At 50.2% G+C, this 113,025-nt stretch overlaps 2 protein-coding genes and 1 long non-coding RNA gene across 7 annotated transcripts; 1 reads left to right on the top strand and 2 right to left on the bottom strand.

Annotated features, from left to right (window-relative positions):
- Window positions 1-7,189: 7,189 nt before the first annotated feature.
- On the bottom strand, window positions 7,190-28,046 carry KLHL36 (kelch like family member 36). 4 transcript variants are annotated; one of them, XM_034940841.4, is made up of 5 exons: window positions 27,883-28,046; window positions 25,596-25,674; window positions 16,796-17,869; window positions 14,832-14,989; window positions 7,190-13,207 (listed from the first exon to the last, which is right to left on the bottom strand). In XM_034940841.4, exons 2-5 carry the CDS (start codon window positions 25,656-25,658, stop codon window positions 12,652-12,654), a joined length of 1,851 nt encoding a protein of 616 aa, XP_034796732.1. In that variant the 5' UTR covers window positions 25,659-25,674; window positions 27,883-28,046; the 3' UTR covers window positions 7,190-12,651. The 4 variants fall into 4 exon arrangements, with proteins under 4 accessions (XP_034796732.1, XP_008972589.1, XP_054956502.1 ...); XM_008974341.4 differs by having other exon boundaries at window positions 27,637-28,005; XM_055100527.2 differs by lacking the exon at window positions 27,883-28,046 and adding an exon at window positions 27,216-27,643.
- Window positions 28,047-51,453: 23,407 nt separating this feature from the next.
- On the bottom strand, window positions 51,454-57,677 carry LOC134729319 (uncharacterized). The gene is made up of 3 exons (XR_010110314.1): window positions 57,415-57,677; window positions 57,167-57,201; window positions 51,454-54,603 (listed from the first exon to the last, which is right to left on the bottom strand). It is a non-coding gene; the product is annotated as an uncharacterized LOC134729319 (long non-coding RNA).
- Window positions 57,678-58,142: 465 nt separating this feature from the next.
- COTL1 (coactosin like F-actin binding protein 1) lies at window positions 58,143-111,591 on the top strand. 2 transcript variants are annotated; one of them, XM_008974388.4, is made up of 4 exons: window positions 58,143-58,438; window positions 58,694-58,776; window positions 87,394-87,551; window positions 110,233-111,591. In XM_008974388.4, exons 1-4 carry the CDS (start codon window positions 58,362-58,364, stop codon window positions 110,341-110,343), a joined length of 429 nt encoding a protein of 142 aa, XP_008972636.2. In that variant the 5' UTR covers window positions 58,143-58,361; the 3' UTR covers window positions 110,344-111,591. The 2 variants fall into 2 exon arrangements, with proteins under 2 accessions (XP_008972636.2, XP_063453867.1); XM_063597797.1 differs by lacking the exon at window positions 110,233-111,591 and having other exon boundaries at window positions 58,177-58,438; window positions 87,394-88,747.
- The last annotated feature ends 1,434 nt before the right edge of the window (window positions 111,592-113,025 follow it).

Here is a 113,025-nt window from a genome sequence, read left to right as displayed (position 1 = left end):
TTGAGAGATGGAGCAAGGCTCCGTCGTACAAGCTGGAGTGCAGTGGCTCAATCACAGCTCACTATAGCCTTCAACTCCTGGGCTCAAGCGATCCTTCCACCTCAGCCTCCTGAGTAGCTAGGACTATAGGCACAGGCCACCATGGCCAGATGCGCACACACACACATGCACACACACAGTGAGAGGGAGAGACAGAGAGAATGACTTTAAGTCAGCTGGCAGGCTGGAGACCCAGGGAAGAGCTGATGTTGCAGTTGATGTCTGAAGGCTGTCTGCTGCTCCCTCTTGCTCAGGAAACTCAGAGTTTATTCTCTTACGGCCTACAACCGATTGGAAAAAGCCCACCCACATACTGGAGGGCAATCTCAAAATCCATCAATTTAAATGTTAATCGCATCCAAAAACACTTTCACAGAAACATCTACAATAATGTTCAAACACACAGCTGTGTGCCACGGCCCAGCCAAGTTACAAGCAAACTTAACCACTACAGATGCATGAACCAAATCAAGATTTTAGATCTGCAAAATCAAAAGCCAGGGCTTGGGCTGGGCGCCGTGGCTCACACCTGTAATCCCAGCACTTTGGGAGGCCGAGGAGGGCCGATCACTTGAGGTCGGGAGTTTGAGACCAGCCTGGCCAACATGGTGAAATCTCGTCTCTACTAAAAATACAAAAATTAGCCTGGCATGGTGGCAGGCGCCTATAGTCCCAGCTACTCGGGAGGTTGAGGCAGGAGAATCACTTGAACCCAGGAGGTGGAGGTTGCAGTGCACTCTAACCTGGGTGACAGAGCAGGACTCCATCTGAAAAAAAAAAGAAAAAAGAAAATAAAAGAAATATGAACGTGTTCTCTAATGTTGAGTCTCCCAGAGGGGGAATGTATCTCCAGAGCTCCCCAAATGTTTCCTGACCACAAACTCCTTTAGGCAGACCAGGGCTCTGCAGATCACACCCAGAGGAGCGCTAATCTCCAACCATCTTATCCCATAGTGTGAGGAACTGAAATTGAACAAGATGAAGCCCTGGCCCAGGTGCACGTGACAGAGCCAAGGCTGCAACTCACACTCCCTGACTTATAGCCCCGTGCTTGGTCCACATCACAGAGACATGCTTTAGGCCCCATCTAAATACAGGAGATGCTGAGTGAGGCCTTGCTGGAGGCCCATTAATCATGGGCCTTATATTGGAATCCAGGCCTCTTGAATTTCAGCTTGGAGCATAAAAAGGCCCACAACACTGGTACAGTCAGAAATACAGAACAGCACTTAGGAGTTACGTATTTTTAGCACCTTTAGATGACTGCAAGAGTGGGGCTGGGGCCCCTGGGGGGATGAATCACACTATTGCAGCATACCTGGTAAAAGGATCCCATCCGAACAGAGCATGAGGCTCTGAGCATGCTCTGAGCACACAGCCAGCGGATGCTGGACATCAGTTAAAGGGTTGGGCCATGCCCCAGCCTTCCTGCTGCCATCAACAGGAAGGGCACAGAGGAGGTGACTTTCTCAGGGAGGCAACAGGTGCATGCCCCTGCAGAGGCTGACTCCAAGGCCTTTCCCAGACTTCCCAAGGCAGAAGATTCAGACCAGGCTATGCTTAATCTGAAAGCTGCCCCTTGGTTCAGGTTTGGGCCGGAGCACGCCAGGCACAGCTGTTGGCTATGGGCAGGGACTCATAGCTTAGGTAGGTCTGTGGGTGGAGAATGGAGAGAGATACCTTTGGAGAACAGTGGTTCTCCGACTTGAGCAGGCATCAGAATCACCAGGAGAGGGCCAGGCACGGTGGCTCGCGCCTGTAATCCCAGCACTTTGGGAGTCCAAAGTGGGTGGATCACTTGAGGTCAGCAGTTCAAGACCAGCCTGGCCAACTTGGTGAATCCCACCTCCCCCACCCCTCCCCCCCCCCGTCTCTACTAAAAATACAAAAATTGGCTGGGCGCGGTGGCGCATGCCTGTAATCCCAGCTACTTGGAAGGCTGAAGCAGGAGAATCGCTTGAACCTTGGAGGTGGAGGTTGCAGGGAGCAGAAATCACGCCACCACACTCCAGCCTGGGTAACAGGGCAAGACTCCGTCTCAAAAAAAAAAAAAAGAATCACTGGGAGGGCTTGTAAACACACGCATTGGCAGGCCCCCACCCCAGGAGTGGCTGATTCAGCTGGTCTGGGGGTGGACCTGGCAGTTTGCATTGCTAAGTTCCCACTGGTACGGCCGCTGCTGGTCTAGGGACCGCATTTTCAGGACTGCTGCTCTAGCGCGCCCCCTGGAGGATGCCCTGAGCTCTGCTCTCACGCAGACCTGAGATGAATGTTGCCTCTAGTCTCACCGTTTTAACCCGTTTTAGAATCTAAGCAGGGAGGTTGAATTCTGCCTCTCAACCTGTAGCTGTCTAGGAGACCAATACACAGAACTCCGAGAATGGAGGGAAATATTGCTCTAATATTTTAAACAACTTTATTGAGATATCATTCACATACCATACATTCCACCCATTCAAAGTGTATGATTCCATTTTTTGTACAGTCACAGATGCGTGCGACCATCACCCAGTTTTAGAACATTTTCATCATCACAAAGATAAATACCGTGCCCTTGAGCTGTTGCTCCCCATCCTTCCTCGTCCCCACCCCAGCCCTAAGCATCCACGAATCTACTTTGTCTCTATGAATTTGCCTATTCTGACAAATTCTGGACATTTCACAGAAATGGAATCATACAACATGTGGCCTTTTGTGTCTGGCTCCTTTCACTCAGCATCACGTTTCCAAGGTTCATCCATGTTGTAGCGTGGATCAGAATTTAATTCTGTATTACGGACTGGATAATAGTCCGTTGCAGGGACAGACCACATTGTGTTTATCCATGCATCCATTAATGGGCCTTGATTTTTGTGAATAATTGGTTATTTGTTAAAATTCATAGACTTGGACACACACAAACACACACCCAGCAGCTGCCGAAGCTCTCCTTTGAAAACGAATCAGATCACCTCCTTCCCGAGCTCACAGCCTTCTGTGATGCGCCAGCTCCCATTTCTCACATTTTCAGCGCTTTGCTCCTCTAACTTGCTGCACATCCTTCCCCTGCAGAGCTTTTTAAAAAAAGTTGTAGTTTGAGATTCACAAACTAATGTACTAAAATCCACTGACTTGTATACATTGAAAGTATACAATGTAGGCCAGGCACTATGGCTCACGCCTGTCCAGCACTTTGGGAGGCCAAGGGGGTGGATCACTTGAGATCAGGAGTTCGAGACCATCCTGGCCAACATGGTGAAACCCCGTCTCTACTAAAAATACAAAAATTAGCCAGGTGTGGTGTCCGGTGCCTGTAATCCCAGCTACTCGGGAGGCTGAGGCATGAGAATCACTTGAACCTGAGAGGTGGAGGTTGCAGTGAGCAGAGATCGTGCTACTGCACTCCAGACTGGGCGACAGAGGGAGACTCTGTCTCAAAAAAAAAAAAAAAAAAAAAAGTATACAACACAGCGGGTTTTAGTACATTCATATCACTTATCCCCACCTGACCTATGTATCTTGTTGGTCTGTTTCTGCCCCTGGGGGCAGGCAGCCTGCTTCTTTGTCCACCACCCGATCCCCAGCATCTAGTACAGCACCTGTCTGGCACAGAGTGGAGGCTTGATGAGTACGTGTGTTGAGAGTGAACGCAGAGTTCATTCAGAACTATCGTGCTCCAGCGGGAAAGTGAGTTCTAATCGGTCTTGATTTAAGGCTGTGGGCAGGTCCTTGAGAGAGTGGCCCAGGCCTCAGCCAACAGGTAGCAATGATGGGGTCTGTGCGGGTCCTCCCTCCGCCCTCCCCTGACCCCACGAAGACGCCCTGTCCGGTATCCACTGCCTCTCTGTTCCCTTTGGGTGAGGTAACAGAAATCTCTGCCGATGGTTTTGTGGAAGTCCAGGGCTTCCCTGGTTAACCTCTCCACTCACACATTTGCATTGTAGTGGAGCCTTTGGGGACACAATTCTGAACCCTATACAGAGACTCTGGTGGTGGTTGTTTTAGAGTTGTTAAAAAATATGGCCAGGCGCGGTGGCTCACGCCTGTAATCCCAGCATTTCGGGAGGCCGAGGAAGGCGGATCACTTGAGGTCAGGAGTTTAAGACCAGCCTGGCCAATATGGTGAAACCCTGTCTCTACTAAAAATACAAAAATTAGCTGGGCGTGGTGGTGCATACCTATAATCCCAGCTACTCAGGAGGCTGAGGCAGGAGAATCGCTGGAACCCAGGAGGCGGAGGTTGCAACGAGCTGAGATTGTGCCACTGCACTCCAGCGTGGACTACAGAGTGAGATTCCGTCTCAAAAAAAAAAAAAAATGTGGTCTTAGCTGGCAGACCTGGGTTAACATCTGCCCCTGCTGAGCAGGTACCCCGGGTGTCCTAGTGCAGGCCCTTGGCCCTCTGCTGATTCTAGCCACAGCGGCGCTGGGCACCCAGTGCAGGCTCGGGGTGGCCACGTGCTGACGGTGTCCCCTCCATCACACACTGCACTTCCGTCCCATGGCCACTCAGGCCCTGCTTGGCTGTTGGTTGGCTCTGTGTGTGCACGGCAGCCAGGAGCTGAAGTGCGCCAAGGCCTCTGGGAGCAGCCCTCATTGAGCAGCGCAGGCCCCATAAATGCTCTCCTCTCCAACCGATAGCATGCGGGCCCAGCAACATCAAACCCCTGCCGTCTGAGGCAGTGGCCTTAGGAACATACCTTCCTTCCACTGAGGGGTTTTTTTTTCTTTTAAAGAACAGGGTCTTGCTCTGTAGCCCAGCCTGGAGTACAGTGGTGTGATCATAGCTCACTGCAGCCGGAACCTCACAGGCTCAAGCAATCCTCCTGCCTCAGTCTCCCAAGCAGCTAGAACTACAACCATGCACCACCCATGTCTGGCTGATTTTCAATTTTTTTTGTGGAAATCAGGTCTCACCGTGTTACCCAAGCTGGTCTTGAAATCCTGGCTTCAAGTGATCTTCTTGCCTTGGCCTCCCAAAGTGTTGGGATTACAGGTGTGAGCTACTATGCTTGAATAATTTTTTTAAAAAAAATTTTGGCTGGGCACGGTGGCTCACACCTGTAATCCCAGCACTTTGGGAGGCCGAGGTGGGTAGATGACCTGAAGTCAGGAGTTCGAGACCAGTCTGGCCAACATGGTGAAACCCCATCTCTATTAAAAAAAATAATAATAATTAGCTGGGCATGGTGGCACACGCCTGTAGTCCCAGCTACTCGGGAGGCTGAGGCAGGAGAATCACTTGAACCTAGGAGGCTGCAGTGAGCCAAGATCACGCCACTGTACTCCAGCCTGGGCAACAGAGCAAGACCCTGTTAAAAAAAAAAAAAAAAAGCCAGGCACGGTGGCTCACGCCCGTAATCCCAACACTTTGGGAGCCGAGATGAGCAGATCACCTGAGGTCAGGAGTTCAAGACCAGCCTGGCCAACATGGTGAAAACCCATCTCTACTAAAAAAATACAAAAATTAGCTGGGTGTGGTGGCGCATGCCTGTAATCTCAGCTACTCGGGAGGCTGAGACAGGAGAATCGCTTGAACCCAGGAGGTGGAGGTTGTAGTGAGCCGAGATCCTGCCACTGTATTCCAGCCTGGGTGACAGAGCAAGACTCTGTCTCAAAAAAAAAAAAAAAAAATTTTTTTTTTTGTAAAGTCAGAGGTCTCCCTATGTTGCCCCGGCTGGTCTCAGACTCCTGGGCCCAAGCAATCCTCCTGCCTAGGTCTCTAAAAGTGCTGGAATTACAGGTGTGAGCCATCGCACCCAGCTCCTCCCATGGTTTGCAGATAGGGTTCCAGGGTCAGGGACGGGACACGGCTGACACCTCTCGCAGGGCCAGCAACCTGGGGGAGTTTTCTGATGGCCTCAAGGGGTGAAATGCAGCAAACTGAGTCCCTGACTTCCCAGGAGGTTCTGGCAGAAGCCACGTGGCCTCTGCTCATTACACCTGGGACGTTTGCTCTGGGAGCCTTTGGCTGCCATGTAAGAAATCTAGGTGAGGCCGTGTGAAGAGACCAGAGAGAGCCAGACCAAAGTGAACAAGGAGAGAGAGAGAAAGAGATTGGGGGGGCGGGGAAGAGAAGGGGAAATGAGAAGGCAGGGAGAGAGGGAGAGAGAAGAAAGGGAGAGGGAGATGCTGGAGGAGCTGTGTGTTCTCACTCACGCCTTCAAGAGCCACTACCTGTCCATGACCATGTGACCGTGCAGGAGCCTCAGGGGAGAGCCTCTGAGCCAAGCCCAGTCAACCTGCAGAGTGGTCCGCCATGATACTGTTGGAAGCCGTGGCTTGGGGTTACTCGGCAATAAAGCACCTTCTCGTGGGCCTTCTCTCCTTCCTCGTGGCATTCTGGCTTCCCGGGGACCAACTCTCTCCCCTACCTGCGTCCAAGTCCTTGTCTAAGGTTCTGCGTTGAAGAGAACCCAAACCAAGGTAACGACTGACTGGCTGGGCGGGGAAGACAATACAGTTGGGGTAAGGTAATTAACCTGAGCTTTGGATTCTTCACCTGGACAATCGGGAGACTATCAACCTAGCCTGAGATGCTTCTGAAGCGGATGCGAAAGAACCCGGGTGAGGAAGTCGGCACCGGGCAGTGGGTCCCGTTTGGGGCTCACTGGCTCAGAGGCAAATTCTAACCACCTTATCAGGTGTGATGGCTGCGCAGACAACCCTCCCCAACCCTCCCGATGCTGACCTGCCGAAGGGACGAGGAAAGGGTGCACAACCGTTCCTGGGCTTGTCTGCTGGTGGCCTTGCAAAACCCCAGCAAGGCAGGGGAGCGCCCGAAGGAAAACAGAGCTGGTTCTTAGAGTATTGTGATTGCATTTTTTCTGATAAAGATAGCACACTGCTTGTCATAAGCTGTTTCCCTTGGTTTCTGTGTTTCTTTTCTAATCAAATTACCCCAATTGACACACATTTAAGCAAATAGTTTCATTTCAGGTCACGGGGACTTAGCCCTGCAATCAAGGATCTGAATGAAATTCCTGGCAAAATACAGTAATTAGAAACACAATGAAAGCAGAATTGAAATGTCCCAGCCTCCCCACAACACCAAAAGGAAGTCTGGTTAATTTCCAAATTATATTTAGGATCAACATGCAAGGGGTTCTTTTTCATACGGGCAGAGAAATTAGGACCAGACATCATTACAATAACCACACAAGACTAGGAATGTAATTATAAAATAAACCATACCCTAGCAAGCAAATTATTTTAATGTGTTTCAAGAATTGAATACTCTGTATGGAATTAAAAACAAAGAGAAAAAAGCAACGTGCAGAAAATTAATTAAAAAGAGTTAAGACACAGAAACTTCGAAATGTCATAAAATTACAAATACAAAAGCAACAAATTAAAAAACATACACGATTGCAGATTTCAGTAACATCAGTAGCCAGAACATACCCAATGAATCACTTAATCATCAAATATCTCGCTGATTTTGAAAGGGGGCTAGTGGTTGATGATTTAACCTCAATCAATCCAAAGGACATGACTCTTTCCTTACATTACAAGCAATCTGTAAAGATGGCTTTAAGTAGCTTTGAAAAGGTGGAGTGTCCTTTCTCAAAGGAAACAGACAAGGAAGGGGTTATCCGCTCTGCCCCCCTACTACTGAAATGTGTACATTCATTCAACTCTGGTAACTAAGGCAACCAAAGGACAATTTCTTTTCTTTTTTTTCTTTTCTTTTTTTTTTTTTTTTTGAGACAGAGTCTTACTCTGTCACCCAGGCTGGAGTGCAGTGGCGCAATCTCGGCTCACTGCAACCTCTGCCTCCTGGGTTCAAGCGATTCTCCTGCCTCAGCCTCCCGAAGAGCTGAGATTACAGGCGACCACGACTGCCTAATTTTTGTATTTTAGTAGAGACGGGGTTTCACCATGTTGGTCAGGGTGGTCTCAAACTCTTGACCTCAGGTGATCCGTCCCCCTCGGCCTCCCAGAGTGCTGGGAGTACAGGCGTGAGCCACCGCGCCCGGCCCCAAAGGACAATTTCTTGAGACCCCCACACACCTTCAGAACCACACGTTCTGTTCATGTTAAAAACAAGAAATTAACAACCTCTAAAACTAAGGACAATGATTCTGTAAAGTGCAAGAATGGTTCATTGTTTCCGCTTTTGTGGATTTCATGTTAACAATACTTTAAAAGAAAGGGTGGACGGGAGTAAACCAGGACCCCAGTCATATATTTGATCAAGAAATGACCCGTATGGCAAAGGTGAGACGTGGACCGGCCCTCAGGTGTCTCCAACTCTGTGCACACCACTGAGGTAGGAGCTCTAGAAGAAACGCAGACCCTCTCAAGGGGGTTAAGGTTTCCTCTTGGCAAATCAGCTGGGGGCCTGAGACAGTCATACCCACGGGCTGCATGCAACTTTGCATGCAACTTCACGAAATTCTAGAGCTGTATCGCATCAGCGATGGAGAAGGGCAAGATCCAAGACAAAGCCACATGAGGCGAGGTCCTGGTGCTGCCATTTGTTGTCCAGCACAAATCAAGGGGCCGGAGGAAAGGGATGAGGTGGAAAACCCCGGCAGGCATTCTACAAAACAGTTATTAGCAAATCGTATCAAAAAGTATCAAAACATTTCAAAAAACTCTAAAAACTGCCAGGCTTGGCAGATGCGCAGGACAGGGTCTCCAAGTGCCCGTGGCGCTGCCCTATACTCCAGGCATTTATCGTGGAGGCCAGGATGCCACCCCCTCCCCTCCCCTCCTGGGCACTCAGAATCCACGGAGACACCAGGAGGTCTAAACCTCATCTGCAGCTGCCCCTCCAGGTTTGGGACCAGTGGACGGGGTTCCAACCACGGGCTCTGACAGCCACAAGGCCCATGAGATGCTGCTGCACCATGGAGGACCAGGGTGAAGGATGAAGGTCAGTGACTCTACAGGGGGTGGTGGCGGGGGAGGTGGCAGGGGTCCCTTCACTTCCCACATTGCTGCAAGTCACTGAACGATCACTTGGCTTAGGGGCCGAGGTACACTGAACCACAGGTGAACACAACTGAGCTCACAAAGTAGGACCCTGGACCTCAGAGGATGGACCCCACTTCCCCTCAGCATCTGGATGCCCACCTCAAAGGTGAACACCCCTTAGGGTGAGTTTCTGGGTCTCCATGAAGTCACCTTATCATGAATGAGAGCACTCAATATAAATACACACGTGTGGTCCTGCTCAGAGCCAGGTCTGAAGTCCCACTTGATAGCCTCAATAAAATGGCAGAACGATAAAAATACCAATTGCGTGCTAACCACAGTTGATAAAATAATCTCTGTGCATTTAAAACAGCAGGAAGTTTGCTATAAGTAACAAGGTTCATCAGCTTTCTACTCCCTCCCTTCTATTATTATAATACATCTATGTCTTAAGCAAACAGCTTTCCAACTTGGGTGAGGACCAAACCTCAAACTTACAACTAATATGAAGTTACAACTCTAATTCTTTAGAAATGAGAGAAGTCCAAACCTCACTAGAAGCCTGCCATGCTTATTTTGAAATATTAAAAAAAAAAAAAAAAGATCCAGGTGTCTTCAAAATTTAAGCAGAACAGCTTGAAACACTGACAGTTTAACATGATGACATGTGTGGCTGTTTCCCTCTCAAAATGGCAGCCTGCAAGCACCTGTGCCTTCATCACTCTAGTTTAAAACCCCACTATCGTGACTGTGCGGTTCAAATGGCCACTGCATAGGCACAGCCCAAACTCTGCCCATCTGAGTTAAAAAACGTTTTATTCTTTTGAGACAGGGTCTCACTCCGTCACCCAGGTTAGAGTGCAGTGGTGTGGTCACAGCTCACTGCAGCCTCAACCTCCCAGGCTCAGGTGATTCTCCCACCTCAGCCTCCCAAGTAGCTGGGACTACTGCATGCCCCACCATCCCTGGCTAATCTTTTGTAATTTTTTTGTAGAGATGGGGTTTTGCCATGTTGCCCAGGCATGGTCTCTTCCATTTTCACTTCCATTTTCATGCACAGTAGGGTGAATTTTCAACTTAAAAAGACAAGTAACAAAAACCTGGCCCGGGTACCACCACTGGGTGCCCTTGTGCCCATCCACTGACCCCAACAAGCTCAAAAACCTTTCTTGTCACAGTGTAGCCACCATCAAATATTAGAAGTTGACCCACAAGATGAAACTTGTTTATCCTCCCTTTAAAAGGGTGCTCCCAACCTCAGTAATATTAGGGTCAAAGCCATGTCAATTACAAACCACCTTCATAGTATCAGGAGAGACACCACAAAATATGAAGCGCAGGACGTCGTATGTAACTCATGAGGCACAAGAAAATCAGAATAGAGGCCAGAAGCTCACACATTTCCAGGGACAAGTCCCAGAAGCAAAACATAAAAGAGCTGGCTTAGGCTGAAAACCAATGGCTCTCCTCTGTCCAAGGTCAAAGCTATCCCACTCCCCAAATCACTCACAGAGTCTTTCTATGTGCTCTCCCCACCTTGCCCCGAGATTCAGGCCAAACAACTGCCCGTTTGTTCACGACCCAGGCTGAGATGGGGAGAACAGCCCACGTACACCCTACCCTGCCTTCTGAGGGGTCTACAAGCAATAAAACCTTCCCCGAATAGGAAGGGGGTGAGCTATCCCAAAGTTGGCAGAAGTTCTGCAAAACATGTTTTGTGGGGGTCTGGGACTAGGTATGAGACAAACGAGTTTTAGGCTCAAAGAAGTTTGGAAATGCTGGGTTGAGGCTTCTCAGAACCTCTCATACACTGGCATGCTGCAGGGCTCCAAAAAGAGTTTCCAGCCTTTTGGTCTGTTTGTTTGTATGCCTTGCAGAACCTCTCAACAGTTTGTAAGCCTCCAGGGACTTCACATGCAAATAACTAGCTAGCTGAACATGCAGACTGCCCTCGTCACTAACCACAGAGGGCAGTAAGTTGGCTATTGAAGCTTTCAGTCCCCAAAATGCTCTCATCTCTTCTGGATGGCTACATAAACAGACCAGTGAGAACCACAGTAAACGCTGAAGGGAAGGGAAAGGAGGGGCAGCAAAGAAGCAGAAGAAATGGAAATTAAAGTTAACTAAGATTTTTTTCCTAGTCTAATATCAATCTTAACACATTTACCCTCATCCACTCGAGCAGCTGAGAGCCCTCTTAAAGGGCAAGCGACATCGAGACCTGCTCTCGGAACTGTCTGCAGGAAGACTGGTGTTAGACTAGGATTGAAGATGAAGCACATCTTGAAGTTTACTGATCTCTGCCATCAGATGCTGGGTGAGGTATAGCTCATTCATGCCTTCCTTGGCTCATGCTTAAAACCCATCACACTCCTATCCCCCCATAGTTCTGCACGTTTCTCATCCACTCGGGCAGCTAAGAGCCCTCTTAAAGGGCAAGCGACCCTGACACCTGCTTTAGGAACTGTTTGCAGGAGTCAGTGCAGGCCAGCTCCACATCCTGAAGGGGATGCCATCGGGTACGAACAGCTCAGAGGCTGAATGGCCCTATCACCCGGGAGGAGACTGGAGGGTATTCCATCTAATCCTGCGGCTAAGCGGGGTGGATGAGGGAACACACGGACTTGTTCGAGAATTTGCCCAGCAGCACGAAACTACTTAGAAGCAGAAAACTGGGGCAGGACCTGGCGTGCGAGTTAGGGAGCCCTCCACTGCCTTCTCAGGGATCCACATGTGCTCCTCTGTGCAGGAACTTTCAACAGCACCTCAAGATAGAGTCACAGAGAACGATGGCAAATTCCATAGCGCTTTTTCTTTCCTGAGAAATAAACAGATTTGGGAGCTCAGTACATCAGTAATATAAAAGACAGTGGGTTCAGAGAAAAAAAAAGGAAAAAAATGCACAAATTACAAAAAAATATGTATAAAGAGCTTCATACCTTTTTTCGTTTTTGGTTACCTGTAACGTTTTAGAATTCAAGAAGGTTTCCAATGAGGAAAGACGGAATTATTCAGAAACAGCGTTCACCTGATACGGAGAACAGCTCCCCAGCGGGAAGTCATCACGTCTCATCTGACAGTCCAGCGAGCTGCGTGGCCCCTGGTCACTCACTCACTCACCCTCATGGGTGGTCTCTGTGCACTCATTTATAAAACAAACACACTGGACCTTGCCAGTGATTCCCAGATGTGACTAATACCCAGAATTCCAAGAACTAGTTAAAATACAGTTTCTGGGCACCACCTCCTCCCCGTTCCTGGTGGTTTTGGATTCCATAATTCTGAGCGGGGCTCAGGCATCTGTATTCTTAAAAGTTCAGCCAGGTTTGGGGAGGCTTGGACTAGGTGACCTAAGAGATCCCTTTGAGGCCCAAGCTTCACTACAGAAATTTCTGTGTAACCCACGTGCCAGCTACTCTCAGGGGGACGGTCAGCAAGGACCCATGAGGAATCATAACACGGGGCAAAGAACTGTGAAGATACAAGGGGTTGCTCACTGCCTGGGCCCAGGGTTAGTTATTCAAGCAAGATATGTAAAGTTACAGATAGTATTTAATTGGTTACTGTGATATCATAGAAATACCAAGAATCATAAAAGTAAAAAAAGCTGCTAAGTTGTACATAATGTTTCCGGAATACTAAGAAGTTGCTGCTGGTCTACAGAGCCCTGGGAGGTGACGGTGAGGATGGTCCCAGGAGGCGCAGCTAGGGTCACTGGCCCCGGTCTTGGTGCCTCTTGCCTTTGCCTTTCTTCTTCTTGTCCTCTGGCCGTGGCTCCAGGGCGCAGACACAGGCGGACCCGCCAGCGATGGCCTTGGGCAGGTCGACGCCCCTGCTCCACTTGTCGGCCTCGCGGTCGTACACCTGCACGGTCTTGGAGAAGGCAGTGTTCTCCCAGCTGTAGCCGCCCAGGATGTAGATGCGGCCCTCCCACACTGCCACGCCCGACTCGCTGTTGGCGTGCAGCAGCGGCGCCACGCGGGTCCACTGGTTGCACTGCGGGCTGTAGGCCTCCACGCCCAGCACGTCGAAGCGCTCCATGGACTCGATGTTGTCATCGCTGCCCCCGATGGAGTAGATGCTGTCACCCAGGCTGCACATGCTGTGCCAGCCGCGCGCCGTGGTCATGGGCCGCCGCTCCTCCCACACGTCTGTCCGGTGGTCGTAGCATAGCAGGTTCTTGCGGTAGGGGCCGATTTGGTAGTCGTGGCCCCCCGAGATGTACACGAAGTCTTTGTAGATGGTGCCCGCGTGGCCGTACGTGAACCTGCAGGGTCGAAGGGCAGAGACAGAGGGAGAGCTCAGGGCTGTGCCAGGCTTACCCTCTCCGAGCCGGGGAACAGCCTGCCGTCTTAGAGGGCCATGAGGATTTAAGAATATAGGGAGTGGGCACCCCACGAACACTCTATAGACAGTAGCCGTCATTAGCAAAGAAATGGCGGGGCAGGGCGGGGAACTGGACAGCTTTGCAGTCAGGCCGCCTGGGCCAGAACCCAGCTTCACTCTCTCTGAGTCTCCCTTGCCCCATCTGAGAAAGGGGAATAATCACAGGACCATCACCCTTTTCACAATGGCTGGAAACGACTAGAACAATGAGCTGGCAGGCACACATGCACCCGATGAATCACACATCAAAGAGGAAATACGACATACAGTCCAATTCTAACTGTGCTGGCACTCGGGAAACGTTTTGCCTAAAACCATAGAGACAGCAAAACCAGTGGCTGCCAGGGGCTGTGGGGAGAGGGGAGGGAGGGATGGACAGCACGCACACAGTGGGGTTTAGGGCAGTGAAATGATTCTGCGTGATGCTGTAATGGTGGATTCATGTTGCTTTGTGTTCCTCAAAACCCACACAACTGTGCCAGGAAGTGGGAACCCTGATGTAAACCAGGGCCTTTAGTGAATAAGAAAGGATCAATATGGCCAGGTGCAGTGGCTCATGCCTGTAATCCCAGCACTTTGTGAGGGTGAGGTGGGTGGATCTCTTGAGGCTAGGAATTCAAGACCAGCCTGGCTAACATGATGAAATCCTGTCTCTACCAAAAATACAAAAATTAGCTGGGTATGGTGGCAGGCGCCTGCGGTCCCAGCTACTCAGAAGGCTGAGGCAGGAGAACTGCTTGAGTTCAGGAGGCAGAGATTGCAGTGAGCCGAGATCGCGCCACTGCACTCCGGCCTGGGCGACAGAGAGAGACTCTCTCTCAGAAAAACAAAAATACGAGCGCTTACCCCACACACTTCTAACTCTTAGGGACACCTGGATGTATTCCACAGCAAAGACTGGTTCAGAAAGTGCACTGCTGGGTGCGGCAACAGGGAACTGGTGGAAGAAATGGTGTGCACCTTCTGCTAATCCCACGGAGATAATAAATGCTCGATACATGCACATCGGAACGCAGGGGAGACTGAGGAGGGTGAGGCGGCCACCCTGGGGCACTCCCTGCATGTGGATGCAGGTTTCACAAGCAGCACTGCATCTGCTCTACCTCTACAGATGAGGAACTAAAGGCCGAGCGGGGTGAAGACCCATGCTTGAGGCTTAGATCTAGCACATATACCCCCATCTCTTTGAACTCCTCCTGCCCAAGCTCGGGAAGATCCTCAGGTCAGGCCTCACCCTCTGAAACTCAGCAACTGCACACACTCAGCCATGGAGGGATGTCCGTCATGGCGGCAGAGCTGACCCTTGCCCTAAGTCTGAAACCGGAGCCCGGACTGTGCACCGTTACGCCCTCCGCCCCTCATGGTGTACCCACTCTTCCTGACAAGCCAGAAGATTTCATTCCTGGAATTGGAGGCCAACATGCCCAGAAAGTGAGGCACGTGGACTGAACTATGTCCCTTAAAAACATCCCATTTGGAGAACCTTCCACCAAGCCCCAGATCACCTTGGCAAGCCGGCCACATAGGACCAGGAGTCAGTCTTGGGACTGTACGTCTCTACTGAAGAGAGCGCTCCGTTCTCATTCCGGCCGCCGACGGCCACCAGCATGTCTTCGATGGAGGCAAGGTAGAAATCCACACGGCGCTGGTTCATGGAGGCCACCTGTGGAGGTGAGATACCTGTACCTTCCCTTCCCCGAACCTGGGACAGCATCAACATCTGGCGCTGCGGTTCCCAAATGTGTCTGCGGAATGCACAACCCCGGAGAATGTTTGGGAAAGGGAACTGCACCTGAATAAAGAGGGCTTCTTCAGGTGGGAGCTCTGAGCCCCCGAGGTTTCACCAAGATGCTCTGAATCCCCAAAAGTGGGATGGAGACGCTCTGAGTCCCCAAAAGGGGGATGGAGATGCTCTGAACCCCCGAACTTGTCTGGTCATGTGGTCAGCCGCGTGGATGGGAACTCTGTGGTCACAGGGGTCAGAATTGCTGATCTAGTGGCTTTATGAAATAAAAATTCATCTTTCCTCTCACCACATCAGATTTGTAAAGTTAGTGCTGCTCTGCCACTCCGTGTTAACAGAGCAGGACGTGGCATTCGACAGGAAATTAAACAGAAGAGGCTGGGCGCGGTGGCTCACGCCTGTAATCCTGGCACTTTGGGAAGCCAAGGTGGGTGGATTACCTGAGGTCACGGAGTTCGAGACCAGCCTGGCCAACATGGTGAAACCCCGTCTCTACTGAAAATACAAAAATTAGCCGGGCGTGGTGGCAGGCGCCTGTAATTCCAGCTACTCGGTAGGTTGAGGCGCCAGAATTGTTTGAACCTGGGAGGCAGAGGTTGCAATTAGCCAAGATCGTGCCACTGCACTCCAGCTTGGGTGACAGAACAACTCTGTCACAAAAAAAAAAGTAGAAGAGCCAACTTTTTTTTTCTTTTTTTAAACGAATCCAAGGCAAACACACTGCTGCCACTGCTGCCAGGCTTTGGGGAGGAGGCTCCAAAGCCAGGGACCCTTTCCAGTGGTGAGACTTCGACCTTGGAGGGCAGTCTCAGATTTCTGAGAGTAAAATCAAAAGGTCAGCTGGAGTCCATTCTGACTGAGTTTTGAGCTGAGAACAGCACTGAGTTGGGCGCGACACTGAGGTGTGAGTATAAAGGCTGAGATGGACTGTCCCGGGGACCGAGTGGCTGGAGAGCGCTCCCAGCAGAAAGGAGACACCTTCCCTACGCCAGGGGCTTGCCAGTCAACATGAGCTACCGCACTCCCTGTCCCCCACGTATTCCCAGAAGGGGAATCCAAAATGTGGAGAGGACAAGAATCTGAAATTTCCTAGCTATGACTTAGCCAGGCTGGGATGAGACCTCAGGTCTGACATCAAGGCCCACGCTCTTCCCAGAATCAGGCCACAATACATGCCCAAGGGCCAGGTGTGAGCACTAGTGGTCTCCTTAAACTATCTCCCAAAATGCTTCCAGAGGAGCCCCACAGAGATTCCAGGACCTGGGGACATTGAACCATGGATCAAACATCTAGACCCATGCTACTGTCCAATAGGGTAGCCACGCCTCGTGTGGCCACATACACTTACACGTCAATCGGTTAAAGTGAAATAAAATTGAAAATTGACTTCTTCAGTCGCACTGGCCACATTTCAAGTGCTCAGTCGCTACATGCAGCTGTGGCTACCGTATCGGGAAGTACAGACAGACCCTTCCATCTGCACAGAAAGCCCCGCCAGGCAGTGCTGCTCTGAACGATGACGGACCCCTCGAAGGGGTGGGTCGGCTCTCCCTCTCCCTGTCCAGGATGTAGGCCCCCGGGTATGCTGCTCGTCACTTTATCGTCACACCTCGTTCAGAAGCAGGATAGTTGTCAAGGCCCCAGAGAGGTAAGGAAAGTCAAGGCTAGGTTAAGGAAACCGAGAGAGTCCTCAAGAGAAAAGAAATAATCTGGCTTTAATCTCACCTTGATCCACTGTTTACAGCGGGGGTCATACCTATAAAGAAGATTGGAGGCCGCATCCCCTCCGTTGTCCCGTGAGAAGCTGCCGCCGGCGATGAAGATGAAGCCCCCCAGCACCGCGACACAGTGGTGGCTCCGCCGGGCGGGCAGCGGCGTCTCTTTGACCCACTGCTCGCTCTTGGCGTCCAGGTAGCAGGTGTCGTCACTGAGCTCCAGACACCGCTCGGAGACCTCGCCGCCCACAAACAGCAGGCGCTCCTGGTTGGTGCGCAGCGCTGTGCGCTTGGTCTGCATGACGGGCTGGGCCGCCAGGTTGTTGTGGTAGCGCACGGCCTCCTCGATGAAGCCCTCGCAGTTGGCCTCCTTGGGCAGCAGCGAGCACACGGCCGGCTTGACGCGGTGCAGCAGGTCGTTCTTGGGGATGAGAGGGAAGTGGATGTTCTCCAGCACCTGGCGGGCGTGGGCCTCGCGCTCGGGCTGCTGCGTCAGCCACTGCAAGGCGGCCTGCAGGAGGTCGTGCTCGCACTCCCGCTGCACCTCGCTGCTGCTCAGGTAGACACACAGCTTCTGCATGGAGACGTTCTGCAGGAAGTCAGGCGTAAAGGACAGCGTGCCGAAGTGGTTCAGGATGAAGCCATCGATGAAGGCATCAAGCCGCTTGAGGCTGTAGATGGAGGCCAGCTCCTGCAGGTACAGGTAGTTGTCCTCGCTCACCTCCTGCTCCAGGTACTCACAGCAGAAGTCTACCACCGTCCAGATCTGCAGCAGGTGAGCCGTCTCCAGGACGTAGTCAATGTTGCCGCCATCCAGCACCAGCTCCCCGCCGTACAGGAAGTCCACCACGGCCTTGAGCCCAATGTAGGAGGCGCCGATCAGCTCCACCTCCTTCTGGAAAGCTTCCCGCATGCCGATGGTGAACATGGAGTTGAAGTAGTCGCTGCACACGGCCAGCAGGTTGCGATGCGCTGGCACACGCTGCTCATCGGCCACCAGGACGACGTCGCAGAAGAGCCCGCGGAGACGCTGCTCGTTCAGCCGCTGCAGCACCGTGCTTGAGTGGTCGGCCCAGCGGTATACCTGGACAGAGAAGACACATTAGAAACGGCACAGCAGCCTGCTCGGCCCTGGTCCAACCCAGTGGGTCCTGACCAGCATTTTCAACAAAATGAAACTGAAGAAAACAGGAAATAAAATGCTGCATCAGAGGGCACTACAGGAAGTACAGGTGTTTCTGAGTATGCCTGTGTATCGTGGTTTTTTTTCTTCCTTCTCTTATTAATATAACTTCTTTCTTTCTTTCTTTCTTTTTTTTTTTTTTTGACACAGAGCCTTGCTCTGTCGCCCAGGCTGGAGTGCAGTGGCACAACCTCAGCTCACTGCAACCTCTGCCTCCCGGGTTCAAGTGATTCTCCTGCCTCAGCCTCCTGAGTAGCTGGGACGACAGCCCGGCTACTGGAGTTTGAGAGCAGCCGGGCCAACATGCTGAAACCCTGTCTCTACTAAAAATACAAAATTTAGCCAAGCATGGTGGCGTGTGCCTGTAATCCTAGCTACTCAGGAGGCTGAGGCAGGAGAATTGCTTGAACCCAGGAGATGGAGGTTGCAGTGAGCCGAGAGCACACCACTACACTCCAGCCTGGGAGACAGAGCAAGAACTCCGTCTCAAAAAACAAAAAACAAACAAACAAAACAAAACAAACAAGAAAAAACAAAAAACAAACCAAAAAAACCCAAAACCAAACAACACAACAATTCAAGCCAGGCATGGTGGCTCATGCCTGTAATCTCAATGCTTTGTGAGACTGAGACGGGAGAATCACTTGAGGCCAGGAAGTTCAAGACCAACCTGGGCAACATAGCGAGATTCCTGTCTTAACAAAATACTTAAAAATTAGGTGGGCGTGGTGGCATTCGCCTGTAGTCCCAGCTGCTCAGGAGGCTGAGGCAGGAGGATCGCTCAAGCCCAGGAGCTTGAGGCTGCAGTGAGCCATGACTGTGCCACTGCACTCCAGCCTGGACGACAAAAAGAAACCCTGTCTCTAAATAAATAAATAAATGAATTCAACATAGGGAGAAACAGGTAACTGAAAACTATCACATAGATAGCTGGTCTATTCCAGGGTGACTGAGGTAAAGAACTGGCTGGGCACTAGCCTGAAGAGGGGAAATGTGGTTGGAGGAAGAAAACTGACCGAGGGCTATTAGGTATTAGCAGCTATGTGGTTCGACTTTTTTTTTTTTTTTTTGAGACAGGGTCTCACTCTGTTGCCCAGGCTGGAGTGCAGTGGCACAATCTCGGCTCACTGCACCCTTGACCTCCTGGGCTCAAGTGATTCTCCCACCTCAGCCACCTGAGTAGCTGGGACTACGGGTGTGTGCCACCATGCCTGGCTAATTTTAAAATTTTTTTGTAGAGACGAGGTCTCACTATGTCGCCCTTGACCTCCTGGGCTCAAGTGATTCTTCCGCCTTAGCCTCCTGAGTAACTGGGACTACAGGCACACGCTACCACGCCTGTCTGATTTTTCTAATTTGGAGGGACAACGTCTCCCTAAACTGCCCAGGCTCTGAATTCTTAAAAGTTAGTTCTTAACATGTGTCCTACAGCAGTGGGTTTTATTTTTTTCTTCCCTTTCAAATCTTCTTTTTGTTGCCATGCATGCGTTTGTCATTGAGATACTTTATTTCCCTGTGGTATTTCCACATCCAGTCAATTCCAACAGCAACTTCTCTGTCCATGCTACAGGAGCAGGCCACATTCTCACAGCCTGTGGAGGATGCCAGACAGATCCGACTTGGCATTTCCTTCTGAGTTCAGAGGACAGGCTCTCCCGCTCTTCCATTCCAGGCTGGCTTTTCGGTTCACAGGTCACACGCGTGGAGATCTCTATTTATCCTGGTTACTCACAAAGAGAGCCAGGCTGGCCTACACTGGGCTTTTAAATTTTTTCTCATTTTTAGAAACAGAGTCTTGCTCTGTTTCCCAGGCTGGCATGCAACAGTAGATCAGAGATCACTGCGGCCTGAAACTCCTAGGCTCAGCCGGGCGTGGTGGCTCATGCCTGGAATCCCAGTACTTTGGGAGGCCGAGGTGGGCAGGTCACCTGAGGTCAGGAGTTCAAGACCAGCCTGACCAACATGGTGAAACCCCGTCTCTAGTAAAAATACAAAATTAGCTGGTTGTGGTGGCGGGCGCCTGTCATCCTAGCTACTCAGGAGGCTGAGGCAGGAGAATCACTTGCACTCCGGAGGCGGAGGTTTCAGTGAGCCACTGCACTCCAGCCTGGGCAACACGAACAAAACGCCATCTCAAAAACAAAACAAAACAAAACAAAACTAGTCTCAAGCAATCCCTCCACTTCAGCTTCCTTGGCAGCTGGGACTACAGGTGTGTGCCACCATATCCAGCCATTTTTTACTTTTATTTTTTGTAGAAATGGGGTCTCACTACATTGCCCAGGCTGGTCTTCAGCTCCTGAGTTCAAACGATCCTCCTGCCTCAGCCTCCCAATGTGCTGGGATTACAGGTATAAGCCTCCGTGCTAGGCCTCAGCTTCTAATTATGCAGGAATGGTCAGTGCTTCTACAGACATTGACTGGAGGCCCCTCTTGGGTGTGAGCTGAAGGAAGGAAATTAAAAAGTACTACAGTGGCAGGTGATCAAGTCATAGTACAGGCTTAGCGGCCTGAGAGACGCATATGAGGGCATGAGGCGGCTATCTGCCACCCGGGGACCCTGGCTGTCTCCACGCTGGTGAGGGTGCTGGCCCTACCATGCTTAGATGGAGATACACACAACCCCAGACTGCAGTGTCAAAAGGTAAAGAGCCCAGGGGGCAGGACTGGGGAAAGCCCCAGTGAACGGCTGCCGAGGGGAGACACCAGCTCCAGTGAGCTGGGGCAGGGGGCAAGAGCAGTGTTGTTTCCAAAAGTGGGTTTCTGCTCTAAGTGGGCTGGAGTGATGCTGTACCTGGGTACAATCAGCTGCAATCTGCTTCTGGTGTTTTAGCACAGCTGCATAGACGACAAGTTTCCAAAAACACAGGCACACGAGTTCCCTTTTTTATTTGATACAGAGCCTCCCTCTGTTGCCCAGGCTGGAGTGCAGTGGCTCGATCTCGGCTCACTGCAACCTCCGCCTCCCAGGTTCAGGCGATTCTCCTGCCTCAGCCTCCTGAGTAGCTGGGACTACCGGCATGTACCACCATGCCCAGCTAATTTTGTATTTTTAGTAGAGACAGGGTTTTGCCATTTTGGCCAGGCTGGTCTTAAACTCCTGACCTCAGGTGCCACCACTCCCGGCATATATACATATATCAGTAGAGACGGGGTTTCACCATGTTGGCCTCGAACTCCTGACCTCAAGTGATCCATCCACCTCAGCCTCCCAAAGTTCTAGGATTCCAGGCGTGAGCCACTGCGCCTGGCCGATTTCCCAATTATAAAGGGACATTGGTAACAGAGTTTCCACATTTCAAGTAACTTAGAAGCTCCAATCCACAGCATTCTCTGATGATATGAGTCCTGTTCATTTCTTTATTTCCTATTTCAGTGCCTTAATCAGATGCAAGGCCAAGTAGAGGGAGAAACTCAGGTTGTCAGGGGCTTACACCTGGGAGGAGGCGGCAGGTACCGGGTATTAGACGTGGAAAAAGAATTTAGCATCAACCGGAACAACACTTTTTTTTTCGAGACAGGGTCTTGCTCTGTCACTTAGGCTGGAGTACAGTGGTGCGATCATAGCTCACTGCAACCTCTACCTCCTGGGCTCAAGTGAGCCTCCCACCTCGGCCTCCTGAGGAGCTGGGACTACAGGTGTATGCCACCAGGCCCGGCTAATTTTTGTATCTTTTGTAGAGATGAGGTTTAGCCATGTTGTCCAAGCTGGTCTCAAACTCTGAGCTTATGAGATCCACCCACCTCGGCCTCCCAGGGTGCTGGGATTACAGGTGTAAGCCACTGTGCCTGGCTGAGAAACACATCTTAGGGCAGACAGGTGAACAGACACTGTGGCCACACAGTGGGAAGATACCAACATGCTGAGAATGCACAACCTACCACTACCAACTACATGCAGCAACACGGGTGAGGCTCAGAGGCACAATGTTGCACAAAAGAAACCACACACAAGAGTACCCGACCTCGGATCCCGTTTAGACAAAGTTCAAAAGCAGATCAAACCACAGCGGTGGGGTTGGGACAGCGACTATCTTGAGTGTAACAACTGGAAGGGTTTGGTAGTATTCTGTTTTTTACCCATCTGGGTGCTGGCAACATAGGTGTGTTTAATGTCTAGAAATTCATGGGTACACTTTTTAAAAATAAAAAGTTAGAAACAGGCCAGTCATGGTGGCTCGCGCCTGTAATCCCAGCACTTTGGGAGGCCGAGGCTGGCGGGTCACGAGGTCAAGAGATCAAGACCATCCTGGCCAACATGGTGAAACCCCGTCTCTACTAAAAATACAAAAATTAGCTGGGCATGGTGGCATGCACCTGTAGTCCCAGCTCCTCAGGAGGCTGAGGTGGGAGGCTCACTTGAGCCCAGGAGGTAGAGGCTGCAGTGAGCTATGATCGCACCACTGTACTCCAACCTAAGTGACAGAGCAAGACCCTGTCTCGAAAAAAAAAAAAAAAAAAAAGTTAGAAACATCATCCAGTGATACAGAAGCCTAGTCCTAAGAGATTCAGTTCAGACAGAAACAAACTCAGGGTCCTGGCGTTAAGGGACAAAGACTTCCAGTGCTGTCAAACTTAGAAAGCAGCAGTGTCTCCCAAGCTAAGCTCCCAAACAAAGCCCTTGTGAGCGAGCGGCGAGACCTCTCTGGGTTTTCACAATCGATAAAGCTGGGCTTGGCAGGAACCTTCTTGGGGAACTCACGTGAGAACAGGAGGTCATATCTCAGGAGAGCCAACCTCTCTTGAAAATGACAGCCAGTTTTTCTTTTAGAATCTGTAGAATCTCTTTCCCCCCTTTTCTCAACTCTATAGGCTGCTCCCAGCTCCCTTCATCTAAAGAAGTGTTTCTGTATCTGTTTTCATTATTGCCCCCCAAGAAGGCTTTCAAGATTTTTTTCCCTAATAGCCTCCCCAGCAAAATCTTAACATCACAGATGCACTGTATGTCTGCTCATGTACTGTATGTATAATTGTGTCTTATGCATAAAAGGAGTAAAATTCCTTCCACCCTCCCGAGAACCAATTTTCTCCCACTTCAGGGCAATATCATACTCATTGAGAATCCATGATCTGAGGTAACCATAAGATTTAATCTCCAAAAGGGATACCTCTAAAGAACAGAGGGCATTACGAATATTTATAACGGGGAAACAGGTTACCAGGAACCTCATACCAATGGCTCCCCTGCTCTTTACCAACAGCAGCTGTGGGGACAGGAGTTTGTGGAAAGTACAGTAGCCGGGTCTGGTTCCTGGATTTTAATGTGGCTGGTGGGAACAGGCTACATATTGCTAATTAGAACTCCCCCAGTAGCCTGGCTCTGGGGAACTTGCCCTCATTTGCTCTTGGGTAGCAGGGAATCATGACCAGGGAAGAGGACTCCAGGCCCTTGGGGTCCGGGTACACGGTGTGTTGCCCTCACCCTAAGGTAGAAGGCTGGGTTCTCAATGGACCTGTCCTTGGAGTTTTTGAGCCCCCAAGCAGGCATAGGAATCCCAGTTTTCCTCCTGTCCCATCCACCTCCTTGGGTTAACGAATGAGCCAAGTTGTCACAAAAAGAAAGCTCCGGCGGCGGCGGCGGCGGCGGCTCGGGTGGCTGCGCTGGGAGGCGGCAATGAGAGGCTCGCACGCCTCCAGCCCGGCCCCGGCCCCCCGGGACGGAGAGCCGAGCAGCCCCGGCTCTGGGCTACGGACTATGGGCGAATAGCTCTGACCACCCGGCGAAGCATGCCGGGCCTCCCAAAGTGCCGAGATTGCAGCCTCTGCCCGGCCGCCACCCCGTCTGGGAAGTGAGGAGCGTCTCTGCCTGGCCGCCCATCATCTGGGACATGAGGAGCCCCTCCGCCTGGCTACCCAGCCTGGAAAGTGAGGAGCGTCTCTGCCCGGCCGCCATCCCATCTAGGAAGTGAGGAGCGCCTCTTCCCGGCCACCATCCCATCTAGGAAGTGAGGAGCGTCTCTGCCCAGCCGCCCATCGTCTGAGATGTGGGGAGCGCCTCTGCCCCGCCGCCCCATCTGGGAAGTGAGGAGCGCCTCTACCCGGCCGTGACCCCGTCTGGGAGGTGAGGAGCGTCTCTGCCCAGCCGCCCCGTCTGAGAAGTGAGGAGACCCTCCGCCTGGCAACCACCCCATATGAGAAGTGAGGAGCCCCTCTGCCCGGCAGCCACCCCGTCTGGGAAGTGAGGAGCGTCTCTGCCCGGCAGCCACCCCATCCAGGAGGGAGGTGGGGGTCAGCCCCCACCAGGCCAGCCACCCCGTCCGGGAGGGAGGTGGGGGGGTCAGCCCCCCACCCGGCCAGCCGCCCCGTCCGGGAGGGAGGTGGGGGGGGTCAGCCCCCCGCCCGGCCAGCCGCCCCGTCCGGGAGGGAGGTGGGGGGGTCAGCCCCCCTGCCCGGCCAGCCGCCCCGTCCGGGAGGTGAGGGGCGCCTCTGCCTGGCCGCCCCTACTGGGAAGTGAGGAGCCCCTCTGCCCGGCCAGCCGCCCGGTCCGGGAAGGAGGTGGGGGGGTCAGCCCCCCGCCCGGCCAGCCGCCCCATCCGGGAGGGAGGTGGGGGGGTCAGCCCCCCGCCTGGCCAGCCGCCCTGTCCGGGAGGGAGGTGGGGGGGTCAGCCCCCCGCCTGGCCAGCCGCCCCGTCCGGGAGGTGAGGGGCGCCTCTGCCCGGCCGCCCCTACTGGGAAGTGAGGAGCCCCTCTGCCTGGCCAGCCGCCCCGTCTGGGAGGGAGGTGGGGGGGTCAGTCCCCCGCCCAGCCAGCCGCCCGGTCCGGGAGATGAGGGGCGCCTCTGCCCGGCCGCCCCTACTGGGAAGTGAGGAGCCCCTCTGCCCAGCCACCGCCCCGTCTGGGAGGTGTACCCGGCAGCTCATTGGGAATGGGCCATGATGACAATGGCGGTTTTGTGGAATAGAAGCGGGGGAAAGGCGGGGAAGGGATTGAGAGATCGGATGGTTGCCATGTCTGTGTAGAGGGAAGTAGACACGGGAGACTTTTCATTTTGTTCTGTACTAGGAAAAATTCTTCTGCCTTGTGATCCTGTTGATCGGTGACCTTACCCCCAACTCTGTGCTCTCTGAAACATGTGCTGTGTCCACTCAGGGTTAAATGGATTAAGAGCGGTGCAAGATGTGCTGTGTTAAACAGATGCTTGAAGGCAGCATGCTCGTTAAGAGTCATCACCACTCCCTAATCTCAAGTACCCAGGGACACAAACACTAAGGAAGGCCGCAGGGTCCTCTGCATAGGAAAACCAGAGACCTTTGTTCACTTGTTTATCTGCTGACCCTCCCTCCACTATTGTCCTATGACCCTGCCAAATCCCCATCTGTGAGAAACACCCAAGAATGATCAATAAAAATAAATAAATTAAAAAAAAAACAAAACAAAAGAAAGCTCCGGAATGTCACACGGAAAAATGAAGACATCTGGCCATAGCGTCTCTAACATCCCTCATACTTCCCACTCTCTGATTTTATGACAATTTCTGCTCCTTGCCCGTTTCCACCTTTACTTGTCATTAAGGAGACTGACAACACCAATGACAAAAAAATCAGTCTGTGATTAGAAATGAGTGAATCAGAAAAAGGATCACACTTCTTAGGCAATTTGCATAGGTGGTGAGTGAACATTCACAGACCTTTGATGATTCGCTGATCTTGTATGGCCGAGACACTCGTGTCTGCCTGCTTCCCTCCATCATTAAAGAGATTTCAGCCCTAGGAGAAGAACAGGATTTCTGAGCATGCAGTCATAACTCTAGGTCATTCATTAATTTCAGGCCCTGCTAGCAGATACCAAGGATGACAGTGAAAACAGTCACACGGAGGAAGGAGGGAGGGAGGACCGTGCACTACAAAGAACTCTTTTACACCGAGTTGAGAAATCATCGCGTTGTTAGAATTGGACAGAACATTTAACTCCCATTCCTTTATCATCTAAAATCTGATATCATGTCATTTGGTTCACTTCCTACAAATAATTACCTTTTGGCTACATCAAGGTTATAATGATAAGTTATCATTTCGGAGCCCAGACTACAGCCCTCGAACCAAGCTAAGTGACTTAAGTGTGCCATCTCATTTAACCCCCACAAAGATTATACTTGGCCAGGCTGATATCGCTTATCTCATTTCACAGATGAGGATATTGATCTCATGGTCACAAAGCTAGTAAACGGCCGAGAATCACGCCTCGGTCTGTCCAGCTTCAAAACCTGGATCCATCACCATGACACGCTGCTGAATGAGGCCCGGGTTCGAGAGTATCACACTTTAAAAATATCATGATGCAGATGAGGATGTGGTACAGTGATGACTACCATGTACACAGTACATTCTAGACACACACTGTCCCCAAGTGCTTCTCTGCATCTTCACTCACTTAGTCCCCACTGCAACCCCATGAGGCCAGCACTGTGACTGGAGGATGCTGAGAGCAGTGAGGTGAAATAAGCTGCCCGGTGTCACACAGCTGGGAACTGGCAGAATTGGGATTCCAGCTCAGGGAAGCGCCCATGCTCTTAACTCTTAGGCTACACTGCCTGGCTCTTGGGTGGGGGATCACTGCAGACAGAGTTAAGCTTTGGTGTGTGTGGGGCGGGGGAGGCAGGGGGACGGGCAGGTGCTTCAAAGATGGAAGGGAACACAGAGAAGGGACTTTGCCAACTAATATTAGCACAAGTCGCATACTGAGACGAAGGTTTTAAAGAGGATTTTTTCCCCCTGTTATTTGAGTTCATGAGAAGAGTTTGTTACCTATTGAACAAATAGTCTTCACTAATAAAGAACAATGTGACAAGAAGTCAGCACTGTTCTTAGATAATTGGGGACACAGGGAGGGCACTCCAGTGTTCCCATGGAAGGAATGAATTCGGGCACAGTCCGTCCCGTGCAACTCCCCTAGGGAGAGAAGGGGCAACTAGATTCCTCTCGACAAACTAGAAACTTTGTGACAATGACAAGCTGTTCCCACTCTGGCCCTCCCCTAGGATGCTGGAGAGCCCAGAGAGGGAAGAGAAGAAACCCAGCGTTGGTGCGGTGCCCACCGCGGACTCGACTTCATTCCACCTTCACGCTCTGAGAGAGGTGCCACCGTCGTTCCCACAGTGAGACCTGGCGCTCGGGTGCCCCAGGGGGGGTTGCCCAAGGTCACAGAGCAGCAAGCAGCAGGTGCCCTCTCTCTCCACCGCCCCAGGCAGCCTGCCCAGAATCAACCAGGCCTTCTAACGCTCAACGCTTTATTTTCTAGGCCAAGATACCTAGAGAGAGTTCCCGGGGCCGGAGGCTCCCTGCTGTCTCCTGCAAGTGCGTGGGGGTGGGGTCTGATTTCCACCCGTGTTGGACGTCAGCGGCCTCCGACGCTTTTTGGAAGCAGGTGAAGGGTCAAGGCCACCCCCAAACACAGTGACAATCCCAGGTCACTGGAAAAGGTCTTCCAGTAAACATGGGACCGCAGGCCCCGTCCGGCCGGGCGTTTCCCAGAGCGCCTCCTCCCCAAGCTCCCTCCCGACCTCAGCGTTGGAGAAAGCGACGCTGCTGACACCGGCTCGCCGGCGGGGTCTCCGGGGACGCCGCTGTCGTTCGCTCGGACCCCGCAGCCCAGGCGGAACTCAGCGCAACGGCCGCCCAGCAGGCTCCAGCCGGCGGCGAGGAGGCGGAGTCGGGACGGGGGCCACTCACCTGCCACGCGCGGGGCGGTCCGCACAGGCCGCACCTGTGTCACCTGCGGGGGCGGCGGCCCCTCCCCCGGCCTCTTCCTCCGGCCGCGGCGCCCCGACTCGCCCACCCGCCCGCCCCGGCACCAAGGGGCGCAGGGGGGTCGCGGCTCGCGGTGGCCGGGGACCCTCCCGATCTCCGCCAGCCCCCCGGCCGGGCGCGGCTTCCTGGCGGTCCCGGGCTGGAGGGTGGGCGCGCGCGGAGGCCCACCTGGCAGGACGCGCTACGGACGCGGCGGGGCCAGCCCCGGCGGCGGGGCCGGGCGGTCGGGGCGGCGGGGCCCGGGTTCAGGAGACCCCCGGCCAGCCCGCTGCGCAGCCATGACTCCGCCAGGAAGTGCGAGGCCGAGGGCGGAGGCGGCGCGCGCGGCCAATGGCGGCGGCCGCGGGGAGGCGGGGCCGGGCGGCGCGGGGCGGGGCCTGAGGCTGAGGGCGGGACGCGGGGGCCGGGGGGTGAGCTCGCAGGGTGGACGCCCCCCTCGTCCGCGCCCCGGGGATCCCCGGTGTCCACCCCACCACGACGCCCGACTCCGTCCCTTCAAAGGCAGGCCCCAGCCCCGCCGCGCGAAATGCTCCCTGGTGCCACCCACCGTCACGGACGCAGGGCCACGGCGGGGACCAGACACGCAGGGTCCCGGGCCTCGAGGCACCGACGCGTGCGCTGGGACCTCTTTGCTGGCCCAGAGTCGCCGGGACGGGCACCGCGCCTCTCGCCTCCTTCCGGGCTGAGCGGGAGCGTCCCTGCGGCCACCCTGCGGCGAGGCCTTTGCTGACCGCTCTGCTCGAAGTCACAGCCCGTCTCTCTCCACCCAACTTCCAACCCCATGCTTCACTTGAGCTCTTATCAGCGTCTAATATTCCAAATAATGTACTAGTTTATTCGGTTTATTGTCTCTCCTCCCTACCAGAAGCCCTCCAGGGCAGGGTTTACTGTTAGTTCTATTCCTGACTGGGTCGTCGCCAAGACTGGCACACAGTAGGTGCTCAGTAAATGTGTATGGAATGAATGAATGTAACCTTCATCGATCAATCTATCAATTGTCACACTTCGCTCATGCTACAGCGGGATGAACCTTGGAGATGTAATACTTAGTGAAAGAAGCCAGACACAAAAGACCACACATTGCATGATTCCGTGTATGTGAAATGTCCGGAACAAGCCAATCCATAGAGACAGAAAGTAGATGAGTGGTTGCCAGGGGCGGGGAGTTGCTGGAGTGGGAAATGGCTGCTGAAGGATCAGCGATTTCTTTTGTGTAGTGCTCACTACAGCCTCCACCTCCCAGGCTCAAGTGATCCTCCTGCCTCAGTCTTTCATGCAGCTGAGACCACAGGTGCCGGCTGCCACACCTGGCTATTTTTTTTTCTTTGATTTTTATAGAGACAGGGTTTCAGTTTGTTGTCCAAGCTGGTCTTGAACCCCTGGGCTCAAGCGATCCTCGTGCCTCGGTATCCCAAAGTGCTGGGATGACATGTGTGAGCCAGCACACCCAGCCCCCTTACAGGATCTTTATTTTTTAATTATTTATTTATTTTATTTATTTATTTTTTTGAGACAGAGTCTTTCTGTCACCCAGGCTAGAGTGCAATGGCTCAATCTCAGCTCACTGCAATCTCCACTTCCTGGATTCAAGCGATTCTCCTGCCTCAGCCTCCTGAGTAGCTGGGATTACAGGCGCCCACCACCACGCCTGGCTAATTTTTGTATTTTTAGTAGAGATGGGGTTCACCATATTGGCCAGGATGGTCTCAAACTGCTGACCTCAGGTGATCTGCCTGCCTCAGGCTCCCAAAGTGCTGGGATTACAGGTGTGAGCCAAGGATCTTTAAATGATGTTCTCACTGACTGGATTGCTGTCCCCCAACTCTCTCTCTCTCTCCCCTTTTCTTTGGGGACTGTACACATTCACCCTGCCAAGCCTTACTTGCCTGTCTTTGACCCTTCCTGGACCTGTCCCTACCCCAGACAAAGCTAATCCTCCTGTTATTCTATCTCCATACCGACATGTGGATGGATCTGTGTTCTGACATGAATTCATGCACTGCCTCTCATTCATCCAACAGACTTTTCAGGAACACCTGCTGTGTGGCCGGCACTGTAGTAGGTGCCAGGGATACAAAGAAGAAACTTTCAGGGCTTTTACGAAGACAGGGAAACAAGTCAATCAGCAATGGTCCTAGCGTGGTGAGTCCTGTGTTGGGGCGATACACGGAGCACCAAGAGTTGGACATATTCTTTTTTACAGCTAGAGTTAAAGATTCTCTTGATAGATAGATATAGGTAGATAAATAGATACATGCCCCTCTATATATGGGTATCTATCATATCTATTTATCTGTCTAACAAGAGATTTAGCTGTAGATATTTTAAGAGCCTATAACTCTTATACAGATAAATGGATACATGCACCTCTATATATGGGTATCTATGCCATCTATCTATCTATCTATCTATCTATCTATCTATCTATCTAACAAGAGATTTCGCTGTAGAGCCTATAACTCAGCATGAACATCGGCCTTCCAGGTGTTGTGTTCATCATGAATGAGAAGACGTGCAACCTGGTGTATGGGGGCCGGAGTAAGGGCCTAAGACAAGCTCATCCACACATGACCTTGACATGAAAAGGGTGTGGACTCGGCTAACTTGGCTTCACCCTGCGTTCCCCAACAGCACTTTGTGAACCACTCTCTCAGTCTTTTTCTTTCAGTAACGTTTTGTGTCCTCCCAAATTATAAAAGTAATGCATGCTTTACTCAACTACTCTCAATACAGAAAAGTTCAAAACAAAAAACCAAACAGCCATGTGTAGTGGCTCATGCCGGTAATTCCAGCACTTTGGGAGGAAGAAGGATCACTTGAGCTCAGGAGTTCGAGACCATCCCGGGCAACATAGCAAGACTCTCGTCTGTACAAAAAAAAATTAAACATCAGCCAGTCATGGCTGCATGCATTTGTAGTCCCAGCTACTTGGGAGGCTAAGGTGGGAGGATTGCTTGAGCCCACGAGGTCGAGGTTGCAGTGAGCTGTGGTTGTGCCACTGTACTCCAGCCTGGGTAACAGAGCAAGACCTTGTCTCAAAAACAAAACAAAATAAAACAAACACTCATTTCTACATCATTCAAAAAAATTGGTTCATATTGTTCTCTCAACGTTTTCCTCTTACACAATTTCTTTGCCATAATGATAATTCCAGTTTTCTAAGCACTAGACAGTGCTCTAAGCCCTCTGCATGTATTAACTCATTTGATACTATCTCTGTACCCTGGGATGTGGATCTCCATCCTTACATGAATTCATGCACTCCCTCCTTCGTTCATTCAGCAGACTTTTTAGGAACACCTGCTGTATGCCTGGCACTGTGGTAGGTGCCAGGAAAATAAAGAAGAAAATTTCAGGGGTTTTAGGAAGACAGCCAAACAAGTCAATCAGCCATGACCCTATCATGGTGAATTAATACCTTGATCCTTTGAGGAAGGTATCATTACTTTCCCTGTTTGCAGATGGGGAAGCTGAGCCCTGGAGAAGTTAAATCCCTTGCTCAAGGTCCCAGAACTCGTAAGGAGCAGAGCTGGGCTTTGAACCCAGGGAGTCTGCCTCCAGTGTCTGCAGTACTGGCCACTGCCCAACAGTACCTCAGTGCACTGATGACAGTGATGTGTGCTCAGTGCAGACAGTTGGAAAACAGGCCCAGAAGAGGAAAACATAACCCACCTGAGGAGAACAGCTATTGGCATTTAAGGATAAACCAGCTCAATATTTTTCTCCTGCATATATTCCCTGCACGCCTATGCAAATGAGATCCTATGGTGCACACTCCTTGGTAGCTGACTTTTTCCCCATTTTGCAAATGTCATGAGTTTTTCACATGTCAGTAAGTCCTCGTTGATGATATGATGTTTAATGGCTGTGCCTGATCCTTCAGTATGGATTGTGCCCTTGACCTCCCCCCATTGTTGGGCATCCAGCTGGCGTCTCTATTATGAATCATGCCATGGTGAACATCCTTGCACACACATCCATATGCACATCTCTTACAGTGAAGGGGAATTGCTGGCTCCAAAGGTCTGCATATTTGTAAGACCCTAAACCATGCCTCTCCCCTGAAAGCCTGTCCTAATTGGTGCCCCCAACAGCGGCTCAACACTGTCACTTCTGAGATTCAGGCACCATCCGATGGAGCCAGCCAGCTATATGTTTTGCATGGCGCAGTGCAGAATGAAAATGTGGGCCACCTTTTGTTCCAAAAAAGCAGGAGAAAAGCTTGTTCCTTTCTTCTGCACACTCTCTCCCCAACATGGTGCCTTTTTACCTTTTTTCTTCCTTTCTCTCTCCTTCCTTCTTTCCTTCCTTCTTTCCTCTTTCTTTCTTTCTTTCTTTCTTTCTTTCTTTCTTTCTTTCTTTCTTTCTTTCTTTCTTTCTTTCTTTCCTGGGTGGAACAATTGCCACTGTCACCAAAGATGACCACTCCAGGCTTAGGTTATCTTCATCCTCAATACCTCTGTCCAGAAACAAATGTCACAGAAGAGTACCCAGTGAAAGAGGCACACCATCTGGAAGCCCAGAATAGCAAAAACATGGGGTGGGGCCTGGGCAAGTTAGGCCTAGTTTGATCATAATTCATGCACAGGCCCTGTGCTAACTGCTCTGCTCCCTCCCCTGTCTAATCCTCACAGTAACCTATGGTCAATGCTATTGTTCTCCCCACTTTACAGATGAGGAAACTGAGGTTCTGAATGATTAGATGACTCACCCGATATCACACAGCTGGTAAGCACGTGAACCAGGATGAGAAACCCAGGCTATCTATGCCAGTGCCCAGTTAACCAGTTCACCAGCATACCAGAAGCCGCCCCCAGGGCTGCAAGCTGAGCATGCCTGGGACACAGGACGTTGCAGTGGTGACGAACAACAGGCGGGGCGAGGAGCATCTCCGTCTCCCTCTGAAGACCATTTGGAAGAGGGTGTGAGAGCTGCCGCCAGCCTTTCCCAGAGAACAGCTGGGCCTGGAAGGGGCGGTCCAGGTCCCATAATAACTGCTACCTGCTGCTGCAGCAATTTTCCCTGCTGGGTGTTTCCAAGTCCGAGTCTCCTGGGGGAGGAGGCTGGGAGGAGGAGGAGGAGGGCTGATTCTCTAAACACCCCGTGCTTCTTACCAAAGGTCTGTCCTTGGCCCAGCTTCCCTTCCGAAGGATGAGTAATCTCAAAAAATTGCAGCCTGGCATGAAAGAGCAGGCCTGCAGGCCAAGCCAGATCACGTCCGCACGCAGGATGCTTGGCCCACAAGCTCCTGTACGCTTGTAACTGTTAAACCAGAGGACGAGAAGCAACAGATGTCCTCAGATCACCAAACCAGCAAATGCGCAGAGCCATGGTGGGCGTCTGGCCCCAGTGCTTGGGTGGCCCCTAACATCAGATTAAGGAAAAAAGACCTCCCCTCAGCTGGAACGTCCCACTTCCTCTTCCCTCCTCCTCACCAGTATTTTTCTCTCTGCTTTGCCTGGATTGGAGTCCTGACCTGGCTACTCCCCAGCTGTGTGAACTGGGCCAACAACTTAGCTCCGTTGTGCCTCAGTTTCTCCATCTCTAAATGAAGCGCTTATTCCTCTCTCATGGAGCCGTCGTGAGAATTACGTGAATGAATACAGGCTGACTACTTTGAACAGTGCCTGGTACGTAAAGCCCTGTACATTGTAGCTTTTGCTGATGGTGGTAGACACTCTGCTATTTAGAGAGGTGTTCTTTCTCTCGAGGCTTTGATTCCTGTTAAAACAGAAATCATTTGGAAATGGATACTTTTTCTGCCAGTTAGAGAGGTATTCTTTGTCTTGAGCCTTTGATTCCTGTTAAAATAGAAATGATTCAGAAATGAATACCTTTTCGTAGTCATTTATACCATAGCGTTCATCAGGTTCAGGCACTTTTTAGAGATCATGTTTGGTTGGAATGAAAGGAAGACACCAGCCCCCCAGACAGAGTGATGGAGAAGGAGGGAGGGAAACAGGTAGGAGGCTTCCTGTGCATCACAGTTTTGCCTGAGCTGACTCTTGTCGTGGGGTCTGTTGGGTCAGAATTACTCTCAAACAGAATGGTCACTGAAGTCCCCAGCCAGGCTGGCATTGCCCACAACCTGTTCCTCCAAGGCACACTGGACCTGATTGCGTGTCTCTCTGACAACTATAGAAATGAAGTGGCTCAGGGACTTAGGATTTCAAGGTTGCAAACCTGGCTGGACCCCAGGCTCAGCAGGTAACCCTGTGTGGGCCTCGTTTCCTTTGGACTCGTCAAATCCCTCATATATAAAACAAAGCAACTCAGATCAAAGCCCTCCCAGCATTGTTGCCACAGGAAGGGCACACACGCAGCTGCTTGCAACTTGCTGGTTACTTGCTGCCACTGCCAGTCTCACACACACATCTCTGTATCCTGGAAACTTTTCTGTTTTGCTCTGAGATAGTAAGTTACTTACAACTCTGGGCCTCAGTTTCCTCATCTGCAAAATGAGAGTTAATCTATTTGCCAGCAAATACTTATTGAGTGTCTGCCATGTGCTAGGTACTATTTTAGGTGCTGACAACACAGCATTAATAGTGCAGATTAGAAAATTATGTTCCTCATGGTGCTGACCTTCTAAAGGAGGAATAATAATAGCATTTCTCTCCTAGGGTTAGTTTAAGGATTAAATGAGATAGAGCAGGAAAAGCATTTAACATGGTGCCTAGTACATTCTAAGTGCTTAATACGCTGCTGATTGCTAGTAATTTGCCCAGCTCCCTTCTCCCATGGCTCTGCTACTCAGGATGGGGGACAGTTGACATGCATGCCTTCACTCTCCATCCCATGCCCATGGAAGCCATTGTTAGTTGATCACAGCAGACCCCAAGCTCAGAGGTCCCCATGGGATTCTAGGAGCAGAGCAGCAGGCAGCAATAACAGACACATCCTCTCAGAACTCACAGTCACCCTCTTCAACGTCACCTCCTGCATCACCTTCCCTGACAAGCTGCCTGTCCCACACAACTCTGGAGGCTGGGACCCCTTAGGTCCTGTCTGCAGAGTTCAAGCTGGAAGTCCAGGCCAGGCCTACCTCTCCTTAGGGAAATAGCAAGTGCACGGTCAGTTCCTCGTCAGCTAAGCAGCTGCTCTGACACTGACCTGGTGACAGGAAGTGGCTTCTTGCTTGGCTGCCTCTGGAGTGGATCTGGCTGTGTTCTCACCAGGGCTCCTAAAGTCTTGAATCCTGTTCTCTCCTTTATTTAAGAAAAATGGGGGCCAGGCACAGTGGCTCATGCCTGTAATCCCAACACTTTGGGAGGCCGAGGTGGGCAGATCACGGGGCCAGGAGTTCGAGACCAGCCTGACCAACACGGTGAAACCCTGTCTCTACTAAAAATACAAAAATAAAAATAAAATAAAATTAGCTGGGCGTGGTGGTGCATGCCTGTAATCCCAGCTACTCGGGAGGCAGGGGTTGCAGTGAGCCGAGATCGTACCACTGCACTCCAGCCTGGGCAAAAGAAAAATGGGGCCTAGCGTGATGTCTCACACCTGTAATCCCACACTTTGGGAGGCCGCGGCAGGCAGATCGCCTGAGGTCAGGAGTTGGAGACCCGTCTGGCCAACACGGTGAAACCCCGTCTCTATTAAAAATACAAAAATTAGCTGGGCATGGTGGTGGGTGCCTATAATCCCAACTACTTGGGAGGCTGAGGCAGGAGAATCGCTTGAGCCCTGGAGGTGGCGGTTACAGTGAGCCGAGATTGCGCCATTGCACTCCAGCCTGGGTGACAAGAGCGAAACTCCATCTCAAAAGAAAGAAAGAAAGAAAAATGGGTTGTTTCTAGGTGAGGCAAACAGTCCTGGCTGAACGGGCTGAGTGGAACCCTGGCCCTGCGTCTGAAGTGGGAGAGGCAGGCGCATGAACATGCAATTGCAGTATCGTGAGATATGGGAAGGCAGAGGCTGGCCCTTGGCCTTGGGAACCCAAGCGAAGGAGGACTGCAGGGCCCTGGGAGCCTGCTTCACACAGCAGGTGCCCATCCTCGACTGCCATCTCTGCCATCTGTAGCCAGACCCTTTAACTGGCCATCCGGGACCTTCTCTCACGCTGCAGGAACTGGCTCAGTAGGGCTCTCTTCTCTCTAGATCTTGCATCATTTTGGTGTTGCTGGTTGCATTCATTCAGTCATTCATTCAGTACAGCATGCTGGTGTAAAGATGGTCTGAGATCGACCCTTGCTTCTGCCGCTTGCCAGCTGTGTGAGCTTGGGCAAGTTACAAAGCCTCTCTGTGCCTCCCTTTCCTCCTCTGTGAGGTAAGGGTTACAATAGGGCCTACCTCAAGTGTTGCAGGGAGGATTTAGCAAGTTATGACATAGATCTCAGCACGGTGACTGAGGTGCCATAAACAAGTGACTGATACAGGCTTGCTGCTGCTGTCAGTCACACACACATCTCTGCCTCCTGGAGACTTTTCTGTTTTGCTCTGGGGATGGTAAATTCTACTAACTTTAAAAAGAAACCCTTCACTTTCCTGGAATCCCTGGGATAAGGTGAATTTACTCATGTTGTATAAACATTGAGGAGAGTTGTTTGAATGGTATTTGAAAGTGTAAGTGGGGGATCACCCTGCAGATGAGGGAGAGAAGGGATCCAGGTGAAGGGAAGAGCATGTGCAAAGGCCTGGAAGAATGAAGCAACATTCTGAGCCCATGAAGAGCCCAGACTGGCTGGACCACAATATGCTTGCAGGGAATGGTGGGAAATGGGGTGGAAGCAGCAGACCTTGGATTCCATGAGAGCAGAAACCACTCAGCACTGAGTTGGGTGTCTGGATGGGGTGATTAAAGTAGCTATATTTTATTGTATTTTTGTATTAGTCTGTTATCATGCTGCTGATAAAGACATACCTGAGATTGGGTAATTAATAAGGAAAATGAGGTTTAATAGACTCACACTTCCCTGTGGCTGGGGAGGCCTCACGATCACAGTGGAAGGCAAGGAGGAGCAAAGGCACATCTTACATGGTGGCAGGTAAAGAGAGAATGAGAGTCAAGCGAAAGGGGTTTCCCCTGATAAAAACCATCAGATCTTGTGAGATTTATTCACTACCATGAGAACAGTATGGGGGAAACTGCCCCCATGATTCAATTATCTCCCACCAGGTCCCTCCCACAACATGTGAGAATTATGCGAGCTATGATTCAAGATGGGATTTGGGTGGGGACACAGCCAAACCATATCAATTTTTATTTTTTTTTTGAGACAGAGTTGCTCTCTGTCCCCCAGGCTGGAGTGCAATGGTATGATCAGAGCTCACTACAGTCTCGACCTCCCTGGCTTAAGCAATCCTCCCACCTCAGCCTCCCGAGTAGCTGGGACTACAGGTGCACACCACCACACCTGGCTAATTTTTAATTTTAATTTTAATTTTAATTTTTAAATTGTTATTTTAGGTTTGGGGGTACATGTGAAGGTTTGTTACACAGGCAAACACATGTCACAGGGGTTTGTTATACATATTTCATCACCCAGGTATTAAGCCCAGTACCCAATAGTTATCTTTTCTGCTCTCTCCCTTCTCCCAACGTCCCCTAATTTTTTAATTTCTTGCAGAGAAGAGGTCTCGCCATGTTGCCCAGGTTGTTCTCAAACTCCTGGGCTCAAGTGATCCTTCTGCCTCAGCCTCCCAAAGTGCTGGGATTACAGATATGAGCCACTAAAACCAGCCAGTAGCTGTATTTTAAACTCCACAAGTAGATTGTAAACTTTGTAAAGATGAAACTCACATATTCTAACTCTTTGTCACATTCAATATACATTTGTTGTCTGCTTTAAAATCTCAGCAGCTGAGAGGCTCCTTTTTCTTATCACTTGCAAGCCACAAGCAGAGGATGCTGTCCAGGCCTCACCCACATCCCTAGTTCTGGGCCCCTGCACCCATCTCCTGCCTGCTGGGACTTTCCAGCCCCTTGGGTAGGAGAATACTGAAAGTGCCTGAAAGCTTCCAGCCTCGCTCCCTGGTTGCTGAGGGCAGCGTGCAGCCGTGACTGGCCATCAGCAGGGTATAAAGGTCTGGCTCCCTTGCCTCAAGGTAGAGAGGTCAAGCGTGTGGCCCTAGCCATGCTCCAGAGCTCCCTGGGGATCAGGCTGAGGCCAGGCTCCTGCAGCGAAGCATCTGTGCCAGGCTTTCTCCCTGCCTTGTCATGCCCTATTTCCCTCTTCTCCCTATACATGTCTCCTGAGAGCCCCTCCTCAATAAACCACTGCACAGGAATCCATATCTCAGGTCCCGCTTCTTAGAAACCTGGCCTGGCTGGACACGGTGGCTCATGCCTGCAAGCCCAGCGCTTTGGGAAGCCCTGGCAGATGGATTGCTTTGGCCTAGGAGTTGGAGACCAGCCTGGGCAACATGGTGAAACCCCATCTCTACAAAAAATATAAAAATTAGCCAGGCGAGGTGGCATGTGCCTGCAGTCCCAGCTACTAAGGAGGCTGAGGTGGGAGGATCACTTGAGGTCAAGGCTGCAGTGAGCAGTGGCTGCATCACTGCACTATAGCTTGGGCCACAGAGTGAGAATCTGTCTCAGAAAAAAAGAAAAGAGGAGAGGAGAGGAGAAGAGAGGAGGGGAAAAGAAAGGGAAAAGAAAAGAAGAGAAGAGAAGAGAGGAGAGGAGAGGAGAGGAAAGAAGAGAAGAAAAGAAAAGGAAAGGAAGAGAAAGCTGACTTAGGATGCCACAAATGAGTGACTGAATGAGTAGGCGGGGCTGGGGCTGACAGTGACTGGTTCTGTCTTCCTTCCCGCAGAGCGGTGACCCCTGCTCCCACCAATCCAGTTTTCCTTAGTCTAGGCTCCCCCTAAAGCCGCCCCTGAAGTTGGGCCTCAAGTTTGAGTAGTTAATTTGGAAAGTGCCGGAAGCACTGATTGGGAGGGGACGTGAGACAGGGGAGAGAAGGGATCCTAAAGGCATGATAAAGCCTGTCACTGCTGAGGGTAACAGGGGCCTCATACCATAGAGAAGAGCCATCCCACCCAGGGGTGGGGTGTCGGGGTACTCACACATCCATCCTGGCAGTATTGGCTGACAGCTGCTCACAGGTATTAATTAGCCCCCACTTGCAGCCTGCTGGATAATTGGGAGAGCCATCTTCCGTGATTTATGGGGAAAAGCCCTCAGGCCCAGAGTCGCAGATACTGGCAGCCAAAGATTAAAGCCTAAGGGATATGGATCAACAGCTGCACCTCCCTTTAGGGAGCTCTTTCTCCTCAATGCCTTTCCAGAAGTTTCTGTTGCAGCTGCTAATCTCTGTTGAAGCTGTCCATCTGAGAACCCCTCATAACACACCCCCATGGGCACATGGCCAGGTCCAGCCAATCATAGGCGCCTATTCCTTGGCTATAGTGATTGGCCCAAAGAATGGACATGTTGTCCCAGCAGGGCCAATCAGAATCCTTCCCTAGGATTTGTATATAGTTGTTGGGAGACAGACCTCTTCTTTCCATCTGTCACTCACTGGGAGTGAGGTAAGCTCAAAGTTCTCTGCATGGAAGAGAACTGTAGGTCATCTGTAGTAGAAGTGAATGTGGCCGGGCACGGTGGCTCACTCCTGTAATCCCAGCACTTTGGGAGGCTGAGGCGGGCAGATTACGAGGTCATGAGATGGAGACCATCCTGGCTAACACGGTGAAACCCCGTCTCTATTAAAAATACAAAAATTTAGCCAGGCGTGGTTGCCGGCGCCTGTAGTCCCAGCTACTCGAGAGGCTGAGGCAGGAGAATGGCGTGAACCCGGGAGGCGGAGCTGGCAGTGAGCCGAGATCGCGCTGCTGCACTCCAGCCTGGGCAACAGAGCGAGTCTCCGTCTCAAAAAAAAAAAAAAAAAAAAAAAAAAGTGAATATGAGGCCGGGCGCAGTGGCTCATGCCTGTAATTCCAGGACTTTGGGAGGCTGAGGCAGGTGGATCACCTGAGGTCAGGAGTTCAAGACCAGCCTGGCCAATATGGTGAAACCCCATCTATACTAAAAATACAAAAATTAGCCGGGCATGGTGGTGCATGCCTGTAATCCCACCTACACGGGAGGCTGAGGCAGGAGAATCGCTTGAACCTGGGAGGCGGGGGTTACAGTGAGCCAAGATTGTGCCACTGCACTCTAGCCTGGGCAACAGAGTGAGACTCGGTTTCAAAAAAAAAAAAAAAAGAAAAATGTGACCAACACAGAGAAACAGGACTGAGAGATGAACAAGACAGAGGGAGAGAGTGGGTGAAGATGATGTTGCTCAAGTCCCCAGGTCTCTCTGTACCTCTCCTTTCTATGGGGTGTTTACCTGTGCCAGTAAATCCCCCATCTTCCCCCTGCTCCCCAAAACTGTTGGCTTAAGCTGACGTAGCTTCTGTTTCTCTCAATTGTGACAAGTGCGGCCTGACAAATGGAGGATCTAATGATATTTTAATCCCCCAAACTCAGAAGTGGCAGTATTTCAGGGATTAAGACATATTTGTCTTCTGAGAGCCCTGAGTTATGGATCTGTGTACTTGAGGCCAGTCCAGGCCATTTCCATGCTGTTGATTCCCGGAAGGAAACTGGCATGCTTTGTATTTTTCTTTTCCAAGTTACATAACACATGTAACTTGGAATGCGGGATGGGGGTGTGGAACAGGGTACTGGGGAAGCCAGTCTGGGATGCACTGTCATGCCATCCAGTGTTCGGGTGACCGAGTGGTCAATCCTGTGGGAGCTCCTGGGGAGTGAAATGCATCTCAGAACCGTCCAACCAGGAGAGGAAAGGGGGACACATTCATGTTTTTTGTTCGTTTGCTTTGTTTTGTTTTTGAGACGCAGTCTCACTCTGTCACCCAGGATGGAGTGCAGTGGCACGATCTCTGCTCACTGCAACCTGCGCCTCCCAGGTTCGAGCGATTCTCCAGCCTCAGCCTCCCGAGTAGCTGGGACTACAGTCACCCGCCACCATGCCTGGCTAATTTTTGTATTTTTAGTAGTGACAGGATTTCACCATGTTGGCTAGGCTGGTCTAGAACTGCTGACCTCAAGTGATCCGCCTGCCTTGGCCTCCCAAAGAAAGGGGGACACATTTGATTAACGGCTTTCACACTCCCATTGGTCAAGGGCCCAGCCCTGTCATCCTCTGGTTGTGCATGTATAAGTCCCTGGAGAGCTCTTCACAGTTGCACGCTATGGGGTCTGGGAAGTCCTGGGGCAGAAAACAAGAGTTAGGTGGCCCTGGCTGGTGGTCCCTGCCATTTTGCCCTTGCACAAAATATCGAGGCCTGCGCAGAGCAGCTAGCTGTGCGGCGACAGGAGGAGGATGCGAAGGATATGCGTTTCACCAGGACACTGTGTCTCATCTAACAGATTGACGATCACAGTCCCATGCCTACTGGGACTGCCTTGAATCAGGTTGGGAACTGTAGGGTCATCTCTGCCATCCCCTCGTGTGCCTTCTTGACCTTTAATCTCTTTTCTTGTCTAGGTGTCACCATTAAGAACATTCCTAGTTTTGTGAATTAGTTCCCTGACCCTGCCCACTGCCGCTGACCGGCTGAGAGGACTGGCACCAGTAGTGGTACTGCCCTGGCTGGCATGTCCTCCTCCTGCCCCTGCCATGTCTCTTGGGTCAGTCTCAGAGAATTCTTCACATTTTAAGAAAAAAAAAAAAAAAAAAAGGGGCCGGGCACGGTGGCTCACGCCTGTAATCCTAGCACTCTGGGAGGCCGAGGCAGGCAGATCACCTGTCAGGAGTTCGAGACCAGCCTGGTCAAAATGGTGAAACTCTGTCTCTACTAAAAATACAAAAAATTAGTCAGGCATGGTGGCGGGCGCCTGTAATCCCAGCTACTCAGGAGGCTGAGACAGGAGAATTGCTTGAACCCGGGAGGCGGAGGTTGCAGTGAGCCGAGATCGCGCCACTGCACTCCAGCCTGGGGAAAAAAAAAAAAAAAAGAAAGAAACCTGACTCTATTTATTAAGCAGCTTACACCACTCTTTGGCAAGCGGTGTGGGCTAGTTATTCCCTGTTCACTCCCCATTTTCCACTTTCTCTGACCTTGTCTGACCTTGAAGGATGGCATCACCTGGGCTGCTCCTCCTATGACTTCTGGTTGGGTTCAGCCACTGGGAGGCACCGGAAGGAGACTGGAGGCCGGGAGGAGAGAGGTTGGGGCATTTCTCCCCAGCACACTCCCTGCTTCGAGCTGAGGTCAGCCCGTGGCCACATCCTTCCATGACCACTGCTCCTGCTGGGCGATCTTGTAACAGACAAATTATTCTGACGCTTTATTCAAAACTATTGCAATGGGGGAGAGAGAATGAGCTCAAAAACAAATGTAGCAAAGACAGCGGAGATTGGTAGCTGGTGAGCAGAGTGAGGGGTGAGTGGATGAGAAGTCACTAAGGGAAGACATTGGGGCGAGGGGAGTCCTGCTAAACCGACTTCACAGGATTCTTGCTACAGACAGACCAAGAACTTAAACAGCAAGGGTGGGGAGGATGGGGGATGTGATCAGATATCAAGGGTTGGGGTATCGTCCCTGAACTGACTTAGCAGGATTCTTTAGTAAAACGGGACTCAGCAGACCAAAGACTGGATGGGTCCAAGGTCAAGGCCGAGTGGAGAGGCAGGCTCTGAGGAACTTGACTTCGGTCTAGACAATCCCTCCCCCACGACTCCAGCTCCGCAGGCTCCGGGCACAGGCTTTCCTCCTGATCTCTCCTGCCTAGCGTGGGAACAGCACCCATTCTTGCTCCCCTGGGTGTCTCAATTGCTCTTGTTGGCTCTTCTAACCCAGTTCTCTAAACAGTCCCTTGTTTACAGTCCCTTCAGAATTGCACCCGATATGCCTTCTGCTTGGTTTCAGCATCCTGACTCTCTACACTGGACACTTTGACTTTCAATCCATTTATCTGTCATTCTCCGGAACGGCTCCCAGGATGGCCTGTTTTCTAGGTGTCAACTTGGAGAGCCTGAACTTCTGTTCTAAAGGGAAGGTCAATCTGAACCCACAACATTTCATAGAGAGCGTATCAGGATCTACAGTCAGGAGTCCTGGCTTCAGGGGCTGGCACTTTTACTTACTATTTTTCTTACTTTATTTATTTATTTATTTTTGAGATGGAGTCTTGCTCTGTCACCCAGTTTGGAGTGGAATGGCACAATCTCAGCTCACTGCAACCTCCGCCTCCTGAGTTCAAGTGATTCTCCTGGTTCAGCCTCCCAAGTAGCTGGGATCACTGGCATGCACCATCATGCCTGGCTAATTTTTGTATTTTTAGTGTAGACGAGGTTTCAGCATGTTGGCCAGGCTAGTCTTGAACTCCTGACCTCAGGTGATCCACCCGCCTCAGCCTCCCAAAGTGCTGGGATTATAGGCATGAGCCACCGCACCCAGCCTGCTTTTACTTACCATGTGTGTGACAATGAACAAATGGCCGAGCCTTAGTCTTACCACCAATAAAATGGGCACAGCAATACTGACCCTGCCAATCAGCCTGCAGCAAGCACTGTGTCTAGTGTTGTGAGGTCCCCAAGGGGATATTTGTTGAATGAAAAAAATGAATAGATGGGCCAGGCGCAGTGGTGCAGGCCTGTAATCTCAGCAGTTTGGGAGGCTGAGGCAGGAGGATCACTTGAGCCCAGGAATTCGAGACCAGCCTAGGCAATACAGGGTGATTTTGTCTCTACAAAAATACGAAAATTAGCTGGGCATGGTGGCATGTACCTGTTGTCCTAGAGACTTCGGAGGCTGAGGTGGGAGGATCACTTGAGCCTGGGAGGTCGAGGCTGCTGTGAGCCGTCGTGATTGCACCACTGCACTCTAGCCTGGGTGACAATGAGACTGTGTCTCAAAAACAAAAACAAGCAAAAAGAATGAATGGATGATTGAATGAAATTAGCCAATGCATGAAAGACACCTCTAACTTCTAATGTCTAATCAAATTTTAATTATTAAGCCTTTATTTAAGATGCTGTCTTAACCAACTTCTGCTGAACTCACTCACTAGATTAACAGACTTGTCCCATTTCTCCTGTGAAACATGCCAGCTGCTGCACACAGTGTGCTGAAGCCTCCTCCTGAGCATCTTCCCTAACCACCCGGGCTCTGTGCTTATCTAGAACTAGCTGCGTTTGCTCCCAAAACTGTTCGTGGCCGTTGTGTTGATTATGGTCATTAATTGATTTAATTAAATGTGACTTAAGTTGTGGGAATATGAGGATAAACAGAAGGAATATAATCGCTATAAAACTCAGATGAAACTTTGGATGACTTCAAGGTGTAACTAAGACAACTGATACTGAATTAATTGCAGAAACTGGGGAAGGCTAGGTGGAGGGAATTGTGAACCCTGGAATGATTCTGCACATATATGATTTTGAAAGTGTCTTTGTGTAAAGAATAGGAAGTGGGAAATTGTAGCAGAAGGGTTACGGATGTGGTCTATGGGAGAAGAGAGACACAACGCCTATTTCAGCCAGGCCGCTCTCAAAGAAAGGACACACTCATAAATATTAGGGCAAGAAAAAGAGATACGATATAAATGAATTTAAGGTGACTCCCTGAGTTAACTGACTTCTTAGATTCACAATTAGCTGACTGACCAAAGTCCTGATTTCACAGGACAAAAAGGCTTCCACATCTTTATGTTTTGTTTTGTTTTGTTTTGTTTTGAGACAGGGTCTCACTTTGTCACCCAGACTGGAGTGCAGTGGTGCAATCTCGGCTCACTGCAACCTCCACCTCTGGGGTTCAAGCAATCCTTCCACCTTAGACCCCTAAGTAGCTGGGACTACAGGCGGACACCACCACACCTGGCTAATTTTTGTATTTTTTGTAGAGATGGGATTTCACCATGTTGACCACGATGGTCTCGAGCTCCTGAATTCAAGCGGTCTGCCTTTCTTGGCCTTCCATAGGGCTGGGATTACAGGTGTGAGCCACTGTGCCTGGCCCCACATCTTTCTGAAGGTCTGTCTTGTCTTTGCTCCTATTCTTTCAATTTCTTTCTCTCTTTTCTCTGCTATTTTCTCTACCTATTACATGGCCAAATATCGAACTAAAGATCATTAATTTATTATATTTACTGAATTAAATGGGGTATTCTGTGTTAATTAACTTAAACAATACTTCTTTACCTGCTGCATGCCGCTGTTATAGGCTTACAGTCAAGCGCAGGCTTACTTTAAAGCCAAAGGCATGCTCACTTTAGCAAATGCTGCAGATAATTGTGGCCTTTTATTTGCACGTTGTTCACATTAATTTCTTCCTCTCTGTGGGCCTCCCCAGTGTAATATTTTCTCCTTTCCAGCATGTAGTAAGTGTTTCAGAAACAAACACGTATGAACCTAAAATTATATTTTTATTGTTCTAGGAAAAATTACTGTTTAAAGGACTTCTGTGGTACATTTGTGTGGTTTTGGTAAAACCAAAACCTCAGATTTTCTTTCTCTCTTGCTTTTTTTTTTTTTTTTTTGCCTAAAGTCACACAGATAAACAAGTCTGTCTGCGGGAAACTTACAGCCTGGTAGTGGGAAATAGAACAGATAGTTTTAACAAAGCAAGTGTAAAAACTCAATGAATGATACAAGATCCTCTGTGTCACCGTAACTTCTTTGATCGAGCAAAAGGAGAAACCAGTTCAGAATGGCCACAGCCACTAGGTCAAGAATTGACTCCTGGCTGGGTGCCGTGGCTCACACCTGTAATCCCAGCATTCCGGGAGGCCAAGGTGGGTGGATTGCTCGAGCCTGGGAGTTCGAGGCCAGCCTAGGCAACATGGTGAAACTTTGTCCCTACAAAGAATACAAACAATTAGCTGGGTGTGGTGGTGCACGCCTGGAAGGCCGAGGTGGGAAGATCACCTGAGCCCCGGAGTTCGAGGCTGCTGTGAGCCATGATGACGCCACTGCACTTCAGCCTGGGCAACACAGTGAGACCCTGTTTTAAAAAAAAATTCTCTCCAAAGTACTATTAGAGGCTGGGCGCAGTGGCTCATCCTGTAATCGCAGCACTTTAGGAGGCCAAGGCGGGCGGATCACTTCAGGTCAGGAGTTTCAGACCAGCCTGGCCAACATGGTGACACCCCATCTCTACTAAAAATACAAAAATTAGCCGGGCGTGGTGGCACACGTCTGTAGTCCCAGCTACTTGGGAGACTGAGGTAGGAGAATCCCTTGAACCCAGGAGGTGGAGGTTGCAGTGAGCCGATTACACCATTGCACTCCAGCCTGGGTGACAGAGTGAGACGCAGTCTCAAAAAAAAAAAAAAAAGAAAAAAAAAGCAAAGTACTATTAGAAGTAAAAATAAATAAATAAATAAATAAATAAATAAATAAATAAAATTCTCAGAGCCCTTTGCTCTCACCGGGAACTCACTACCTCACAGAGGAGTGTATTTGGTCTCATTTGGAAAGATCTTCTTTATGTTGACCCCAACACTGTCTCTCTGTAACTGGTTTTGTTCTGCTCTCCAGAGGTTCATGCAGGAAGATGACCATCTGCGGCAAGAGAGAGCGCCTCAGGAATGGGGAGACGGCTCTCAGGTCTCATGGACCACACTTTGGGAATTGTGTTCTGATGTGCTTAAGCGGGGACTTAGCTGACACAGAGCGGGCTTAGGAGGGGAGGAGAAGCTACGGGCGTGGGTTTATCGTGCAGAGGAGAGGCTTCCTGAGGCCCTGAGACCTCAGAACTGTCTCCCGTTCCTGAGGAGCTCTCTCTTGCCGCAAAGTGTGGTCCAGCAGCTGACGGTACAGCACCCTTGTTTGGGGTGTGAGTCCCACTCTAGGGCTTGTTAGACCTGCTCCTCCCCCTTGCCCAGCCTGCTCTGCTGGGAATTGCTGGGATGCTGGGGTCTGCGGTGGGGAGGTGGAGGGGTGGGGAGGCGTCAGCCTCTCCGGCTGTGTTCCTAAGTCCCTGGTAAGTGGCTCCCGGCTGGAGGGCAGGAGGGAAGAAAAGGCGGGGGTATTTCAACCTCTCTCTGGAGCAAATCTCCAGCAGCCACAGCTCTGCACTCCAGCAATCCCTGGGTGACGCTAGGTCCTGGTCTCCAGGGTTCCCCCTCCTTCCCCTGTTCTTCTGACTCAGGGTCATTTGCTAATCTCTGTGCTGTGGCCAGTCTTGGGGGTCTTCACCAACCTGCTCAGCTTTTCAGCTTGCTCGTCCCTGATGTAGCCAATGCCAATACCTTGCATTCATTTTTTCCTAGTTTTGTTTGTTTGTTTTTTGAGACAGACTCTTGCTCTATTGCCCAGGCTGGAGTGCAGTGGTGCAATCTAGGCTCGCTGCAACCTCCGTCTCCCAGGTTCAAATGATTCTCCTGCATCAGCCTCCCGAGTAGCTGGAATTACAGGTGCTTGCCATCATGCCTGGCTAATTTTTGTATTTTTAGTAGAGATGGGGGTTTCACCATGTTGACCAGGCTGGTCTTGAACTCCTGACCTCAAGTGATCTGCCTGCCTCGGCCTCCCAGAGTGTTGGGATTACAGGCGTGAGCCACTGCGCCCGGCCTCCTACTTTTATATACTTGATAGTTTCTGTTTTCCAGGGTGAAGTCTAGCACGGTGTGCTACTTTTGGTAATGTAGTTGAATACAGATATACAGGTTTGGGAAGTTGCATACAGATATACAGGTTTGGGAAGTTGCATACAGTTATACAGGTTTGGGAAGCTAGCGCTTAAAACACCTGCTATCATTACGTATGTTTACATGAATTTTTTACTGTGATCCTCAAAAAATAAAAACCCTCCGTGAGAGATGCTCCATTCACAGAAGAGAAAACTGGAGCTCAGGGGTATGGCAGAGCCAGGGTTTGGGTGGGCAGCTGCCCTAGCCCCTAACCATTGGAGCACACTTCCTGGCAAAGCGACCTGGGCTACCTGTGACCCCTCCCTGCCCTTCCTCACTGGAGGCTGAAGCCCCAGGTCGTGGTGCCTGGGGAGGACCACTCAAGAGTGCCGTTTGACACTCCCTCATTCAGGGGCTCCACATCTGCATCTTCCAATGTTCCTGCGAGCCCGTTTTCAGAGATTTGACAGTGAGATCAGCACAGATTGCATAAATATCATTTTCTATAAATAGCCATTTCGTGTAAGACACCTGCTTCAGAATGACAACTACCTTGCTGAGAAAAGCAAGTTTCAGGGTTATGTTTTATTCCCGGGCTCCAATTACAGCACAGGTGTTTTTTTTTTTTTTTTTTTTTTTTTTTTTTTTTTTTTTTTTTTAATTGGTAGCCCGAAAGAAAAAGTGGAAACCAGGACGCTGACCTTAAAGAGTCTGTGAGGTTTTTGCAATGAAAGAAATAAAGTCCATGCAAAAACCAGGTTCTTAAAAAGCCGGCACAGATTTTTCAGTTGCTTCAGGGCACATGTAGTGAGCCACCCTGGTTCAATGTCAAGGTCCCCAAACGCTACTTCTTGGTGTAGAGGCCAAGACCCTGGGTTCAAAAATGTTCAGACATGAGGAGGTGCCTTCCTGTCTTGAGGCCTGGGTTCCTTCATCTGTGTTGGGGGATCAGTTGCAGCATCTCCTCGGGTTGATGTGAGAATTCTCTGGGAACATAGCCATCAGGCACTTAGCATGCAGCCTGGCACATAGCGCACAATATATAGGAAGACATTTCTTTGTTTTTTTTTTTTTTGAGACAGAGTCTCGCACTGTTGCCTGGGGCTGGAGTGCAATGGTGCGATCTCAGCTCACTACAACCTCCACCTCCCGGGTTCATGCGATTCTCCTGCCTCAGCCTCCTGAGTAGCTGGGATTACAGGTGCACACCACTGCATCCGGCTAATTGTTTTTATTTTTAGTAGAGATGGGGTTTCACTATGTTGGCCAGACTGGTCTCGAACTCCTGACCTCATAATCTGCATGCCTTGGCCTCCCAAAGTGCTGGGATGACAGGCGCGAGCTGCTGTGCTCAGCCAGGAAGACAGTTCCATTATTAGTTTTACATAATGTGGTTACTATATAACATACATGATATGGAACATGGTTACTATTACTAATATATGTTATAATTATACAATTTTTTCTTAGATGGAGGTTTGCTTTTGTTGCCCAGGCTGGAGTGCAATGGCGTGATCTTAACTCACTGCAACCTCTGCCTCCTGGGTTCAAGCGATTCTCCCGCCTCAGCCTCCCAAGTAGCTGAGATTACAGATGTGTGCCACCACGCCTGGCTAATTTTTGTATTTTTAGTAGAGACAGGGTTTTACCATGTTGGTCAGGCTGGTCTCGAACTCCTGACTTCAATTGATCCACCCGCCTCAGCCTCCCAAAATGCTGAGATTACAGGTGTGAGCCACTGCACCTGGGTGGCAGAGTGAGAATCTGTTTCAAAAAAAAAACAGAGTGAGAATCTGTTTAAAAAAAAAAAAGAAAACAAGTCTTCCTCCCCCTCTGGACAATCCTGTCTTCTTTGCAGGCTCCTTTCCCCATAAATGCTGGTGTTTCCTGAAGCTCTGCCCCAGACCTTCTTCTTCCACCTAAGCATCCTCCATGGGCCAACTCACACACCCTCGTGGCCTAATCACCACCGAGAGCCCTGTGGCTCCCAGAACCATATCTCCAAGCCAGGCTCTGTCCTGAGTCTCAGACCCGTCTGGCTGCTGGACGTCTCCACTGCCATGTCCTACCAGCAGCTCAAATGCAGCGACCCCAAGCATGATGCAGCACTGCCACCCCATCAACCTCCCACCTGGATGCTCAGCCCAAAACCTGGAGCTTTCTGTGATTTTTTTTTTTAGTTCAAAAATATAATTTTGGGGCTAGTATTTTGCTGAGCTTAAAAAATATATAAGACTTTGGCCAGGCATCGTGGCTCACCCCTGTAATCCCAACATTTTGGGAGGCTGAGGCGGGTGGATCACTTGAGGTCAGGAGTTTGAGACTAGCCTGGCCAACATGGCAAAACCCAGTTTCTACTAAAAACACAAAAATTGGCTGGGCCTGGTGGCTTACACCTATAATCCCAGGACCTTGGGAGGCCAAGGCAGGCGAATCACCAGAGGTCGGGAGTTCGTGACCAGCCTGGCCAAGATGGCGAAACTCCGTCTCTACTAAAAATACAAAAATTACCCGGGCGTGGTGGTGTGCACCTGTAATCCCAGCCACTAGGGAAGGTGAGGCGGGAGAATTGCTTGAACCAGGGAGGTGGAGGTTTCAGTGAGCCAAGATGGCGCCACTGTACTCCAGCTGGGCGACAGAGTGAGACTCTGTCTCAATAAATAAATAAATAATAAAACATAAATAATAAAAATACAAAAATTAACTGGGTGTGGTGTTGCACACCTGTAATCCCAACTACTTGGAAGGCAGTAGAATCGCTTGAGCCCAGGATCGGAGACTGTAGTGAGCTGAGATCACGCCACTGCACTCTCTCTCAAATATATATATATATGTATGTATGTATGCATATATATATGACTTTTATATATATATATGACTTTTAAGTGTACAATTCAGTGATTTTTAGTGCAACCAAATTCACAAAGTTGTGCAGCCATCATCACTATTGAATTTGAAAACATTTTCGTCAACCCCTGAAGGAAACCCCACACTCACTAGCAGCCACTCCCCATTCTTCCTCCCCCTGCCCCTGCAGCCACCAATCGGCATTCTGTCTCTATAGATTTGCTTATTCTGGACTTTTCATATAAATGGAATCATACGATGTGTGGTCTTTCGTGACTGGCTTCTTTGACTTAGCATAATGTTTTTGAGGTTCGTACATGTCGTAGAATGAATCAATACTTAACTCCTTTGTATGGCTGAATAATATCCTATTATACAGATAAACCACTTTTGTCTATACATTCATCAGCTGACAGATATTTAGGTTTCCACTTTCTGGCCATTATGAAGAATGCTGCTATGAACATGCACATACAAGCTTTCATGCGGACATATGTTTTCCTTTCTCTTGGGTATATTCCTGGGAGTGGAATTCTTGGGCCACATAATAACTCTATGTTTCACATTTTGAGAAACTGGCAAATTGTTTTCCAAAGCAGTTGCACCATTTTCCATTTCCAAAAGCACTGTGTGAGAGTTCCAGCGTCTTCACATCCTCACCAATACTGGTTATTGTCTGTCTGTCTTCTGGTGTGAAGTGGTATCTCTTGTGCATTTTTTTTGAGATGGAGTCTTGCTCTGCTGCCCAGGCTGGAGTGCAGTGGCTCACTACAACGTCTGCCTTCTGGGTTCCAGTGATTCTCCTGCCTCAGCCTCCCAAGTAGCTGGGATTACAGGCACCCACCACCACACCTGGCTAATTTTTTTTATTTTAGTAGAGACGAGGTTTCTCTTTGTTGGTCATGCTGGTCTGGAACTCCTGACCTCAAGTGATCCACCCGCCTCGGCCTCCCAAAGTGCTGGGATTACAGGCGTGAGCCACTGCTCTCGGCCTCCTTGTGCTTTTGATTTGCATTTCCCCAGTGACCAATGACACTGAACATCTTTCCATGTGCTTAGTGGCCATTTGTAAAACTTCTTTGGAGAAATCTCTCTTCAAATTCTTTGTCTATTTTTAAATTGGGCTACTTGCCTTTTTATTGTTGAGTTGTAAAAGGTTTTTGTTTTTAATATTCTGGATACTAGGCCCTTATCAGATATGATTTTGCCCATACTTTCTTCTTTTCTGTGTATTGTCTTTTCACTTTCTTAATGGTGCCCTTTGAATCACAAAAAGTTTTTGTTTTGGCTGGGCGCAGTGGCTCATGTCTGTAATCCCAGGACTTTGGGAGGCCGAGGTGTGTGGATCACCTGAGGTCAGGAGTTCAAGACCAGCCTGACCAACATGGTGAAACGCCGTCTCTACTAAAAATACAAAAACTTAGCTGGGCGTGGTGGCACGCGCCTGTAATCCCAGCTACTCGGGAGGCTGAGGTGGGAGAATCTCTTGAACCTGGGAGGCAGAAGTTGCAGTAAGCCGAGAGCAAGCCATTGCACTCTAGCCTGGGTGACAAGAGCAAAAAACTCCATCTCAAAAAAAAAAAAAAAAGAAAAAAGAAAAACAATTTAGTTTTGATGAAGTCCAATTTATCCAGTTTTTTTTAAATCACTCCTGCTTTTTGTGCCACAGCTAAGAAATCTTTGCTTAATCTAATATGACAAAGATTTATGCCTATATTTTCATCTAAGGGTAACTCTTATGTTTACATCTGTGATCCACTTTGAGTTAATTTTTGTATATGGTGTGAGATAAGGGTCCAACTCCATTCTTTTGCATGTGCTATGAAGTTGTCTCATCACTGTTTATTGAAAGACTGTTCTTTTTCCATTGAACTGTCTTGGTACCCTTGTCAAAAATCAATTGACCCGGCCGGGCACGGTGGCTCATGCTTATAATCCCAGCACTTTGGCAGGCCAAGATGGGTGGATCACCAGAGGTCAGGAGCTTGAGACCAGCCTGGCCAACATGGTGAAACCCCATCTCTACTAAAAATACAAAAATTAGCGGGACATAGTGGCGGCTACTCAGGAGGCAGAGGCATGAGAATTGCTTGAACCCAAGGGGAGGAGGCTGCAGTGAGCCGAGATTGCACTGCTTCACTCCAGCCTGGGAGAAAGAGTGAGACTTTCTATAAAAAAAAAAAAAAAAAATTGGCCATAAATGTAAGAGTGTATTTCTGGACTCTCAGTTCTATTCCATTGATTTCTATGCCTGTGCTTTTGTCCATACCACCTTCCTTGGCTCTGCACTCCCTGTCGCTCTGCATCCTTCCATTCAACAACAAGTTGTGTGTCTGTCTGGGACTGGTGCTGTGCTGGGAACTGGCATTCAATGATGAGCAAGATGAACGTTATTCCTGCCCTCATAGACCTGATGTTCTAGGAGTGGATAGACAACAATCGAGTAAAGGGATAAATGAAAAAGGTAATTTCAGATAGTGATTAGTGAGTACTACGGAAAACAAAAAATGGTTATGTGATAGTGGCTGGAGGAGGGTTACAGAGGGGGACTTTTTAACTTTGGGACGCTGGGGAAAGCCCCTCTGAGGGAGGGGGTAACATTTGAGGTCAGAATGAGAAGTTAGCCATTCAGATTTTGGGATGGGGTGTGCCAGGCAGAGGGGTAGAATTTGCTTGAAGATGAAACTGATACACAAAGGAGGGCAAAGTAGAGACATGCAGAGCTACAGAGCCAGGACTAAACCATCCCTGAATTCCACCTTCATCTGGACTCTTGTCAGCAGGTCTTTACTTTTTTTTTTCCCATTGTTCAAGCCCGTTTGAATTGAGTTTTCTGTTGCTGACAACCAACAGTGTCCACAGTGAAGTCAATGCTTGTCACCCATAATAGACTTTAAGCCCTGAGAGGACTGGGAGATATTAGTCTAGTTCACATTTGCACACAGATAGCTCTTGTGTGCATTTTTATCAACAAAATGCAGGAATAAGAGATTTCACAGAGACATCTAGATTTTTTGCTTTGCTGAAACAACCAGAAGCTTGGCATTGTGCATAGCAACTATGGCAGAGCTGAGAACCAGTGACCCTCTTTGGATGAGGAAGCTGCTCTGAACATGAAACTTTCACCTGGAGGAAGACAGAACAGAGAGGATCACCTTTTCCAGAACAAATTTTCTTACATGGTCTGTGCTTGGTTCATTTACATTCCATGCCTGCCCCCTACAGGCAAGTAAGTTTGTGACCCCACCTTGGACACGAAATAGGCTCAGTGCCAGGAAAGAATGAATGAATGGATGGATTAATTTATAGCACTTCCCAATTCCTTTTTTTTTTTTTTTGAGACAGTGTCTTGCTCTGTCGCCCAAGCTGGAGTGCAGTGGCCTGATCATAGCTCACTGAAGCCTTGATCTTTTTTGGTTCAAGCAATTTTCCCACCTCAGCCTCTCACGAGTTGGGATTACAGGCACCTGCCACCATTCCTGACTAGCTTTTATTTTTATTTTTATTTTTATTTAGAGACAGGGTTTTGCCATGTTGACCAGCCTGGTCTCCAACTTTTGGGCTGAAGCAACCCTTCTGCTTCGGCCTCCCCAATTGTTGGGATTACTGCACCTGGCCTACTTCCCCAGTTCTTAACACAGTGCATAGCACATAGTTAAGTGTCAGATACTTTGATTTCTCTTAAAGAAACATGAATTGAATTAGATTGTTTTATATCACGTGGATTGCAATTTAAACAAATATTTACACAGAATATTTATTTCTGATATGAGGTTTATTTTTCTCCTTTAGCTGGGCAAATGGACAGCAAGGTGCTCAAAATCGGGGTTCTCTTTCAAACCAATCCCTTACACTTTCGGTCCGGTAGAGGGCGATCGCAACAATGACTAGAAAGAGAACAGCAATGAAAGGAGGACTGAAGTGGGGCTTCCCAGTTCCCAACACATTCATAGGATTCCTCCAGGAACGCTGAACCGTGGAGACTGAGGATGGAATTCAGTATGGCAGCCACGTTTCTGGGTGGTAGTTTAGCATTCTGAACAGATAATACATTCACGTGATCGAGAACTAAACTAAAATAAGAAGGTATATAGTAACACCCACCACCCCCCTACCCCAATCCCTAACCCTTTTTGCCTGACTTTCTGCTTCCCCTCCACCACAGGTACTGTTAGTTTTCTCTTGTGTTCTGTACCAGAAGTTTCAATGCCAATATAAACAAACGCAGGCTGGGCGTGGTGGCTCACGCCTGTAATCCCAGCACTTTGAGAGGCCAAGGCGGGTGGATCACTTGAGGTGAGGAGTTCGACACCAGCCTGACCAACGTGGTGAAACCCTGTCTCTATTAAAAATACAAAAATTAGCCGGGCGTGGTGACGTGCACTGTAGTCCCAGTTACTCAGGAGGCTGAAGCAGGAGAATCACTTGAACCCGGGAGGCAGAGATTGCAGTGAGCCGAGATCGCGCCACTGCACTCCAGCTTGAGTGACAGAGCGAGACTCCCTCTGAAAAAAACAAAACAAAACAAATACAATATTAACACCCACCCCATTTTACCCAAAAGGTAGTGTTGTTCTGAACACACTATTCAGTAGCTAGCTTTGCGTATTCATGATCTATCTTGTAGAATGTTCCATACCAGCATCTAGAGAGGGTCCTCATCCTTTCTTTCTTTTACAGCTTCATAGTCGTGCATGGTTCACCAGCGTTATTACCTATTCATCTAGCCCCTCACTGATGGGGACTCAGGTTAGCCCTCACTTTCTGCCTTAAAAGTAAAGCTCAATGAATAACCCTGGATATATTTTGCACACATACAAGTGTATCTATTATCTATAGCAGTGACTTTCAGCCCCAGCCGAACGTAAGCATCACTCAGGGGGCTTTACAAAAATCCCCATACGGGTGGCACACACCTCTAATCCCAGCACTTTGGAAGGCCAAGGCGGGCAGATCACTTGAGCTCAGGAGTTCCAGACCAGCCTGGGCAACATGGCAAAAACCTGTCTCTACAAAAAAATACAAAAATTAGCCAGGCGTGGTGGCACGTGCCTGTAGTCTCAGCTACTTGAGTGGCTGAGGTGGGAGGATCGCTTGAGCCTGGGAGGTCAAGGCTGCAGTGTGCTGAGATTGCACCACTGTACTCCAGCCTGGGTGACAGAGTTTTTTGAGGCAGGCAAGACCCTGCCTTAAAAAAAAAAAAAAAAAAAAAAAAAGGCCGAGTGCGGTGTCTCACGCCTGTAATCTCAGCACTTTGGGAGGCCGAGGCGGGCAGAACACGAGGTCAGGAGTTCAAGACCAGCCTGCCAACCCCATCTCTACTAAAAATACAAACATTAGCCAGGCGTGGTGGTACGCACCTGTAACCCCAGCTACTCGGGATGCAGAGGTTGCAGTAAGCCGAGATCACGCCATTGCACTCCAGTCTGGGCAACAGAGTGAGATTCCTTCTCAAAAAAAAAAAAAAAAAAAAAAAATCTCCATACCCAGGGCTTATCTCAGACCAATTATATCAGAATGTCTGGGTGTGGGATCAGGGGACCCTGGTGATTCCCATGTCCAGCCAGGGCTGGGCACCACTGACCCTATAGGGTAAATGGATTGATCAAGGGCACACAGACTTGTAAATTTGCTAGACATTGCCAACTGGCCTCTACAGCGGCTCCATGGGGCTTGTGTCAATTCACACTCCCACCAGCAATGTACAAGAGGGCCTGGGCCTTCACAGCCTCCCCAGCAAAGTAGGCTTGTCAAAGTTTTTTATTTTTGCCAAACTGCTGGTTTATTTATTTATTTTTTAAAGGTATCTCAATTTTGCTTTAATTTGCATTTCTCTTACTAGGAGTTGAGGTTGAGCATCTTTTTGCATGTTTAAGATCATTTAATCTGTCTGGTCATATTCTGTGCCCATTGTTCTTTTCATTTTCTTTTTTTTAAGTTTGACTTCTCTATATTTTAGCAAGACTAATTCTTTACTAGAGTTGCAAACACTTTTTACTGCTTTGTCTTTTTATGTTTACACTTTGCATGAGGTGGTATGGTATGGTTTTTTTTTTTTTCCTGGATCACTTTTTATGTGTTTGAATGTATTCATCTTTTCAACGGCTTTTGGATTTGGATTTGGGTAACATGGTTTATGGTTAGAAGGAAGCTCCCCATATTTTCTTCTGGCACTTTTGTGATTTCCTTTTTTTGAGACAGAGTCTCGCTTTATCGCTCAGTCTCGAGTGCAATGGTGCGATCTCCGCTCACTGCAACCTCCACCCCCCGCCCCGTGTTCAAGCGATTCTCCTGCCTCAGCCTCCCAAGTAGCTGGGATTACAGTCGTCTGCCACCACGCCTGGCTAATTTTTGTATTTTTAGTAGAGATGGGCTTTCGCCATGTTATCCAGGCTGGTCTCGAACTCCTGAGCTTATGAGATCCTCCCACTTCAGCCTCCCAAAATGCTGGGATTACAGGCGTGATCCACTGTGACTGGTCTGATTTCCTTTATTTGTGTTTAAATTTTTGATCCTTTTGGAATTTTCCCTGATCAAAGGATCCACCTTTTTTCTTCTTTCTAATGGCCAATGGTCCCATTACCCTTGTCAAGGAGTTAGGTAGGAACTGCTTTGTGGGGTATGCAATGTGAATTTCTTTTTGTCTTATTTATAACAGCATCTGCCTCTACTCTTCTGAAACTGTGTTCCTGTCCACCCACCCATTCAACTACCCATTGATTGACTGATTGATTGATTCATTCAATTTCTCGTTTTTGTTTTCTTGCTTGTTGAGAATTCTAATATTAATTGGATATTGTCCCTGACCTTTTGGGATTCTATTTAGGATTTGTTTTTATCACTTAATAACCAACAATGATGACATTTTATCGAATGTCTAGTATATTCGTTCCAAGTATCATTTCAATTACACTCAAAACAAAGCAGTGATGTCAGTTATACTATTTTTCCCATTTGAGGAGTCATTTAAAAGAGGTTTTGAGGCTTTCCAATGGCCCCCAGTTGGAAAGTGGCAGTACTGGATGCAATTCAAGAGCCCAGTCTTCAGGATCCTGCCTTTTTACCTACCTGGACGCTGTCTGTAACTGGTCTCTGTGGAATGGCTGGATGAGGGAATGAATGAATGAGTCAGTGAAGGAATGAGGAAGACAGAATGAGTCAGCTCTTGCTTTCAGAGGAGCCCAAAGGGAGAGGTTAAGATAGGAATGCAAATGACCAGAATCCAGAGTAAACGCGAGCCCACCAGCGTTTTGGAAGCAGTCCACTTTCTACCCCCTCCTATTTAAAATGCTTCATTCTTTCCAGTTCCTCCCCACCTAGAATCCATGGAACCAAACGCTGGGGTAGGGACAGTGGCCAGCCTGTCTCCTTGGGTTTGACGCATTACATCATCCACGTGGAGGGTCCCCTGTGGAGCTCTGCAGCCCTGCAGCCTCAGGGGCAGGGGGGTGGGGAGAATGAGGAAGGGGGAGAGGGGGAATAGGAGGAGATGCCAGGAGGGTAAGTGGAGACGAGGGAGGCGAAGCCGGGGGCAGCAGGGGAGGGGGTCAAGGAGGAGGAAAGAAGAGAGCTTGGGGAGAAGGAAATAGGGAGGATGGAGAAGTTTTGGGCTGGGATAGGCAAGAAGAGGGAGGAGGAGAGGAAGAAGAATAAAGGGGGAAGGGAGAAAGAGGGGGAGGGAAGGGAGGGGGAAGAGGTCAGGGAAGTGGGGGAAGCAAGGAGTGGGGGAAGAAGAGGAAGGAGGAGGGAGAGGAGGAAGACGGGGTGGGAAAGGGGGTTGGGGTAGTGGGAGTTTCCAGGGAGGGATCGGGAGGGGAGGAGGGGAAGTGAGAAGGAGAAGGAGAGAGAAGAGGGATGTTGGGGGAGAAGAGAGCGGGAGGGAGGAGGGATAGTGAGAGGGAGGCGGCAAAGCCCCTACTGCAGCCCCCACCGCGGAGTTGCGCAAGCCTTCCGGTCTGGGATTGGCCGCCAGAGAATCAAGACGCTCCGCCCCCGCAGCCCGACGGCCAATGAAGAGGCGGGCCGCGGCCTGGGCGGCCAATGGGCGCGGGGGGGCGGGGCGGGCCATGGCCTGGGGTCCCCGCGCGCTCTCCGTCCGCAGTGGAAGCCGCCGCCGCGCTCGGAGCTCGCAGGCGCCGCGTCGCCGTCGCCACCGCCGCCAGCCCGTGCGCCCTCGGCGCGTACCCGCCGCGCTCCCATCCCCGCCGCCGGCCAGGGGCGCGCTCGGCCGCCCCGGACAGTGTCCCGCTGCGGCTCCGCGGCGATGGCCACCAAGATCGACAAAGAGGCTTGCCGGGCGGCGTACAACCTGGTGCGCGACGACGGCTCGGCCGTCATCTGGTAGGAACTTTTCATTCCTCTCCACGCCCCGCTCCCCGGGCTCGCGCGGGGCCTCGTGCGCCGAGCTGGCCTCCAGGCGGGACGGATTCGGGGCCTCCCGCGCTGTCTTCCTCGCCTTATTCCGGGACGGCGTGCCAGGCCCCCGCGGGCTTCTCCGTGGCCAGCGCGTCTGTTAGATTGTCCTCTGCAAGCGCCGCGTCGCGCGGCCACCAGCGCTGATGTGTGTGTGTGTTTTTTTCTTCTCCCAACCCAAAGGGTGACTTTTAAATATGACGGCTCCACCATCGTCCCCGGCGAGCAGGGAGCGGAGTACCAGCACTTCATCCAGCAGTGCACAGGTAGGGAGGCGCGCCTGCCGGGCGGATGCGCGGTCGTTGGGAGGTTGTCTGCACCCGGGGATCCCCGGCCAGAGCGAACCCGGGAGGAACCGGTGGCCACATGGGGTGCCCCTGGCGCATGGCGTGGGAGGAACCCGATGTGAGCGTTTTAAGGCCTCATAAAACCTTCTCCCCTCTGGACATCCGAAGCAACAGAAGTGACCCACCTGCCTCCGCCATCCTACAATGCCTTCTCCAGGCGGGGCAGCTCTTTTGCCCCCTGCGGTCCACTGGTTTTCCAAGGTCAACTCCTGTGTTTCCAAACTCCAGTGTCCAGCTCTTCCCACTGTCCCCTTTGATCAGTCACTGAGCCCAAATACGAACAGGCTAGGGGGCTGCTTGGAAGGGAAAGAAACTCAGCCGCGCCCTCCTTTCTCCCGCTATCATTGTCTGCCCGTGTGCTGATTTTATGTGATTTTTAATTTGACGAGTAGAATCAGATGCAAAAGAGTACACACCATATGATTCCATTTATAAATCCTAGACAAGGCGAAACTAATCTATGGTGTGAATGTCAGAATCGAGATTAGCTTTTGGGGCTAGATAGCCACTGATGGGGAGGGGCACACCACCCGGACTGCTGGGAGCTGAAAATGTCTCTGTAGACATTTGTTGATCTGGGAGGGGGTTATGCAGGTGTGTACCCGCGTGAAAAATCATCAGACTGTATACTTAAGATATGTGTGCCTTAGGCACTTCCCTGTGGCGTGTGAACCATGAAAAGAAAGACCACGTGGCAGGCATCGCCATAAACCCCTCAGTAGTGGCAGAGGCTCTGTGATGTTGGTAATGGGACCTTTTAAAGAGATTGGAGAATGCGACTCCCTCCCATTTCTGGTCTTTAGTTGGAAGCAAGCTTTCGGACAAAGGCAGCACAGCCCGGAGGTTAGGGCGTGGACCCTGAACCAGACGGTGTGGGTTACTTATTTATTTATTTTTGAGACAGAATCTTCCTCTTTTGCCCAGGCTGGAGTGCAGTGGTACAATCTCAGCTAACTGCAACCTCCGTCTCCCGGGTTCAAGAGATTCTCCTGCCTCAGCCTCCTGAGTAGCTGGGATTACAGGCGCCCGCCACCACGCCTGGCTAATTTTTTGTAATTTTAGTAGAGGTGAGGGTTTCACCATTTTGGCCAGGCTGGTCTCTAACTTCTGACCTTAGGTGATCTGCCCACCTTGGCCTCTCAAAGTGCTGGGATTACAGGCGTGAGCCACTGTGCCCGGCCGACGGTGTGGGTTCGAATCCCTGAACGGCTGCTTCCTGGCTGTGTGGTTTGGAACGAGTTCCTTAATCTCTGGGGGTCTTGGTTTCCTCACCTGCACTCTCACAGTGCTGTTGCGAGGATAAGTGAGTCAGTATGTATAAAATGCTCAGAACAGTGCCTGTACAAGCTACATGATTGTTTGCGAAATAAATAAAAAGTACAAAATTGTGCCAGGGATCATGTGGGTGTTTCTTTCCTTAACTGCTTCCATAATCAAATTATATTTTGCATTTAGTTCAATTCAAAGGATATTTGTGGTGTGACTACTAGAGGATGGGTGATACTAAGAACCCGCGTGCACACACACACACACACACACACACACAACTAAAATTACTCCTTGAGCGCTGCCTGTAGACGTTCATTCATTGCTTTTGTAAACAGTTGGCCTAAAATCGCAGCATAAAGCACTGCAACGATGTGGAGAGTTGGCAGGGCAGGATTTGAACCCAGGCCTCCGTCCCTCCGCCTCTGTAGTTGAATGCTTTTGCAAGTGGAATAAGTGCAAACTCTTAACTTTCTCCCCTCCAGTCCGTGAACAGCCAGGAGATTCAGCAGTATTTCTGCTTTGCCGGCTCTGAGGCTATGCTTTACAGACCAGCTTCCCTCCCTAAATTCAGCTTCTTTCCTCCCGCTGGTCACCCATCCCTCCCTTCCCCCATCAAACCATGTTCTGCCTCTGAAGCTACTGTTCTCTCCAGCAAGTAGAAGGGGATGAGGAAAAGAGCATCCATCCCATCAGGAGGCTCCTGGCAGATGCTCCCAGGCCTCAGCCCACTCTGGTGTAGTGGGAGAACACTTCCCTCCTCCCACAGGCTTGTGGTTTTCTGCTCAGACCCACCCCCTGCCCCCCAGGGACGGGAGTGGGGAGTGGCGCGTGTCTGGCGAGGAAGCTAAAAATGCTTCCCTGCTGTGTGTGGATCCTCATGAATGGGCCATGGGAGCTTCAGCTGCAGTGCTTTCTTTCCCCAGCCATCTGTTGGACAAATGCATAGGAGAATTATGGTTGCCGTGTCTGCTCTTGTTCCTCTCGGAAAAGCTTGTTCCTTCCTGTCGTCATGTCCTCATAACCCAGGGACAATGGACTCAACACTGGCACTGGCTGGATAGTAGTCACCACGCTCGACGTGCCTTATCTTGGTCATACCTCAGAACAGCCTGGTGTGGCAGGTACTAAGGTTATTCCTATTCTACAGATGAGGAAACTGAGGCCCAGAGAGGTTAATAGGCTTCCTGCATTCACCCAGCTAGAAAGTGGCAGAGGTGGGAATTGAACCCAGGCAGGCTGGCTCGGGGCAGGTGCTCTTGGCTTCTGAGGAAGTTGTTTAGATTCTCTGTCTTTTTTTTTTTTTTTTTTTTTTCCTTTTTCTGGAGAACGGGGTCTCGCTATATTGCCCAGGCAGGTCTCGAACTCCTGGGCTCAAGCTATCCTCCCGCCTCTTAGCCTCCCTGAGAGCTGGGATTACAGGCGTGAGCCACCGCGCCCGGCCGGTTGTTTAGATTCTCACCTCTCGTGGGATTGCTTGCAGGTTGCAAATGACATGGTTGCCCACTTGGGACTCAGAGAGGGCTCTTTTGTGGCCCCAGTTCCCTGCCAGGTATCCTGACAGGCCTGAGAAGAAAGGTTCCACTCTGGTTCGGGCTTCCTGCTTCCAAACATCTCACAAGGTGGCCAGCAGACTTGGAAGGCCAGAAACAGCACCCAGTTTCTTCCTTATAAACTCGGGGTGTGGGCCTTCCTGGGGTCCTGCTCTTCTCCCAACCCTCCCCGCTCTGGCACTCAGGCATTCTCTCTGAAACAACCCCTTCCCTGGCCCTCCCACCTCAGGCTACTGTCCCTTCTCCCCTTCCTCCCCCACGGCTTTCCAGAATGGGATCTCTCCACCCAGCCTCCCCTCCTCATCTCTTCCCAGCCTCCTGGCCTGGCCTTTCCTCCCTCAGAGCTGTTTTCCAGAGGGCCACGGGGTGTCTGTGCTGCCAGGCCAGTTCCCTCCCACCCCCGCACTCATCCTCCCAATCTTTCTGCCTGCTCTGGGTCTGCGCTGCTTCTTCCCGAGCTTGCCTGGCTCCCGGCCTTCCTCGCTGCCTGCGCCTCCACTACCTCCGCTCTTGCTTCTTGCTCCATAGCTCAGTTCGCCTGGGATGGTCAGAGACCTTGCGAGGGCGGTGAGAAATGCCCAGTGCAGATTAACGTAAGCAGAAAATCCACTGTGGCCTCTAGGTTGGAAACTCCAGGGGAAGTTCTAGCAGCAGCAAAGACTGCCCGAACTCCAAACAGCCTCTCCTCCTCCTAGCTCTGTCTTCATCGTTCACCTCCATTCTTGCGGGGAGGGGGGAGGTTTAGCCCCTGGGCAGAGCCATCTTGGTGGAAAGACGGAGCAAGCCTCTTTGCCAGTGATTTTGGGGGTCCCTGGACTGTCTTTGGCCCTGAGGTCATGTGCCCATCCCTAGACCAATCGTGGAGACTCTGCGTGGCCAGGCCTGGATCACATGCCCACCTCTGGAGTGGGTGGGGGGCGGGGCAGCCCCACTCAAACCAGGAGACTGACTTGAGGAGGTGGCTTCCTAGGGAAGAATGGCATGCCACTTTCACAGAAGTGTCCATTTGCCCCTTAACATCTCTGCTTTCCTCTTTATAGCAACAGTCTATTTGCCCTTAATCTTCCTTGTCTGGTATCCACTCTGTCCTCCCTTGCTGGGGTAATTCTTTCTACAGTACATTTCTAATCAAGTCACTCCTCTGCTCATTAACCTTCTGTGGCTCCCTTCTGCCCCATTGGATTACACTCATGCTGTCTGCTTGGCTTTCTAGTCGGTTTGTCCCCACCCATATCTCCTCTCTAGTAGCTCCACACAGCCTCCCTCACACACCTGCAGCCCAACACTGTAACATTTCCCGTCTTGGTGCTTTTGATTTTGGAGGTTTCTACTATGCGGTATTCCTCTTCCCCATCTCAACTCATTTAGGACTTAGCCACCCACCTAGCTTAGTGTGATTCCTTCTTCATTTCAACCCTGAGTACACTTTGGAATCAGAAACACTCTAGTCCGGGCGCCGCGGCTCATGCCTGTAATCCCAGCACTTTGGGAGGCTAAGGCAGGTGGATCACTTGAGGTCAGGAGTTCAAGACCAGCCTGGCCAACATAGTGAAACCCTGTCTCTACTAAAAATACAAAAATTAGCCAGGCATGGTGGCTGGCGCCTATAATCCCAGCTACTCGGAGACTGAGGCGGGAGAATCACTTGAACCCAGGAGGCAGAGGTTGCAATGAGCCGAGATCGCGCTGTTGCACTCCAGCCTGGGCAGCAGAGTGAGACTCTATCTCAAAAAAAAAAAAAAAAAAAAGAAAGAGACATTCTAGATTGACATCTCCGCTCTGCTTCTCACTCATTGTGTGTGTGGCCTTGGGCAAGTGCCTCCCTCTGTGCCTCAGTTTTTAGGTCTGTAAAATGGGGATCCTGACATGCCTACCTCTGAGGGTGACTGGGAGGGTTCACTGAAGTAATGCACCTAAAATGAGAGCACAGGCCATGGTGTGTGTTGGCTACCCCTACCACTGCTTTTCTTTTTTTTGAGACAAAGTTTTTCTCTGTCGCCCAGGCTGGAGTGCAACCTCTGCCTCCCGGGGTCAAGAGATTCTCCTGCCTCAGCCTCCCAAGTAGCTGGGACTACAGGCATGTGCCACCACACACGGCAAATTTTTGTATTTTTAGTAGAGACGGGGTTTCACCATGTTGGCCAGGCTGGTCTCAAACTCCTGACCTCAAGTGATCCACCCGCCTCAGCCTCCCAAAATGCTGGGATTACAGGCGTGAGCCACCGCGCCCGGCCTCAAATAATTATTTTTACTCTGATAGCACTCGTGGAGGCATTATGCTTTCCACTCGGAAGCTTTCAGTACACGTCCCCGCTCAGCACAAAGTAGGCACCTGGCCAAGGCTGGTATGCAATAGGCATTTGGCCCCATGTGGACACGCATTAGAGCCTTGGCCCGGGTCTGCATGAAGGAGCATGGTGAGAGGTGCTTAGCTCAGTAGTTCAAGGTTTGGGTTTTGTCCGATTGCCTGGGTTCAAATACCTGCCATTCATGTGCTCTGGAGCAGGTGAGTTACCCATCTGGTAACCTGCTACAGTGTGGTCATTAGGAGGATTAAGGAAGCAAGTCCTTATGCTGCTTGGGACATAGTGAGCACTCCATAAATGTCAATTACTGCGATTGCCATTTTTGTTTTTGGAATTTAAGTGATGTGGAAGTAGCGTTCAAGAGCACGAAGAAGATGGAAGGGGGAGAGATGATGGGAAGGAAATGGGTGCTGAGCTGGACTGGAGGGTCACAGGTTCACCTGACAGAGCCACTGGGAGCCTGGAGCAATCAGGGCTCAGCTGGCAGAGGTGGAGGGAAAGGGGCCATTTACCAGACCGGTCGTATGATCTACCTGGCCACAGCAGAAAGGGCTTACAGATCATGTATGTGTGGCGAGGCAGTGGCTGGGGCTGTCTGTGAAATCACATTTTGTTTCTGCACCATTCAGATAATACATATTCTCTGTGGCATACTCATAAAGCAAGACTAAACCAAAAGAAGAGAATACCAAGTAGATATAGTTCAGATATAGTTTTGCAAACACTCAGGAACTTGTTCCTTCATGTGTTTATTCCTTCATTCTCCTGTTTATTCATTTAATTCATTCGACATATGGGACTGCTACTCTGTGGGGCATGACTGTAGGCACTGAGGATAAATATAGAAGCAGAAAAGGCGCCTGTCCTCGTGGAGCTGACATTTTATTGTCATCTCCCAGGACAGACCACTGGTCTCATTTTTATCGGTATTCTTGACATAGTTTTCTGTATGTAATTCTACTACAAAAGGGGATCATAGAGATTTTAGAGCCACCTCCCACAATAACTGTAATTCCAAAGTTTCTTCCCTATCTTCCCCTGTTCTTCTGCAATACCAGTTTAAAAATGGCTACGTAGTTTCTCTCATACAAATGTGACATTGTTAAAGCAATCCTCTATCCATGGACCTCAAATTATGTGTTGCAAGCAGTTTTATTTTAGAAGGAATCCAGGCATCTGGGAATGAGTCCAGTTTTCTGTTGGTGCAGATTTTAGAGCTGATTGGTTAAGAGCATCAGTGGTGAGGCTGGGGCGTCTTGCTTTGAACGATAGCCTTGCTGTGCTGTGTGACCTTGGGCAGATCTCCCAGGGTCTCTGTTTTCTTGTCTGTAAACGTGGGGATAATGATTGCATGTAGGTTGCTGTAAGGATAAACTGGCATGTTCCATATAAAGCTTGTAGAGTACTGCCTGACACAGAGTAAAGCTCAATCAATGTGGTTATTGTTAAAGTAGCACCTTCGGAAGGTGTTACATATCAATGAATAGGTTGAAATAAATTTGAGATGTGGGGTGGTTACCAGAAAAGGCTTCTTCATGAAGGGCAGCATCAGCTTGGTTGGAGGCAGGTGCCCTGTGACATTTGTTGGATGATGGTCTTGGTGGAGATGATATTCCCATGAGGCTCTGGTCAGCCAGTAGTGTTTAACCCAAAACACCACAGAGAGAGATGTAGGGATTGATGTTTTTTTTTCTGTCCAGCATTCCCTCCTTTGGGGGAACCTCTCCCTTCCATTTCATAATAATCCTGGTCAACCAATGTAGTTCCTGTGAGAGTGCACATAACCCAGACCTGTCCAATCAGAGCAAGCCACTCTTCTGCTAACTGATTGGTTCAAGGGCCCTTGTGACTCAAATCTAGCCAATCAGATTCATCCCTGAGACTTCGGACAAAGTTGTTGGTAAAGAGTCTTTTTATCTTTCTCTGGGATTAAAACAAATAAGAATAATGAGGGCTTGGAGCTCACAGGGCATGTCTACCATTTATAGAGAGTACCTGTCTGAGAACTCAGGAACAGAGCCTGGTGGTGGGAGTGGAGACAGGTGACGTGCCAGAAAACTCTGGGATCCAGCCATGCCTGAAGCTTTCTCTTTAGACGGTTCACTTTCATGAGCCAAGTATTATATTTTTTCTCAGGCCAGTGTGAGTGGGTTCTGGATTTAGTTTCCATCTAAGAGAGTCCTGGCCATAGTCTCCAGGTTAGGCAGCTGGACACAGTCTCAGAGGAGAGGAGAATCCAGGCTGGACAAGGAATTTAAAGCCTCTCATGTGAGAACTGACTGAGGAAATTGGGCATATTTAACCTTGTGAGATCAAGAGGAGAGATCCTTGGGAGACATGAATGTTGTCTTCAGATGTTTGAGGGGCTGTCATGTGGAAAGTGTGGACTTCTTGTGTTCCTACCCCCACACCAACCCTATGTGGTAAATGGGACCACGCAGTAGGAATTCAGGGATAGTGTGTTAGTCTCTTCTCACGCTGCTATGAAGAAATACCCGTGACTGGGTAATTTATAAAGAAAAGAGGTTTAATTGGCTCACAGTTTTGCATGGCTGGGGAGGCCTCAGGAAACTTACAATCGTGGCAAAAGGGGAAGCAAACACATCCTTCTTTACGTGGCAGCAGGAGACAGACTGAGAGCCAAGTGAAGGGGGAAGCCGCTTATAAAACCATCAGTTTTGTGAGAACTCACTATCACCAGAACAGTATGGGGGAAACTGCCCCCCTGAGTCAATTATCTCCACCCCGTCCTGCCCTTGACACTTATTACAATTCAAGGTGAGATTTGGGTGGGGACCCAGAGCCAAACCATATCAGATAGATTTTGGGTTGACCTGGAGAGGAAGAGACCCTTAAGGTAGAATGGGCTACCAGAGGAGAAAGTGAGGCCCCCATCACAGGAGGTATGTCAGGAGAGTCCGACTAACCACTTGGCATAGATGTTGAAGAAAGGATTGAAGGAGGCCTTCCTTGCCTCTGCACTCTCCTGTCTCACAGCCCCATTTTCTGGCCTGCTTTGCCTCCAGGAAGACTGACTGGCCTTAGTGCAGGCCTGGGGGATGCCTCTTGGAGGTGGGATCAGCCCTACCTGGATGACAGAGACTGAGAGTGGCAGAGAGGTGGTTCCTATGGAAAACTGGAGTATAGTTACCAAAAGAAGGGAGCTGGAATGCTAAGGAGTCAAATTCACTTGCTGTCCATGACCTCTGCATATATGGTAATACAACACACAGAGAGTCGGCAGTCTATTTATCGTGCTGTTTTGCACCTGAATATTTTTTCCCTAGCTGCACATACACACACGGGTTTAAGAAATTTGGGCGAGAAGGGAAGGAGATAAATTGCTTTCTTTCCTAAGGTCTAAGGGAATGTGACATCAAAAAGAAGCTCCAAATCTGTGACAGGGCTTTGGGCAGTTATAAAGTGCTGAACAGTCTGTCCGTTAATGCATGCGACAAACATTTTATTGGGTTCCTACTTTGCTCCAGAAACAATGTTGGGTTTTTAATTTAATTTAATTTTTGAGACAAGGTCGTGCCCTGTCACCCAGGCTGGAGTGCAGTGGCACGATCTTGGCTCACTGCAACCTCTGCCTCCCAGCTCAGGCGATTCTCCTACCTCAGCGTCTCCAATAGCAGGGACTACAGGCACCTGCTACCACGCCTGGCTCATTTTTGTATCTTTTGTAAAGACAGGGTTTCACTATGTTGTCCAGGCTGGTCTCGAACTCCTGGGCTCAAGTGATCCACTTGCCTTGGCCTCTCAAAGTGTTGGAATTACAGGCGTGAGCCACCCCGCCCGGCTGGGTTTTTGTTTTTAAGTGGTACCCTGAAGGGCTGCGAAAACATTACCTTTGTAATTTTCTGCACTATCCAGTCTCCCATTGCCTTCTTTGCCCACAGATCTGTTGCTGGGAGGCCCTGAGCCACGCTGTATAGCTTTTTTGTGTGTCCACAGGGGCGTGGGCTTTGTGGTAGCTCTTTCAGTCTACTGCATGGTGATGTTTGTGCTTTCTTTTCTGTTTGTGGCCGTGTCACCACAAACAGAAAATGATGAAGGATGATAGATGCGTATCTTCCTGGTAAGTACAGTGTCTCAAGTTCAAAAAAAGCATTCCCTAAACACTAGTTGAATTGGGTTTTTGTCCCTTGAAAATATTCAGAAGTTAATGCAAACTTTTTGAAAGCATCCCTTACAGATTTTATAGGTGTTATAAATACCTCCTTGTCTCCCATCCTTTCTTTACCCCATTTCATTCTGGTGCCCACCCACACCCAGAGCATGGAGCTCTATGTCTAGGTCTTTGGTAATATTCCAGTTGCCAGATTTAGTGGTCATTTCTTTGTCTCTGATCCACTTTACCTCCCTCCAGCATTTGCCAGTGGCCAGCACCTCCTGAAAAGATAGTCCCCCTCGCTTGTGCTTCTGCTTCTGCATCTGCTTCTGCATGGCTAGACTTGCCTAGTTCTCCTTTTATGTCTCTCTCCTGTCATTCTCACTTCCTTCTGCTGCTTCTTCTGCTTCCTGCCCGATAAGTCGAGGCGTTTCTTAGGGCTCCACCCTTGATCATGACCTTGTCTTCTCCAGGACATTTCTGGAGCATCTACTATGCCCCAAGCCCTTTGCCAAGTACAGAGTTGAGTCCTTTCCCTGACCCTAGTGAGCTTGCAGTCCAGGCCAGGGGTGGCTTTCTAACCTTCAGGTCAAGTTGCTCCCCCGCCTCCCACTTCCAACACCTTTTCCCCATAAGGTCCAAATGCTCAGACATGACATGGGGTGCCCTTTATGACAGGTGCTGGCCAGCCGACCCCTCCAGTGTGTGTCCCCAACACACACGATGCTGACCTTAGGGATGCCCAAGTCCCAGGCCCTACGTAGGAGCTCTGCGTGTGTTAGTTTATCTAATTTATCTTCTCTCTGAGGGAGTAATGAGCAGAGTGACACCCACAAGTAGAAATTATCCCCACTTCACTGAGGAGGAACCTGACATTTTCCTTGGAGAGCCAGAGTCGCTTGCTGGAGATGCTGCAGTTGGGAAGAACTGCACTTTGAATCCAGATCTGTGTCCGAGGCTCCCAGCTCTTCCCCTGTGCCGCGCTGCCCTGCCTTCCCGCTTCCCTAGGCCTGTGGAGTCTCTTCCCTCTGCCTGCACTGTCTTCATCTGTTTCGCCTTCCTGGAGGACTCCTACACACCCGTCAAGGCCCGGTGTGAATGTTCCCTCTGCTCGGATGCCCTCCTTGTCTTTGTGGTGTTGGTGTCCCGTGTGGTGGTCGTGTGCATGTCTGTTTCTTCAACTCCTTGGCGAAGTCCTCCTGGAGAGAGGGACTTTGTCCCTTTGGTGGTGGTATCCTTGGTGGGGAATCCCCATCCTTCATGGTTAGCTGGCTGCCAATCTCTTTCCCCCATAGGTGTGTTGCTCCCTTGAGTGGGCCCAAGTCATGGGCTGAATCCTGGGTCATAGGCTTTTCCCAGCAAGCGCTGGCTGTCCACTCCTTTGTCTCTTGCTTATAGAAGAGAACCCATAACGCCTGGGTTCAAATTTCAGCTCTACTTCTTATGGGCTGTAGGCGCCTGGGACAGAATCCTACAGTTACTGCTGTGGGCACCTGGGACAGAATCCCTCAGGGACCCTTAGAGGGACATGGAGGGTGCAGCCCTGGGAGGCGGGGGCACGTAGCCAGCGACTCTTATCCCCCATTGGTTGAGGGGTCCTTTAGGGGCTTTAGGGTTTCTGCACTCCAGGCTGTGCCTCTGTGAGGTTGAGCAGCTAGACATGGCAGGATGTCATGGTGTACCCAAGTGGCTACGCCCACGACCACTGAAACCAGACATGGCCTTGGAGAAGGTGACAAGGAGTCAAAAAGCATCTCCTTGCAGCATTTAGCAGTGCCTAAGATCATAGCCACATGTGCAGTTATGCACCTGTTTATCTTGTGACTTTCCTGGGAGCATCCAAGCCCCGTGGGGCAACCAGGTCAGCTTTGTTCTCTGCAGTATTGGCAGCGCTGGGAACAGTACCTGGCAGCCTGCACAGGTGTCGTTGAGTAGGCAAATGAGTGACAGTCCATGTAGATGTCTGAGAGCTAAGCTCACACAGGAGGGCCCGCTGTCCCCTCCTCCAAAGTAACAGCCCAGTGGCCCACAAGGCTCCCGGCCGCTACCACTGGCCATGTGACTGCTCTGGCCCCAGGCCTCTTACTCCAGAGCCCAGGCATCGCCACCTTCCTCTCCCACTTAAACAAGTGCCTGTGACTTTTCTGATTCAGCTCAGTGGCCTCAGCAGTGGCAGGTCCCCAGAGGCTGGTTTTTGAAGGCAGGCATGGCACGTCAGCATTGAATATTTTATTTCATGAGTGCATTTTGAAATTAACCTGCCATAGATCTTGTTTTTAGTTCTGTACTTAGTTTATGGTCATCACGCTTTTCTTCATGCACTTATTCTTACCTTGTCTTCTATGTACTTAGGTAAGCTTCCTTGCCAGCAATAAATAAATAAGTTGATAACAGCAATGGTTAACAGTGGACCTTTATTAGGCCAGGCATTAGCCAGGGTCATTGTGTTAATTTCCTATGGCCACTGTAACAAATGACCACAAACTTGGTGAATTAAAACAACATAAATGCATCATCTTATAGTTCTGGAAGTCAAAAGTCTGACATGAGCCTCACAGGACTAAAATCCAGGTGTGGACAGGGCTGCTTTCTCCTGGAGGCTCCAGGGGAGAATCCATTTTCTTGCCTTCTTGTGCTTCCAGAGACTGCCTGCATTCTTTGGCTTGTGGCCGCTTCCTCTGTCTTCAAAGCCAGTACTGGCAGGTCGAGTCCTCATGATGCCACCTCTCTGGTTCTGGCCCTCTTCCCCACCCTTCCCCATTTAAGGACTGCAGTGATCACGTGGGGCTCACCCAGATAACCCAGGAGAATCTCCCATCTCAGGATCCTTACCTTAATCACACCCTCAAAGCCCTTTTGCCATGTGAGGGACATATTCACAGTTTTGGGGTTTAGGACATAGATGTCTTAGGGGCCGTTGTTTTGCCTGCCACAGTCACTTGTGATTTCATTTTGTTATCCCATTTCACAGCCGAGGCAGTACGCAGGCCAGGCTGCAATTCTTACCTGGTGTGTGTGCTTCTCGCCTCCACTCCTGACACCCCCTGCACCCCAGCTTGCAATGTAAAATCTTTGTGAAACAAGAAGGGAAGACCACGGGAGGCTCTTCTGTGGAACACCGTGGGGCAGACCTAAGGCCCAGGCCCAGGCCATGGGGGAGCCGTGGGAAGTGTTTAGAGGCCACTGTTGTTTAGAGGCCATTTCTGCCATTGTTGTTGACACAGAAAACCTGTGCGTGTGTCTGGGGAGCAATGCTCCTTAATTCCTGAACCCAAGTGTTCCCTCCTGCCCTGGAGAGACTTTCCCAGGAAATCCCGATTTCCCTCCTTTTGCCTGAAGGGCTCGCCTTTGGAGGTCTGATCTGACCCGGAAGCACTTTTCTCCCCGTTTCTGGCTAGAATTCTACGCTGCTTATAAAATGGAGTGTATTGTTCATGGCTTGCAAATAAAAGCTGCTGCTGCTTCAGGCGGGCCAGGGGTCAGCTGGAGCTGGGGGAGGGGTGAAAAGAACCTGGCTTGAGATGCAAAGAGCCAGGCTCCTGGGCGGCCCCTGTGTGACCCCTGCAGCCACAGCCCCCTCTGGGCCCCTGCCTAACAGAGGGACAGAGAGAGGGCTGTGTCCACCCTGCAGCTCTCTGGATTTGGCCAAACCTGGCTGCTGTGTGGCCCATTCTTGGCAACACCACACTCTCTTCCTGGGTGACTTTGATCACTCACCCCCCCAACAAATATAAACTGAGCACTCACGGTCTGCTGGGCACTCGTGCTGGGAGAGCTCAGTGGGGTGCATCACCATGCACAACCTTGTGAATGGACCGAAACCCACTGAAATGTACACTTTCACAGGGTGCAGTTCATGCTGTGTAAATAATATCTTAGGATTAAAAAGCATAAAAAAGGATGAGGCTCCTGGGTGGGCAGGAGGACAGGAACCTAGTGGGGCCATGGGGTGGGGGCCATGGGGTGGGGGCCGTGGGAGGGGAGCGTGGGTGGGGAGTGAGGGTGGAGAGCAGGGGGTGAGGGCTGTGGAGGGTGAGTGTGGGGTGGGGAGCAGGGGGTGGGGACCGTGGCATGAGGGCTATGGCCGGTGAGTGTGGATGGGGAGCGCGGGGGTTGGGGAGTAGGGGGTAGTGTAGGTGGGGGCCATGGGGTGAGGGCTGTGGAGCGGGGAGCATGGGTGGGGAGTGGGAGGGGAGCATGGGTGGGAAGGCGGTTGGGGAGTATGCGGTCGGGCTGTGGTGGGGCAGCGGGAGAGAGAGGGGAGTTGCAGGAGTAGTAGGGAGTGGGGAGCATGGGGTGGGGGCCATCAGGGAGGAAGGTGGGTGGGGAGTGGGGGGTAGAAAGTGGGGGGAGGTGGGTAGCTGGCAGGGCCCAGGGCGCAGTGGCCCCGGGAGCCATGTGAGGCCTCTGGGTTTTCCTGGAGCAGTGCGCATTTTATTCTGATCACTTTTGTTTCATGTCCTCCTAGAACTTTGCCTTGGCCCTTTCTGTGGCTCATTCCCAGCTGGGCAGAGTCTTATTCTGCCACTTCTTCTGGGTCCCCAGGCATGATGTGCCAACCCCACAGGCCCTGAGTAGCCCCTTTCCCTGAACACAGCCCTGCCTCTCCCTTCTGAACTCCCGGCTCCCCCACTGCCTCCATTCGCTTCATAGTCTGTTGCCATTGTCATCGTTGGTCCCAAGGCCGCCTTGTCCTTATCATCCTCACCTAGCGCTTCTCAACACTTTCTGTGTGCCAGGCCCGATTCCCAGGGCATCACCCCCTCAGCTGGCTGATGAGGATCAACGTGCTGTGTCACCGATGAGGAGACCTCCAGGGGGAGGTTTGCTGGTCCCCTGGGTTCTCAGTGGGTCCCCCTGTGTTTACGGCAGAGCTGTGACGCCGTGTTGTACCCACGGCCGGGTTTCCAGTGTGTTCACTCAGAGCCTGGCGCAGAGCCCTGACTGAGTCACACTTCGTTGCCTCAGTCCTTTGGGAAGAGGGGAGGTTCTGCCTCGGATGTTGCATGGGGTAATGAATAAGTGAATCCGTAGAAGAGTAAAGTGAGTCAGCTGTCCCCGTGGGGGCTGGTGTGCGCAGGCTTGTGGGCTGGAGTGTTGTTAAAGTCCACGGGGAAGGAAAACCGGCTGCGAGTCTGCTCCCGCCAATCAGGGGCTCCCAGGCAGAGATGGAGAGGCCTCCGGGGAACTGGGGGGCAGAGAGGGGAAGTCGCTGGGCCATTGTCGCATGGGAGGAAAGGGGCAGAGCCAGGACCTGAACCCTGGTCTCCAGGCTCTCATGCCGCTGAGTTTTCAAGCCAGCTGCGTCCCTCTGGGCTACCGTTCTTGGTGCATGTGAAAGGTGGAGAAGCAGCTTCCTCGTTACGCAGGCATCACTGACTCTGGCATCGCTGACTCCAGCAACACTGCCTTTTTGGCCTTCCCTTTCCATGCACTTTTTTTTTTTTTTGAGATGAAGTCTCTGTCGCCCAGGCTGGAGTGCAGTGGCATGATCTCAGCTTACTGCAACCTCTGCCTCCTGGACTCAAGCAATTCTCCTACGTCAGCCTCCCGAGTAGCTGGGATTACAGGTGTGCACCACCATGAGTGGCTAATTTTTGTATTTTTAGTAGAGACAGGGTTTTGCCGGGTTGGCCAGGCTGGTCTCGAATTCCTGAGCTCAAGTGATCTGCTCGCCTTGGCCTCCCAAAGTGCTGGGATTACAGGCACGAGCCACTGCGTCTGGCCACATGTGCTTTTATTAAACCACAAATTTGTCAAAACAAATCAGTTGTTATGTCTGTCCATATCCGTTCATTCCTGCCTGTCTATTCATTCCTGCTCTCTGGGGGTGGAAGTCACACTTTAAAAATCCTGGGAAAGAATTGGTTGTATTCTTTTTTTTTTTTTTAATTAAAAGAAAAAAAGTTTTTTGAGACAGAGTCTCACTGTGGCCCAGGCTGGAGTGCAGTGGTGCGATCATAGCTCACTGCAGCCTCAACCTCCTGGGCTCAAGCAATCCTCCTGCCTCGGCCTCCCAAAGTGTTGGGATTACAGGTGTGAGCTGCTGTGCCCATCTGCTTGGTTTTACTCTTATAAAATGGCACCCCCCCCACCCCCATTGAACTGAAACGCTGCAAATTTGGAACTGAAAAGCCTCTGAGAAGTCAAAGATGCCATGTAGATGCCCTTCATTTATTCGGGAAGTATGTATTGAGGACATGTGGGGCATCGTCTGGGTGCTTTGGATGTGCTAGGGAACGAGATTCCTTCCCTCCTGGAGTAGGGCTGAGCAAGCTGAAGGAGGCCTGTAGCTCATTCTGAGCCTTTAAGCTCTTAGTTTGCACACAGTTATCATCAGCTGCATCATATGCCCTTCTGGCTTGTGGTGAGTCGGAAAAAGAGAGAAGGGCTGGTGGAGGAAGGCGTTTTGAACTTGCCAGCAGAGGCTGTTGCTTTGTCTGGAGTTCTGTCACAATCTCCCTCTCAAATTGTCAACAAGAACCCTCTTTGTCCTTACCCTGTTCTCTGGAGGAACTCTGAGTCATCCTTCAAGACCCTGATCAGGATGGGTGCGGTGGCTTATGCCTGTAGTCCCAGCACTTTGGGAGGCCAGGATGGGGGGATCACGAGGTCAAGAGTTCGAGACCAGCCTGGCCAACATTGTGAAACCTGGTCTGTATTAAAATACAAAAATTAGCTGGGTGTGGTGGAGCGTGCCAGTAATCCCAGCTACTCGGGAGGCTGAGGCAGGAGAACTGCTTGAACCCGGGAGGCGGAGGTTGCATGAGCCGAGATTGTGCCCCTGCACTCCAGCCTGGGTGACAGAGCAAGACTCCGTCTCGGGGGGAAAAAAGAAAAAGACCCTAATCAAACATCACCTCCTCTGCAAAGCCAGTCCTGGTCACAGCTGCCCAGGCAGAGCGGATTTCCTTCTTTCCTTGATGCTCCTGTAACTGCCATTCACAACTCTTTGCCATAGCAGTAATTTCATGGTATTCACACACTACATTTTTGTTTGCCATGGTAGACTGTATATTTTTTGAAGGTAGGGATTGCATTTTCAGCAAAATCCCTGTATCACAGATTGTCAGTAAGTGTTTGTCAAATAACCAACCCACAGCGATGGAAGAGGCAGCACAGCAGTGAAAAGCAGACACAAGAGTATAAAGCAGTGTGTGCCAGGGCTGTTCAGTGATTGGGAGCCAGACACTGAACCCCTCAGTGGCGCAGCGTCTCCTTATAGATGCTATAGATACTGTAATAAGGTCCTCAGAGCCTCCAGGGACTGCTTACAGCCACTCTTCTCTAAGTCAGAGGGTGGAGTCAGGGCTAACACACTAACTCCCATTTAAGGAAGTAGAGAATTATCATGAAAGAAAGTGCTAGTGCTTTGTCATAGGGGGAAAACCTTTAGCTCTCGGTTTAATTTGGGTATCCAGATCAGCTTATACCCTGGAGGTTCTGCCGAAGTAATCATCTTTCTTTTCCTCTGGCCATCCTGTACTTCATTTTCTTATGTTCTCTGTCAAGCTAGGAAAGCTGGGTCATTCACACCTCGTGAAAATGCAATGAATCGGGGATCATTTGAGGAGTTTCCTGCGTTGGATATCAAACCGCATTTACAGTGTGAGCTCCAATGCAGAAACAATGTGCCTACACGCAGATACCCACACAATGCGGATCACATAAAGAAACAGAGCCTTGGCCGGGCGCAGTGGCTCGCGCCTGTAATCCTGGCTCTTTGGGAGACTGAGGCGGGCAGTTCACCTGAGGTCAGGGGTTCGAGATCAGCCTGGCCAACATGGTGAAAGCCCGTCTGTACTAAAACTACAAAAATTAGCCGAGCATGGTGGCAGGCGCCTGTAATCCCTGCTATTCAGGAGGCTGAGGCAGGAGAATCGCTTGAACCCAGGAGGCGGAGGTTGCAGTAAGCTGAGATCGTGCCACGGCACTGCAGGCTGGACAACAGAGCGAGATTTCGTCTCAAAAAAAAAAAAAAAGAGCCTTTATTCATGCCCTATAAGGAATAAACCAAAAGGAGTTTAGAAATAAACAGAGTAATGGGTTTCAGTTTTTACACTTTTTAATATTTTTGCAAAGTTTTTTGAGCAGGACAGGAGGGTGTTTTTGGTTTGGTTTTGTTTTTGTCAACTGCAGGGAGTTAGGAAAGTCACTCTGAAAAAAGACAGCAAGTGGTATAGTGATATCAGGCCTCTTAGTAATGAGAGCTCTCCCTTCAACTTCAGCAACGAACCTGGCCCCTTCCAGCCCCAGCCTCAGGCCCCCTCCCTCTTACAGACGTGGGCGGCCACTGAGCCCTCCTTCCTCTTTGGTGGCAAGAAGACATTTCTCCTTCCCCGGCCTTGCCCTCTCTCCCCTTAGCAGCCTGCTAGAAGCCAGCCGCTGCCATGGCGACTGCCCAGCTGTCCCCTTGCTCTGGGCAGCAGGATGTAAGAATTCTTTCCCATTTCCTTTCATCCTCGCTCCAGGGAGCTCCCTCGGTGGAAGCTGACAGCTCAGCTTTTTGGTGTGTGGGTTGTTTTTTCCCTTCCTGAGCCGTGTTTGCATAACCTCTCCGGAGTCTCTGTAAAGTTAGGGCAGCTTTAGAGTGAGCTGCAATCTTGCCGCTCTCTGGGGCAACTTCCTCCTGTCCTCCCCTTCCCCCTTTCTTTGGCCTTGCTCTAAAGTTCAGTGTTGGGTGGAAATTCTGAAATGATTCTCTCTTTTTTCTTTCCATTGGCCCACAGATAACGTATAAGGTGCCTATGACATGCCTGGCATGGTGATCAGTGCTGGGGCCATAACAAGACCCAGACAGATGTGAAAGTAGCTGAAAACATCAAAAGGACTTACGCTAAGAAGTTCTAGGGTGGCGGGGGATCCTTAATTTCTTCATTTTGCTTTTTTGTGTTTCTCATTATTCTACACCTAGTATGTGTTTTTGTAATGAAAAAAGGTTGTTCAAAACATTTGCAAAAGTGTTAAGAAACTTACGCAGTGCTTGGCCCATAGCAGATCCTCCTTCCTTGGGGGTTTGGTCCTCCAGCCAGGACTGGCTTTGGCGATACGCAGAGGAGACTAGAATCTCTTTGGGGAGAAGGCAGAGGCCCCCAGTCAATGTGGATCCTGTGTCGGGGCCGCCCTGGTGAGAACACTGGGTGCCTGGTCAGAATCTCTTCCTCAGTGCTGACCTGAGCCTGAGATTTCAAGTTTGGGTGGGAGGGGGAAGGGGGGAGGGGCAGGCCTTCAGAGCTTAGTGGGGACCATATGCCATTTGTAACTTTTGGGGAATTATTAGAGCGGCTCATCCTGGTGGCTTTGGTGATTACAGGGAATTCTTGCCTTTACCCCCGTTCCTAGCCCCTTTGTGGTCGTCCTCTGTTTTTGTTGTCACTGGGTTTTCTCCCATATCCTTATCCCTTTGACTGCTCAGCAGCTCCAGCTTGATCACCCCCGACCCCGCTTGGACCCCCCCTGCTTGCTCCCCCCCACCCCCGCCGCTTGGTCCCCGCCGCCCCCCACGTGGTTCTCCCGCTTGGTCTCCTGCTTGGTCTCCCTGTGTGGTCCTTCCCACCCCCACTGTCTCTCCTTTACCCCCTCGGGCGTTTCCCTGCCCCATCCCTCTCTCTTCCAGAGAGGTCGGGGTTGGTGTGGGGTGGGGGGTTGGGGGGGAGAAGGGGAGGAGGAGGCACAGATGGGGAGGAGGTGGGAGGGGCGTAAAGGCACCTCCAGGACCCAGGGGAAAGGTCAGAGAGAAGAGCATGTAACAGCCACCAGGACCGGCTGCTGAGTTCACAGCTCTGCGCCAGGCGGTATCCTGAGAACGTTAGGATGCTGATTTGTTGACACAGATGAACTTACTTAGTAAATGAAGGCAGAGAACCTTGAAGAGATGACCTGGGCATTGGACTGAGGCTCCCTTTACCTACCTGCAGGGCCCTGCCTGGGGCTTCTAGGTCCCCACGGGTCCTTTCCAGGAGCCAAAGCTCCATCATTGGCCTCTGATGAGGCTTCATAGACCAGTGGAAGGAAGGGTCAGGCTCTTTTGAGAGTGGAGTTTTATTAACGTTAAACGTAACAGCTGTGTCTTTTCATGAACAAGACTCTCTCTGGGTGGGAAGGGGAGGGCATCCATAGTCTTCAAATCAGGGACATCCAGCGTGCAATTGGCCTGGGCTCTGAGTGCATGACACCTACCAGAAGGAAACCACTGTCCTCAGGATGGGGCTTCTGACCTTGCTGTATCCTCAGTGACGGCAGCCCTGAGATGGGGCTCAGTGTGATGCTATGATATACATCTGAATCCTCGTGGCTTATGGGCAAGCAGAGGAGCTGGAGGCAGCACAGGCAGAAAGGCCTCCTGGTAGCCAGGGCTGATGCTCAGTAGCTCTCTTGCTAATGATGGCTGTTCCCTCTCATGGGGTGTGGGATTTTGGGGAGGGAGCACTGGAGGGACTGTCCTGGTGGTCTTTGATGGGCGTGTTCAGGAACCACGGACTCTGCAGGAAGCTGCTTCGTGCAGTCATTTGCTTAAAATAAAAGGCAGACAGGCAGCAAGGAGGGCGTGGGGGCTGAACTCTGAGCACTTCAGCTTTTCTGCCCTTGAGACCTTTGTCTCGTCCCCTCTCCCAACAGTGAGTTCTCACCATTTCCTCTTCTCCACCTCTTCCTCTAAGTCAGTGGGTCTCAAGGTTTGGCAGCCTCAGGATCACCCTGGGGCTCATTTGAGCACAGTTTCAGAGCTCCATTCCCAGTGTCTGGATCAGTAGCGCTGAGGGGAGCCTGAGTACCCACATTTCTAATAAGTTCCTGGGTGCTGTGGTGTTACTGGTCCGAGGACCACACTTTGAGAACTGCTGCTGTGGACTTCAGCAGCTCTGCAGCGGGCAGGGAGGATTGTGTGGCTCATTCTCACTTCACCTCTCCAAGCCTCGGTTTCTTCATCTGTGAAATGGGACTGCGATCTGTGCTGCCCTCACAGAGGAGAAGAATCTGCAGTGTGCAGATTCTTAGAGTGGGGACCGGCCCCTCATAAGTGCTTAGTAGACTTGGGGCTCAGTTACCTCTCAGACCTTCACTGTCTTCCATCTCTCCTCAAGAAAGACTCACAGAAGGAGTGACTCCGTGACTGTGTGCCTCGGAGTGCCTCACTCTGAAACCCAGAGCTGGATGCAGAAAGTTGTCCCCATTCTACAGCTGGAACAGCTGAGGCTCAGAGCATGAAGCACCCTCATCTGATGTTCCATAGCTAGAAGGAAGCCAGCTGGGATGCGGCCCCTGCTAGGATGCGGCCCTGGCTGGGATGCGGCCCCTGCTAGGATGCGGCCCCTGCTAGGATGCGGCCCCGGCTAGGATGCGGCCCTGGCTGGGATGCGGCCCTGGCTGGGATGCGGCCCCTGCTAGGATGCGGCCCTGGCTGGGATGTGGCCCCGGCTGGCTGATCTCTGGAGTTTGTGCTCTTCTAAGTGCTCCAGGTTGCCTTAGCAAACAGTTGTGTGTAAGGGGTGCGAGGTGCCAGGAAATGGCGAGAAACGGAGGGCAGACTCTGCCCACCTTGTTAAGGACAGAGCAGTGGAGAGTCGTGAGGGCAGGGGCCGGTGCGCCAGTGTTCTGTGGTGGTAGCTGAGATCTCCCAGGGAGAGAGCGTCAGGGGAAAGGAGAGGATGAGGTGGAACCCTGGGGAGTGTGTGTGTGGAGACAGAGGGGGTGGAAGAGCCAGGGAGAAAGTAGAAGGCGGGATCAGCGCTCTGAGAACTAAGATGACATCATGCCCTGGGTGCCGTGGGAAGGGAGAGGTTCAAGGAGGGCAGAATTGACAATGGTGTGAAACGCCACCAGTGGGCATGGAGAAGATGCTGTTGCCTTTGGCAATTAGGAGGCCCCTGTGGACCCCTGAGGGCAGTTTCACTGGAGAGGTGTTGGGGGTCAAAAAACAGCCATGATTCCCATCAGCCAGCGCTTCAACAGCCATGATTCCCATCAGCCAGCCCTTCAACAGCCATGATTCCCATCAGCCAGCCCTTCAACAGCCATGATTCCCATCAGCCAGCCCTTCAACAGCCATGATTCCCATCAGCCAGCCCTTCAACAGCCATGATTCCCATCAGCCAGCCCTTCAACAGCCATGATTCCCATCAGCCAGCCCTTCAACAGCCATGATTCCCATCAGCCAGCCCTTCAACAGCCATGATTCCCATCAGCCAGCCCTTCAACAGCCATGATTCCCATCAGCCAGCCCTTCAACAGCCATGATTCCCATCAGCCAGCCCTTCAACAGCCATGATTCCCATCAGCCAGCCCTTCAACAGCCATGATTCCCATCAGCCAGCCCTTCAACAGCCATGATTCCCATCAGCCAGCCCTTCAACAGCCATGATTCCCATCAGCCAGCCCTTCAACAGCCATGATTCCCATCAGCCAGCCCTTCAACAGCCATGATTCCCATCAGCCAGCCCTTCAACAGCCATGATTCCCATCAGCCAGCCCTTCAACAGCCATGATTCCCATCAGCCAGCCCTTCAACAGCCATGATTCCCATCAGCCAGCCCTTCAACAGCCATGATTCCCATCAGCCAGCCCTTCAACAGCCATGATTCCCATCAGCCAGCCCTTCAACAGCCATGATTCCCATCAGCCAGCCCTTCAACAGCCATGATTCCCATCAGCCAGCCCTTCAACAGCCATGATTCCCATCAGCCAGCCCTTCAACAGCCATGATTCCCATCAGCCAGCCCTTCAACAGCCATGATTCCCATCAGCCAGCCCTTCAACAGCCATGATTCCCATCAGCCAGCCCTTCAACAGCCATGATTCCCATCAGCCAGCCCTTCAACAGCCATGATTCCCATCAGCCAGCCCTTCAACAGCCATGATTCCCATCAGCCAGCCCTTCAACAGCCATGATTCCCATCAGCCAGCCCTTCAACAGCCATGATTCCCATCAGCCAGCCCTTCAACAGCCATGATTCCCATCAGCCAGCCCTTCAACAGCCATGACTCCCATCAGCCAGCCCTTCAGATCTCATTTCTTTTTCATGTAATCCTCCCAACCACTTTATGAGGTAAGTATTTGACCCATTTTGTGGATGAGGAAACTGAGGCTTAGAGACATGCAGGACTCTGGGCTGGGTCACAAGGCTAGTACATGTGGGGGTAAGTTTCTAAAGGATTCTGGAATTTGAACTTGCACCCTGGACATTGCAGAGAAGGTTAAGGGTATAGACCACTCCCCTGTGCTGAGGGCTCCAGCAGAAGGAGCTCATGGCATCTGTCTCTGGTGCCTGTGTTTGGGTGAAGTCCTGGGTCCCCCATCCCCCACTGGGGTTGCCCAGTCGCCCTGTCTCCTCTGCCTAGACCTGGACTCTCAGCTTCAGTTTGAAGAGATGGACGATTGGCCCTGTTGGGGACCAAGTGGCACAGTGAGGGTGATGGAAAGCCCAGGTACCAACCTTCTTCTGGGCAGTTTTGCCGTCTTAGTGCATACACACACACATATACACATACATGTATATATAACACACATACACATACACATACATGTATATATAACACACACATACACATACATGTATATATAACACACATACACATACATGTATATATAACACACATACACATACACATACATGTATATATAACACACAAACATACACATACATGTATATATAACACACACACATACACATACATGTATATATAACACACATACACATACACAAATACATGAATATATATATACACACATATATACACCTGTACTCACAAATGTATGTATATACACACATATACAAACACACCTGTACACATATAGACACATATTATACACACAAATATATGTATATATACACATACACAAATATATACGCACACACATATCACACTAATATATACATGACAGCGTTTCTCTGTGCCCTTTAGTAGATATGCCAGCGTTCCCGTGTACAGGAGTGACAATAGCCCGAGGCAGACGAGGGAGCCTAGGGCTCCCCACTGCTGATGTGGGGCTGTGACTGCCACTGGGGTTTGTGGACCCGATTTGTTCAGAAGAGGGAAAGTAACTGAACCAGGGATGAAGAACTAGCGCTTCCCCTTCCACTGCCCAGTGTGAGGTCAAAAGGGACCGAGAACCTCCTCCAGGGTGAGCGGGGTTGGGGAGAGGCCTCCAGTCTGCTGGGCAGCTGCAAAAACGGTGCGCAGAGCAACAGGTTTTCTGTCTCCGACTCAGCTGACCCGTCACTGTCGTGCCAGATCTCTAGCAGCAAACATTTGTAAGCGTAACGTGACTCGGATTTTCAAAAACAGGCCTGTCAGCAATCTTGTTGACCAAACCATTGTCGGATAAGCACCCAGCAGTCACCTAGCAAACCACGTCCCTCTTTACCCCCCTCCCCCACGATCATTTAAATGACATCAGGCTGTGGTTCTGGAAGGTTCCCAGTGTCCTTGGGGTTGTGGGTGTGACTTACTTATTGTACATCTATCTTGTGCCAGGCCCTGGGCTGGTACTTGGGACACAGGGACAATGCTTGTGGTTCTTCAGCAAGAACCTGTGACCCTCCAGGGGCAAAGGGTGTTGCCCAAGGTAGACCTGGGGAGGTCTGAAAGAGGGGAAGGGTGGATGTGGAGGGTTGGAGGTGCGCAGAGCATGGCCGGTGTGTGGAGGCACTTGGCAGCCAGCAGAGAGGGCAGACGCTGGAAAAGCCATGGAGCTCCGCAGAGGAGCCAGCCAGAGCCGTGGGAGGGGGCGACACTAAGAAGAGAGAGGCTGGGAGAGGTGGCTCAGCCCGAAGCCTTGGCCCTGGGCTGAACACATGGTTGAGGTCCCCAAAAACTGCGTTGGCCCAAAGCAGGGCTGGTAACTTACCTGCATGGGGGCTTGGGCCAGGGATGGGTAGTTTGGATCCAAGTCCGGGCTGACCAATGTGGAAATGGGAACCCAAGAGCGGTTACCATGGAAACACACTCACCGTGTTCTTTTGCTTGTGAAACGCAGTCGGAGGGGGATGTTCAGCCCCTCCTCCCCCTCAGGTCAAGGCTGCCATTTAATTAAGCACTTTGGTGTTGATGCTCTGACGACACTCCTCAAAACAGAGCCCTGGCTTCCCAGACACCACGGGGACTGCTGAGAAATGCTCTCGAGCTAAAGCGCTGCTCCCCCACACTCCAAGTCTGCACCAGCCGCCTGTGGCTGCGCACTTTGCACCTTACAAGTGAGGAACTGCCATCTCTTGCACCAGTCTCGTTTCCTGTGCGCTGTGGCCACCTGGCAGCCCCGCCCTGTGTCAGGAGCTTTAGGTTGGAGGTTCCACCCTGATGGGCTAGGTGGGTTTTGTAGCTTTCACTTTCAGTCATCATGGTCAACTGATAAGGGAGGCGTGAAATCACCCCATTTTGGAAGGATCCCAAATGTCTATCAACTGATGCACTGATAAGCAAAATGTGCTCTCTCCATGCAATGGAGTGCTGTTCAGCCTTAAAAGGAATGAAGTGGTGACCCGCACACGCGGCAGCAGGGATGAACCTTGGAGATGTGACGCTGAGTGAAAGCCAGACTGCAGAGGCCACATAGCATATGAGTCCATTTCAATGAAATGTCCAGCACTGGCCAATCCATAGAGACAGAAAGTGGAAGAGTGGTTGCCAGGGCCTGGGGGAGTGGGGTGGAGAATGGGGAGTGACTGTTCTTGAGGACGGGAGTTCTCGTTGCAGTGATGAAATTAGATAGTAGCGATGATGGCACAACATTGTGAGTGTCCTTAAAGCCACTGAATTGGATGCTTTAAAGTGGTTAAAATGGCCGGGCACGGTGGCTCACGCTTGTAATCCCAGCAGTTTGGGAGGCCGAGGCGGGCGGATCACGAGGTCAGGAGATCAAGACCACGGTGAAACCCCGTCTCTACTAAAAATACAAAAAATTAGCCGGGCGTGGTGGCGGGCGCCTGTAGTCCCAGCTACTCGGGAGGCTGAGGCAGGAGAATGGCATGAACCCAGGAGGTGGAGCTTGCAGTGAGCCGAGATCGCGCCACTGCACTCCAGCCTGGGCAACAGAGCCAGACTCCCTTCTAAAAAAAAAAAAAAAGTGGTTAAAATGGTGAATTTTATGTTATGTGACTTTTATCTCAATAAAGAAAAGAACATGTTTTACAGGTGAGGCAGCCCAGGCTGATGTTTGGGAATTCAGGCACAGTCCCCGGGGCATGGGAGGTGGGGCCCTCACCCCTCGGGGTCTCCTGTGCCCTGGACTCCTCTGTCCTCACCTTCTCACATCCAGTTGGTCACCAGGCCCTGTGGATTCACCTGCGCAGTGTCCCTGAGACCATCCTTCCTTCTATCCCTGCTGCGTTGTTACCTACTGACCCCCAGATGGCCATGGCCTGGTGGGGCAGTTCCCTGGAGAAAGGGGGCTGAGCACACACACCCAAGGTGTCCAGGCCCTTGGCTCTGGCCTCACTGTGTTGTGAGTCTGGCCACATCACGTGGCCTCTGAGCCTCCAGCCCTTATCAATGAAGGTGATTTGGATGTTGATGATGAAAGTGGCCATGACGTCTCTACCTCATCTGCCTCCCAGCGTTGTTACAAAGACCAAATGAGATGAAATAGAAGCATGTTTTGTAAACTGAAAAGTGCTGTGCCAATGTGAGTGGTGATGACGATCAGTTTCCTTTAAGAAGTAAGTGTTGTGGAGTCCCTGACCCTGGACTGCAGCTAGGATCACGCATTCATGGTCTGCTGAGAGCTGCGTGTTCCTTAGCTCCCGGGGACAAATGGATGACCCGTTAGACCACCCGGCTTCTTGTTGAAGGCGAACGTGCTGGGTACCCCCTCCGGTTTTGAGATAATCACCAGGAAGTAAGCTTGTCACCTCCAGGCCTGTGTCTCCTTTAGACAGGTGGTTTGTGTCCTTGGGTCTTGGTGCTAACCTACATGCTTCGTGTGGGACTCTGCAGGGACATACTTAGATTCTAGGAAGAAACGCAGATTGATTTTTTCTTTTTTTTTTTAACTCAAAGTGTGATCCTTTGACCAGTAGCATCAGCATCACTGGGAAGCTTCTTAGAAGCGTAGACCCCAGACCTGTTTAATCAGAAGCTGCGTTTAAGAAGATTTCCCCAGTGATTCAAATCCACACAATGTTTGAGAAGCAAACATATCTCTCTACGATATCATTAGGTGCCTGAGAAACCCTCACACCAGCAACTAAACGCCCTGAGAGAGCATCAGTTTATGCAAGTGGCTAATACAAGGTGAATGACTCCAAACCAGTGGCATCCCTATGTGCCAGCAACCACCAGTTAGGAATTGTAATGAGATCTTGGTGATAATGGCAATTAAAATATGAACTGTTTGTGAAGTAAGCTGAATAAGGATATGTGATGCCCTCAAGAGGCACAGAACTTTGTTGGAAAACACAAAAGGGGTCCCAATTAAATGGGGACACCAACGGTTTACAGCAGAGGTTCTCAACTGGGGGTGTTCTGCCCCCTTTGGAGGACATCTGCAATGTATGGAGGCATTTTTGTTTGTCATAACTGGTGGGGCCAGGTGAGGGGTGCTGCTCAGCACCCTGCAATTTACAGGACGGTTCCTACCAGAGAGAATGATCTGGCCCCAGATGCCAGTTGAGCTGATGTTGAACAATTTTGGTTTATTCTAGTGGGGTACACATGCACCCGCATGCACACGCATACACATGCAATGCACACATACACATGCATGCACATATTATTTTATTTTATTTTATTTTATTTTATTTTATTTTATTTTATTTTATTTGAGACAGGGTCTCAGTTGGCCACCCAGGCTGGAGTACAGTGGCGTAATCTCTACTCAACTGCAGTCTCAACCTCCTGGGCTCAAGTGATCCTCCCACCTTAGCCTCCCTGGTAGCTGGGACTACAGGTGCCTGCCACCGTGCCCAGCTAATTTTTTGGCTTTTTTTTTTTTTAGAGAGGTGATTTCTCCATGTTGCCCAGGTTGGTCTCAAGCTCTTGGGCTGAAGTGATCCGCCCACCTTTGCCTCCCGAAGTGCTGGGATTACAGGAGTGAGCCACCATACCTGGCCAATACACACATCACTTTAAAAATTCAAAAATATCAGGCTGGGCGCGGTGGCTCACGCCTGTAATCCCAGCACTTTGGGAGGCTGAGGCGGGCGGAATACGAGGTCAGGAGATCAAGATCATCCTGGCTAACACAGTGAAACCCCGTCTCTACTAAAAATACAAAAAATTAGCCAGGCGTGGTGGTGGGCGCCTGTAGTCCCAGCTACTCGGGAGGCTGAGGCAGGAGAATGGTGTGAACCCGGGAGGCCAAGCTTGCAGTGAGTCGAGATCGTGCCACTGCACTTCAGCCTGGGCGACAGAGCGAGACTCTGTCTCAAAAAAAAAAAAAAAATTCAAGAATATCAAATGATATTTTGATAATACAGAGCAGTGGAGGATGGGGGAACTTAGCATAGTGGATTGTGAAACAAATTTTAAAGTCATGATAATAAAAACAGTGTGGCATTGAAATAAAAGTTAATGTGGATCAATGGAACGAAATAGCCCTCGAAGCCATTTTAATAAAAATGACTGTATAAGATAGAACAAGCATAACACAGCCAATGGAAATGTGTTCAGAATTCATTGTTGACCTAATTGCCTAGTCATAAGTGAGATATCCTCGGAGCCATATCCCGGGCCAAATTAAGAGCCATTTTCTTTGTTTCCTCTTCATACCCAGCACCCCCCTTGCCCCTCCTGTCTCTCTACAGTGTAGAGTCTCATTCCAAACTGCAAAGATTGAGGCAAAAAGAGTTGATGAATTTCTGGTCTACAAAGAGGATGAATTTCTGGTCCCTAAATAAGACCCATAATTTGAGCCTTTTTAAATTTTTATTTTTAAATTTTTTTTGGCTGGGCCCTGGCACTGCTGGCGGCGCCCACATCTGTGCAATGGGCCCACCCAGACTTTGAGCCTTGATTGTAGGAAGGCTGTAGGCGTTGCAGCCAGAAAGGCCTGGGTTTAAATCCCAGCATGACCTTGAATTCCCTCACAACCTTGAAAGTGCCATGTGACTTCTCTGAACCTCCATTTCCCACCTGTGAAATGGGCATGAAGCCTGCAGCACTGTTGCCAGGATTCAGGAGAGTGTGACAAGGGCAGTGGATGAGTGCTTCCCTCCCGTCCTCTGCACATGGCGCTCCCAGGGAACTGCACCGGTCTCCTGCTGTGCTGCTCCAGGTGCACTCGTGGCTCACAGCCTCTCCCCAGGGACATGACGTTGGGGTGTTTTAACGCAGCACCATGTTCTCTTTTCGCTGTTGGCCACAGATGACGTCCGGTTGTTTGCCTTCGTGCGCTTCACCACCGGGGATGCCATGAGCAAGAGGTCCAAGTTTGCCCTCATCACGTGGATCGGTGAGAACGTCAGCGGGCTGCAGCGCGCCAAAACCGGGACGGACAAGACCCTGGTGAAGGAGGTCGTACAGGTACTGAGTTCCTCCAGAGTCTGGAGGTCACAGCTCACCAAGGGTCACCATCCTGCAAGGAGGGAGAGGGCTGGGTTCGACTCCTGGGTCTGTAGCTTAGCGGTGACTTGGGACAAGCCATGCTGTGTCTCTGCACCAGTAAAGCCATTGGTGAAATGTCACCAGAATTGTTTCAGGATGCTGGCTAGGAGGAGGTAACTGTGTTTACGATCCCACCTATCCCATAACAGAAGCACGGCAGCTGGGTGCCTGCCTCCGTGGGTGGGGCAGGTTGCTTGCTTCTAGAGACGGGAACTGGTGGGGGGACCAGAATAGCGGCCACTACCCTGTGGTGTCCTGGCTGACTGTCGGTGGTGGTCGCAAGGATCCCGTGGGAGAATTCATTTGTACCCTCTCTGAACAGTGCCTACTTTAAGTCTTTTCCATTCTGGCCATTAAAGAAAATGGACATTTTCAATGTCAGAAACTTCCAAGGTTGTTCACTTGGGGTACGGGTAACACGGTCATGTTGAGAAAAGAAAATCTGAACTCCAAAAAGGTAATCCCGGGGTAGGGTAGGTGAGGGAGAGAGGTCTTTCCCTACTAAAGGGATCTCCATTTTGCAAAAGGATTTCTCACAACCCATGAAGAAGGGAATCTCTCCCTCTTACCGCCCCTTTAAACTGTTGTTCAGGTGACCAGAAACAGTGTTACATGTCCCTTCAGCAGCTTGTCTGTTACAGAGGGCGGGGGGTACCACTGCCCGTCCTCCACCATGCACATTATTTTAAAGATTCAAAGCAGTGTAATTGGTCCATGATAAAACAAACGTTTAAAAACAATAGGCTCAGATGGGTGCGGTGGCTCGCGCCTGTAAATCACAGCACTTTGGAAGGCTGAGGTGGGAGGATTGCTTGGCTAAGGAGTCTGAGACCAACCTGGGCAACATAGTGAGACCCCATCTCTACACAACATAACAAAATAAAATGAGCCAGGCATGGTGGCACATGGCTGTAGTCCCAGCTACTTGGGAGGCTGAGGTGGGAGGATGGCTTGAGCCTAGGAGGTCGAGGCTGCAGTGAGCCAAGATCTCGCCACTGCACTCAGCCTGAGTGAGTGTAGTGAGACTGAGTGAGACCCTGTTGCAAAAAGAAAAACAAACAAAAAAATAGGCTATCTGCAATGTGCTATCTTGAATTGGACCTTAGAACAGAAAAGCTGTTGAAATATAAATAAAGTCGGGAGTTTAATTAATTGTAATGTACCAATGTTGACTTTTTCACTGTGACAAATGTACCACAGTAATGTAAGATGTTAACAGTGGTGAAATATGTATGTGTGTGTTAAGAGGAAGGTAATATGGAAACTTGGTGCTACCTCTTGCAACTTTTCTGTAACTCCAAAGCTCTTCTAAAATAATTTATTATTATTATTATTATTATTTATTTATTTTTTTTAAGAGAGACAGGATCTCACTATATTGCCCAGGCTGTCCTCGAATTCCTGGACTCAAGCATTCCTACACCTCAGCCTCCGAAAGTGCTTGGATTATAGGCCACCACGCCCAGCCCCAAATAAAACTTTTATTTAAAAAATAACAATATGGCCAGGTGTCATGGCTCACTCCTGTAATCCCAGCACTTTGGGAGCCCAAGGCAGGCAGATCACGTAAGGTCAGGAGTTTGAGACCAGCCTGGCCAACATGGCAAAACTCTGTCTGTGCTAAAAATACAGAAATTAGCCGGGTGTGGCGGTGGGCACCTGTAATCCCACCTACTCAGGAGGCTGAGACAGGAGAATCTCTTGAAACCAGAAGGCGGAAGTTGCAGTGAGCCAAGATCTAGCCTTTTTTGGAGCGAGTCTCCAAAAAAATAAATAAATAAAATAAATAAATAAAAAAATAATGATAGGACATAATAGAGTCCTGTGGTCCCCCTGTCAGTTCCCGCTTTTGGACGTCCCTCCTGGCCACTCTCTGGATGGGCTCGCCTCCTGCCTTTTGGCTTTGCTGTGGTCCCAGCCTATAGGTCACGCTGTCATCTGCAGCTGCTTTTTTTAAGGTTAATGTAATTTCATAAATGATATGGATGCACCACCTTTGTAATTCATGGTTTTCTGGTAGCAGAGTGTCCTGGTTCACAAGTGTACCGTCATGTACTAAATGTTCCCCTGTTCTTGGCCTCTTAAGTTGCTTCCAATTTTTATTTTTATAAAGAATGTTCCAACCAACATTTTAATACATGCAGCTCCTTTCTGTCTTCTGTTGAGTTATTCTTTTAGAAAACAATCTCGGGAGGTGGGGTTCCGGAGTTAAGAGGCGAGATAATCATTTTTAAAAGGTATGGGCATCAGATTGGCTTTGAGCAGTGCTAGCACTGTGCCTGGGACTGAGGAAATGCTGACAAAGGCCATTTGTTTCACATGTAGTCAGCGTTCCTGGTTGACACTGCTGTCTGCACCCTGTCTGGCCTGGGAGCCCTTGTTTTGGAAAACCACTTATTCAACCCTACAGGCTGTTTTTCTCCAGGCCAGTTGGGTTTTAATGGTTAACCAGCTTCCAGGGGTCTTCCGAGTGGCAGCAGGATGGAAAATGAAAAAGAAGGCCTGTTCTGTGGCCAAAGGTCTCCTGCTGAATTCCGCCCGCCGTGCTTGGCCCACTCCTGGACGTCGCCGGGAGGAAAGGGAGCAGAGGGAGGGGGCTCGCCAGGATGTGTACACGGGGCACCACATTGCAGATCTTGCAATTCTCTTTTGTCTTCCCATTTAAAAAATTGTGGTAAAATACAGGCCAGGCGTGGTGGCTCATGCCTGTAATCCTAGCACCTTGGGAGACCAAGGCAGCCGGTCACCTGAGGTTAGGAGTTCGAGACCAGCCTGGCGAACATGCCAACACGATGAAACCCCGTCTCTACTAAAAATACCAAAAAAGTAGCCAGGCATGGTGGCACGTGGCCTGTAGTCCCAGCTACTCGGGAGGCTGAGGCAGGAGAATTGCTTGACCCCAGGAGATCAACTCAGGAGACTGAGCCGAGATCGCAGCAAGACTCTGTCTAAAATAAATTAAATAAATAATAAAAAATTGTAAAATACAATAACATAAAGTTTACCATTGTAGCCATTTTAAAGTACAATTCGGCTACATTAAACAGAGTTCCAATGTTGTGTAGCCATCACTGCTGTCTAGTTCCAGAACTTTCTCATCACCCCCAAAGGAAACCTCATACCCACTAAGGCAGTCTGCAGAGTTTCTTTCCTCTCTAGAACTCTTTTCAGTTTGGGTAGGTGCGCCGGTGACTGAGGGGGATTGGAGGAAATTAATTCCCTGCTGGGAACCTTTAGGTGGGAGTGGTGGTGATAATTCATATGTTTGCAAGCTCAAGTAAGTTGAAGCACAAAGAGGAATTGCTTGGCTCTTGGTAGTGGGAAGTGCAGGGGTTTCGGCTTTAGGTGTGGCTAGATCGAGGGCTCATGCAGTATTTTCATCTCATCTCTCAGTTCTGTTTTTCTCTGGGGTTGGCGTCAGGCAGCCTCTGCACAGCCAAAGAAACGGTCCATGCTATGGTGGTCCCTCTGGGTCAGGATCCCAGCAGAGAGAGGCCTCTTTCCTCAGTGTCCGTCAGTCTCTTAAGAGGACCCTGATTGGCCCAGCTTGGGTCACGTGCACACGCCTTTGGGCAGGGAGGCGGGGTTTCATGATTGGCAGCTCCAGCGTGATCCCAGTTGTTAGAGAAAGGGATGCTGGTGAATGAAGAAGCGCAGATGTGCATTGCAGTGGGGGAGCTGGAATACTGGCCTGAACTACAGGTGCAGGCTCATATTTTGACCATTATCATTTGCATTTTCCACCTCTCCACTTACAAATGTTAATTATCTGAAGCTGCTACAAGACCTTACATTTATGCTGCAGTTGCAAATATAGCCATTTAGGTGACAAAGGATCCATTCTGCTGGTATAATGCTGTCTTTCCACGGCCGCTAAAACCATGCAGAGACTGGCATGCCTATCAGCTTCCCCTCTGCTTCACGGGAATTCAGAGCAGATGTTCTCTAAGGGACCTTCCAGATGGGCCCATTCCAGGTGCCATGTCTTGGGGACCAGGTCATTTCCCCAGCTGCACTTTTTGCCATCATTTCCATATGAAGAAGAAGTAGATTGGCTTTTAGTTTAAGATTACTGTATTAATAAACCCTTGACTTTTTGATTGTAATAAAGTAATGCACATGCATTCTTGTGCTTTGTGTGAAACGTGGAGGGTGTAAATTAATTGCACGGTCATTGATGTGGAGGAACTTGAATCCAGGGGGGCGATTTTTTTTTTTTTTTTTTTTTTTGAGACAATCTCACTCTGTCACCCAGTCTGGAGTACAGTGGCACAATCTCAGCTCACTGCAGCCTCTGCCTCCCATGCTTAAGTAATTCTGGTGCTTCAGCCTCTCAAGAAGCTGGGGATTACAGGTGTGTGTCACCACACCCAGCTAATTTAGTGGAGGGATCTGTATGTCACTAACCACCTGCCTGACCATGGGCAAGTCTCTCCCTCCCTGGGCTTCAGTGTCCTCATTTGTAAAATGAAGAATTGGATGAGTTGACTTGCTGTGTCATATTCTATTTTGGTGTATTCTGGAAATTTTTCTTTTCTTTTGTTTTAATGGAGTAATTTGTTTATGAAGGCATTTTACCTTTAAATGAACCTTATTTTACTTTGCCAAGGGGGAAGGTGTAGTACAGTGGACTTTGGAGCCAGATGGCGTGGGTTCAAATTTCAGCTCCATCACTTACTGTGTGGCCTTGGGCACATGGCTTACCCTCTCTGGGCTCAGTCACCTGATGTATAAAGTAAGGGCAATGTAGTGCCTGCCTTGTAGGGTTGTGGTGGGGATTAAATGAGCAAATATAGGGAAAGTGCTTAGAACAATGTCTTAATTTCTGGAACCCGGAAGTAGTAGCTGTTATTTCCAGTTTTCTGTTTAGACAACACCGTGATGCACAGTTCAGGCAAGAAATGTTTCTACACTGTAGATTATTTCCTTAGGAGATGCTAGATACAGATGCTCGGCTCCAGGACACAGGGCGTGAATCTTGTTGTTCACGGATATTGCCAGCCGTCGGCCACACAGGAAGGGTCTGGCCTCACCCACACTTGCCAGCACTGACCTCAAAAAGCTCATACTTCACCTGTGGCCGGCACACAGATGCATCAGCATATGGGGAAACTGAGGCCCACAGCAGTAATAGGACCTGCCCTAAACTCACAGTTAATGAGTGACAGAGCTGGGGCTAGAGCCTGGAAGAATTAAGAGTGAAGTTCAACTCTTATCCTCTTTAGTCTGTATTCAGAGCCTGAGAAACTGAGAGGCGTCTGTGGCTGGGGGAAAACAAGACAAAACAAGACAAATGCCAGCAAGGCCACGGGGCTGCCAGGCAAGCTGGGCAGGGCGATTGCGATGCCCAGACTCCAGTCCGGGGAATGCGCTGAACGCACAGCACGCACGGCTGGCTGGCCACAGCTGTTGTCTGCCACACAGAAGTACCCGGCCGGTGCCCAGGACAGAACCTCCCTCCTATTGTTCTCGTGTCTCTGCAGGATTGTGGGGACAATGCAGTGACCGCTGGTTAGTGACCTGCGATGTGCCAGGGCCAGGCTCTCTTGATTTAGAGCCATGCTTGGTCAGTGCTGCACCATGCTTGTCTTGCAGGATGGGTTCATTCACTTGATCCTTTTATTTATTCTTTAACATAATATGAACGTTCACGGAGCCAGGAATCCAGAAGGCGTGCAGCTCAGCTTTCAGGAACAGAGGACAACAGAGGCTGCTGCCTCCAAGGAGAAGTGGAGGTGGGAAGGACGGACGTGCCAGGGATGGTGTGAACTAGCCAGTTGGAGTCTATTCTGATGGCTTCTGAGCCCCAGGACTAACCAGGCTTAGTGGCGCACACCTATAATCCCAACACTTTGGGAGACCAAGACGGGAGGATTGCTTGAGCCCAGGAGTTGGAGACCAGCCTGGTCAACATAGTGGGACCTCGTCTCTACTAAAAACAAAAAAAAATTAGCTGGGGCATGGTGTCGCATGCTTGTAGTCCCAGCTACTCAGGCGTCTGAGGTGGGAGGATCGCTTGAGCCCAGGAGTTGGAGGCTGCATGAGCTGTGCTCGTGTCATTGCATTTCAGCCTGGGTGACAGAGGAAAACCCTGTCTCAAAAATAAGTAAATAAATAAATAAAAATAAACCCCAGGGGCAGGATCGGCTTCATTTCTGGGACCAGATTTAGCCACCCCTCCCCTCTGAGGGCCTCTTTTGGGTACCAATGTGGCAATAATATGAATAACAATAGTTTTATTGTGGCCCTACTATGTGCCTGACACTCTGTGAAGGACTTTCCGTGTATTAAATCATTTGTCCTTCACGAGGCCAGGTCTGCCACTTGCCCTGTTTTATAGATGAGGAGCTTGGGATCCGAAGACGCTGAGTAACTTGCTCAAGGTCCGGGTGCTTGGACATGGCAAAGCTATGCCTGGAATCCAGGCTGTGGGCTCAGAGCCCCGACACGGCCACTTCACCACGCTGCACATTTCCCAAGCCTTCTGGCACCAGGCAAGAGGTTCGAAGGCCGCAAGCAGGGCTGGACGCTCCTTTTGTAGGCTTGTGTTGCACATGAAATTAGTTTTTAAATTTCCTGATTCTCGATCTTCCTTGATGGTGGAAACTTTAAACCGGAACGTGAACTTTGTTGCTCTGTGCTTACTTTAAAAAAGTGCTGCTGTGTGAAATGGACAAAGTTACGGCATGTAGGGGAGTGAGACTCAAGTTGATATTCTGGCGCCATCAGCTCACAGGTGTAGGACTTTGGGCAGGTATTTATCACTAGAATTTCTGTGTTTTCACTTAGGAAAAAGAGAATGTAAAATTTCACAGAGTGGTTGGAATGATTAAAGAAAAGCAGTGGGTGTGAAAAGGGCTTCTCCATTTTGATGCCTGGTGAACTATTCATCCTTCAAAACCCGGATTTCTCACCCCATTCTCCTACCAGCCTCAATCAGAATTAATTGTGCCTATATCTGTATCTACTATGGTCTAGATAGTATTATAATTAAGGAATTATAATTAAGTAACTAACAAGGAAATAATCTCCTAAAAGGCAGAAGCCATGGCTGCTTTGTGATTGTACTCCTAGTGCTGGAAGATTACTGTGTGCTAGCACATAACAAGGGCTAAGAAATGAAGAAATGAGGCCGGGCGCCGTGGCTTATGCCTGTAATCCTAGTACTTTTTGAGGCTGGAGCAGGTGGATTGCTTGAGCTCAGGAGCTTGAAACCAGCCTGGGCAACATAGTGAGACTGCATCTCTATTTTAAAATAATTTTTAAAAATTAAGAAATGGGCTGGGTGCAGTGGCTCATGCCTATAATCCCAGCACTTTGGGAGGCTGAGGTGGGTGGATCACTTGAGGTCAGGAGTTCGCAACCAACCTGGCCAACATAGTAAAACCCCGTCTCTACTAAAAATACAAAAATTAGGTGGATATGGTGGCATGTGCCTGTAATCCCAGCTACCAGCTACTCGGGAGGCTGAGGCAGGAGAATTGCTTGAACCTAGGAGGCAGAGGTTGCAGTGAGCCGAGATTGCACCACTGCACTCCAGCCTGGGCAACAGAGCAAGACTCCGTCTCAAAAAAAAAAAAAAAAATGAAGAAATGTATCTGCTTATGTAGGCTCTTTGTGTATTACCAGGACAGAAGCTTATAAATGCTCAGTAACTCTTCTCTCCATTAAATTAAATTGTGGAAGCTAATTACACTCAGGGGACTTGGGGCTAGGTTGAAATTTCCAAATCTCTGCTTCTGTTTCAATAGAAAGCAGGAGGCTGAGCGCGGTGGCTCATGCCTGTAATCCTAGCACTTTGGGAGGCCAAGGCGAGTAGATCACCTGAGGTCAGGAGTTCGAGACCAGCCAGGCCAACCTGGGGAAATCTCATCTCTACTAAAAATACAAAAATTAGGCTGGGCATAGTGGCACACACCTGTAATCCCAGCTACTCCGGAGGCTGAGGCAGGAGAATCGCTTGAACCCAGGAGGAAGAGGTTGGAGTGAGCCGAGATTGTGCCACCTGCACTGCAGCCTCGGTGATAGAGTGATACTCCATCTCAAGAACAACAACAAAAAATTAGAGAAAGCAGGAGTGAGAGCTGACTGGGGCAGCCGGGAGAACCTACAACCCTCCATGGGATGAGATTTACGAGGCTGCTGCTCCCCCTTGCAAAGCATGAGTTACCACTTAGCACTCTGCGGACCATCCACAGACTGTTCGCTGCCTTCAAAGGGTTTCTGCTGTTTATTTCTATGTGGAGTGTTTACGCTTCCTTAAGCCAGTGGTTCATGGAAAGACTGTATTTGCATAACCAGAAGGGCCTTTTTGGCCTGATGCATTTTACCTGGGCCTGGGCTCAGGCCGGGGGCACTTCTTGTTGCTCGTGTCATACATACATACATACATACATACATATATTTATTTGTTTGTTTGTTTTTAGATGGAATCTCACTCGCCCAGGCTGGAGTGCAGTGGCAACATCTTGGCTCACTGCAGCCTCCGTCTCCTGGGTTCAGGCGATTCTCCTGCCTCAGCCTCTCAAGTAGCTGGGACCACAGGCACCTGCCACCATGCCCAGCCTAATTTTTGTATTTTTAGTAGAGATGGGGTTTCACCATGTTGGCCAGGCTGGTCTCAAACTGACCTCAGGTGATCTGCCCGCCTCAGCCTCCCAAAGTGCTGGCATTACAGGCGTGAGCCACTGCGCCCGGCCTCATGTCATATATTTTTAAAACACAAATTGCACAATTGAAAAATAAAAAGCTCCCATGCAGCCTGTGAATGGTGGGATCAGGTATCGTATATGGAGGGCCAGGCTTATTCATCCATGAGCCGGGGGCTGTACTGACCCCAATATACAGATGAGGAAACTGAGGCTTAGAGAGGACTAGTTCTTGAGCCAAGGTGAGTGTTCAGGTGGAAGCCAGATGGTGGGGGACTGCAGGCCACTTTAAATGTGGGGCTTTCATAATGGGAGGGCAGTGAGGAGCCCTGGGAAGATCTGAAACTCAAAAGCGATGCATCTGCTTTGTTGATCTTTTACTAAAGAGGTTAAAAGCCCTTAGGGGAGCTGAAGTGGGAGGATTGCTTGAGCTGAGGAGTTCCAGACCAGCCTGGGCAATATAGTGAGACCCTGCCGCTACAAAAAATATATAAAAAAATTAGCCGAGCATGGTGTTATGTACCTGTAGTCCAAGCTACTCGGGAGGCTGAGCCCAGGAGGTCAAGGATGCAGTAAGCTATGATCACACCACTGTGAGGATGCAGTGGCACTCCAGTGTGGGCGACAGAGCAAGACCTTGTCTCAAAAAAAAGTCTTAGAGGAAAAAACAGTCTCCTAGGAGAAAGAAGGAGATCCCTGCACCCTAGGTTTGGGGCTGGCATGTAAATAAAGCCACCTGAATAAGCAAAGAATTCTGCCCAGCGGGCTGTGACCTGGCTGCCCTCCACCAAACTCCAGACCAGTGCCAGCCCTTGGCCAGCCTGCCCTAGCCTGGTACCTGCCCCAGGCACCTGCCAGCAGCTGGCCTCCGGACGCTGTGGTGCAGTGATTCCCGACACAGTCGCTAGCACGGTATACAGTCGCTGTGCCGTGAGGATGCAGCATTCGAACGTGTACAGGTCTGAACCTGAAGAAATGAATCTGGAGAGCTCTTTGTGTGTGAAGTGCATGTTTCCCAGCCTTCATGAAAGGTCGAAGGCTCACTGCACTCTACATCTTGCCCCTGTGTATGAGTGTCTTTTCTCCCCCTCTTCTCTTCCTCTTCACTGGACCGCTGCATACTTTTGTCCACCTCTTGTCATTCTTTATTCTTGGACATCTTGCCTCATGAGATTCCCTTATGAAACAAGCACACACGCTTAGTCTTCGCCCCGTGGTGGTTTTATTCTAAGTCGCTGTGGTTTGCCGAAAGGGTTCCGACAAAATGCAGGAGCTAAGTGATCAGCCACTACCCACCGTCTCACACAGAGGGGTCTGCCCCTTCCCGTGGAGCCCTTGCCACAGCCTTTAGCAGAGCAGAGATATAGCCTGTGTCCTTTCTCTTGACATTTCCTAAATGCTTTTTGTTTTTATAATTTTTTTTTGAGATGGCGTTTTGCTCTTGTCACCCAGGCTGGAGTGCAGTGGCACGATCTCGGCTCACAGCAACCTCTGCCTCGTGGTTCAAGTGATTCTCCTGCCTCAGCCTCCCAAGAAGCTGGGACTACAGGTGTATGCCAACACACCCAGCTAATTTGGTATTTTTAATAGAGATGCCATGTTGGCCAGACTGGTCACGAACTCCTGACCTCAGGTGATCCGCCTGACTGGGCCTCCCAAAGTGCTGGGATTACAGGCATGAGCCACCATGCCCGGCCTGTTTCTATTATTGTAATGGCCAAATATTATTTTGTAAGTGGATGTAGTACAACATATGTAAGTCTGTGATACCCATTTTGTGTGTGTGCACACCTCTGTATGGTGGTGTGTGTGCATGCCTGTGTGTGGGAGTGGATGTGTGTGTGCCTGTGTGTATATATGTGTATGTGTGTGCACTCCTGTGTATGAGTGTGGATGTGTGTGCATGCATGTGTATATGTGTGTACGCATGCTTGGATGTGCATGTGTGTGCATACCTGTGTGCACCTGTGTGTGCATGCATGTATCTGTGTGTATGCATGCGTCTGTGTGTGCATGCGTCTGTGTGTGCATGCCTGCATGTGTATGTGTGTGTGCATACCTGTGTTTCTATGCACCTGTGTGTGTATACGTTTGTGTGGACATATCCCTGTGTGTCTGTGTGTGTATGTCTGCACATGCCTGTATGTGCATGTGCATGTATGTGTGTGAGAGGGTGTGTGCATGCCTGTGTGTGTGCACCTGTGTGGGTACATTCCTGTGTGTGTGTGTGTGCACACTTGTGTGGGTGCATGCCTGTGTGTGTGTGTATGCCTGCGTGTATGTGTGTTGGTGTGTGCATATCTGTGTTTGTGTGCGTGCATGCCTGTGTGTGTCTGTTCCTCCACCTGGTGAGTTCCCTGGCGTGGAGTGAATCCTGTGGTCTGCTGGCTACTTCACTTCCTTTGTCCTCAATTTTCTCATCTGAAAAATGTGTATGATAATATCTCATGGAATTGTGAAAATTCAATAAGATACCTTGTATAATAATTGCCTGGTGTATATGAAGTGTTACGTAGATAGTATTTACTTATTTATCCAACTTTTGCTGAAAAATGGAAACAGCCTGGTATTTACTGGCAATGAACATCTTTGAGTATGTATGTTGTTATTTTAAAAAAATTCTGTTATTTCTTTGGGAAAAATCCCCAAACATGGATGTGGCTGAGGAATAAGAAATGCTGGGCACAGTTTTGATGAGGCAGAAGTTGAAGATCTGAACCTGGATTTAATCTCTAGCTTGTCAACTGATCAATAAGCTTGGGCTATTTGGAGCTCCGGGTTAAGGGAGATTCTGAGGTTAAGCCTGGACTCGGTGGGGAAAGTGCCATGATTAATTTGTGATGTCTGCTGTGGACACCGGAGAGAGGAGAGTATGTTTCCCGCATGCTTTCCATGCCTGGTCTAGATGAAGCTGTAGTTAGAAATTAGGCAAGGTGCGTTTGGGGCTTCTGTAAATCTCTGTGGTCAGGAAAGCCGAGCCTGAGACTCCAGGCAGTTGCCCAAATGCTGAAGAGGTCGGGGGCCCTGTCGGGGTCACAGATCCGGGCATAGGAACAGCCGCCCCTATTTGGTTTTGGCCAAAACACTCACAGCGTGCTTCTAGGACGCCATGCCTTCCATCTTCATTAGATGGTTACCCTGTGTCCACCCGAAATACAGCCGTGTGCCTCTGTCTTGGCTTTCGTTCCCCAAGTACAGCAGGGTCGCGTCACTCCGGAGCTATGAGGGTTTGACACGGGTGCCTTTGTTCCTGAATCTGTCAAACCCTAGCCTGTGCCATTTTGATCTGTTAGTTTTTCCCTTTATCTATAATGACTCATGCCTATTATAAGAACCTGTTCCGGCCAGGCATGGTGGCTCATGCCTGTAATCCCAGCACTTTGGGAGACCGAGGCAGGCGGATCACCTGAGGTCAGGAGTTCAAGACCAGCCTGGCCAACATGGTGAAACCCTGTCTCTATTAAAAATACAAAAATTAGCTGGGTGTGATGGCGCATGCCTGTAGTCCCAGCTACTTGGGAGACTGTGGCAGGACAATCGCTTGAACTTAGGAGGTGGAGGTTGCAGTGAGCCAAGATGGTACCACTGTGCTCCAGACTGGGCAATGGAGCAAGACTCTGTCTCAAAAAACCAAAACCAAAACCAAAACAAACAAACAAAAAAGAACCCATTCCTTTTGAGTAAATTATACCTTGCTGGTAGAGTTTTTAAAACCTCGGTCTTTCAAGCACTTTGAATAGTTGTGGGAGGGAGGGGTAGGGGCCTCGGTGGGGTTGGCAGCAGGTGCCCAGTGGGTTTCATAGCTGTGTGTTTTCATTTGGCTCCTGTTCCTTAGAGATTGCCTTGTCTCCTAGCAAGATTCAGGGTGCTGGGGACTGTGGCTGTGTTTCTTCAGCAGTTCAGAGTCTTTGGTTTATTAGTCATCATCACCCACTTGTGGAAAAGACACATTCATGTGTCCAGCACATGTCTTGTCTATCCCCGGCTCCATCTTATGCCTGCGGGTGGGGAGATTCTAGTCCCCACACTGTGTTGCGAGGGTTTGGGAAGGACCTGAAGCCAGCAGGCAGCCTTCGTTGTGAGAGCTATGCTCTGATCCCAAAGCTGACTTTTCCATGCCAGGTTTCTCCACTGCCCTAGGATCTGGTGTCCGTGGTGGAACTTCGTCCCGTGTCTATGCGCTCTGGAGGCTTAGGTGTAGGATCCCTGGATGACTGGTGGGGAAAGGCTGGGGGACCCTGTTGTCCAGCCTTCTTCTTTCACAGAGGTGGAAACCAGGGCCCAGAGCCATTAAATACTGCCTTCCGGGCATTTCAGAGCCCGCTGCTTCTATTTTTCTATTCTCAGTCTGTCAGAGAGACCAGTAAGTACCAGAATTTTGACTTCCCAGAGCCTAGGAGAGTGTATGGCATATGACAGGTGTTTATTAATGTGTGTTCGTGGGAAGAACAAATTGTGTCGCTTTCATTGTCTTCCAATACAATGAAGATCAGTTCCTCTCCTGGGCCCCACTTCATAGAAATATGCATTCCTGACTTCACAAATGGAACTGCCCAAGAATCCCCACTCATGTTTTCTCCCCGGAGCTTCCCCTGCACCCACATTCTCTGCATTGATTAGGAATATCCTCATAGGCGAAACACTCCTGAATAGCAGACCCTACACTTGTACCCCGACAGGCCTCCTTGTTCCCTGAAGCTAACCCTGGGCCTGGCTTTGGGGTTTGCAGCCGGATTTGTCATCTTCTGTCTGCCAGTTTCACTGACTTGGTTATTCCAAGGAATTCCTGGGACTTTCCTTTGTTAAAAAATAAACGTTAGGAATGAGAAGAGGAACTAGCTACTGCCTGTGTCTTCACTCTGAATGACTGAGGGAACTTCATTAAATCTCAGATTCCCCTAACGATCCTGAGAATGAAGGTGAACCCACAGTCCTGTAGAACATTCTCTCTGACTGTTGAGCACTCCGCTTTGTACCGGGTGTTCTCATCAAGTGTGCAAGCCCCTTTTATGCTCATACGACCCTCACAACAGCCCTAGGATGTGAAGCTGCTATTGTCCCCATTTGCAGATGAGGAGACTCAGGCTCAGGGAGGTTGAGTCCCCAGGGAGGCTCAGGCCACTGGAGATGCCTGTGGACAAGGATGCCTGTTTGTATTTGGCCTGGACCTGCTCCCAGCATGCTGGGGTTTAAACCTGGGCAGTTGGGAGCCATTAAAAAATGAAAAGGGGTCAGGTGTGGTGGCTCATGCCTGTGATCCCAGCACTTTGGGAGGCCAAGGCGGGGAGTTCACTTGAGGCCAGGAGTTCGAGACCAGTCTGGCCAACATGATGAAACCCTGTCTCTAATAAAAATACAAAAATGAGCCGGCCATGGTGGTACGTGCCTGTAATCCCAGCTACTTCAGAGGCTGAGGCAGGAGAATTGCTTGAACCTGGAAGTGGAGGTTGTGCTGAGCTGAGATTGCACCACTGCACTCCAGTCTGGGCGACAGAGTGAGACTCCGTCTCAAAAAATGAAAATAAATAAAAATAAAAATGAAAAGGATGGGCTGGGCATGGTGACTCACACCTGTAATCCCAGCACTTTGGGAGGCTGAGGCGAGTGGATCACCTGAGGTCCGGAGTTCAAGACCAGCCTGGCCAACATGGTGAAACCCCTTCTCTACTAAAAATACAAAAGTTAGCCAGGTGTGATGGTGGGCGCCTATAATTCCAGCTACTCGAGAGGCTGAGGCTGGAGAATCGCTTGAACCCGGGAGGTGGAGGTTACAGTGAGCTGAGATTGCACCACTGCACTCCAGCCTAGGTGACAAGAACAAAAACTTCATCTCAAAAGATAAATAAATAAATGAGAAAAGAATGATTTAAAACCAAGACAGTAGAACATGCACTTTAACATCCAGCCTTGCGAATAGACGGCTAGACTCTGTACAGAGCCCCTGTACCTAACCCGTAACCTCTGCTATATTACCCTCCTCAGAAAGGTGGAGACAGGTTTCATTGGATGTTCATTTTGCATCTTTGAGGCATGAATCTATAAGCACTTGAGAAAGGTCACAGGGACAAAACTTGTCTTCATTCATGACCAGCCTGGCCAACATGGTGAAACCCTGTCTCTACTAAAAATACAAAAATTAGCCAGGCGTGGTGGTGGTTGTCTGTAATCCCAGCTACTCAGGAGGTAGAGGCAGGAGAATCACTTGAACCGGGGAGGCAGAGGTTGCAGTGAGCCGATCGCACCATTGCACTCCAGCCTGGGCAACAGAGTGAGAGTCCGTCTCAGAAAAAACAAAAACAAAAAAAACTTGTCTTCCACTTGCTGGTTGCATAATTCCAAACCATTCAAGCAGCTTCAGCCGCTTGGAGTGAGACTTCGTCGGATGAGGCCCTTGGAAAAAAATCCTGCTTTGGCAAGAAAAGAGAAGTCCCCCGTCTGGCAGCTATGAGAGAGCGACACCGAGTTCCCAGACAAAACAAAGAGCTTTCTTCAGCCACAGGTGACGGTGCCCCCAGACTGACACATGTTGCTGTGCAGTCTCTGGCAGGTTGTGGGAGCTGCCTCGAGGACTTGGCAGTCTAGAGCAGCCCCTGGAGGCGGGATGTGGGGAGAAAGTGGGGCTGGCACCAGGAACGCATCCCCAGGGCCCTGCCGGGAAGTTGCTGTGTCCCCTGGGATGAATTGTGTCCCCTCTCTGGGTTGTTGCTGGTCCTCTACATAATGAAGAGGTGAATGGCAGGTCTCAAGGGTGGAGTGCAGTGGTGCGATCATGGCTCACGGCAGCCTCGACCTCCCAGGCTCAAGTGATCTTCCTGCCTCAGCTTCCCAAGTAGCTGGGACAACAGGCGCACACCACCACTGTTGGCTATTTATTACTATTATTATTATTATCATTATTTGTAGAGAAAGGGTCCCACTGTTCCCCAGGCTAGTCTTGGAACTCCGGGGTTCAAGCGATTCCCCCTTCTCGACCTCCCAAAGTGCTTGGGATTACCGGCGTGAGCCACAGCGCCCCACCTCCCTTCACTATTTTGTTCAGCTGAAACACAATTTACATAGAGTAAAACACACAGATCTTAGGAATACTACTCGATGAGTGTGTGTGTGTATGTGTGTGTGTATGTATATATATATATATATTTTTTTTTTGAGACAGAGTTTCGCTCTTGTCGCCCAGGCTGGAGTGCCATGGTGCGATCTAAGCTCACTGCAACTTCCGCCTCCCCGGTTCAAGCGATTCTCCCGCCTCTCACACCCAGCTAATTCTTTGTATTTTTAGTAGAGATGGAGTTTCACCATGTTGGCCAGGCTGGTCTTGAACTGCTGACCTCAGGTGATCCACTCACCTCAGCCTCCCAAAGTGCTGGGCATGAGCCACTGCATCTGGCCCAAGTTTTGTGTATTTTGAATGTTCATGATGCATACCTTTGAAGCCACCACCCAGATCTGGACATGGCGCAGATGTCCACCCCCCTCAGATGGGCTCTAATGCACTGCGATTCATGATTCTCTTTGTCTGATCACATTATTCTTTCAGACGCTTTCATGTTCTGTCTAGACCTGCGCTGTTGCCGGCCACGTGTGGCCACTGAGCGCCTGAAAGCGCACCCAGCCATATCACTGTGTGCCGTATACCCGGAGGGCACACAGCGTTTCTAAGGCTGGGTTCAAAAGAAATGAATGTAAAGGACCTCGTCAGTAACTTTTAGCATTGATTACATTGTGGAAATGACAATATTTTGCATATATTGGATTAGATAAAATACTATTAAAATAAATGGCACTGGTTTCTTTTTTACATTTTTCAATGTGGCTAGTAGCAAATTGAAAATTCCCGGCCAGGCACAGTGGCTCACGCCTGTAATTCTAGCACTTTGGAAGGCCGAGGTCAGTGGATCACTTCAGCTCAGGAGTTTGAGACCAGCCTGGGCAACATGGTAAAACCCCATTATCTACCAAAAAAAAAAAAATTAGTCAGGCATGGTGGTGTGTACCTGTAGTCCCAGCTACTTCGGTGGCTGAGGTGGTAGGATTGCTTGAGCACAGGCGGTGGAGGTTGCAGTGAGCTGAGATTGCACCAGTGCCCTCCAGCCTGGCAGCGTGGGTGACAGAGTGAGACCTGTCTAAGAAAAAAAAGGAAAGAAAGAAAATTCAAAATTCTGGCCTTTGGGAGGCCAAGATGGGTGGATCGCTTGAGCCCAGGAGTTGGAGACCAGGCTGGGCAACATGACGAAACCATGTCTCTACAGAAAAATACAAAAATCAGCTGGATGTGGTGCCTTGTGCCTGTATTTCTAGCTATTAGGAAGGCGGAGGTGGGAGGATCGCTTGAACCTAGGAGGTTGAGCCTGCAGTGAGCCGAGATCGCACCACTGCACGCCAGCTTGGGTGACAGAGTGAGACTGTGTTTCAAAAAAAGAAAAATTAACATTCTGTATGTGTCCGCATTGCTCTAGGCCCTGGAAGTCTCCTTCTGATGAAGGACTTGCCTCCTGAGTCTTGCCACCTGCCCCTGCCCCCGTGGGTGTTGGTGGCATGTGGGTGCTGGCAAGTGCTATGTCTTGAGGTGTGTGTGGTGTAGGGGTGGCCACGCTTTGCATGCATGTGTTCCCTGTGGTTTCCAGCCTCAGGTGCAAGGCAGACTTCAGCTGCTCCACGCAGGCTCCCTCCAGTTTCAGGCATTGCTCCCAAGTCAGAGTCCGTCTGCCCAGAGCCGTTTTTGCTCAGCTTCTGCCTCATTTTGAAGACATGCAATGAAGCCCACTCCCCAGTGGTGCTTGCAACTCCCTTATCTCATGGGAGCCGCTGGAAGGCGTGGAGGTGGAGAGGTGTGGAGGTTGTTTTCAGTTGGTTTTTAGGCTGAGGCTCAGGTTAGACATTTTGGGGACATTCTGTGGAGTCCACGCCCTGAATGGAAGGTGCTGGCTCACCTTTGTAAGCCTCTGGGGGCTTGGGAGCACCCCGTGTAGGATGGAGGCCTGCTAGTACCCCCTCCACGCGGCCTGACCACCTGGGCCCCTGCAGAGTTGCTGCTGGCCCTATAGAAGGTGGGAGCGGCTCGGTGTCCACTCAGGAGCAGGCTGGGGTCCAGCTCTGGCTCCAAGGGAACTGACCACTGTTGGTCACAGGCCTGTCTCACCCATGTGTCCACGTGACGTCCAGGCAATGGGCCCATGCATGACCAGTCTGCCAGTGAGGTGACAGCGGGGAGCCGGTCCCAGGGGGATGATTGGATAGAGATGTAGACACTTTATTTGGAAGGTGCTAGGAGTCATTGCCAGGCTCAAAGAACGGGGAAGGGGTGGACAAGACACAGGAGCAGCACGAGGAGGAGACACAAAGAGGGGAGGGAAGCTGATGGGCAGGGGGGAGAGATGAGCGGACCCAGGTGCAAGGGTGGAGAGCAGTGGGCTGGGGCATGACTGCCGCTTAACCAGCCTCATGGTGTCACTCGCCGAGCCTCAGTTTCCCCTTCTGAATTGAGGGGCAAGAGATGACCTCTAAGGACCACCAACCCTGCTCTCTATGAGGCCATGGTGATACTAAGGCCCAGAGGGAGCCCGGACCTCCAGTGTCCTCCGTCCATCCCTTCTCTCTGCTTGGCTTTGCACTGGCGTGGGCTGCATCGAGTCCCAGACTGTACACCTTGGCAGTCACGTGGCGGGGGCTCTCGTGTGAGGAGGGGAGCAGAGCCAAATGCACCAGCTGTCAGCCAGACTGAAGGTGAAGGGAGCCAACAGGCTCATGTCTGAATACAGGGTCTTCAGCCCACCCCTGGAGGCAGTATGTCAGGATTCTTCCGAACAGAGAATCTGGGGTCTGTTCTAAAGGGGCCTAGAGCACGGCCACGGTCACTGTAGCTTCAGAAATGTTTAAAGTTTTGTCTTTCTTGGTTATTGGAAGAGGCAAAAAATGAAAAAAAAAAAAAGCAGGAATGAGGGAAGACTCAATTTTGCACATTCTCTCTGTGTTCCCCTGAGGATAAATTGGAAATGAAATAGGAATACAGGACTTTTAGGTATGAGCCAGTTCAGTGTGTTAAGACACTTGATTTCTAAACCTTTGCTTTTTGGCAGTAATCGGATTGCTGGACGACTTGTCTTTTAAGACCTCTCTAAGTACTGATGATAAAAACAGCCCTTCAACAGGGAAAATAACCTTCCATTCTATTTTCTACTGAGCAGAGAGGAAAGAACATCAGCTGAGCCAGGAGGGTTATCAAGTTGCAGGATGACCCTGTTTATCTTGTGAGATTCAGTTTGCTTTAAACGTTTTCAGAGCTCATATGGTTGCTTTTGTATATGCTTTTGTTTGTATAACTTGGAATCATTTTTCTGCTAATCTTTTGATTTTAAATATGTCTCTGGTATGTAGTACAAGGTTTGAGGGTTTTTTTTTTTTTGTAGTTTGAAACATAGCATTTTTAAAGGTAATTTTGTTCATTTACATTTATTGTTATGTTTTACTAGATCTGCTGTCTGTTTTGCTTCTTTTTGTTTCATTATAATTTGATTTCCTAAGTACTTGTGGTTTTAGGTTGGCCTGTGCCTAGCTCCATGTGTCTTTCATTTGAGATTTCTTAGACCTTATCAAACTTATTTTTCTCTTTTTGAGATGGAATCTCACTCTGTTGCCAGGCTGGAGTGCAGTGGCGCCATCTCGGCTCACTGCCATTTCTGCCTCCCAGGTTCAAGCCATTCTCCTGCCTTAGCCTACTGAGTAGCTGGGATTACAGGCGCGTGCCACTACACCCAGCTGATTTTTATATTTTTAGTAGAGACGGGGTTTCACCATGTTGGCCAGGCTGGTCTCAATCTCCTGACCTCATGATCTGCTCTCCTCAGCCTCCCAAAGTGCTGGGATTACAGGCATGAGCCACCATCCATGGCTCTCAAACTTATTTTTCTTAATCTAGATCTTCTAATAGCTAACCGACTCGAACTTCAAGTGTTCTTATTTCTGTAGATTGCCATATATAGCTATCACAAAGCAGAGGAACTTTGGACTTTTCTTCTATAAGCATCTTAAGCTGTTGGCTTCCTCCTTCTGAAAGCTCTCTGCCCCTCCCTCATGCCGTGGGGCTCAGGGTTGAGAAATACATTAATTCTCAATTCTCCTTTCTGGCTCTTACATCCAACTTGTGTTCTTTCATTGCACGGATCACATACACTTAGTAACACACTGTAGTGGGGTGGGAACAGAAAGGATCTCAAGGGTGTTCTGTCATTCTGGGCAAATCTCTCCAAGCCCAGCCCATGAGTCTTATCTTCAAAAAGTAAAATAAAATAAAGCTAATATACTGAGGGCTGAACGAGAACATGAGTGAGGCTGTTCCTGGCACACATCAGCTGCTTGATAAAAATTAACCTCCCGTTCTCCACTTTGTTAGTGTTCTCAGTGGCTTTGCGCGCCAAATGCATTGTCTTTTTATTGTAAAGCTTGACTTCGGGGATGCTCCTGGGCTCATCATTCTTGGCGACATGGTGACTTTTTTGTTTTTTATTTTTTAATTGTGGTGGAATTCATTTAACATAAAATGAACCTTTTTATGTTTATTTATTTATTTTGAGACGGATCTCACCCTGTCGCCCAGGCTGGAGTGCAGTGGCGCGATCTTGGCTCACTGCAACCTCCGCCTCCCGGGTTCAAGCGATTCTCCTGCCTCAGCCTCCCCAGTAGCTGGGATTGCAGGCGCCCACCACCACGCCCGGCTGATTTTTGTAGTTTTAGTAGAGATGGGGTTTCGCCATGTTGGCCAGGCTGGTCTCGAACTCCTGACCTCAGGTGATCTGCCTGCCTCGGCCTCCAAAGTGCTGGGATGACGGGCGTGAGCCACCGCACCTGGCCTGAACCATTTTAAAGTGTACAATTCAGTAGCTTTCAGAACATTCACAGTGTTGTGCAAGCCCTACCTCTGTCTGGTTCCAAAACTTTTTCATCACCCCAAAAGGAGATGGTGGCTCTTTCAAGACGCCAGCTTTGGCATCAACTGGACCTTCTGGTTTTCTGACTTCGGACAAGCATTGTAATTTCCAGCCTTTGTTTCCTCACCTTTAAAATGGAAATAATGTTGATCACCTTACGGGCCTTTTTAAAAAGAACTTGATAGAGGTATAATGTATGTACCACAAAATCAAGTCATCCTAAGTGTACTTTTTCAGTACTTTTTCGTGAATTTGTGGAGTTGTGCACCCATTACCACAATCCCAATTTTAGAACGTCTCTATCATTTCCTGTTCCCTTCTCCAGCTCTGTGTAACCACGAGTCTGCTTTCTGTCTGTATGGGTTTGCCTTTTTTAGACATTTATACCAATGGCAGCTGATAGTACATGGTCTTCATGCCTGTCTTCTTTCACTCAGCATCATATTTCCGAGGTTCATCCATGTAGTTGCGTGTGGCGACGCCTCATTCCTCTCTGTGGCTGAGGAATATTCCATTGTGTGGACGGGCCGTGTTTTGATAATCCACTCCTCTGTTGATGGACATAGGGGTTGCTTCCACCTTCCATGATTCATATTTACTACTGTGTGTCATTCTCAGTACTGTGGCACTGTGCTGGTACACATAAGTGCTTAATAATTGTGGTTAGCTGGGCGTGGTGGCTCACGCCTATAGTGCCAACACCTTGAGAGGCCAAGCTGGGCGGATCACTTAAGGCCAGGAGTTTGAGACCAGCCTGGCCAACGTGGCGAAACCCTGCTTCTACTAAAAATACAAAAATTAGCTGGGTGTGGTGGCAGACGCCTGTAGTTCCAGCTACTTGGGAGGCTGAGACATGAGAATGGCTTGAACCCTGGGGGCAGAGGTTGCAGTGAGCCACGATTGCGCCACTGCACTCCAGCCTGGGCAACAGGCTTTTCTCTCAAGAAAAAGAAAAATGGTGGTCATTGTTTATGTTATTTCCTTATGGGCTTTTTTTTTTTTAATGTGGATGATTTTCTTACCTTTAGACTTGTTATTTGTGGTTTTGATAGCTTTTTTTTTTGTCAAGCTGTCCGTCATCGTCCTGAAATTTTGTTTGCTAAAGTCTTATGATCCACATATGGCAGTAACTGTGTATCATCATGGCTTAGGGCTGTCTGATAAGCCAGGCCACCTGGTTCCCTCATTCATGCCACAAGCGTTTACTGAGTGCACCATGGGTCCCTGCGGGTTCTATGGGTGAAACCTGTGTACTGCGAGAGGAAAGAGTGACTGCATCCATTTTGCTGAGCCCTGTAGCCCCACAGCCTGGCGTGGTATTTGTTGAAAGAAGGCAGAGCCTCTACCCTCGTGTAACTCAGTGCGGGTGGAGAGCCCATGGCAGGCCCAGGACTGGAGGCTCCTGCATCATTAGGAACATTGGTGGCTGAAGCTTGCTTGTCCCAGCTGGCGAGAGCCAATTACGCCTGTCTCCTTCCACCTCCACGTATGGTGACATCACTTTGATAGCTTGACATCAGCCACTGTGGGACTATTTACATCATGGAAATGGGCAACAGACACCAATCTGAGCTTTTGTCCTTTTCTTTTTTTTGGAGTGCCTGGTTTTAAACATTTACCAGCACACTCGTGAGCCTTTCCAACCTCGTAACCTATTATTTTCCTGACAAGATAGCTTTTTACAGATGAGGAAGTTGAGGCACAGAGAATTGAAGGGACTTGGCCAAGGTAACAGCCCAAATTCAAGCCCCAGCTTCCTCGGGCCATCCCCACGGACATGGGAAGATGCAGCATCAGATCTGCCCCACTCCCTCCTCCCAGTCAGGTTTTTTCTGCCAGATGACTCTGCTGTTCGATTTCCATTGACTCTGCTGCTGAATTTCCATTGACTGACTCTGCTGCTGAATTTCCATTTCCATCTCTCATCAGGGTTTTCAGTGCTTTGCTTCCCAGTGTGTTGCCTGAGCCACCCTCACATCCTGTGCCTCCTTCTTAATAGGAACACTGTGTTTTCCTTTGTTCTTGCAGAATTTCGCTAAGGAGTTTGTGATCAGTGATCGGAAGGAGCTGGAGGAAGATTTCATCAAGAGCGAGCTGAAGAAGGCGGGGGGAGCCAATTACGACGCCCAGACGGAGTAACCCCAGCCCCCGCCACACCACCCCTTGCCAAAGTCATCTGCCTGCTCCCCTGGGGAGAGGACCGCCGGCCTCAGCTACTAGCCCACCAGCCCACCAGGGAGAAAAGAAGCCATGAGAGGCAGCGCCCGCCACCCTGTGTCCGCAGCCCCCACCTTCCTGCTTCCCTTAGAACCCTGCCGTGTCCTATCTCATGACGCTCATGGAACCTTTTTCTTTGATCTTCTTTTTCTTTTCTCCCCCTCTTTTTTGTTCTAAAGAAAAATCATTTTGATGCAAGGTCCTGCCTGCCATCAGATCCGAGGTGCCTCCTGCAGTGACCCCTTTTCCTGGCATTTCTCTTCCACACGACGAGGTCTGCCTAGTGAGATCTGCATGACCTCACGTTGCTTTCCAGAGCCCGGGCCTGTTTTGCCATCTCAGTTTTCTTGGGCCCTGCTTCCTGTGTACCACTGAGGGGCAGCTGGGCCAGGAGCTGCGCCCGGTGCCTGCAGCCTTCATAAGCACACACGTCCATTCCCTACTCAGGCCCAGACCTCCTGGTATCTGCCCCGGGCTCCCTCATCCCACCTCCATCCAGAGTTGCCTAAGATGCATGTCCAGCATAGGCAGGATTGCTCGGTGGTGAGAAGGTTAGGTCCGGCTCAGACTGAATAAGAAGAGATAAAATTTGCCTTAAAACTTACCTGGCAGTGGCTTTGCTGCACGATCTGAAACCACCTGTTCCCACCCTTTTGACCGAAATTTCCTTGTGACACAGAGAAGGGCAAAGGTCTGAGCCCAGAGTTGACGGAGGGAGTATTTCAGGGTTCACTTCAGGGGCTCCCAAAGCGACAAGATCGTTAGGGAGAGAGGCCCAGGGTGGGGACTGGGAATTTAAGGAGAGCTGGGAACGGATCCCTTAGGTTCAGGAAGCTTCTGTGCAAGCTGCGAGGATGGCTTGGGCCGAAGGGTTGCTCTGCCCGCCGCGCTAGCTGTGAGCTGAGCAAAGCCCTGGGCTCACAGCACCCCAAAAGCCTGTGGCTTCAGTCCTGCGTCTGCACCACACATTCAAAAGGATCGTTTTGTTTTGTTTTTAAAGAAAGGTGAGATTGGCTTGGTTCTTCATGAGCACATTTGATATAGCTCTTTTTCTTTTTTTCCTTGCTCATTTCGTTTTGGGGAAGAAATCTGTACTGTATTGGGATTGTAAAGAACATCTCTGCACTCAGACAGTTTACAGAAATAAATGTTTTTTTGTTTTTCAGAAAACAGTTTGGTTTCTGATTTGTCCTACAAAGTTCTTTTTTTTTTTTGCTGTAAAAACAAAGGCAGTCATCATCGCCTTCAGATTTAATAGGTGTTTGTGGAGCTGCTGAGGCCGGGCACATTCACATTCAATAGCTTATTTAATTCTTAGCAACCATAAGAAACAGGTGCTGCTTTTGTCCCCATTTCCTGAAATCTGAGGCTCAGAGGGACTCATTCACCCGAGGTCACCCAGATAGAAAGTGGCAGAGCTGGGATTTTTTTTTTTTTTTTTTTTTGGTGACAGAGTCTCACTGTGTGGCCCAGGCTGGAGTGCAGTGGGGAGATCTCAGCTCACTGCAACCTCCATCTCCCAGATTCAAGAGATTCTCCTGCTTCAGCCTCCATAGTAGCTGGGATTACAGGTACCCGTCACCATGCCAGGCTAATTATTGTATTTTTAGTAGAGAGGAGTTTCGCCATGTTGGCCAGGCTGGTCTCGAGCTCCTGACCTGAGGTGATCTGCCCGTCTTGGCCTCCCAAAGTGTTGGGATTACAGGCGTGAGCCACCACACCCGGCCAGAGCTGGGATTTGAACTGAGATCTCTCAAAGTCCCTGGTGCTGTGGCTTGTGAGGGGAGCGGGGAGGCCACACATTTGGGATAGTGATGGGACCACAGGTAGTGATTCTTTTTGAGTGGCCAGAACTCCCCTGTCTGCCTTTTTAGGAAAAGCCAAGAGAAAGCATCTTCCTCGTTGGCCATGACATCCTTTCCGAGGTTATCCTACAGCTGAGAAACTGGACTTCCAGCACACCAGACCCTGTGGGAGCCCAGAATCAGGGCAGAGGAGTTTCAGACACAGACAGCGGGGCTTGGAGGAGCTGAGTGTGGGGCAGGGAGGGTGCGGAGAGAGGGCAGAAGCCGAAATCAGGGCAGGAAGGAATCCTACAAGGTATGGGCAAGGCCCTGATCATGCTGCCCAGGGTGGCAGGGGGCCATAGGTCACCACCCTCCCCAGCCCCAGCTCGCCCCAGCCACGTCTGGGTTCTAATTTCTGCTCATCTGTTCACAGCTGTGTGGATTTAGGCAATTTAGTTAACCTCTCAGCCTCGGTTTCCTCATCTGCAAAAGAGACAACATTGCCTACGTGTAGAAAGGCTTAAGGAGCAGCGAGGATTGTGCAGGCAAAGGGCGCCTGTCAGGGTGCAGTGTTCTTATCTCACGCCTGCCACTGGTCTTGTCAGCTCTGTGGGCTTCCGTCTTTTCCTATACCCAGAGCTGAGGGAGCTAAACTAGGTCCGTTCCCAGTGCACGGGTTTTAGCTCCGTTCAGAACATGGGCTCAGTAGGTGCATGACTTCATGTCACTCATGCACTGCGTCCCGCAAGCCTTCCATCCTCTCCTGGAATCTCCTGGTCGGCCAAGCCCTCCTCCAGGCCCACTGCCCACCCCACTC

This window comes from Pan paniscus, chromosome 18 (assembly GCF_029289425.2).
Source record: "Pan paniscus chromosome 18, NHGRI_mPanPan1-v2.0_pri, whole genome shotgun sequence".
Classification (NCBI taxonomy): Eukaryota; Metazoa; Chordata; class Mammalia; order Primates; family Hominidae; genus Pan; species Pan paniscus.
Note: the sequence above shows the minus strand (reverse complement) of the source record. Positions and strands in the feature narration are given on the sequence as shown.

What these genes read in the sequence shown, in the direction of transcription:
- KLHL36 (XM_034940841.4), bottom strand. Translation starts at nt 25,658, where the DNA reads ATGATGGAGGGAAGCAGGCAGACACGAGTGTCTCGGCCATACAAGATC. An exon ending in AGATCAGCGAATCATCAAAG is followed by an intron (nt 17,870 to 25,595) that starts GTCTGTGAATGT and finishes TTCTCTGTCCAG; the next exon opens with GTATACCGCTGGGCCGACCA. An exon ending in GCTGTAAACAGTGGATCAAG is followed by an intron (nt 14,990 to 16,795) that starts GTGAGATTAAAG and finishes TCACCTCCACAG; the next exon opens with GTGGCCTCCATGAACCAGCG.
- COTL1 (XM_063597797.1), top strand. Translation starts at nt 58,362, where the DNA reads ATGGCCACCAAGATCGACAAAGAGGCTTGCCGGGCGGCGTACAACCTG. An exon ending in GACGGCTCGGCCGTCATCTG is followed by an intron (nt 58,439 to 58,693) that starts GTAGGAACTTTT and finishes CCCAACCCAAAG; the next exon opens with GGTGACTTTTAAATATGACG. An exon ending in CTTCATCCAGCAGTGCACAG is followed by an intron (nt 58,777 to 87,393) that starts GTAGGGAGGCGC and finishes TGTTGGCCACAG; the next exon opens with ATGACGTCCGGTTGTTTGCC.